The following is a 134,223-nucleotide window of genomic DNA, read 5'->3' on the forward strand; positions in this document are numbered from 1 at the left end:
ACCAAATACACTTCATCATATTCTTAAGAGAAGAAAAAATTATTTTAAACATCCTTATAATAAGAAATTTTATAAAACTTTATTACTCAATAAACTTTTTATATACATACTAATCCGTGCATCAAAATTTAACCTGCTTCATACGCAAAAAAATCCATTAAAATTCTCAATACTCAAAGGTTTAATATATCAGTTTTAAAATTCAAGCACCTGGTGCTGTTTATTTTATCAAATTAATTTTCAAAGGTTTATCATAAAAAAGCTTAACCCTTTAAAAGGCCACCTTTTCTAACCATGGTATATATTAAAATATTTTTAGACTTGAGACTGGCTTAAGAAAAGTGATTAGTATAGCTTTTCAGATAAATTTCATTTGATAATTAATTAATTTCGTTAATTAATGATTAAGAAACTAATCAAGACGCACCATTTCTTGTAAGATTGGGAACTGAAACATCAAAATTTCTGTCTTGTTGAAAACTTATACCAATCTACAAAAGTTCGTGCAAAGATTGACCAATTTGGTGGAAAGCATTACTTCCCATCGCAGTAAAAAGAGTTAAGTAAAATCAAGGATTAAATTTTAAATGTAAATCTATATTCCTCTTGTATTCTTTTGCAAATAATAAATTTTACTTTAAATCTTAAGTTACATTTTATCGCCTTGATATTTCTCAAAACCATTCTTAAGAGGCACCTCATTTTAAGCACATAAATAACCATAATTAGCTGCTAATCCAGATGAAAGCGTAAGTATCAGAACTTCTCGATATATATTCCCGATGTAGCACTCAAATCTCCCAATTCGATCTAATTATTGTTCCGCGTAGCTGCGATATCCAAAATTTAAATGAGTCAGAGAAATGATCAACGACTCTCATACCTAGATATATGAGAACAAGTATAAGAGAGAGGAAAATTGCGTTGAATCTTAAGATGCTTTCTTTGAAGAGAGGTGATTTTTCTGAAATTTCTTTTCATGTCAACCCATAACAATTCAATTTACGAGGTACGATGAAAGGGTAGAATGGTAACTCAATTTCAGCTCACCCTCTAATATGGCTTCCTCATTGCTATTTCCTTACCAAGGTTACCTCACCAAACCCTCAACATTGTTGCATTTCCAGTCTGTACCTGAGCCTCACTGAGAAAGGATAAGGGTTCTTAATGAATGGGAAATAGAATCATATCCTCTTCACTACCTCCTACTCACGTCACGAAGATTTTACGCAAATAGGTATAGACTTTGTTAGCAGATCAAATTACGTAGAGATTGCCCTTCCTTTGAGATTTTTAGATCGCAAGTACTTAACTTTTAATTAGCACTTAATGCCGTCAATAGAAAGAGGGGAAAAAAAGAAACAATTTATTCGCGTCTGGGAAACTAATTGGTTTGGAAGGCAATTTCGAAACAATTCGTAACTCTTTTGATTCGCGAAATCGAATTTCAGGGCCTGGCTTGTATTTATTTACCTCGCTTAGAAAACAAGAGAGTTGTTTTCTTTTAATTTTGTTTCCATCTAAAGCTGCAGTTCGCAGATTTTCCCGTTGATTTTTCTATTAAGTCTCGCCTTTCGGGAAAGATAACTTAATGCGATTTTTCAGAAAGAAAAGTGTTAAAAACTAATGGCATATGATACGCATAAAAGAAGTTTGGAAGGTAAAAATCACTTAATGAATTAACTATCTTCTTAATTAAAGCTGAACTATTTTTTCACCAAAAAAGTACGTACACGGAGAAGAATTCAAGCCATATTAAAATGCTTTTAAAGAATCATTAAGTAGTAATTAATATCACTTGAAAGATAATATTATTTGATAGTGTATTTCTGGACTTATAGAGAGATTTAAAATCAAAATTGATTTTAAACTATCAGTATAATTATTGAATCATAAAGATATCCTTAATATTATGTTTTGCATATTATTTTCTAGTATAGGAAAAGCATTATAATCGTCAAAAAATTCGAACTCATGATTTTAACGAATCTACACGTTTCATACCTCTCTGAGAACGAAAAATACATTTTCGGAATTATATCTGCTTCTGTGAACACGCTAATTCAAAATCTTTTTATGCTAGATATATAAAATTTGAGTTATGGTCTCTATTTGAAATTTATAGTTTTTTTAATAAAATTTTTATTGAAATTCATTCAAATTAAATCCGGTTATCCTGATATAAGCTAACATTATAATTACAAAAGGAAGTCAGCTAGATATATGAAATTTGGTGCACAAATTTAACATCTAAAATGTAGATATCTATCAAATTTGGAAACAAATTTGTCAAGCAGTTGACCATCCCTTGGTCCACAAGCACATAAACGCGATAACTTCAACACACAATGAATTAAACAATGAAATTTGGTACATGATTTTATAGCTACAATTGTAGTTATGTGTCAACGAGCGTTAATTGCCAAAGATCGCACTCTGATCGGATCTTTTTTATCGGATCTTTGTTAGCCAATGGCACACACAAATACATCTATTAAAAAGTACTCGAGAAAGTTTCGAGAAGACTCGCTGGTTATCGAAGTTAAATTCTGGCTTTTTAAGTGGATACATTTTGAATATAATTTTATTTGCCTCCGTTTGCAACAATTAGGTTACATATGAAACCCCCACTTCTGCCTGAACTTTTGTATATTTATTTAAAAAAATGATTACGTGATTTGAACAGAATTATTTCGCTTATCGTGGAGTATATCGCTTATTAGAATGCTACAGAGGCGGTGAAAAAGGGTGTGCATGTAACCCATGAGTTTCTTTATATTTATTTAAAAAATAAATTACAAGTCTGCTCCTTATGAAAAGATTACTTGCTTTGAACAGAAACATATAAAGCTTATCGTGGAGTATATCGCTTATTGGAATGCCTAAAAGGTGTGAAAAAAGACGTGCATGGAAAACATAAGAATTTTTATGAAGATTGTATGGCTTTGCAAAAAAAGAAAAGAAAAGAAACAGAAGGAATATATTAGTTCTATTATGCCCTGAGTTATGCTTTCTGAATAAAAGAAAGCTACAAAAATCGTGCATCCAAAAACTCAATTTACACACAACAAATATTCACCCTGCTGTATCGCATTTCTTGTCGAAAAATAGTTTTATATCCACCTGCATGTGCTGTTTTCTTTTTCATTAATGTAAAAATTAGTTTACATTAACTCTTTAAATAAGCGATCAAAATTGTAAATTTATTTTGATAATCGAATTATATGTTTCAGAATTCTTTTGCTTAACAATTCTATACTTTTATTCTTGTGAAATACAGTTAACTAAAATTTTGCTATACCGGATTGTTCAAATTAAGTGTCACCAAATCAGAAGGTTTTAGAAATCTTTCGATTAGTCCAAATAATATGAAATTTTTTTAAAAATATTTCAGTTAATGTACTAGAAGTATATTAACAAATTAATTTTCATTTGAAGTAAGTGCGTCTCACAAGTAAGGTATTCATTCGGACAATATGAGTATGAGTCAGATAGAGTCACACCTTTTTCTTGTGAAATCTTTTGCTCTTTTTTCTCTATAGCTCAGAAACAGTCCATACTGGTCATATAAATGCGTAATAACTGGTAAAGCGTAGCCTACTGAACAAAATCACCTGACTGGGCTTATGTTTATGATACGTTTTTCCCCATATTCTTTTTATTAATAGCTTACCGGTATCTGCTAAGCTATTTGGTGACGAATTGCAGAATTCGGTTCATATTCACTCATGTTACTCTGGAATTCATCACCCTCTTCATCGGATAGTGCATCATTCATTAAATTCTGGAAGCTTCTTTTCTTCTGGTAGCTACCCATATTTCTTCAATACATATATCATTATATGTTGAACTAAAATTAGTTGTATGAACAATTTCATACTATATTATCTTGTTCTTTATTATTCTAAAAAAATTAAACCGCAAATAAATTACAAGAACAGACGCGTTCATGCTTCGAATTACTTGCGTTTCACCCAGTCTACTCAATCGTTTAAATTTAGGAGGCAACGTGCGACATTCATTTCGCTTTAAAAAACGCTATTTTTGACAACTTTCTCAAAAGACGATTTTGACAATATTGTTATTACATTGCATGTATAATGAGTCAGTTGTTTTTGGTGAACCAAATATTCTCAAAAAAATTGTATTAAAGCTAGTAATGCATTAAAAAAACTTTAAAAAATCGATGAAAATACTAAAAAAATAAATGCAAAGAATTGAAAACCAGACGCACCGAGTTTTCACGATATACATGGTTTCCTAAAAGCTTCATAATCAGATGTCACATGGAATAAGATCAGGTTAAGTAAAAGGTCAAGTTATTGGGAAATAATGGCTGATTTCCGTTTGCATGTGAAATTTCAACAGTTCGAATTATGTATGGAAGTGTAGCATTTTGTATCACTTTTATTGAAGTCCTGGAATCACAAACTTTGCCAGCATTTCATAAAACTATTGTTCAGTAACAGACAGACATCAATACCTGTAAAAGTTACTAACTATTGTTCAGTAATAGACAGACATCAATACCTGTAAAAGTTACTTTTTGAAAAAAAATAACACTTTGTAGTTTTAACTTTTGAATGTCCCTGTTCTCCTTTATCTCTCGAGTTATTTCCGTTTTTGTGTATAAAATAGGTTAGGGGTGTATTTTTTTTTTTAATTTCTTCGGTTTTTAAATCACATTTTTATTTAATAACTAATAATGACACTGGCGAATGGATTATCTGAAATAGCCTTTATTCAAATTTCATGTCATTTGAACTAAAAGGCCTCCGATTTGGTGAAGTTTGATTCACCAAATCTGTGAATTAAACTTCACCACAATACTGTATACGACAATGATAAAAATTAACTTTTCAATTACAAAATTTTTTGATTTTTTTAATGATTAGAAGAAAGAATCATTCATCATTTGATATTAAATAAGAGTAATTACAAAATCAATTAAATGATACTATTGCTAAAATATAAAATTTAACATTCTTTTAAATCATTTCTTAAGTTTACTTTAATAAACCATCTAAATGGAACTTCAAAAGCATTATAGATTCCAATATTACAGATTCAGTATTAAAGAAATTCTGCATTCATGATGAAAGATCGTTCATAGCAAAAGAAGTTTGCATTGCTCTTTTTTCAAACATATTACATTCATACAAAAAATTTTATAAATTTTTTTATGCGGCCATACAGTAAAATACCAAACTCATTAATTCACATATATTTGATTTAATATATAGATACATCCCAAATAAGATAAATATATGAAAATAGAAATGGTTGTGCAAAGTCTTTGTTGTCTTTTTTTGTTTATTTGTCATATAATTTTTTTTTCAAAATTTCAACAACCAGATATTTTTTAACTTCTCTTAATTTTTCTTGAAGAAAAGTTTTATAAATGGCTACTGTTTTAATAATATTTCAGATCAATTAGTTCAAAGTCTGCTAACACCAGATTTGAGAGACGAAAATACAAGGAAAAATATCCCAAAACATGGTTGTTGTTCTTTCTTATGGCATTTGCCATGGAGAAGCCCGCTGTTCGAACACAGCCGATTTAAGCCTGAAGGGGGGCGCCTCTTGTTTCTATAGTAGCACCATCTAGGGCCAAGAGAACGACTTATATACACGCACGTCACAACCCTTTTTACGGGGCAGACTTCATTCACTCAACCACAGACCGTAATTTAGACCTGAATCAGAGAACGATCACCCCTGATCCAGTATCCCCATGGAGGACTTTGTAACCACGACAGATTTCACGCGCGTCAGCCGCTAAGCACGCCGGAACCTTCGGCCCGCAGGGTTCGAACTCGCAACCTAAGGAACGCGAATCCCGACCCTAACCAGGCTTTCTCGTTCCGCCCACAACATATTTAGCAATAAATTTACTGAAGCGTAAACCTCAAATCAGTTTCAAGGAAATTAATTTTTTTAAAAAGTTTTCGTAAAATATATATTCATATAATGAGGTATTTTCTAAATTTAGGGCCTAAACTTTTTAATTAAGAAAATTGAAATGTTCTTCTGAATATAAATTAAATAACTACTTGCTTTTAAAATAGTATGAGAAATTAAAAGATATTTTATAAAAATGCTTATTAAAGTTGTTTACAAATATTCGCTTCAAGTAACAAATTCAAAAATAGTTTGCTTCTTCTTACAAAGATCGGGCGTATAGTTTAATTATAGAATTCCAAGTAAGGAATTTCTTTATTAGTCCGAGAATACATCAATGCTAAAGTTGCTCTTTATAAAAAATGATTATTTTTCTAAATTTTTTTTCGCCTTCGTCTTGGTTAATTCAATTTAGTGAATAATATTTTCATTTTTTTCTTAACAGAAAAGAATCACAAGAATAGCATTATTCAATAATGCATTAGTGCTTGGATGTCTTTGTTGGACTTAACTTTTTTAATTAATTGCATATCTTATAATTTTAAACGAGCAATTCTTGTGTGTGCGTGTAATATATATAAATTTATTTCGTGTATCTCGGAAACGGCTCTAAGGGTTTAGGTCAAATTTTATATTTAGATAAGGTTTTGCTTTTTACGTTTATCTATATAGGTATCTTTCCTGAAAAAATCGCAATTTTATACACAAAAACAAATGTGACTAACTATAAGAATAAGTATATTCAATTTCTGCTTCGGAGTGTGGGCGGTTCAATATAGAGGTCAAAATAACATGAATGACGTGCGTGTTGCAAGTCCTCGGTTCGAGTGGCGCTTTTCGCTTTGTTTTTTTACCTATGTATTTATATTTAATATTTCTGCTTTTAAGTTCATTTATATTGGTGTCTTTCCTAAAAAAAAGCAAATTTACACACAAAAAAAAACATTTCTTTACACAAACTATTAAATCCTTTTTCTATCTGCTCTCATGATGTTGTAGAGACTGAACTGAGTGAGGATAGAACCTGGAACCTTGTGCTTCGCAGCCCAGTAACATGACCACAATACAAAAGCAATTGCTTGTGTACAGTAGCTGTTGACTGGCTTATAAGTTTTCATCAATATAACAATGTCATATAGCGCCATCTCGGACCCGATTTCATTATAGTAAAACTGAGTATAATTTCAAAAATATAAGTAAAGATAGATAAACTGTAAAATGAATATTGTAATATAGCAGACTGTTTCGAATAACACGTTAAATTAAGTGCATTCATGATTTTTTTTTTATTTAAATGACAAGTTCATAGTTAGGTGAGATTGAAAAATATTCATGTGTAATCAGTATGTGATTCGTGTCTCAATATTTTTTCCGAAAAAAAAAAAACACAATTTTACAAAAAAAAAAGAAAAAAAAAAACCTCTGTTTTTTAATTATTATTGGAAAAAATAAAAAACTTCCATTCAGTTTTCTAGCGTATTAATCGAATTCCCTGAAATTATAACCTTCTGTTGAGATTTTGAAGGTTATTCTCAAATTAGTGCAATTATTAGTGCTCTCTATTTAGAGCATTTGAAACAAATTAAAACAAGCAGGAAATTATGCAAACCGGCGAGGAGTAATTTTAGGAAATTTCAATAATTCTGTATTAAATCTTTAAAAATGAATTTAAATGTCTCTATTGGCTTTCAATATTGCCAGAGTGAGTGATCAAAGCGTATTATGAATGAAAATTGTGTAAACACATCTATGAGCTAATTAATTTCTAAAAATAGATAATTGTTGATTTTATCCGCGCGAATTAAGTTATGCTGCATTCAATTCTATTATCAAATATTACCTATTAGAATATTAACTCAGCTGCGTATTTGATTGTTGCAATAAATTGCGAACAAACATGTTTCAGTCTTTATGTTGTGTTAATTGAATATCTAAATAACTGAATTATGTAATTATACGCAGTGTGATCATTTGTACAGGGATTTGTGATTTACAAAATGTTTCCTTCTTTTTACTTTCTAGTATAGGAAGTAAATTGTATGTTGTAGTCGTCGAAAAATTCAAACTCGAGATTTTACGAATCTCCACGTTTTGAACCTCCCTGAATCCCAGAAACTCGTTTTTGGCGTTATATCTGTCTGTATGTCAGCGAACACAATGATTCTAAAACGATTTTAGCTAAACAGCTGAAATTTGTTGCATAGAATCAACCCAAATTAACCAAATTTCTAGATTTCTGTCAAATTTCAAACGAAATCTGTTCACATCTATTCTGTCTTTCTAAAACGAAAAGAGGTAGGTATATGAAATTTAGCACACGGATTTATCACCTAAAATATAGATACTTATCAAATTTTGAATCAAATCTGTCAAACAGTTGATCATCTATCGGTCTGTATTTTTTATGCATGAAAAAGCAATAACACATAAACATAATGACCTAAATCAATGAAATTCATTACGTTATCTTGTGACTACTACAATTGTAGTTTCGTGTCAAATTTTACTATCAATCGGTCGTCAAAAAGGCACCCAAAATATGTATTATCGTGATACATTCAGTAAAAATAATAGATTCACACCAAAGATCAGTATTTCGCAACTATGATTCACCAATACCATGCAAAACATTCGAGGCCGTGGTGGCTTGGTGGTAAGGTCTCGGCTTCGGAAACGGAGGGTTTCAGGTTCGAGACCCGTTTCCACCGATGAATCGTGTTGTAAGGGGGTCTGTTGCAAGTTAAATCCGTCAAGGCCAAACATCCGTTCGCTGGTGAGGTGTGTGTGAGAGGGGGGTGCCGTCGCAGGTGCCGTCCTCGTCATCTGACCACGGTTCAAAATTACGAGGTCTGTCCCAACATAGCCCTAGTGTTGCTTCAAACGGGACGTTAATTTAACTAAACTAAGCAAGACGTTCGAGGCCTTACGTAAGGTTCACAGTTTTACGCAGAGGAAGGAAGTCATATCACTTATTCTCCGACGGCAAACGGATAAATAATACTGAATAACCGGACCGCCGCAACAGCAACACTAGCGAGAACTGTGGATTAATTCCTAAGGGCTATCACCGGCCACAGTACAACACTTCCCGAAGGAAGTACGTACCGTCATCGATGGAAGAGCCAGATCCTCCACCTTTTAGTGTACCCTCCAGGGTGGTGAGATCCAACCACCATACCGGAACCATCTCATCCTCATTTGGAGGTGCCGCCCCGGGGGTTATGCAGAGGTAGGGAAATAAGACCTTTATTAGAGAGCATGCAGGAAAGTTCAGGGTGACCATTTTCGCTGGCTTAATATTATTGTAAAAACATATGATATAACATTATAGTTTAAAGCTGAAATAATTAATGATTTATAACGGAAGTGATAGTTGTGGATGCTAAAAATAAAAACATAATTATTTTTATTTCCTTAAAAATCTGATAGGCAGAACAGTATTTTAAGCATAAAAAACTCACACTTAAACTTATATCTCTAATTTATATTTGAAGTTCAATGAGCATTTCTTTATAGACTTAAATCTGTTGTAGAATGATATTTCACGAAAATATGAAATTAAATTGTCTCCTTCAAAGAAAACATCACAATAGTGACACACTGAAAAATAAGTTATTTTTCAAAGTTATAAAAAATTTTGAAAGGGACAGCAGTATTAATCTCTGTATCTTTAAAACTCTTAAAAGATCCGAAAAATTGATTAACATAAAAGTGATCTGATTAGTCAAGACAATCTTACATTTAAACTCTCTGATCCGACTCGAAGAAATGTGCTGAATTTATTCCTTTTATTTATTAAATATCCCAAATTATCTGAATTTTACAACCATATAATAACTTATATTAATAATTTTTAAAATATTATTTGATTTCTAATTTTGAAAATCGGAAAAACAGAATTATAGTCTTTACCTTTTTTTTTTTTATTGTGTTTAGAGTATTATCACTCTATATTAGTCAATAATAACACGATTAACTCTATTTCAGTCAATAATATTCTAGTCGGTCAATAATGCAACTGTTTTGAATGTTGTTAATTTGACTTATATGTACAATCATGCAATTTATATAGACATCCTGAAGAACGGAATGATTTTATTTCTGACTGGTCACTTTATTTATACCAAAGGGCTGGTCCCATGGGGGGATGGGCACATAGGAATTGAGGAGGAGAAGCTTCCGGCATGGTGGTTGGATCTCGCTACCCTTGTGGTTATACAAAAAGGTGGGGTTTGGCTACCTCCCATCGATGACGGAACGTACTTCCTTTAGAAAGGGTTGTACCGCGGCCGGTGATGGCCCTTAGGACTCAACCACAGTTCTCCCCAGTGTTGCTATTGCGGCGGTCCAGTCATTCAAGTGTTTCCGAGTGCCTTCGGGCGGGTCAGAGTAGTCAGTCTATGATACCAAAAGACAGAAATAAAAATTTTAAATATAGACTCGAAAGGTGGGAAATAAAGTCTATTTCAAAATGTCACTCTTTAATAAGTAAGAACTAGTCTTATGATACAATTTTTCAGGTGAGAATTTATTTAGATAAATATAATAAATTTTGCAGTTCTGGATGTTGAAAAAATTTATTAGAGGAGACAAAACAAGCAAACACTGTGAAGCACTATGGCGCATTATGAAGCTTTGTGAAGTATGGAGATGCGTGCACCATGATCTGACCTGATAAATGACCTTATGGTAAAAATTGTTTTTTAAAGGAAAATTTTGGAAAAACTAGAATATTTATTTATTCTGTTTTAAAATTGGAAATCGAATGGAAGCTGTGTAAACCTACTTCTACCAAGGGAAAATCCACTCGAAAAGACATAAAGCAAAATGTCAAAACAATTTTTTACCCTAAATAAGACCATAACCTTACTTGAAATACGGCCACTATCGCTAGATACACACCAGCATAAATCAGACGAAATATATAGTACATATTTATATTTTATTCATCGAAATTGCTATCAAACGAAGAAACTGTTGCTGGAAAAGTAATATATTCCAATAGTAAATTTTGGCCTGCCATATCATTTAAGATTGATAGAAATGCCGCTCGATGCGAACTTTAGAAGTTTTATATTTTAAAAAATATGGCATAAAGCAAGAAAAAATTAACTGAAAAGTTTAAATTGTCACCCATTTCATATAATATGGCCTCCTATAACAACCACTAGAATAATTAAATTTTTTAAAAATCCAATGCATGGTAAACGACATATCCAAACGTATATCAATAACCTTGAATTAGTTGGTGTAGATTCTAATAAATTCTCAGAACGGAGGGTGGCAGTCTCGAAAGAATCTCTTAGGAATCGGGTCAAAAGTCAGCCATCTCTCTCCGATTGTTTGGTGTAGAAGCTTACATAGATATGTGATGGCTCAGGCATCGATCTTGTCATCCATTTACCGTCCAAAATTGTGAAGTCCGTCCTCAAGCAGCCCTCATGTTGCTTCAAAATGAAATTCTAATTAACAAAACTAAATTACTCACAAAACGTGTTAGTAAAAGTAAACATATTTCCCTTTAATCGGAAATTTGTTTCATAAATATAGCATTAAGATTAATCACAAACAGCTATAAATAAATAAAAAGTCATGTAATGTTTATTATTCAGAATTGTACCTAATTCTTTATTATAATTTCCAAGGCGTAGATAATATTGAATGCTAATGATTTTGTATCCAACACATATAAATACTATATTTTTCTTTAACACGCAATATTTTCTTTAACTTACGTCTGAGAAAATGAAATAAATGCGTCTGAAACACTCATGGGAGAGACTTTATCTGTAAAAACAGTTTCACATTAGAATGTAAAATAAGAATTTTATCGAGTCCTGCAACGGATACACAAAAGATTTGTTCTCTAATTCTTTGATTATATTTAAGTTTGAAGATCATAAAGAAGGTATTAAATGATATAAATTTCAGGAAAAGAATTTGTTATACGACTTGTAGGATAAAATATAAAACAGAACTTTGTCAATAAATTTGAAACATATAGCATGAATGCATACATTAAAGGAAAATTTAGCTTGGCATATGAATAAATAATAACGTCTGTGCTGTATAGTTTCCGTCTGCTCTTAGAATAATAAATTTTATTATTCTGGGACTTTAGTAAGGTGTTTGTCTATTTTATGTTTTGATATTTTTAAAGTCTACACTACTTACGATATATCTCAAGTATTTACATCAATAAATACCAAAGTTTCCTTATCCAAACCATCGGAGAATAAATTTAGTCTTTGTAGTAGAAGAGCTCGAATTTCTATCTGATCAGATTAAAAACCGACAATCAAATCTCTGCTTCTGAGTGTTTCTACTTTAAGCTGGGTAAAGGAAATACAAAAATGAACGAAGTAATAAAAAATTTTGAACAATTTCATTTAAGCTGTGGGAAAAATTTTACGATTTGATAGCTTGTTCTAATTCTTATATCTTATATGTTTTTTTAACTCATAAGAATATACTTTCGAGAAGTTGTTGAAGAATTACTTTTTGTTTAATTCCTTTAGTTCGCAGGAAATCAGATATTTAAATCTATGGATATTATTTTATTTTAAGCAAAATTTACATTATTTAATTTTTCAATGAAAAAAATGCTTGTAAGAAAAGCACATGTTTTCATTGAAAAATTAAATTTGTACTTATCAAAGAAAACTAATGCATCCAATCATTAAAAAAAATCCTTTATAGGCTAAGAGGCCATGCTTTCGTAATTTTCTTTAAGAATAATAATTTCATTCAAAATAATGCAATTCCCAGTTTTATTTCATTTTCTCCATTTCTTAATTTCACTTAATTTTTTTAATTTCTCTTAATTTCACTTAATTTTTTTAATTTCTCTTAATTTTCTTAATTCTCTTAATTTTCTCTATAAAATATTCTTTAAAACATGTTTGGTAAATGTTAGTATTTGTTTCCAAGCAAATTGCGGCTTAAAAATCTATATTTTTCTCAAAATTTTTGTATCCCGAAATAATAAACAGTAGTGTCAGAATCGAAAGTCTTATTTTAATCTTAAGAATAAATACATTTTTGCATTAGGGAAAGTCAGAAAAATTTGTTGATTTACTTTTGGTGACGTTGCTAACCCTGTCCTTAATTAATGTAAGCCATCCAAATTTATTTACAATTTCAGAAGTTAGAATTACTGGAAAATGTGACCAGATTCTAACCTCTGCAGTGAAATTAACAGCTGTTCGAAGAGCTCGATGACCTCAACTCAATGATATGCTTGCAGTGCCATCTGTTGGTTCTTTTGTGAATTTGAAATTTGTGAGGCAAACTTAATTAGGTTGTAATAATGCGTAGATGATTGATCATATAAAAATGTCAGCCTTTTTATTTCATGATAAAAAAAAATCTTTACATATCGTATGTAGCATGAAGATCTAATAATAATATTCATCCAATAAAAGTATTTTCTGCATTTAAAATAATTCCCAAAAATAATAATTTTTTTTTTTTTAAATTTAAATAGTGCACATCTTGAATGGTTCGAGAATCATAATGATGATTAGCAAAAAAGACAAGAATTCTAAAAAAAAAATACGGTGTTTTTTATCTTTTGTTATGATAATCATAATTAAAATTTATATAGTTCCTCGCAGAAAAAAAAATTAATCTCTCTCAGTCAAAAACCTGTTTTTATTTGAAATAAAACTCGTAACTTTAAGTTTATTGGTTATTGTATTATTGGAATACTTCGTTTATATCGTTAGTTATTCTGGTAAATTCATCATACAATTCATCCAATTTATTTCTTTGCTAGCGAAAAATGATACTCTTACATAGAGTTCGCGACAATGATATTCCAATATACGCAGATATAACATACACTAGAAATAGAGTAGTAGAAGTAAATGAGACTCGGAGACTTTTTTTTTTTTTTCGCTCTTCTCTTTATGTTTACCAATGAAAATTGTCTCCATTGTGCCTTAAAAGATTTGTCCCCAAGGCATCAATATTCCTCTCTCCCTCCACTCGTCTATTCACAATCTAGAGACCCCTAATCATTATTTGCAATGTAAAATATGCAATTGCAATGTAAAAATGTAAAATATAATGAATGGCAAGAGTGTTCGACGACAAAAAAAAAAGTTTCATTAAAAATATGAGAATCGGTATCATTCTAATAATTATATGATAACGATCGTGCTGTGTTTTTTTCCGAGATAACAAGTGTTACTATTTAAAATATTGTGAGATAAATCTTTCATTCTAACACATTTGTAATATAAACATATATAAAATTATAATTTGAAAGAAATGTCACTTCGCATATATTTCACAATAATGACGTTTAAAAACTATATTAATTCTACATTATCTAATGGCTATACAAAAGAAAAATAAGGGGGGGGGGTATTAATATTGTAAAGAATTTTCAAATGAATTCCCCCCAGAAGAAGAATTGAAATTTTGAAAAGTATTTAATTTATATGACTTTTATGTGTCTCTATCTCAAAGAATTCAGATCTTTCTTTTGAGAATTATTTCAAAAATCATCGATCATTTTTTTTTCGTTATATACTCCTTTTCTCAAAAAAAAATTATGTATTCCTTTTTATTTACCTGTTTATAAATACTTTTTTGCATTTCTTAGATATTTATACTAATACCTACATTAAATGGTAAATACTTTATCATTTTTTTAAAACTGCAAAAAGCAAATAAAACTGAAATTTTTTTTTGATGTATTATCTATATTCATTTACTATATATTATAAAACTTACAAATTTTGCTTTCTTTAACCCATAATTATACCTGACCAATTTTTGATATATCTTTTCTATTAAAAATTCTGGCAGGTGCTTCCATTTATTTAATGCCGCTTCATGTTTTTAGTTCTGATTAATTATTTCGTAAATCCCCGGTTAATGAAAAAAATTAAATTTTTTTTTTATTTCAGACCATTTTTAACATACTTTTAAAAGAACTGCCGAAACACATATATTCCTCACCTGTTGTTTAATCAGCATTTTTTATATAATTTCGCTTAAAATTTATTTATGAAAAAAGAGAAAAAGTTGTGGTTGTATTAAAAAAATGAATTCATTATGAAAATACAGAAAAAAAGACTTATTTTTTTATTGTTACCTTTAAAATTCACAATTATCTTTGGGAATTTGTTTAGGTATAATCTGTATGTAGTGATGCTTTGAATAACAATGAAAATTTCTCATTCATTTGTAATATTTACCCATGCGGAACTGGAAACGGCAAAAGAATTTTAAAATTGCAAAGAATAAGCGTTTTCTGTCTTGTTAATTTCCTATATTTAAATTTTAGTTGTAAGCCTTTATAGTGATTATCTACAGGCTAATTTTAATTTATTAAATGTAGTATAACATAATCTCAAAAATTTGTATCTTAATATGATAAATTTTAACTTTTACAGATGATGCTTCTTCCTTAGAGATCATGTGACAAGTTCTAATTCTGACGAAGGTCAATAATTACATAGATATGACATATTAAAGCCGAATGGTTCTTTTTTTTTTCCTAAGAGACTGAATTATACAAATACTACTTTAACACAAAATTATATTCATTATAAACTGAAAACACTGGAATATATAGCAAATCACTGGCTTCTGTAATTAATTTTAGGTAAAACTATGCCCTTATGATAACATATCGTCATTTATATATAAAACTTCCACGACAAGTCCAAGAATCCATTTCTGTAAAACTCTCCTATCCATAAATCTAAAATGACGATCAATTCTATCAAAATATCCATATAAATCTACAAAAAGATATTGTTTTTAGGCACATCTGTAACCACACAAGATGCACAAGTGATTTCGACCTACTTTTAAAAACCGCTTTGCCCTTGGAGCGAACGGTATTATACCACTACAGACGTCAAATACGAAATGATTAATTTTTAAACTTAATCTTTTTCTTGCATCCTATGGGTGTGATAGGGAAAGAAGTTGGGACAAAGTTCTCGACGTCTCCTATGTCGTCTTAGCTTCCAAAATGGCTAAGGGAACGAAAAGATTAAGAAAAAAAAAGTTGAAAGAGAAGGAAATAAAAAATAGGGGTCTGAAATGAGTTATTTCCTAATAAATCGATAGGTTTATTTTTTCTTTAGTTGAGGCGTTTTATAAATAAGAGCTTGAGATTTTGGCAGTAATCGTTCCTCTTAGAAAAGAGTTGCTAGAATCGGCCCTTTAATAATCCCCATCGCCTATCATATGCCACACTATTCCAACTCAGTCTTTTCTCTCTCTCTCCCTCTCTCTCTCTCTCTTGCTTGCTCGCTCTCTCTTTTTCTTTGACCCAAGATCTTTTCATTTTCTAAAGGGCACAAACGTCAAATAAGGATAAATAATGACACTTTTTCTCCAGTGTATTGGCTAGACCAAACTCTCTCCAGCACATATGAAATTCAGACCAATGGGAGCTATTGAGGATCGGAACTTTCTGTCACTGCTGGTCCATTTACTATATCTATCACGGAGTCTTTACTCACATTCTACGAATTTACAGCAGAGGTTGACTTTATAGAACCATCAAGACACAAATTTTATTTCAAATTTATTTTAAACCTGTCCTCTTATATTATAAAAAGTGATTTGCTTCTTTTAATGGAATATGAATTTATGCAATCTTCTAATTTGTATTAGATGAATTCTAGTGCAAATTAGAATTTACTATATCTATCACGGAGTCTTTGTTCACTTTCTATGAATTTACAGCAGAGGCTGACTTTATGAAAACCATTAAGGCACAAATTTTATTTCAAATTTATTTTAAACCTGTCTTCTTATATTATAAAAAGCGATTTACCTCTTTTAATGGAATATGAACTTATGCAGTCTTCTAATTTGTATTAGATGAATTTTAGTGCAAATTAGAATTTGCTCTATCTATCACAGAGTCTTTACTCACTTTCTACGAGTTTACAGCAGAGGTTGACTTTATGAAAACCATCAAGGCACAAATTTTATTTCAAATTTATTTTTAACCTATTTTCCTATATTATAAAATGTAGCTAGCTTCTTTTAATGGAGTATGAATTTTTCCAATCTTCTAATTTGCACTAGATGAATTCTATTACGAAGGCTTTTCAATCGAATAATTTAATTTATTACTTCATTATTTGTAATACAATGAAGAGATAACAAATCAAAACAGATCGCCTTCATTTATCTTTCAATTGTTAAAACCTAATAAACCAGCAGAGGTTGACTTTATGAGAACCATCAAAGCACAAATTTCATTTCAAATTTATTTTAAGCCTGTCTTCTTATATTATAAAAAGGGGCTTGCTTCTTTGAATAGAATATGAATTTTAACTATCTTCTAATCGGCACTAGTTGAATTCTTGTATGAAGGCTTTTTAATCGAGTGAGTTAGTTTATACTTCATTATTTTGAACACTATTAAAGGATAACAAATCAAAACAGTTTGCCTTCATTTGTTTTCTTTTAATAGCCTAAACCTAATAAATCATATAGTTCAAAATATATTGTCTTCATTTATTATCCTTTAATAGTTAATCCTTGATTTGTTATTGTCAAATAATAAAAACAGTTGACTACCTTTAATGGACTATGAATTTTTGCAATCTTCTAATTTGCATTAGATGAATTCTTTAACGAAGGCTTTTTAATCGAATGAGTTAATTTATATTTCATTATTTTTAACACAATTAAGAGATAACAAATCAAAACAGATTGCCTTCGTTTGTTATCTTTTAATTGCCAAAACCTAATAAATTCTATAGATCAAAATATATTGTCTCCATTTATTGTCCTTTAATAGGTTGTCCTGATTTGTTACTGTCAATTGTGAAAGCAGTGTCGCAATTATTTAATGCGTTACTTACGTTCTTTCGAAATTACAGCTAATATTAATTTCACGAGAAACATCCAGATATGAATTTTATTCTAAATTTATTTTAATGCAGTCTTAATATATTATAGAAAGCATTTTGCTTCATTTATTAGAGTATAATTTTCCTAACTTCTAATTTGTCTACAAGAGGGGGGAGGGAGGAAAACTATTTAATTGAATGAGTTAGTTTATATTTCATTATATTTCACAATTAAAGGATGATAAATCAAAACAGTTGTCTTGAAACAATCTGGAAAATATTTCAGTTTCATTCTATATTTCATTTTTTACCATTTTGTGTTTAGTCTCCAAGTCTGCAAATAGACCAGATGTCTTGGCGATTAAACGAATAACTATATATTTACAAAGATAGAATCGCACAGAACAATTTATTTCATAACGTATTGTGCGAAAAAATTGAAATGCATTTGTATATCACTTAATGAAAGACATGTTAAGAAAGAAAAAGTTGTTAATCATACACCATATTTTATTTACATTTATTTTATACATTCAAATAAGTTCATTTAAAATTTACAAGTTACTGTGAACCTACGAAAGAAAAGAAGAAACTGTTCTTTGCGAATGAAAAGAACTTAAGACCATTAAAATTGCCTTTGAAAATCTTCAAATTTTAAAACTGTTTATTTCTAATAGCTAAAATTTCATTAATAAAGAATATTAAGGTTAAACTTATAAGTTAAACAGCGTATAACATAATAAAATTATATATATTATATATATAATTATCATATATTTCCACATACTTAAAACTTCCAAACTCTGTTATAGTGATACAGCTTTTGATAAGAAATTCATTCAAATAGTACATTCTCTTGTCTTGATTTACCATGTGTTGGATAATTTTTATCACATTTAAAGAAAAGAAGCTTTATAAAATATTCTTTGAAAATAACATACTTTAATCTATACTTTGAATTTTTGTCAAGATAAATTTGTCCATTCGTCTTTCATAATTTTTAAGAATTGAAAACTCAGAATGTCACATATATTGTATGAAGAAGAAAATATATAAAACTTGATAATATTGAAATATATTTTAGCACCGTCATGGTGACTTATAAAAACTTAGTCTAGACGGGATAAAATTATATTTGACTTAAAACTCAATCTAAGAAAAAGCTACTCGTTAGATATTCTAAAAATATTTGTACAGACTAACTCATATAGCTTACAATGCTGAAATTGAATTTGGAAAATCTTTTTCACGTAAGTATTTTGAATAAAAATATGCTCAATTATTCTAAAGATTTTCTAATCTCCAAAACAGAAAAAAAATATGTTTATAGGTAGAAGAAAATATGATTATTGTTATCTTATAAATGTTAGGAATTCTCAATTAAAAATATCAAAGAAGTAAGTGAAATATATTATTCTATGCTCATAACAGAAATTATAAAATAATTACTTAAAGTCTACATGATTTCTAAATAAAGACCAGAAATGTGTAAAATTTATTCCTCAATTTTCTATTTTGTAGATGAAAGGATCATATAAAATGACTTTTACAAAAGAAATTATGCATTCTAAGCCGAAATACTCTTATACAAGCATACGAATTTAATTTTTAAACTTAGCATTCCAAATACCTTTAAACGGTAAATTAAATTCTGTTGCCTATAATAATTAAAGCACTAAAGTCAGTAAAACAAGTTTAATTATATTAATGTCCAGTTTGAAAGCGGCATTTCGGCTAGTTTGGAATAGACTCATAAATCTGAGCCCTGGTTAAATGACGAAGACGACATCTGAACTTGCACTCCTTCTCCAAAATTCTGCACCACACTAGTCAATAAACAAATCAAACTGTTTTAATGGCTTTTTCCAGAGGCAATCAATAATTCTCTAGTTGAACTTCATTATCTATGTTGTGTTTGTGACTTTTAATTTAAATGTGTGAATTTTAAAATTCTTTTAGGTAATTTGAATATATTTATACAATTTTTATTTGTTTATTTTATTTTTTAACAAAGTTTATTTCTTAAAAATATTTTTCGATTAAAAATTGACTTAATTTCTCTATATCTATTCTAAGCTTCTCAATCAGAATAGTATTCAGTTAGAATAATATAGAATTCATTCTTATGTTTAGGCATTATATTTCATGTTTTCATAACATTCTGCTCTGTCGGAAACAAAGTATGCAACTCTGCATTTTCTACCTTATTATTTCTTCTATGCCTTGCCTTACTTATTCTTACTAAGATTTATCTGTAACTTTGTTTCGAAGGAGGATGAAAATATCAAATTGCATGAAAGCAAAAGTTTTTATTGTATGTTAAAGCTAATTTTCCTCCGAAAAAAAAATATTTTTTAACAATTGCTTTTAGTTTTTCGTGGATTCTACGAAACATACTTCACAAAATAAAACTGATATAAAGTAAGTTACATTGTTTTAACATTGTATATATTGTTTTCAGAAAGTTTTGAAACCATTGTTTGATGTTTTGCAATATAAAAAAAAAAGTCTCTTTATTTCCTCTAAAATCTGCACTCTTCAAAATTAAAAAATTAGGCAAAAAATGTAACTATTAGACTCATTTATGATTCTTATCCCTATTTTTTAACTTATTAAAACAGAAACTATTAGTAAAAGAAAAGAATATTTACATAAAACAACTGAAAATGTTTAATCTGCATGAAAATTTATAATTGGATTAGTTTTCTCTATAGAGAGAGTTAAATGCAATTAGAAGTTAAAAAGATTTTATTGTAGAATAGAATGTCCATCTATTTTGAATGTATGAAGGCAATATAATGTAAAAATAAATCGTAATAATTTTATTTCTTTTAAATTAATAATCAATCTTTAATTTATAATAAAAGCAAATATTGTTCAAATTTCCTTTTAAATTCAATAAATATTGTTGGCAAGAGGAGTTTGATATAGCTAGATAATTTGAAATTGGCATAAAATAATACTCAGGGGGGAAAAATCATCAGATATTTTTAGAGAAAAAAATTAGTTATAATCACTAGTTTTCGGTAAGAGAAATTAGTTCGTTTATAAACATTATTCTTAATTATTAAGAATAAAACCTTAATATGGTTTGATCTTATAAATGGTTTGAATAATAATTTTAAAAAATAAGTATGGATTGTTTTCTTAAGAATGAATCGAACTACTGCATTTGTATTACACAAATTTTGTACTTAAAATGCATGATTTGATGAAAAAAACCAAGAAACAAATTATGACTAGATGGGTTAAAATTATCAGAGTTCGTTTCATTTCTTTATTAAATTTTTAATTTCCTGAATTTATCACGGAATTCAGAAGTATTGTAGAAATCTAAGAAATTTAAAAGCCACATTTTCAGTGAACATTTTTCTGAAATGCTCAGAAATGTTTGCTTTCATATGCTTAGTCATAACATACTGAAGCCACATGGCCAATGTAAAGTCAATGAAATGAAAAACAATTTATATTAACAAATTTTCTAGATCATACCTAGGTAAAATATCCAAATAATTAAATTTTAAACAAATTTCTGAACTGCTAAATCAAATGAATTTTATAATTCTCTGTTGGAATTATATCCTCGAAATGGAATGCATTAAACAAGATCAGCATTGAGACAATTCGTTGGACTACAATTTTCAATCAACTCCGAATGTACCCATACAACTGAATTCCGTGGTGGGGAAATTGCGTTCGTTCTAGGCAGCATTTTATTGCCTTACCAACTCTTGGAAGCTGGAATCTCATTTGGGGGAAACGACCATTCCACTGAGCTATAGAGAGATCTCCATCCTAGACTTGAAGTCCTTGAAGAAGATAAGGACTTGTACGAGACACTATTTCGATAGCAATCCATCCATAAAAAGGATAGCTTAGGACAGTTAGATCCACGTACTCCTCAAAAGGGCCTACTTCAAATGGATCTCATTTCAGTCCCTAGGAGTTGTAGTAGTAATAAAGTGTATCATTAGAGGAAAATAAATAAACAAAGACATAAGCAGGTTAATTTGTTATACATAATCCATACAACTTACGGTATTCGACTTGGTTTGGAGACGAATTTTTAAAAAATGATTCATAAATATTTTTTATTGTGCCAAATAGCCAAAGCAGACTTGAAAGGTCAATATTAGAAGTCACTCACTCATTGCCTTTAGTTTTTGAAAAAACTGCTTATTTAATGAAAATTTAGCAAAATTATTAGTATTAGAAAAAATAGAATAAGTTAAAGAATAATGGAAATATTTAATTTCAATTTCACCTATATATAGCTCAAACTACATAAAATGTAACAGATTACAAGACGTAAATTATTTTAATAAATAAAAATTTTATATGCATTTGAAGTTTCCGTTAATGATTTTTTTTTTTTTGTCAAAATTTGTCTACGTTTTGAACTTAAAGCGTCTGTAAAACAAGCCTAAAATGAAGCTTAAAATCCGTGATCTATCACACCCTCAAAGGTATTGGACACATGCATACCAAATTTCATGAAATTTTATGGAATTGATTTTGAGATATCATGTTTTCCGTGAATCAATCACAGTGAAATATTCATTCTTGAGAAAAGATACTTTCTAGACATTCTTTATTCTTCAAAGATATTCTTTAGATACAGTATTTGTAAATTAGTTCATCGAAATGTGCTGGAAGCAAATGTAGTTTTCACTCTTTATTAACAGAAATGCCACAAATAAGCAAACTACGGCTGAGTAGATAGAGAGTTATTGTAAATATATCAAATATTATTTTGGAGAATTTCTCATTTACGGTAAAAAATGCTTCCTTCATTTTTATTTGTTGTGTATTATTGAAACTACTGTATCTACTGTTCTTTCTCACGTATATCAAAAACAAAGTCTGTTTTAGAATCTACAAAGTTTGGACTTTATTTTCAGATCATAAAAAATTTCAAAGTTTTCTAGAAAAAGCATCTTTAGAACCTAGTCGGATACCTTAAGAAGTATTTTTTGTAACAATGCGGTGAACACATATTGAAGGATATTTTTAAAATCTCATTTTGAGGACTAAAGGTAGCCTGAAAAAAATGAGGTAAACAGAAAAAATAAAAATACACATAAATAGAATAGATTGTTGTCCATAATCCGTTGTTTAACTACATCAGCTAAATATTAAAGAATATTCATACATTTAAAGTATCTCAATATTGTGACTGAAATTATCAATAATAATACTGAAAATAATTCATAGAATTCAAATGATTGGCATGTAATGACTTTTATTAAACCGTTAAACAAAATATTACTTTCGTTAGAAAAACAGACTTCTTCTCTACTAAAGAATTGAAAGTTCATTCACCAGAAGAAAATATTAAAAATATCAGAAAGGACTTTATTTATAAGGTTTAGTTTTGTTATTTAAATTAATCTCGTTTTGAAGCCATACGAAGGCTACTTTTTGGATAGATTTGGTAATTTCAAGACGTGTTTAAATGGCGAGGACGATGCCTGAGCCAGCTACATGGCATACTGGCGGGAGGACATACGTTTTCCTTTGCAGATTTGGTATGTACTAAGGTGTATTCGTCATTAACACGAACGTGTTCCAGGAGCTTTTCTGTAATCCCAGGCTGTCCTGTCTTGTCCTGAAGCTAAGACTCTACCATAAGGCCACCAAGCTCCGCTCCTTTCATTTATTTTCGTATTTGAATAATGTCATTCTTTATCTGAACTGAATAATGAATGTATATGAATCACGTATAGTAGTCACCACAGTAGTCAAAAAATACTAAGAAGCGAAGAATACTAAGAAACTAAGATACTAAGAATCGAAAGGAATATTTTTAAGATTAACAAAATATAAGAAGAAAGACAGTTGCAAGCAAGATATATTCCATTTCCATTAATGGTTTATAAAAACAAAAATACTATCAAAAATACGTTACTGTTTCTTCCGTGGAAAAAGTATCATAACTGTACTCAAAGTAAATGATCATTTGATGGAATCAGTTCAAAATGTGAATCTAAATTATGGAATTTAGGAATGTATGATATAATTCAAAACTTTATAGTGACCAAATAGCAACAAAACCATAATTTTAATTTGATTAATTTATTTTTGATTAATTTTAATTTGATTAATTAAAATTATGGAAAATTGATTAATTAAATTAATTTCCCAACTTTTAAAAACTGTAAGTAGTGTTTTAATACGATGGATACAGAAAATCATAAAAATTCTTACTTCTTTTTACGTCAATTGATTGCCCCAATAGAATATTTCTAAATATCTACGACATTTTTTCGATCGTTGAATAAAAGTAAATAAATTAGGTAATTTTCTTTTATCTTTTTTCAAATCTTTTTTATCTCAATGACAGTAAAAAATAACCCATTAAATCAAACAAGCAAAAGTAAAATATTTAAGGCCAAAGATACCATATTCTACAGTGAGATGTTGATTGAATTTTATTCATAATTTTTATACAGACTCGCTTTAAATTCAATTAATTATCTTTAAGTCAAATAGTTTTTCTTGCGAAGATTTTTTGTCGGGTATTTTTTGCTTGCTTTTGACAATAATAGAAGAATGAAAAGAAGAATTAAAATAAATCTTTTAAGTAGTGAATAACACTTTGCTGATTAAATGTTGCTGATAATAGAAATAAAATAATTAGATTGATAGATGATGTTATACATTAATCACTTCATTTCAACACAGTTTAATTAATCAGTCTATGACCGGTGACAAAATAGCTGATAAAGCGCTTTAAGCAATTAAGATGGGTATTCGCTCGAAACTACATCACTAAATTTGGACGGAAAATTTCATTGCACTTTTAACCTAATTATAACAATAAACCGAAAATACAGGAAGGAGAGATAGTTAACGATTACTTTAATGCAGGTTATAATTATTTAATTAATAAATCTCTTATGTGCAGAAAATGTTTCTTTAAATAAACAAATATGCGATTAATGTACATTTTAATACACTTTTTCAATTCCTACTATTAGTTCACACTCTCCCTATATATATTTATTTATCTTGTTCAAATTTTCAATCGTTAATAAAATACTTTTTATTCATCCACTGAAGTTCGAATACATTTTTTTAAAACTTGTAGTGGATGACACTTCCTGTTAATACAGTTTTTTCAATTATTAATTCATTAATTATTAAATTTAATTAATTTTTCAATTCCTACTATTAGTTCCCACTCTCCCTATATATATTTATATATCTTGTTCAAATTTTCAATCGTTAATAAAATACTTTTTATTCATCCACTGAAGTTCGAATACATTTTTTTAAAACTTGTAGTGGATGACACTTCCTGTTAATAGAGTTTTTTCAATTATTAATTCATTAATTATTAAATTTAATTAATTTTTCAATTCCTACTATTAGTTCCCACTCTCCCTATATATATTTATATATCTTGTTCAAATTTTCAATCGTTAATAAAATACTTTTTATTCATCCACTCAAGTTCAAATATATTTTTTAAGCTTGTAGTGGATGACACTTGATGTTAATACAGTTTTTTTTTAAATATTAATTCATTAATTATTAAATTTAATTAATTTTTAATACTTTAAATAGAGTTTTAGCAGTTTGTAATGAAAATTGAAATCAACAGGCAGTAGCTCAGTTGGTAAAATGCAAGTATTTCAGTATTTTTCACTTGTAGGTGAAGAATGAGAGTTCAATTCTTGCGAAAGTAGGAATTGACTTTAAAAAAAAATTATATTACTTTTTTTTTAATTCATCTAGCCAAAATTGTCAACCTTTAACAAACCTAACTAACGCTATTTTTTAAATTACATTTTTGTTACTTGATTATATATGTAAATATTACAGACGGGTTTGAAGAGAATATGTGTTGTAATAATTTGTGAGGAATTCATGTAATACATCCAAAATTGGAACACAAAGCTGGATACTTTCATTTGTAAATCCTGGAAGAGTACAAAATGTTGAATTCTTTCCTTTACATTTTTTTTTTTGAAATATTTGTTTCTCCTATACAATAAAAAATTCAAATGTGTACAGAATAAATTTCAAGTTATTTTCATTCTGCTTAAATATTCATAAAGTATTTTAGATTTCTGGGATGTATCTAGTTGCAAAGAAAATAGAGAATTACAAGATTTAACCCTCCGCTTTCGAAACTTAATGTTTCTTATCATTACTTTAATACTACCGTGAAATTTTCTACGGCAGAGTAAATTGCTCAAAGAAAATAAATATAAAAGCTACAAGAGAGACGAATTTACATCTCCAAAGTCATTTCACAGTTAATGCTGAGCTATTTTTGTTTATATACAATTTTTCAAGTCATTTCCTCTGAGGCTCTGAACTTCTGAATAATTCATTCCTTTCTTGATATTCAGGCGCGAATCGAATGCGAATTTCTCTTGAATTAAGCACACCTAAATTTCTTGATGATGATATCTAAGAAAAAAATGTGAGAAAATGGCTAAAGTTATTTTCTTTATCGTTTATTGTAAGGAATAGAATATGAATTGAAGATAATTTGATAAATTCAATAAGTAAGGAAAATTAGATTAAGCAGCAGAAATATAAAAATAACATTATAGACAAAGTTAACTAATGCATAGATTTAAAACTTAGATAACTAACTCAGAAATATATAACTATATCTCATCTTATATTTATAGTTTCTTCCAGATTTAATTATATAAACAATAGCTGCATGAAAACTAAACCCACACAGATTGTCTTTAACAAATCATACATTTAGATCTAAGATGTTCTATCTTTTATTTTATACTGGAAAATTTGTGGTTATAAAAAAGGTAACTTTTGTTAATTTTAAGTAAAACATTCCATGAAAAGAAAAGTTATCAAATATTATTCCCAGAAATTTCTTATTTTTATAATTTTGTAGTTGCGAGAAGCGAATTTTCCGTTATTTCCTCGGAATTCAAAATGGCGGCCCTATATAGCTACAATTTTCAGAGCTTAACCGCTAGCTTAACTACAGTTGAAATATGGAATAAATTCACCAGTACTGTAAAACATATAAATTTGCCTATCAAAACACAATAAGTAGAGACCAGGAGATTTTGAATGAATATATTTTGGTGAAGTTAAACTGAACTGTCTGTGATAATCAAAATGGAGATTGAGAAGTACACAAACCTCTTCAAGTCTGAAACAATAAAAACAATTAAGATGCTTATTTGGATTAAATTGTACTTTGCCTACATTTCCATTGCTTTAAAATGTCTCAATTAATTTATAAAGGAATTTTTAAAAATTGTGGAGACAAATATATTGATTTTATATGATATTTGTAAAATTTCGTTAAGCACAGTATTATGATCCCGAAAAAAAAAGATAATTATAAAGTACTTTAAATAAATACACCTTTAACGACAGCCAGTAGAGCTGAAATCAAAGCACAATACTTTATATTATTAATTATAGATATTTATATTGATCTTACTTTGTATTTGCGCATGGTGAAAATATTTTTTTTCTTTTCATTATCAACATATATAGTCTATAAATTACATTTTTTATATTATATTAAAAATTCATCTCCATAAAGATATTAGAAGTCATCGTTATAGATTAAATAGTCAATATGTATAACATATGACATATGAACCTTTATATTAAAAAGTCATTAAATACAGAGGTTCAAAGATATTTGCATGAAAATATTCCAGAATGGTGGTTGGTTCTCGCATGCTTCTCCTATTCCGATAACGAAGCGCTTCCCAAGCGTTAAAGTAGGACGGAGATAGCTTCGTATGGTTACTCTTTCTCTTAAAATGCTTTCAAAAACTTAAAAATGCAAGCGTTTAAGAAGTATTTAATAATTATTATGATATAAAATATTCTAAGAATTTAGAAAAAAAAGTTCATTTTATAAACTTGCATATTACAAAACAAGATTTCTCCTTTTCTTTTAGTCTTTAAAATGTATAAATATTATTCTTAAAAATTCAAATGCTTAAGAAGTATTTTATGATTATTATGACCTAAAATATTCCGAGAATTAAAAAAAGATCATTTTATAAGGACTTTGTATAATACAAAAAACTAATACTTTTACTAAATACTTTTCTTTTAACCTTTAAAATTTATAAATATTATCCTTAAGAATATTTCATACTTTTCCTTAATATTTATTCTGGATTAATAGCATATTTTTGATGATATTTTTGAAGCAGCATTCACACATTTCGTTTCAAAAATAGCAAGCATTCATTCTCCAACAGAAAGAAAAAAAACTATTCTGAAATTACTCGAAAAAACTTTTGGGGTGTTTCGCTTAAAACATAAAATCCTTCTGCCAAAATATATTTAAGAATTGCAAGCATTCATTTCTTTCCTATCCAATTGGATATTATTTATTAATCGAACTCTGATTGAAAACAGGAAACGAGTTTCTTTCAAAAGCATGTGCGAACGAAAGCAGGATCTAATAACTATGCATAGGAAAAAGTTTTCATAATTGAAAACGATTTCAAGAGGAATTTTTCTATCTTCAAAAAAAAAAAAAAGCGAGAAAAGATTTCAGAAACAGTAAATTTCAATTAGTGTGGGAGGAATAGGAAAATGATCTGGAGACAAAAATTATTTTAAAGCGCATAATTTTAAATAAATCTTTTTGGGGAAATACATTAAATATGAGAACCAAAGAACTGAAAAAAAGGGAAAAGTTGTTCAATTATCGGGTGCAAATCCTTTGAATTTTTAAATATACTTTATTTCCATTCACTTTATTTTTAAAATATATATGAATATAAAATAACCTGAAAGCTTTTATTTATTTTTTCCACTCTGTTTGAAAGTTAAGTTACCATCTGAAAGCGTACTTACTGCTTGTGAACCATGATCGAATGACAGTATACGAGATGTGGCTAAAAAATACCAGACTTATAGTACAAAATTATTAATTTTTATTTATTTTTTATGATTGCGGTACTATCAAAACTATAGAGAACCCTCCTCGGACTTTTATACAAATTCATACATTCCTCATTCCTCATTATTAGCCAAGAATCATACCATTTTTAGCCGAGAATCATACCAATTTTGGAATCCCTTTCATCTCTTCTACAATTCCTTTTACTGCATTTATAAATTTTAGCCATGGGGAATAAAAAGACGCTATACAAGTCGAAATCAGGTGGATAGAATAAGCTTTCGGCTATGAGAATCTGTAGCTTGCCAAACTTAATTGTGAGATACAACATTGCCCTGGTAAAGAGCAAGGCAGGAACTGAATATGCATAGTTATTAGAGCATATTCAGTTATCTTAACGTCCCATTTAAAATCAAAACAAGGGCTATCTGGAGGCGGCCCTCGTAATTTTAAACTGCAGTCAGATGACGAGGACGACACCTGAACTGGCGCCCTCTCACCTACCTTCCACACCACACCAGCGAAAGGCCGCTAGGCCCAGACGGATTTAGCATGCTCCAGCCCCGCTTACACAACGGTTCTTAGGTGGAAACAGATCTAGAACATGAAACTCTCTGGTTCTGAAATCGAGACCTTACCACTAGGTCATCGCGGCCCTTGTTAGGGTAAAGCAGCCATGATTGGATTTTTCAAAAATCAGGACATTTTCTCTACATCCATTTTTATACAGTATTTAATATGCTGGTGTAATATTGTTGGTTGATTGTTTAACTTTCAGGTACACAATCAATGCGTAATAATTGTTCTGGTACCGAAAAACTTCCGAAACTTGAATACTAAATTGTATCCCAGAAAAAAATTTCTTTTTGAAATCCAAAATTTAAATTCGTTAAAAAGTTGTCGCTCACATGTTTATCAAAAAAATATATTTTTTAGTCCAATTGAAAAATATTAGGTCTCTCGAATTGGAACTAAACTCTGAATGTTTTGGTCAATAATGTAGATTTTACATGGCACATATATATATTTTTATTATTAATCAACATCATAAACTTTATATTTTTATATTTGAAACAAAAATTCGTTTCCTGTTTATGCTTTTTTTTAAATTGAAAATCTGTACTTTTAACCAAAACATTCAAACTTTAGGCCTTTTTCGGGAGACCTAAAAATTTCCAGTTTAACTAAAAGTTTTTTGGTAAACATGTGATCATAGTGACAACTTTTTTTTATCAAATTCAAATTTTGAATTAAAAAAAATGTTTTTCCCAATATACCCTAGAGGACAGCCTTAACGTTCATCATCATCAATCTCTGCTCTGACTTTTCAACATCATTTAAACCAGTCAAAATTTTGTATGAGACAAATATTCATTTTCTATACTTGTCGTAGCAGCTTTTGAGTTTTTTTCTCAAATTTCCGAAGTTTAAAATCGAATTGCACATAACGAGCTGCTGCGTCCGAATAATTAGAATTTTTTCTGTACAATCACTTCTAAAGTTTTAACAGAAAAGAATGATATTCGTGATTGAAATATATGTTAATAGGAGAGAAAGAGATACATGGCAAGACATACACCGTTTGTTCTTGATTGCCATTCCACAGTAAAGTAAACAGTTCATTTGTTTTCTAGCATCACCACGTTCATGCTGTCATCCGAATCACCAGGCTCCTTTATTATGCCAATACAGGAACGTTTCAGCAGCACTAGATTTAACATGTGCACAGTGAATCTGTTATGAAACCGTGACAAATCTATCAACTTCTAATTATGAAACCACTTAATACAACACCAACGATTTTTCGTAGTCCATTTAAAGTAGAATGCTGTACTGTATACCAAATAACAAATGCTGTATAACAAAAAAAGGAAAAATTTCTTTTGTTTGGCACCATTTCTGACGTTAAAGAAAATTACAGAATTTTTGTATGAAATAAAAGTCATGAAATAATCAAAGCCCTCCAGCTACTTATAGCAGAATTTAATAATTTAAGTGGATTGTAAGATGGCGATTTTTTGCACCCCGCGATTTCTTAGGGCTCTTGAAAGCTAAGCTAAGATATAACCTAAATTTCTATTTTTCTCAAATCCTAATGAAATTGCTAAAATAGTAAAAATGAAAGGATTTCCTACTTCGAAATTAAGAATGCCAGAACGAGGATTTTAATATCCTTGCACATTTGTTACTTCCCATATATTCACAATGCTCTTTGCATGCATGTATCTAAATTTTAATCGAATCTTATTTTTCTAAGTAAGAAAGTATCTAACTTTTTTTTAATATTGAAGTCTTCAACAACTGAATTTTGTTATTTTGTCAAGACTGCAGTATCTCATTAAATTAGCTCTTCACTTCACCTAAAATAGAGACGTAGATAGATTCAGAAAGCAAAAACTTTTCTGCACTTTTTGCGAGTTAACTTTACATCGGGAGACCTAGTTTAAAAAATTCTGCACTGGTATCAATCAGACCAAAAAATAAAATATCTACAACATGGTGTTTTGAAGCTTGATTCTCGAATAAAAACTGTCATAGAATATTAAATAATTTTAATCCAAATTTTCTCTATTGCGAATATGTTAATTAATACATTCGCTGTCATGGTTAACGACTGTAAATAAGAACATCTAATAAATTAAATGACCCTTAATTTCCTTTCTAAACTGTTATAGAGAAGAGATCATCTAATTAGTCAAAAAGAGTGAACTAATCAGATAGAAGGTGTACATAGGACAATATACATATCATAGCAAATCATGCGGTAGCCAGCGTGTTAATCCAGTTGAAAATCATATAAAGAAATATTCATAAATCTTTAAAAATAAGCATTTATCTCATAATATTTTGGTTGACAAGCACTGTCAAATATACAAAAAGAATGCTTTGTAATCTCAAAAAATTCGAATTTTGGAATTTAACAAATTTCCACTTTTCATATCTCCGTGCTTTCTAAAAGCATGTTTTCAGAACTATATCTGTCAGTCCTATCATCTATCTACGAACACGATAACTTAAAAACACTTTGAGCTAGACAGATGAAAATTGGTATATAGACTTTACACCACATTTGCAGATTTCATTTAGATTTTTAACAGCATCCATTTAGAGAAAGTCTATATGTCTAGCTATCGGAGCTCAAGAGAGTATGATAACTATAAAAAGTGAAGAACTAGATAACTGAAATTTGGAACACAGGTTGAGCATCTAAAATGTAGAATCTTATAACATTTTAAACTAAATCTGTCAAGGGATTGACCGTCTGTATGTCGGTATTTCCATATATCTGTAAACGCAATAACTCAAAAACGCAGACTTAAATAAATGAAATTTAGACAGTAATCTTGTGTCTACAATTGTAGTCTTTTCTAAATTTTGATTCAATCGATCGAAAAAAATGCGTCTAAAATACAGTTTAATTTTCGTGTATTTATGTATTAACCGCATGACGGAGAATAATCACCAAAGATCGCACGATAAATTCAGTAAAAACTCTAGATTCACGCCGAAGATCAATATTTCATAACTATTGTCCACAAAGCAGGAGTGGCCTTTCCCAAGGTCCACAATTTTATGAGGGGGGATGGGGATGGCATCTTTATTACAGAATATATGGGAAAGTTTAAAGGGAACATTCCTGCTGGAATTTATTTATTTATGCAATTAATGTATTTAGAAGATTTTTATTAATGATTATCAAAGCTTCAAAGATTGTATAATCAAATCAACAATTCATATGAAAATATAATCTCGAAAGTAAAGTAAAGCTTGTAATAAAGGTTTGCAGAGAATATTTTGTGATTTCTCAAAATCTGAATATAAAAATACCACTGTTTTAAACATGAAAGTAAAAGGCTTTAGGAAAGAAAGGGGAAAAAAGGAAACAATAAGAGACACTTCGCAAACTTTTGATTTCATTTCCTTTGCTTCGTGCCTTTCTTCTTGGGCTCTAGTTCAGTGATAACTGTTAATTGCAAACTCTCTGACATTTGAAATAATCCGATTACAAAGTTAAACTTGAAAGCTGCCGTGTTTCAACTGCTAAGTGGAATTTGAAGACACTCCAAAGAGTGTGAAAAGTTATAAACAATCTGAAATGTTGTTTGTTCCTGATGTTAAATTTTAATTAATCCTCTCGAAAACGAGATGGGATGTGGTTTGTTTCAAAATACGGAATTTTTGATGCAAATGACTATTCGACGCTGTGGTTCAGTTTCGAAACAAATTTCCATACTTTCTAATTCCGTTGTCGCTCTTGTGAAAGCACCATTTTGGTGCCCTTTGATATTCAATGTGTATAGAACTCGTTAATTCTTATGATATCTGACGACTTAATGAAATTTTCATTTGAACGAGACAGTTGAAGTATACGTGTTAATTCAAGTGTGATTACGAATCAAGTGTATAATTCAAGGAATTAAATAGTTCACCAGGTTTTTAACGCCTAGCTTACTGTTGATGATATTTTGTCACGTATAATTCCCAACTCCATTGCAAGTGTAAGGAAAAGGATTAAAGATTCTGATTACTTGAGACGTTCCCTTTTAAATAATCATTAGGGTTTGTAATTCTTTTTATTAAGTGATTAAATGTGAAGCTTTCCAGTACTGAAAACTAGTTTCAGATTTTCTTTTGTGTCAAAGTATTGAAGATTTGTGAGAGAAGGTTTCAAAATATTTAACTATATATTCATTATCTAATTATTTAATACATCACAGAATTTAGAACTGAAATGCAAACTTATATTTTATTCTGCAAATGCCTCTGATGTTTGCAGCCTTTGATCATTTCAATTCTGGTGTACAAAAGCTTTCGTGTCCTTATATCATTTTAATTATGGAATTTGTTCGTATTGAAGATTTGATTAGATATAAAGGGAAAATTCTCATATTGAAAGTATTCCCTAACTATAATTAGAAAATAATTTATTTTCCTAACTATAATTAGAAAATAATTAATTATTAAATTATTTAAAAATAAGTGAAACAAGGCAAATATCATAGTCGTGCAGATATGACCGTCTGTGCAGTGTAGGGTAAAACTTAGTACACCTATCGCTCGAACTTATGCATGTATGCAAAAAATTTTACATTTATTCATATATACTCATGTTCATAAATTAAGGATAATTCAGAGTCAGGCGGAAATAAACTCTAAAATACATATACCACCCATAAAATGACTACTCACATCTTCAAAAATCATATGCAAATTGCAGGGAGCCCCCCAGATGACACCGATAGTATGTCACAATGACGAGATTGTAAGAGAATGATGTAAAAGGAATACAGGCAAAGAAGTAAAATAGTTCGCAAGCCCTTTATAAGCCTTTCAGTGCAATAACCGCATAGTTATGAGACAAAGGACACATTTAGACGATTTTTTACGTGGTAGAATTATCGGCCGTCTGGAATGCGGGTGTACTCAGCTGGAAGTATCCAAGGAACTTGGAATCGCCCAGAGTGTCATCTCCAGGCTTTGGCAACAATTCCAAGATGATCGTAATGTGAGTGGACGTTACAGCACAAATCGCCCCCGAGTTACAACGCCGAATGAGGATTAGTATTTGACAGTTACTGCCAAAAGAAACAGACAGAGCACAGCATCTACACTAGCACGGCAATTTCAAGGCAGACCGTGTACAGACGCTTAGGGCATATTGGTCTATATGCTCATAGGATTGTTAGATGTGTTCCACTTACTCAAACTCACTGTCGCCTGCGATCAGCCTGGAGTAGAGAGCATGCATTGTGGACACCGCAACAATGAGCTTGTGTGATGTTTTCCGACGAGTCCAAGTTTAGCTTGCAGTCTCATTCTCGCCGGACTTTCATATGGAGAGGGCCAGGTACCCTTTAGAACCAGGAGAACATCATTGAAAGACACCGTTATGGTGGTGCAGGATTGCTCGTTTGGGGAGGAATAATTCTGGGTTCCAGAACTGACCTGCATGTTCAAATTGAAACCATGACAGGTCAAATCTATCGGGACGTCATTCTGGAACAACATGTTCGTTTGTTTCGGGGCGCCATGGGCGCAGAATTCATGTTTGTGGATGACAACTCCCGTCCTCACCGTGCAAACATCTTAAACGAATGTCTTCGATAGGAGGATATCACCTGTATGGACTGGCCAGCATTCTCACCGGACTTGAATAAAGTAGAGCATATATGGGACATATTGGTCGACGAGGTGCAACCCGCCAACCACCTCCTACTTGTTTACCGGAACTTCGGAGAGCATTGCTGATAAATGGTGTATTATTCCCCAAGATCATATCGATAATTTCATACTCAGCATGCCTAGGTGTTGTGCGGATTGTATTGCATCATCTGGATAAGAGACTATGTATCAACCATCACACCAACCATGTAATAGTGGTTTTTGTAAATAGAGTTTTTTTTTAACTTGTTCCAGGGAGAAAAAATCGCAATTTTTATTAATGATATCAAACATATTGCATCTTTTTTGCTCTTTACCTTTTGTTTAATAAAAAATCTTTACAAATAAGTCATATTTGTTTTGCTTCCGACTCTTTCTTTTCCTGAACATGCATTATCTTTAATTTATAGACATGAGTATATATATATATATATATATATATATATATATATATATAATGGATACACTGATAATATAACTGCCCTATACTCTGCCTCAAAAAAATAATACCGATGACATCTGGGTATTTTTAAAAAGATGACAGCAAATGCAACAAAACCACATAGAGCTCAAAATAAATTAATTCCAGAATTTCTCTACAAAGTGGATAGTCGTTAGTGACTACTGACAGTTGTGACTAATGACTCATATTAAAAGTTCCGTCGGGAAATCGTTTCTATATATCTCCTCCTTCCCTTAGAAACGAATTCCTAAATACCAGACGATCCCTGAATCCCCTTACTGATAGAAATTCCATTCCATCAATTGCCAACAAGTTGTTGATCTACCGCTTCTCATTCGGCTCAAATATGCGTCAACCATCTAGGAAACAGGAACACAACCAACATTTTCATAGCTTGAGATAAAGTAGAGTATATATCCAATGATAACAATGAAAATGCTTAAAAATGCTTTTAATTGCCCTTTCTTTGACTTGATGATAATATTTTTTAAATAAATGAGACAGCTAACAAGATATCTTATTCGTGAATTTGACCATTTGTTTAGAAAGTCTGTTGTATTCCTATTAAATCAGATCTCTTCAACCATACAGTCCAATGAATTTTTTGCTAATTTGCTAGAATGTCATTATTTCCTTTTCAATTTTATACTATTAAAATATGAAACATCAATTTAAAAATCATGCAAATCATAGAAAATATTTATTTTTTACTGACTAGCAAAAGAATAATATTAAGGATGTGGAACTTGTAAGGAGCGCTGCCTCAGTCACTGATCCTAACTTAAATGGTTCCACTAATATTACAAATCAGGTATAAAAAAATGACTGTATAAATTGAAGCCTACCATTTCATTTTTTCCCTTCTTAAATATAATGAGATAGATTCAAATATTTTGAAATGTTTGGAATCTAGAGAGAGAAAACAATCTTCTCATTTTAATCCATGTAAAAACTCAATGTTTGCTTTTAATTAAAGAGATATTAATATGTATGATTGAGATAAATATTTTGTAAACAAATTTAACATTTCCATTGACACAAATCCTTTATTGCGTTATTAATAAAATGCATATATATCATTGCCGCCCAAATTGATTAGAAAAATAAGATACCACTTCATATCTTTTTAAGATAAATTAATTTGGTATTTTTTTATGTATACTAAACAATAATAAAAGGAAAACCTTATACGTCAGCCATGGTCAGCAATTTCAATATGAATTTTTCATTCAATTTCATAGCTAAATTAATCAGTATTTCAATAATTCCTTAAAATATTTTCATTTACTTTGGATACAACTTGATGTTATGCATCTAAAGAGCCTCTCATATACATCATAGGTATAAATCTTTGTTAATATGCAGAAATATGCATCAGAATATTACAACCATACAAAGTGTCTATAAAAAACAGTAAATTTGCCTGTATTGCGACTCTGCAAATTTAACTAAAATAATTCATGAACTCGGTAGGATCAAGAAAGAAACAACGCCAGCTTCTAGTTTCATCTCCCATTTGGGGGTTTCAAATTTTTTTGCAAATCCATTTCGATGGTATTATAAGAGCCGAATTTTCTTGGATTTTCTTAATGCATGGAACGGCAAACAAATAAAGATTTGAATTTCATTGCTCTCTTGGGAAATTCACAAAATTTCTCTTCCTATATTTATATATTAAGAAATGATTTCTAAAGGTTTTATCCCTGTAATATTACATTGATACCACAAAGCAGAATAATGAGAGAAAAATTCATCTTAATATAAGTTTGTTATTATATTTCTTTGCTAATGCTTTATAGCAATTTGCATAAGCCAAAATAGCATGATGCTTTTCTATTTTACTCTCTGTACTTAGTTCATGCCTATTACTGTTCTTGAAAAATTATTACCATATAAAAAGAACGGTTGAATTGCTAACAGTATTTTTTTATATATATTGGATAGAATTCTGGTTCTCGATTTGAAAAGGTGTCTCAAAGTTCTTTCTATGCTTGTCTGATATATCACTTATAATTAGAAACACTCTTCCTGTAAGAGTTAATTGGCGTAATTTAAATAACGGGGAAATATTTTATCTCAAACAATTACGTTTAATAATTGTGGTGAAGAATGCAACAAAATGCAACAAGAATTTATTAATACAGTCATATACAGGACGGAAATGAAATTATAAAATTCAGAAATAAAAAGTTACCTTGAAGAGATTCAAAGATATAAACATGATAAACATTGGAAACGAATATCAGTGAGCAAAAAGAAAGTAAATAAAAAAAATCTATACTACATTTTTAACAAAGAAATGTACTGAGTACAAAGTTACTTTATATTTTACGAATCTGGTTAAAATATCAAACCTGCCAAATTTGGAATAAAGAATAGCAATATAGACCAAAGAGTAGCAGATAGATTATGGATTGCGATCTGTAGCGGGATTGACGGCAACTTGAAATAAATCGAATCCTGAAGTTAATCATATGATCATTTGCCAACTGCGGAACAGTTATTAAAGTGTAAGAATAATGATATAAAGACTATTCCTGGTGCTTTTGGGGACCTTTACTATTCTACGAATAGTCTGGGATTCTCTAAAAATTCAAAAGTGATTTGGAATGCCTCAGTATACAATATCGTAAAGTTTCATAGCAACGTTGAATTATTACTGTTTGGAAAATATCCCTGATGATGATATGGCACACTTAGGTGCTTACTGTCAAGTCGTTTCCTCATCTATGCCTAGTTCAAAATGAACAGGGCCATCTCAAAATAGTTCTCGTGAATAATTTTCAATGCTAGTTTAATGAATATGAATCTTTATGATGGGATGTTAATCTACTAAACCATGTTAAACTCATAAAAGTCTTCAAATATCTTTAAGACTAGTCTAATTATCTCGCAATTCACCATCAATTTTTTTCTAGATTTCTAGTAATTCTTTTTTGCCTAAAAGATAACATATTGTAATGGTATGTTGAACCGAGGTAAGTGAAACAGTATTGCCATAAGGAAAATGTCTTTTACAGGTCCAGTTTAATTGTGTTTTCCAATTTCTAATCTTTCAAAAACATTCAGAATCACGATTTTTTGTTTATGTATTGACTGGAGCTATGGAAGAGTAGTGGACCGGGTTTCATACAAATCCATTCTTTTCTTCTAAAGGTCCGCCGGAAAGGGGAAATTCAACAACGCTCCCCTACATATAATGCCCTAGCTCATGCATGTTTATTTAATAAATACAAGTTGGATCTATTTACAGTCTTTTTACAGGTAAGAATGCTCAACTACTCTTAATTTAACTTTTAGGTTTTAAGGAAAAATATTCTGAAAAATTTCCCTGAGTGTGGACCCTCCATGAAAAAATTCAAAGATGCTTTCCCCCTTCTTTAGCAGTGTTTTTTGAAAGTGACACCTTCGATTTCGACCACCCGCAGCATTATTGTGTTATTTCTTCCTTCCGTAGTAATAAGTTGCTCTTTTGCAGTTTCAACCTTATCTGAATCCTAGAAGTAGCTTTGCATTATAGTTTTATTTCATTTTCCTCCCAGTAATTCACTAATTTTGAAGGAGACAGTATAAAATTATATATAGCAATAATAAATAAATTATACGAAAATTTCTGCTGTATATTTATTTGGCATATTAAACAAAACTTCGCCAATTTTATCATCTATATAGATAATACGAATAAAATACTGCACTAAAATTGTTTTGGAGTGTAAAAATTAATTGAAATTTAATAATTATCTAAAAAATTCATGAAACTATGAAATTAGTTCCTTTAAAATTAAATGAATTGAATCTTTGAATTTAGTTCTTTGAGCACTGGTTGTCAGATTTGCTATTTGACTAAATTATGGAAATTAGGTTCAAATATAGTAGTTTTTAATTTAAACGCATCGGCCTATTTTTCCGAAACTACTTACCGTTTTATTTTAATCTCAGAAATATAAGATTTCCTCATTAAAAAAGAAGTGAAATAAAATTATTTGTAAAACAAAGATTGTTCACCTAAGTCCTTGATAATTTGCTTAAAAATAATAGTTTTGGCATGTTTTTCCAATTTTAATAATAATAATAATAGTGTGTGTGTGTGTTGACACTCTATACGTCAGACCATTTGGCCTAGAGATTCCAAATTTCGCACACGTATACTCTGTAAGAATGGGAATGTGTACATTAGAGTGATATTCCTAATTTCTCATTAGAATTTTAATAATTAATTAAAAATTAAACTGAATTTTTGCATTTTTCCGCGATAACTTCCGAAAATATAATCTCACAAAAATAAATTTTATACCGTTTCAAATTTTAAAAATTTTCATTCGATGATACTAATTTAATAACCGTGCAAATTTTTCCTAATTTTGTCAGGGTTTTTTTAATTTTTTTTTTATTTATTTATTTTGCCTAATTTCAAACAGTAGATTACATTGTTTCCCTGAAGTTCAAACCGTTTTCTTGGTTTCAACTTTCTCAAAGCCTGATTTTCTCCCATTATCGATAACTGAAGAAGAAGGATATTATTTAACATCTCTGCAGTTTGCCAGACGGATAAAAAAATTGAAGGTACATACCGTGAAATTTAAAAGATATATGAACCGGACATTTACGTTTTCAATAACGGCAAGATGTTATGGGACAGATCTCCATTCGACACAATATTCGTAACAAAGCATATGTAAGAGACAATTTAAAAAAATCCGATTTTATTGTCTGATAATGGGCATGAAGTCTGGATGTTTAATTTAGTTACATTAACGTGCCGTTTTAAAGCAACACTAGGGCTATACTCGGACAGGACCTCGAGAATTTGAACCACGGTCAGATGATGAGGAGGACACCTGAGCTAGCAACACCCTCTCCAAGCTTCCACACCACACTAATGGGAGGACGTTTGGCTGAGACGAATTTAACGTGCGCCAGACCCACTTACACGACGGTTCTTCGGTGGAATCGGGTCTCAAACCTGAAACCCTCCGGTTCCGAAGCCAAGTCCTGGCCACCGCGGCCCTTTATGAAGTCTGGAGGAATTGTGGATATGAAGTCATATCTGCATGATTTAAAGAAAATTAAATATAACCGATATTCCCAGGGAACTAGCTGGATGCCAAAATCGAATGGTTTTAAATAAAAGAAAGGCCCACACTATTTCTTTAAATCTTAGTGAGTAATTAAGATTTGAATATTACTGTCTTATAAAAATGCGAGATTTTAGACCATTCCCTTGATCGCCTGCTCAGAGAAGATACACCAGCTCCCCAAGGTTGATTGGTCTAATATTATGAAAATGCTGATTGTCTTAAAACGATACGGTTCAAAACTTCATAATTCGGTCAAATTTGATTGCAGAGAGTAGAAAAAAAATTTTTTTATTTATTCAAAAGTTGGAGTGTCAAGAATATTTGGCTGAATATGATTCCTTAAGATCAAAAGACAGTATAAAATTTAAACCTCACAATTTTTGAAGTATATTTATTTATCGAAACAAATTAAAATATTATTATTTCTGTCATTTATACTCTTTTGAGTGCAAAATTGTAAACTGAATTTTGTGTGGAATGAAAGAAATTTTTATTGAATTATTATTTGAGATATTGCATTAATTATGAAAATTATTCTGTTGTGTCCATAAGATTTCAATGACGAACAGTTCTATTTTGTGCTCAGTTCTGTGCTCATATTAAAACACACACACACACACGTTTAGTTTCAGCAGAAACTGATTTTATATTAATTGAAGTTTAATCACTAGCACTTAAATTTAAAGCTCAAACTTTAAGGAAACCGATAGAAAATTAGAGAGCTACATAGTACAATTAGCATAACGGCTAAAGATTTTTATAGTAGAATCAGTTAGTACTATCAAATTTGAAATCAAACATTATCGGAAATTTCAATATTTCTTCATCGTATTGTATTATGACATGCTGCCATCTGTTGATTGCAAAAGTAAGATGAACTTTTAGAAAGAGCTTTTCGCTTTGATTTCGAAACATTCTTTCTTTTTCTTAAAAATTTAGGAATGTTAAGTTTTTTTTTTTGTTTTTTTTTTGTAATTATTTTATTAATGTTAATGTTTTATAATGGATTTGTTGTGTTAATCTCAAAACAGGGTGTGATTTTAATACAGCAAAAATATTTTAGTAGTTGAAGACGCTTTGCAGTGCGTTTAAAACAAATAAAAAGTCATACATGTCTCAAATTTTTCTGTTATTTAGCACAAAAATTAATAAACCCTATCAATATTTTCCTATCTAGACCAACTATCTAGAGATGCGCGTTACAAAGAGAACTGTTTTACCTTCAATTAATGTTTAAAATGTTTTAAAATAAATAATAAAAATTTAAAAAAATATTATTATTTAAAATAATAATAATGTCATAAAAAATTAAATTCAAAAAACAGTAAATGTTTTCGGAAAAATAAGTCTTGATTTCAAAGGCAATTACTTTTGTGCCTTAATTTTTCGATCGAAACATCCCGCATTTTTTAAAAAATTATATTCTGAACCAGAAATTGTAAAGAATTTTTTTTTAAAACTTTTCAGAATTAGATTTTGTAAACGCATGCTAGTTCATTTGGAATAAAGATCTTAAATAATACTCCGTCTCCATAATCTGATTGTTGCACATATAGTCTAAGAACTCCAAAAAATGAGACTCCGCTAATAATCAATAAGAAAATCCTGGGTTCTATATTCAAGGCAAATCACGATTAACTTCGACGTGAGATTTATTAAATGCAGTTCGCAGAATTCTTGAGAGATGCTAGGCAAATAATTAAAGCTTAAATTTTTTCAATACTTAAACAGGTATTGAATTAGATATTCAGCACTGAATAACATTATTCAGAACATTTTAAATTTCAGATTTTCAGCATTGAATAATATTATTCAGTACATTATGATATTGTTCAATATAATATAACAATGTATAATATTAAAAAATTTACTATAATTTTATATAATATTATACAGTATTACATAACATTGCTCAATAACATATAAAATTCTTACATTTTACATTTTTTTTAATGTTGTGGGAAATATACAATATGACTTTCCAAATTTTAAGATATTATACGATATCATGTTATACTTCGACTATATTTTTGTGCTAGAATTTTACCATATCAATGTTTCAAAAAAATTTCAGTGCTTTTCAATTGTAATTACAACTATATTGTTTATATGATATTCGTTTTTCCTCGATATACGGAATATTGCTATTTCCCAAATATTGCACACTGTGGTGGTACTGGGGTATAAAATACTACCTCATATATAAAAATAATCTTACTAAAAGGAAAGATTCACGACATACATTAGAAAATTTATCAGAAACAATGTACCTTATTTATACATCGTGATAACCACTTGACGGAATGCAGCCAAACCAGATAATTGATGTTTTCGAATTTTTTTTTAACATATACTACCATTTTGTCTGATACAATTTTTATTACGCCATTACCTTTCAAAGGATTTTCTCAGCAACATATATCAGTATATATGCTAAAAATTATTGATTTAAAGTAAGTTAATGAAGCATCTTCATTGAACTAACCATGCTTCCCAGCATGGTTAGTTCAATCACTGGTAAGGCCGTTTTATGATCAGATCTATTGGATGTTGATCGGATACCGAATCAGTAATCTCAAGGCTTAGCGACAAACTTGGAAACTTTAGTGACAAAATAGATAATATTGGAATCTTCCAGAATTTTGGCGATAGAGCCAATAGGAACCGAGATATGTCTAATTGTTCCTGAACTTTCTCTGCCCGGCTCAGGGAACTATAAATGGCCGGCAGTCTAAGCTGAAGACAGTCGTGGCGAGACGTTTAGAGTCGCATAGCGAGTCAACGGCGAATCAGTTGAAGCAGAAGTGTTGAATGGAGCTCAAGCGATTGCTGAATTAAGCTGTGTGCCGAATACTGGAATTTATTATAAAAGAAGCATCGAGTCGTGTGAGCAGTAGCTAGTCGTGTAGTAGAGAATCGACAGTAGGATACAGCTAAAGCGAGGAGACAGTGGAGAATTGCAAGCATTTGGAGAAACAGTAGAGAGTAGTTAAGTAGATTCCCTCCTCCTACTGAATTTTGTCTGCCCGCTTTGTGTGTTTTGGTTGTCATTACTACCGATTATTACTAATGTATTACTTTTTGTTGTAGTATGATGCTGTGTGTTACTTGTGTACGTCTCCACTGTGCACTTGTTGTCTGCGTATTCTTGTCTTCGTGTTAATAAAAGTCATCGTTTGTTAGTGAGGCCTGCTGGTTGTTTTCACACCATACACCTTCTACAAGCGAACCAATTGACTTTACAGAAGTGGAATTGAAGTTCCGTAACAATATTTTCTTTGGTTACATTTACTGTTATAGATTCAAAAATTTGCTAATTAGGCTTATAATATGCCAAAGCACTTTCTTAAACGATGTATTTATGCTTCAATATATAAGTAGATTAATAAATCCTAAATAAATCAGATATACAGTTGTTTTCAAATTAAATATAAATTTATAATAATATAAATTAATTGTATAGCATCTGATCCGTAATTGTTTATTTCTAATAAATGATATTATTTGGTAGAAAAACAATAAGATGTTCATAACTGCCGAAATAGTTTTAATTTAAATTATTTTAGCTATTTATTTGAGACGGAAAATTATTATTTGTGCATGGTTCAGATAGACAGATTATAAACAATGGCGTAGGAAGGTAGGTGCGATGGGTGTGATCCGCATAGAGCACAAACTCTAAAGCGGGCCGGCGTCCTGGCATAGGGGTAGCGCGTCTTCCCCTTGATCTGGGCGTCCCGGGTTCGAGTCCCGGTTTGGGCATGGTTGTTCTTCTGTTGTTCTATCTGTGAGATGTGTGAATGTGCCCTCCTCTAAAAGGGGGTTGTGCAAGCGAATGAGTGATGCGTGAGTGGTAAAGTCGTACTCTTGGCCCTAGTTGGTGCTGCTATAAAAAATAAGAGACGTTCCCCTCAGGCTTAAATCGCTGTCTTCGTAACACTGGGCTTGTCAGTGGCAAGTGCCATAAGAAACAAACAAACAAACTCTAAAGCGGTGACAAAAAAATTGCTGGTTTGTATTAATACTTCTTTTCATCTTCTCGTATAAAAATTCTCGTATACAGAAGGTAATGTAACCGCCAAAAAAATTCGAACACGAAATTCCGCTTAATCTCTACGTTTCAAGCCTCCCTGAGTTCCAGAAACACATTTTTGGCGTTATATCGGTCTGTCTACGAACAGGACCACTCAAAAATGCTTTACGTAGTAGACGTAGCAAAAAAGTATACGTAGAATTTCGATAAAATTTTTAGAGTTCAATCTAAGCTTAAATTAGATCCATGGAGAGGACGTTTGTCTGTCTTGCTGTTCGAATACAAGTGAACTCGCTATCTACAAATCATAAAGAGCTAGATAAATAAAATTGCATACAAACTAAAGCCATCCAAAAACTGAAAATACTGTACTCTCATCTGTACTTTTCGCATGCATATAAACGCAATAACTCATAAACGCGATGCCTTAAATAATAAAATTCGTTGTGTAATCTTGTGACTACAATTGTAGTTCCACGTCACATTTTGTTTTCAATATATGTATGTATTATGTATACTATGTATACTAAAAATTACGTATATGCACTATCTATTCAGTAACTGCTATATTTACGCCCAAAATCTATATTTCATAACCATTATTCGCCATTGCCACACAAGGCATCCGTGGCCTTACCTACAGCCCACCATTTTATATATTTAAATAATTAACATTAGGCCATTTTTCCAGAAAAAACAAAATAAAAAAATTGCTTCCTTAATAAATTTTATTTTATATTTTAGTAGACATGGAAGTATTTTACTAGACAATAGAAGTTAAACTCCGCACCAGACGCCAATAGACCTTCCTACGCCACTGATTATATAATCTCAAATAATGGATATACTCATTTTAATGTAAAGCAAAGAAACGTGTATTGCAAGAAATAATATAAATTGAGAATTCATAGTATGCAACATCGCTAATGTATTTTCAAACAATAACAAATATCAATCACAATGGCCATTTTATTTTCAAGAAATAACAAATAGCAATCGCACAAATGCTTAAAGTATATATTCAGTTCGGGCAAAATATAATGCTTCGATAAAGTGACATAAGTAACTCAGAATGTTGTGTAATATTTTAAAATTTTGGGAAACAATATTTATGAAATTTAGAGATTGCAATACCGGTATACCGGGATACCGAATATCGGTATTTTGAGCCATTTGTACAATTTTGTAATATCGTTATTCGCAAGTTTAAATGCCGATTATTCGGTATTTATTAGAAATTGTTTAAATTGTCTTGTAATTGTTTAAATTGTTCAGGGATCGCCAACATGGCAAAATAGTATACGTTTTTGTTTTTATGTCTCCCTAACGGACGAAATTAATTAGACTGTGAATAAAAAGTTGCATCGTACAATCAAAAGAAGTGATAAAATACTCTATGACAATGGATTGTAAAACCCTCCACCTTTTGCGCATGCGTTAGTATGGGTTTACTTTGACAAAATAGGAGTGAGAGGAAAGATGAAAGGAGATGTTTAGGAGGAGATTCTAAAACACGTTGGAACAGTTTACTCCTAATGATGGAACGTTTTTTCAAACTGAGAAATCCAATCCAAAAAGCAATAATCGACTTACACCGACAAATTAATTTTTCAGTTAATGAATTCGACTTAATATCCAGAACAGGTTGTTATAACTTAATATACAAACTGGCTGTTGAGGCATTATGTCGGAGAGATTCTAATTTATTAACAGCTAATGCAACAATAAATTTCATGTTGCAGTCACTGAAGAACAGCACACATCACTATCTCAAGAATTAAATATTACATTGAAAAATCGCACAGAAGAAAGGCATACCGAAATAGAAAATGTCTTACGGTATTTACATAATTATGATGACTTTTAAAATGAAAAAGAAAAGAGATTAAACTTGATCAAATTTGAATTGGTTATAGTAAATTTTAAAAATTTTTTTTTACCCACAAAGCAATCCACATTCAGAAGAATTCGGTACAGTTATCGGAGATTAAGATGGCACTAATGTGAAAGAAATTGTTTCTTGAACAAAAATTAAAATTAGCGATAAAAAAATTTCAACAAACCAAAATACAATACAGAAATTAGCTATATCCAAAACCATCCGACGAGAAATCGATTTATTTGAAGATGAGGTATTTAGAAGTAAATATTTGGAAAAAGTATATTGCAAATTGCTAACAGTATCACCAGCTATTTTACATGCCGAAAGAGTGTTTTCGACAGCTGATAATGTTTGCACAAAATTACATTCCAGGCTTAATGACAGTACAATTGATGCATTATGTTTTTAAGATCACATTTCAAAAATTTGAAATAGTACCACAGACTGAATAGTGATGTTAACACTTTTTTGTTTATCTAAACATTATTATTGCCAGGCTCTCCGCTGAACACTTTATACACTGTCAGTGAGTCCCCTCACATGTTGGTTTAAATGGTAATGAGATAGCGGATAATTTAGCTAAGACTGTTCTATGACTTATTCTGAAATCTCCTCTATCAAAAAAATGGAGTCGATTGCACTTTGGAGAGTCCCACCTGCTGACGCTACTTTGTTAAGAGTCCCGGTTGGTGTCACCGTCTGAATATCTCTAGAAAACAGCAAACGGCTCTCTCGTTTTTTAAGTGGACACACCAAATCCCTCACCTTCCAACACGGACGGAGGATCTTTGCCGAAGGTTTTTGGCTCAAGGCAGATCAAGCCTCCCCCACATATTCTTAAATGTTTAAATTTTACGATTTTTGAGATTTTAAGGAATCCGCTATTGTTTTTGGACTTTTTAGAGAGCTTTGATTTCATGGAGGTGATATAGCGCAGCTATACCACCTTGGATCAGAAACAACAACAACATTTTTTTGTGATTGAAATAAAGATGTTCCTTTAATTTTGTGATTCTTTATATTCTGTTATAATTAATAAGTTACAAATTATTTTTGTGATATCTACATTCTCTAATAAAACTGGTAAATAAAACAAAGAAACACCCGTGAAATAAAACAAAGAACACCCGTGAACCAAAGAAACACACGAATTTTTTAATAACAAATATTTTTACTATTGTTATTTTTAAATATTTATTCCAAATAAGTGCTTTTCAATCACACTTTTAATTAAATATTATTAGTTATTATTAATAATAAAATTTATTAATTGTAGTTAATACTTAATTAATTTATTTAATTGAAGTGTAATTGATTTAATTTATCTATTTAAGCCTGATTTTTAATTTTATTCGAAATAACTTATTTAATTAATTTATTTATTTAAGTATTTTCTAAAAAAATGTCTCTTCTCTAAATATTTCACTTTAGTTCTATATTCTGTCAAAAGATGGCGCTTATAAAGAACGCAAATGCCAGGTCATTTCACAGCCAATTAAAAATTATCCTTATGCCAAATCACTGAAAGTCAACTCACCAATACTATTAAGAACGACTTTACACTTACAAACACTTTCCTGTGAATAACCTCGATTTCAGTGATATGCGGTTTCGAATGTTTACAATGATACTGTAAATCGAAGAATAATCTGTCCGTTCACTTTTCAACTCACTCATAGATTTCTCCCTTTTCCTTTATGGTCTCAATTAAGGGGATGGGAGAATGCCATCCCTGAGGCTCAAAGTCTGTTTCTGACATTTCCTGTCCTCCTGCAGGTGCCACCCCTTCTTTCGCATGTGTCGGGCCAGACTTCTTAACTTTCGGTCACATGATGTCATTTGTCGGGGAATTGTTTTTTTGTGGTTTGGGGTTGATGGAAATCCAAGACTCATTTTATGTCTTTTCCACTTACAATATATCTGCCTATTGCAGACATTTTTTTACATCGTATTTAAATGGAATTCGATTGGTCCCCCGATGAATTGCTGTTACATTAATCTGAGAAATATCAATTTTATATTAATTTTCATCACATGAATGCAATGCATTTTTTTATCAATATACGAGGTAAAAAAAAATGGTGATGAAGCTTGAAATTTTTTTTTTTTTTTTTGAAATTTTAATCATTTCACTTGAATATATAGCTAGAGATTTTTATAATTTTACTTCACTTCCACAGTTTTTGATAACAAAGTATTATCTGGTGTTTATCATGAGAATCAATGCGATACTAATAATTTTTTATGCGTATTTTCTTTTCGATGTTATTTATTTTCCAACTAATGTATCACAAAATTTATATGCTCTTTTTTTATTCTTCATATATTGAAAATAAGTTAAAAAATGTTATCCTGTAAAAAATATTTCATACAAAATACATACTTTTATACATGGATCATCGTAAAAAAAAATCAATTCGTTTCTCATATTTCTTCTATACAACTAGAAAGAAGCTGTAGATGAATGGAATAAGATAAACATAACCGATTTTATACCCATTTAGTTCATCTTTCTGTTATCCATTTCGTAGGCTTCTTGTACTCTTAAAATTATATTTTGAAATATATAATTTTTATATTTATAATGTCTATTTTAATTTTAATTTTTAAAGATGGATGACGTAATATATTTACGCACTGCATTGAGAATTCACTACGATTCATTGGAATTTCTATTGGATTACTTGGTTAAAAGATAAAATACAAAAAGGTTGGAAGAGACTTTTACAAATTATAATCTTTAAAACCTTTCTTTCTTAAAACCTTTCTTAAAAATTTTTTTTAAATATAACATTTATTTTAACATTTAAAAATACTAATTTGAAAATACTTTTATTTTGCTAATAGATATTTTGTAATGAATGAAATTTTATGATTTTTTAATATACCCTATATGCGTTTCTCTTATTAAAACTTTCTCTGAAAAAATAAAATTGAGATTGAGTTGCAATAAAAATAATATGTAAACATTACACACTCGTATTTAAATGACTGTCAGACAAAATGTGAGTTACAACCCTTTTTTATCGATTCATCTTTCTCTATTTTCAGAAATTTCATTATCGATTTCAAGTATTATTGTCATTTTCTTGAAATAACTTTACAGCAAATTAAACAGTCATTAAATTTTTGAGTCTATAAAATCAATGATTTCATTTCTCTTTTATGTAGCTCTCAAACAGTTTTTAGCAGAAAAAGAAAAAAAGAAAGAAAGAAAGAAACCATAAGAAATTTATGTTAAAGTAGCAATCTATTTATTTGCAGGCCGATCTTGCCTGTCTAAATAAAAAAATTTTTTAATTGAACACAGGAAGTGATCTGCTGGAAGAATGTTTCTAAGAAAATCCAGAATTTGAATGTAGAAAAGGGAGGAACTTTTAGCCATTTTTTTAAGACCTCTACAGTACGAAAGTCATTGTAAAAGAGAAAATGAACAAAAATTTACGGAAAAAAAAACGCAATCCCAGTGGAATTATGGGATAACGAAAAAGTTTAAAGACACACAAGAGAAAAAAAAAAAAAGAAAGAAAAGAAAAAGGACAAAAAAAGGAAAGAGAGAGCCCAAGAACTAACCAAAAGCACCTGCATCCAATTGCATTGGGATAGCAGATGCTTTGCGAATTTTCTATAAAGCTTTTTTCTTTCTTGATGGAGAAAGATTTTCGCTTCCAAGATTACTCATTACGTTTAAGTTAGTATGTGACAACGATTCCACCAATTTTTCAAACATCCCTAGAATTGTGTTTATTTGCTCGTTCATTTTGATTTTAATTGTGTGGATAATTGAGTCAATCCTTTCATTCCTTTTATTGAGCATAGTTTCCATTTTTTCGCTTATTATTTCTGGAGATATTTTTATAGATGTATTTATTTTTACAGCTGCAGCGTAACTAGATTTTTTTGATTGATTAAAGATTCGTCTTGCCTCAGCTGTTGTAATATGATTTTTACATTTTAGCTTTAAAATATCCTTTCTTTAATAAACAAAAGACATGCTCTCGATGTGGCTGAATGTTCGTCCTTAGAGTTTAAGCATTTTTGTTGTGATTAACAGATGTCTGCGTGAATGTCGCCACACAGATGACAAATCTTTTGCTCTTCACATATCCTTGAAGGGTGCATGAAACTGCAGCAATTTGTACATTGTCGTGGATTATCAATGAAAAGTTGCACTCTTTGATTTCTAAACCAAATCTTAATATCCACTGTCAAGCGCGTTCCTAGTTTCGTGATAAGGACGGGTGATTTCTTCCGAGTATCGTTTTGTTTCAGGAATCGCCTCATTTCCACAATTTCTATTTCATTATTTTTTTGTTATTTCTTCGGCAGTTTCCATCAGCGAGATTTTTGTGGGGATATCTTAGAAGAGAAAACGAGTGGTTATATTTTCTCATATGATGTCCGTCGCAATTGGAATGTTTACTAATGTGTCTTGGCTAAGTAGCTGGGCTGCACAGACTGTGTTGTACCAACATTCAATAATACACAAACCGAAACTAATTTGAAATTACTAAAAAACGCTGGATCATCAGATTCTTTTGACACGTAAAATAAGATAAGATCTTTTATCACAAGTGAACACGTTTAAATTAAGGGTAAATAATATCATAATTATTTCAAAGATACTTTTACTCTTTCAAATGAAAAACTCACATTCTGTATAACGAACACTCTTTATTCACATTATTTACAAGAAGAAAGTAGAAGTTGTAGTTGTTCTTTTTGTACAAGAAATTCCGGGGTTGAGTTGTATACAATTTCGCTCGCGTACGCAACACTTCCACCTTTTGAGCTTAAAATTTTAAAACTCAAAACTAAATTAAGAGATCAAAGATCAAGTCTCTTGACAGTCTTAATCTCTCGTCCCAATCAGGTTTTCTGGTTCAGTAAGGTTGGTCATCGACAGGATCAGCAGTCTTATTTCTTGGATTTTTTTTCGTAAATTGAAAAAGTTTTCTTCTACTTTTTAACGCTCGATGTCGAAGAGGTTCCGAAGAAACTGAATTTATCTCAAGTGAATGCAGACATTGCACAGGACGTAACTTTTTCCCACAAGCTGTTTTCACTTTCACTAGACGTGTAACAACATCTTTACCAGGAAAAATCACAGTGATTTTTCATAAATGCCAGTAGAGTCTTTTTAGATTTTTATTTTCAATGAGAACTATTTCTCCCACCTTATTACCATCAGCCTTTCTAATTTTATTCGTATTCTGTCTCAAATGCCCTAGATACTCCAGTCTAAAACGTTTACGTAGGTCTTCACGAAGTTTCAACCGATACATGTGTATCTTTTGAAGACTGGTAGATTCCAAATTATCAAGATCAGGTACACCCCATTCCATTAAGTCTCTCATAAACATAGACGGTGTTAAGTGTTCAAGTTCATTGTCATCTGACACGTACGTGATAGGCCTAGAGTTAATAATGCTTTCACATTCACACAATAGGGGATTTAACTCTTCATACTTCAAGCTTGCTTTACCCAATACTCTTTTAAAAAGATCTTTAACAAGAGCGATAAGACGTTCCCACCATCCTCCCCACCAGGGTGAAGATGGAGGTATAAATTTCCAGATGATTCTACTCACAGCTCCATCAGTAACAACTTGATCCCAGTTAACCTTTTTAGAAGGTGTTCCGTTCCCAAGTTTTTACCGTTATCTGTATAAATGATAGCCGGTCACCCTCGACGAGCTATAAATCTTCTTAATGCAAATAAAAAATTATCAGTAGACATAGAAGAGACAAGTTCCAGATGCATAGCCCGGAATACTGAACAGGTAAATAAAACTATCCATGATTTGCTTCCATCTCTCAAGAAGACTGGTCCAGCCAGATCTATTCCAGTGACTTCAAAACAAGAAGCATCCTTGAATCGATCTTCAGGCAGAGGAGCAAACATTACTTCAATGTACTTAAGAAAATGCAAGTAGCATAGGCTTGTTGACTAGCGTCACAAAATACATGCAAACTATGTTTTGAGTTCTTATCCCCTCAATCCATCCTGGTATTTCTAGTTTATTTAACTGATGTAACTGTCTGTCCCATTTTTCAAATTTATGAGCAATTTCTTCTGGAAGAGTATCATCCCAATTAGCCTTAATTCTCCACGTTTCTTGGAGCAATATTTTTGGAATTAAAGTTATGTGGGCAGTAATTCCAATAGGGTCAAATCTTTTGTGACATTTTGAGAGAATATATCTCTTTGTTACTTCCACAGATTCACTCTGAGTGTCATTTCTGACATCAATTTTTAACGTGTCTCTTTCAATGTTCCAAAGAAGACCAAGAACTGGAAAGGTAGGAAAAGCATCTTGAGAGTCATTACAATTGTCTCTTAAGGACTCAAAAGAATTGTGTTGCCAGCCACGTAAATCAAATTTTCCGAGAGCCATGATTTCTGTGGATTAATTTATAAACTTTGTCAAGTCAGCTTCGCTTTTAACACTAGCCACACAATTGTCAACATACATAGATTTTTGTAGGTGTTGAGCTGCCATCTTGTAGCAATCAGGAGCTCCATCTAATAGGGGATTCAATGTCGCCCGCAAAAGAAATGGACCTGATTTGATCCAAAACACTACACGGCAATGTCTGTAGATTTTGACAATATTTGAATCTCCATCTTGCCACCAAAGAAATCGCACATAATCCTTGTCATCATACCTTCCAATACGAAACCTATTTATTAGGGATGGAATAAGTTCCGCAAGGTTTGGATCTGTTACTAGGCAGTCATTTAAGGATGGACTTCCTTTGGATTTTGCAGAACCATCGAAGACAGGTCTGATCCTTGTTGTTGAATAGTCTTTTATGACAGGTCGATGAGGAAGATAGTGACACTTAGAGTCCTTGAGATCTTCACTATTTAACTCTTCAACAATACCTTCTTTCTTCAAAAAAATCTTCGTAGTCCCGTAGAATACCAATATTTTTTATTCCATCAATTGTGTTTTTCAATCTTTTCTCAGCAAGACCTTTGTTCGCAGGTAGAACAGAGTGATCTTCTAACCATGGCAGTGAAACAACATAGGCTGGATGGCACTCACAATGACCTAATTACTAACGGAGCTTAGGTATTGATTTACACGCAAGATGCCTAGGTCATTTCTCATACATATACATCAAAATTTCCACGCGAACGAAGTCATGGGTAATAGCTGGTATTACTATAAGTACATGAAGCTACATTTAATGATTGCAAAAATCTGAGTTTCTATTGCATCATATATTTTTCTTAAACCTGTTCCACTTGAGCAAGTTATTATTTTTTTTTCAATCAATAAACGTATATGCATGCGAGAAGATATGATTATGTCTGTTCGGCCAAATCTTTCTTTAAATAACTATATCGAAGCATCATAATTCCCGGCATTTAAGGCAATTCCACGAAGATACATTTTTAGATAAGTAAATTTCTCAATTTTTGTTAATGAATCATTTTATGAATTGCAACTTCGAAAGAATTTCAAAAGTTTATTAATTGATTGCAATCGCTATGAAAGGTTTGTATATTTTATTTAGGTAAATTAACACTTTGATTTCTTAAGGGGATAACATTTCCCGCGTTATTTGTAATTGGACTGTTTGTCCTTCTTTGTGGAATATCACTTAAATTTTTATTTGTCTTTCTAGCTTAGATGTTAGATCGATTTTTTGTCTTTCTAGTCTTCGCATAACTCACTTCGGCCTATCATTTCATTTAGGTCTATATTTAATATTATAATGTCATCCACGCTAAATAAATCCTTTAATTTTTCCGTGAGTTGAGCTTTTAAACTCACAAGCTCATTAAGTTTGGTTTCTTTCGTGTATTCATTAGAAATTTCTTTACTTAAAGTATGCTTTATTTTAGTTAGATGTTTCGTGAAGATATTTCGTAATCCTTTCCTTTTCTTCTTTATGCTATTGATATCCATTTTTAAACCAAATCATTCAAAAAAAACTAGAACAAATAAAAAATGTGCCCATCTCTTGTTTCAACTCCTCACCGTTCTTCTTCCAAATTGTCGCGCATTCCTAAAAATTTCCAAATTTCAACAGATCACGTCCAGGGTACAATATACAATGAGTGTACGATAATTGCATCAATTGGGGTCAATTCATGTGACGTAAAAGTCGCATTGTCATGTACTTCTTGCGCATGGCATTTAAGTTTCATCCGAACCGCTTTCGTCGATCAGTCTGCCATTAACGTTCTCCGCGTAGTATGAAGCGGATTTTTTGTTTACATTTGAAGTTATAATTTTTTAGTCATTTTCTTTCCTCTTATTATGTGTTAACAGAGGAAATGCTGATGTGCTGATGGATGCATGCTTTAATGCGAAACACAAGAGGGACTGTCATGATAAAATGTTTTCTTATTTTCCTTTAAACAATCCTGACTTGGGTTGATAGCTTTGGTATAGATATTTACGCGCCTTCGAAGTCGGTGATATGCTCCGATCATTTTGAAGAATTCATTCAGTGTGTGTCCATTTATTAAATATATCTGTTCCAGTAATTTGCTAGAAAAACTCTTCGAAGAAAAAGAAATCGGTAAGCGATTTGCCGTCAAAAACAATCAAATAAAATCGTGAGTGCATTTCTAATTTATTTAATTCACATTTGATGAAATTTCTGATAATTTTGAATATGCTTAGAAGGTTTTAAAATGTTTACATGAATATTACATCGCATTTTTTTACAAAATCTTATCTAAATTTAATTAATGTAAGTAAACAAACTCCTGTTGCAAAAATAACAACTGCTATAATGCTAAACTTAGGTGGAAGTGAATATTACTAGCTTTCTAATTACATTTGCAGATTTGTGATGGATTCAAAGTGAATTTATATCAAACAACCTTTCTATTGTTAAAAATGAAATGTCAATAGTTTATTGTATTTAAACTGAATTTGACTGTTATCATAATATCCTGTTATAACACTGTGCACGTCAGTGATTTCTGTTTTAATAAAAAAGGTCTTTTCATTGAAAATCAATTTCCATATGAGCATTTATTATATAATTTTTATTCCCAACTTCATTGCTACATGCATGTTACACTTTTTTTTTCTATTTCTTTTACGTATCAATTTTGAATTATAAAATTCTGTGAAAGCATAAAAGTGTTTCTTTCAACTCCTCTTTATATCCTATTTAACTTCTCTCTGTGTGTGTGTGTGTGTATATATATATATATATATATCATGACCTTATTCTTGTTTATTAAATTTACTGTATTGTATGTTTTTGTTTTATTTTATGATATTCATTCAATGTAATTTTTATCAATGTAACTCTAGCAATTAAAAAAATTTCATAAATGTTCTGCTTTCAAAGTATATTGTTCAACATTATGTTTTTATTAATGATAAAAAAAACTGTTCTTTAGTATCTAGGATGTTTCTGTTGAATAAAATTGATTTCATCATTTACATTGACATTCTTGTCATACTGTGTTTATATTATTTCTAAGTGTCAAGAAAAATTAATGTTGATAAATAGTAAATATTTTTTTTTTAGTTTATTGTATTAGTGAGTGCATTGAAACAAACATTTGATCATATTTTTTCATTGAAAATACTAATTAAAATTTTAATATAAGAAATAAAATTATGTGACTACGAAAATTTGGAGAAAAAAATTCATAATAATATCTTTAAAAAAATGAGAAGTTTTTAATAATTGATCGGCTAGCGTAATATTTACTAAACAATGGTTTCGTCAACGTTATCGGCAGACATCACGACATGAGCAGAACGGTTGAAAATTGAACAGAAGCGGTTTGTTTGGTACCTGACACGTGACCATGAATTGACCCCAATGAAGAAACAGTTGATTTTTCTTACGTTTTATTTTAACATTTATAAAGACATGGGCATTTTCTAAATCTTCTACGCAAGCACAACAAACTGAGAGAAAACAAAAGTACATGCTGTCGCTTAAACGTTGTTTGGAAGACAAAATTTCCCTTTTCTTCACCGGGGGGGGGGGGGAATTGAAGCATTTTTGGCAAAATGAGAATAAATTATTTTACTATTCAAATGGTAAAAATGTACAGATGGATATTGTATACTTTGAAAAAAAAATGTGGTACTTTCTATGGTATTCATAAGAAATGTTTTTCTTGCAGAGAAAGGCAGAGTACACAGAACTTCACAACTTAAAATGTTTCATTAGATTTGAAAAGTCAGCTGATTACCAGATATTAGTTTTTAAACAAATATACATGCCACCTAAAAATCACGATATAAATTTACGTGTATACGCCGTTTCGACTCTATATTATAGCATGCTTTCATCCACTTGATTTTGCAGGAATCAAATTGATTTTAAAAACATTAATCCATTATTGTTTTTACAGAAAAAGAAATATAAATTTAGAAATAAATGTAGCCATAATTTAAAATCATGGTGAGATTGTTTTTTTGTTTTTTTTGAAATTTAAATTTTAACTCATTTGCATATATGCAGGAAAACCTGCAAATAAAACAAACATGCGTTTAATTTCTTCTTTTCCATAATTTTACTTCATTTGTACATTTTTATTTCTGTAAATACATTAATATGCACTGATTGACAAAACTAACGACCTACATGAGATCAATAATGTATTAAAATACACATGATCGAAACTTTACTTCGGGTTTTAAAAAATTCATATGGAAAATGAATAATTTAATAGACAAACATGCAAGATGACGACAAGATATCTTAAAATGCAGCATTAACATAAAAAGAATAGCAAACAAAAATAAATGTCAATAATCTGCAGGAACCATAAACAGGCAACATTTCACCATGTTTTTCAATAAGTATTTTTCCTACCCTGTGCACGGTTGAGAGCCTGGTAGCAATTTTTCAACTAAAGTATTCTGGGAACTTTTCCACGTGGGTTTAATCCATTCAATAAGATATCTTAAATGTCAACAAATTCTGAATTGCACAAAAGAGCATTACTTTAAACAAATAAGTTTGGCCCAGCTGCTTCTAAAAAAATTCACATATTAATACTATTAACATTTCCCACAAAAAAAAAAAAAATGTTCACATTGATGAATGGCCATTTATAACTTTTCGAGATTTTCAGTAAAGAAATTTCATTACATGTCACTGATCCTGAGTTTTTAGTTTCTCTTCAATCAAAAACTCACTTCATTAGATGCAACTTGAATTGCCTGCAAACAGATTACCAATCGAGTCATCATGACTCAAGTGTGGATGACAGAATCTCAAACAAGCTATATCACATTAAAATGGGACAAAAAGGCCATTCAAATATCTTATATGAGCCAATTTACCAAGCTTTCAATATACAATTTGAGATAATATATTTTGAACAGAAACTATACTGCAAGAAAATTGCAGAGATATTTAGTCTTTTCTAATTATGAAATCTAAAGATCAATCATGGCAACTGTATAAATTAAATAGCCATTAGATTCACAGGCAATCCAAATGAATACATTATCAATTTCAATTACAATTCTGACAAAAATTTTAAGTCTTTACATACTGGTTTTGTAACTACGTAGCTCACAAACTGCATACAGCAACAAAATTCTTGCATTTCATAAGGAAAATTCACAAATAAAAACTTCCATAATTCATTAATAGCAATACTCTATGAATTATATAAGCACATTTTATACTGCAATTTTATTCTTTCTGTACCTGCATCAAAGGGGGGGCATATATATACAATAGCATAATTTATTACTGAGAATTAAAGGTCTTTTCTGCAGCTCAGAACAAAGCGTGGACTAATTTTGCAAACCATGTACGTAAATTCTTAATCAAAATTGAATAAACATTAAAAATCAAATTTTAAGGAATAAGGTGCTTTATTATTATTATTATTCAATATATTTAATAATTAAGCTACTCTGGTTTCAGAATATAAAATGAGCAATGATGATAAAATGAAAATATAAAAGTTTAAGACTAAATAATAAAAAGACACAACTAAATTGAAAATAAAATTTTATGATTGATATCTTTAATGGATTATTAAATCTTTTATAACATTTTACAATGAATTGGGATAAAAAAAACCATATTTGTCCTTCAGGTATATAACATAGTATAGCAAAACAATGAACTGACACTAATACTCAGTTCCCATGTAAACAGCAGATACATCATGGTCAGAATTATTTCGAAGTTTAGCACGTTCGCACACTTCATTTGCTGCTGTCGTGACTGACATTGGGAGTTCACGGTCATTATCCAATGCAAGAGCCAAAGTTATATCTCTTTGTTGATGCTTAAGAGAAGTATTAGTTTTAAAGTTACGTGATATTATGGCTTTTCCTAGTTCTTTAAGAAGAGGTGAACATATTGGTCCAAGTTCCATAATTTCAAAGAAGTCGACCTGAGAAAGATTGCAACGCTCAACAAGTGCCATGGCTTCTGCAAAGGCAACAGATGATACTCCCACTAATGTACTAAGAATCAGATTCATCTTAGATCCGGAGCCAACATCAGAGCCAAGATAATAGGCATTTCTTGAAAGGGTAAAAAAGCAACTGTGACACGAGACAAAAACTTTCTTATCGCCTGCACACAAAATTAACAGACTTCCATCTTCTACGCTTTTTAATGATCCACTGAAGGGAGCTTCAAGATATCTTCCACCTTTACGTGTGATAGCTTCTGCAATGTTTATTGATGTAGTTGGATCTAATGCAGTCATTTCAACATAACTTTTTGACCCAGGTGGCGACTTTTCAAGACCTGACAGAACGCCATAGTTTCCAAAAACCAGGCTTTTTGAGGCCTCAGGACCAGAAACACAGCAAAAAATTATGTCAGAGTTCTCAACCACATCACTTGGAGTATGTGCAAGCTCAGCCCCAACTTTAGCAAAATCTGCACCTTTCTCAGGGGTTCGAATCCAAACTGTGACCTTGTGATTGGAAGTAAGCAGATTTTTAACAAGCCTTTGACCCAACATTCCGAGACCAAGAAATCCTATCTTCTTATGCGATGGCGTGACATTTTTTGCTTTTATGGCTTCATTGGGTTCATGTAAATCCAAAGTAGGAAACGACTGAAATTCACTGCTGGTAATTCCTGAAGAAGGATACTCATCTAATGGTCTGCTAACAGCTATACGCTTATAGTTTAAATTAGGAGGTGTATTTAATTCAGAGAAATCTTCAGTAGGCCTTTTAATTAACTTCTGAGGAGGAGATGTTCTTTCATATTCTGATTTATCCGTACAACATCGTTTAGGTAAAACTCTCTTCCGAACTTCCTGGTTTTCCTTCTTCACTTTCTTTCTTTGTACTTTAGAAATTTTCTTTTCAGTACCACTTGTCAATACTTCAGGCGACTTCTCAGGATATTCATTTTCTTTGACAAGTGATTTAGCTTGTTTGGGTGCTTCTTCAATGATTTGTTTTATTGCTATTTTTAAAAGGGCTGATTTTTTCTTACTGGAAGTAGACTGTAGCATTTCTTCAGAATGACGTACAATATTTTCATCTTGTATCCATGCATAATTTAGACTTCCAAAAAAGAATACATAATGACGTGCCTTTTTAGGAGTAGATTTTTTATCTGTAGGGGGTTCTACTATCTTGGCTGGCCAAAAAGGAAAACCCTTCATCTTTGCCCAAACGAAATCTCCAATACTAAAATCTTTATTGACTGCCATCTTCAGTTAGAAGCCTGCTGTCTTTAAATCTATGATTGAACGAACGAAACAAGAGAAGTCAGTAATTTTTTACATCATTAAGTGAATAAGTTTACGGCATACTTCCAGTAGCAGGAACTGACAAGTCGTTCTTCTTCTAAACATACTTTATAAACAGAACTTCTGCATGTTTAAATTTATTTATGTTAAAATTTAAATAGATAGCATTTGGAAAATAAGAGAATCTGGCATTCATGAGAGCAAATTCGAACAAGAAGCCGTGAATTTGAAATTAGCCATCCTATAAATTATACTTATTCCTTTTAGAATAAAATATAAACTTCAATTAAATAAAATCAAACAATGTACATAAAAAAATTGAGATGCATTCCACATCTACCTATTATAATTTTAACTGTATATGTAGATTATGCAGTTGCAAAATAACACCCTCCCCTCTTTTTTCACTAGGTATACAGTCTGAATTTTAAAAAAAACAATTGCTTCATATAAGTTTTAAATTACATGAAAACAAAAACTAGGCTCAGTCCTATTCACTGAAAGTATGCCAAATGAAAAATCAGTTTACCTTTTGTAAATATCAGTCTATATCTTCTATTTCTTAAGTTTCTTTTCAAGGCAATAGGCTTCCCTGGAAAGAGAAATTTGTTGAGTATATAGAAATTATCAATGTTTATGAAAAACTATTAACAAAGCAACTATTAAAAATGTTATACTTTTAAAAAGCTTATTGTTTTTAAGGATTTATTAGACACTATAAATTCAGTTATATTAAAATATTTACTAGGCATTTTAATTTTATAAAATGCCAGAATTTATACAAATTATGACATAATAAAAAATAGACGAATTGAGTTTGATATATTTGCAGTAACAGGAGGCAACACCACATAAAAACTGAAAACTGTTTAATTTAATAATTTAAACTTATAAAATTCAATTATAGCTTAATACGTAAGTAGATAAATAGTTAACATATGTATCAGTAAACTCTGAAATGCAAGAACTCTAAAACAACAGCAAAAGAAAAATTATGCAATTTTTAAAGCTTGCTTTCAATTGGCACTCTGAATACTTCAGCTACTTTCACTACTGTCATTTTCAAAGCAATGCAGATCCTTTAAAGCAAAAATTAGCTAGCCATTATTCTGACAAAAATTAAATATTTTTATATGAGAAGAAAGAAAGAAATGGTAAAAAGGCCGAATGAAGAATTTCTTAATCAAAGATATGATTCTGAAAAATTAAAATTCAGTTTATGACGTCATGAATCATTTAAATTCAGATGCAAAAGATTAATGAAAAATATTGCAGAAACTAAATTCAACAAGAAAAGTTTGATAATATTCTAAAGTAAAACTAAAACACGAAGAACAATCTCATAAACCTGATAATACATTTAAGCAATACAAACTACAAATATACAATATTAAAAATTGTAAGAAACATCCCTATTAATTTACTTAATAAGAATGGGGCATTTTTTTCATTTTTATTTTAAAAAATAACATAATGAAACTCTTATTTAGTTCCAAACCTTTTAGATTTTTCCATTATTGTATCACTAAAAGGTTTGGTAAAACATAAAGATAGCAAAGAAGGGAAAAAAATTCAAGCAAAACACTGTGATTGGACTAATATAAATATTACTGCATATAATATAAACAAATCAAGAATGAACAAAAAAAAGTTACTAGCAATTCATGTTTAAACATAGCTATTCATTTTACTTCAGTATTTATCAATTCAAAAGATGAACAAATGCTGTAAGTACAGAATTGGCCATGAAATAACTATAATTTTCAAATACTAAAACCAAGACAAAGAAAATAAAAAGATGTAATAACATTATATATTACTATTGTCACATTATATTTATGTAGTATAATACACATCCTCACATCATCAAGAAAGCAATTACTACAACAGCATTTCACAGATTCGCGAGTGATTAGCCATCATTTTCCAATTATATGGCTTCTTAGTTCGCTGGAATTCACTCCGTGCAACTTTTGGTTGTGAAGTTTCCTAAAAGACCATGATGGACCAAAACATGTTGGTCTGTGAAAGACCAGCATCTGTGCTAGGTCTGATGGACAATATTTGGCACTGTGTTCTTGAAATTCAAACAGACTTATTCCAGTCAGATATGACAAATATAGTTTTGTGATTAGAGCCCATTGTAGAACATGAAGAAAAACATCTTGAGTAGTTTTAATGCTACATTTTTTTTTGTGTTATTTAACATTTATAAAGCATATTAAATGTTTAAAAGTGTATTTACATTGCCATTTATTGGTGGAATTTCATGTAAAAATGTTTTGTTTAATAAATGTTAAGCACATCTTTAGAATAATCTGTAGCTCAAATTTCATTTCATTTGGACTAATGGCCTTCATTCTAAAGCCCTCTGAAGGGGGAAAATTATTTCATGCTCAGTATATAAGAGAATAAGTATTAAGAAAAGTCAGCAAATTACAATAAATATACGATTTAAGCAAATATTTCTACAATGTTAATGGGATTTTGTTGCTATTTCAGACACATTGTTAACAGGTCTTTCATTGGTATGACTATTGACATTTCATAGTCTGCTTTTGAATGTAGCTACAACAAACATCTTTATTTTGTCTACTGAGAGTCAGACAAGGAAGAAATCTGGGACCTGGGCACTCATTTTTTTCTATGAAATATTTACCTACCATTCAACAATTTTGCCAGATAAAGTGGGCAAAGATATGCAGCAAGGAAGAACTACTTTCTTTCCACAATGGAAAATTCCTACCATAAGATAAATTACAAAAAAATCTTATTTTTCAAACTAGTTATTTCCATACTTCATAAATTTTAAAATACAGCCATTATTTCATTTTTATCTTTTCCTCTGAAAATTAGCATCTAATTGAAAAAAGTTAACTTTTTATAATTTAAACATGCAGAATATATCAAATATTTTTTTGAGTATGCCAAGTTGCGATATGGCGCCAAAAAAGGTCAGATTTCCTCGAAGTCACGTGACTCATGTTGCATACACTTGTTTAGACAAGAAACAAGCGATTAGCTTCCTCAATTTATATATCAGTTCTATGGGAGAGAATGACAAGAGTGCACGTGTATGAAAAGAATATCAATATATCTATTAGATAATATAGCGATTCATTAAATTGGCGGAATATAATTATTTTTGCTATAAATCGGCTAAGATTGAAGTCTTTAAGCCTGAGGATTCCAATAAACCTTCACTATCAATCAAGATGTATAATTTTCAATGATTATTATTGATTGTAAATTTACCAGCAAAATATCTTGTATGTACCATAGTGTAAAAAATAAGCCGCTTATTCTAAGTAAATACGGAATATTAATCATATAAAAAACTGTAATTTTATTTTTAAGTTTATCAAATTTTACATGTTTTATTTTGTAGACATTTACATTTTCAAAATAAATTTGATTTGTTTTTCTAAAAAGTATTTAATTAAAAGAAAGGGAGGAGAGAAATATTCATGTTTATTTTATTTTTCAAATGTGTTTTTATTCTTGATTTGAGTAAAAGTAGTGGCAAATAAAAAAGAGTAATAAAGTGACAATTTTCCGTAAGAAATACCTTATACCCATTCCTAAACTTTCTATTCAAATTTACTTTTAAAAAAATTAGATGTAGAGATACTTCCCAAAAAAGATGATGTAATGATAAACATACTACGGAATGTTTCCTTATTCCATAAGAATTTGTTCTCCAATTTCCATATTTCCAATAAAAAGAAATTCTGCTTAAAATAGAAACTTTATTATTACACTTACACAATGATAAAAAATGATAGGGGTAGTAAGGGGAAAAAAATACTTAACCGAAAGTTTAAACAAAATATAAATTAGGGGGCAGTGAGAAAAAGAATTAAACACGCGAAAACCATTATCCAGTTTTAATGGACTCTGGAAGATATACACAATTGAGTTGTAAACGATTATGCTGTTCTTAACTATATGTAAAAACAACATTGAAATGAAAAGAATACTTCTTTGATGATTTTTCTAAGAAATGCCAATTCCCTTCATTCTAAATCTCTAATAAGTAATATTTGTATCTTTAGCAAAACCCTCATAAAATCAAGTGTTGACCTGTTTGGCACCTTGGATTATCAGATTGAAATCAGTACTGCCAGTTTGCTAAAATCATGACAGTTAAGAGGGACTAAAAATTTTTCTAAGTCCGAGTAGGGTCGAGATAGTAAATATCTAAAGCAGCGCTTTTCAACTTTTTAGCGTGAAGCAAGAATAAAAGCGATTGGATGAGAAGCATAACTTCAAATTCTTGGTATTTTCAAAATTCTAGAAAACATTGTCATCTATTTTAATACATTTTTAGATGAAGGAATTCAGTAAAATTCGAATAGAAAGATAATCAGTCAGCCGAGAAAAGCAATACTTTAGGAAAATTTCGCACTCCATTATCTCATTAAAAAGTTGCGAAATGAGCGGAGGGGACCATGTAAATTGAAAGGAAAGGGATTTAAAAAAAAAATCAAAATGAGAGCAATCGGTCATGAAACTCACATAGTACTTCATTTCTACTTTTATGATAAATAACAGCATATCCTTTTTTCTTAAAAGCGAACTTTTATAAGAATAAAAAAAAGTAGCTTTATGATGACAAGAAAAACTTCTATTTTTATAACTGCATAATTGCAGAAGTTATTTAGCTTTAATTTATTGGAAAAGAATCATGAAAATGATTATTAATATAATATCAAACAGCTGAGAAGGGAGAGGGTTTTGTGGGTAAATTTTCAGGAAGATAGTAAACGAAAAATATTGTTAGTCCAGTGAAGAATAAATTGAAAATCCAGAGAAGATCAAAAAGCTCATTTGAAACTTATTGCTATTTAATTTAAACTAGAAAACTCAGAGTTTCCTATAAAAACAACCTGTTTATCATTATTCAAGTATAAAAACAAAGCAGGCTTTAAATAACCATAGAAAATTTATAAGTCCAAGTACAGGTTTAAAAAATAATTCCTCCCAAAAATTAAGATTTGAAAGAATAACTCTAGTGATGGAGTTTATGATGGAGAAAAGTGTTTTCAAAATTGTGATTAAGCCATTTTAATCTCTTTTTAATTGGGGAGTCTCTTAAACTCTTTTAAAAAATTAAAATCCATGCCTATAAAAGATGTACACATGAAAAAACACTTAATAATAATAAATTGCTCTGAAGTTTTGTTATTGTCTTTACAATTTTTTTTCTTTCAAAATCATAAGTGATTTTTATTCGAAACTATTCTTTTAATATAAATATATATATATATATATGTAATGATATTTTAACTCAAATTTCAATTTGATTAATTTTCAAAATTTTATCTTAGTTTAGCCCATAGTAAGTGATTTTTATTCGAAACTATTCTTTTAATATATATATATATATATATGTGTGTGTGTGTGTAATGATATTTTAACTCAAATTTCAATTTAATTAATTTTCAAGATTTTATCTTAGTTTAGCCCATAGTAACTTCATTCTAAAATATTCCCTTATTTCGTGATCCAATTCCACTGTCTCTACTTAATTAATTCAAGAGAAGCTTTGTTAAATTGCTGAATCAGCTAAAATCTAACTTTCCCACACTGCGCGTGAAGAGGCAAAACACCGTTGATGAGGCAAATTCTTTTTTAAAATCTCCCTGTGTTTCCTCTGCCTTCTCCGCGCGTGTAACGAAAATCCCTATCGAAATCTCGTAATATATTAGCACTATGAAGAAATGTTTTCCCTATCAAAATCATAGGTTATATAAGACCAGGGATAAAATGTCCAAGAGCTTCTTTTTCTGTGTGCTCATCGCTTCTACATATGCCTGCTTCTTCAAAATGAAATAAAACGACGTCACGAAATTAAAAGTATCTTCACTGTCTTCAAACTGCATTCTGCTTCACATAAAATAATGTTACATATTAACTCTTTAACATCCAAGCACTTTTCAAGTGGCACTCCCTTTAACATCCAGACTTTCTCAGCGTGTCTCAGGAAGATATGGACTCTTCCTATCTGACGGGCAGTTACCCCCCGCTACTCTGAAGTAATAAAACTGTCTTCGCTCTACCTTCAATAATTGCCTTGCGGTTTTCGACAACGAGATTCATTTTCCATCAGCTTAAGAGTTTTACTCTAATGTATTTATATTTTTTAGTGTGAAGTGTTCCGCTCATCATCTTTGTGGGGTATTTTTTTTTTTTTTTTACAAAAAATTTGAAATTTATTTTATAATTTAGAAAATAGTTTTTTTTTTTTTTTTTTTTGTAAGTTTCATGTTAGGTTTCCAAACCATTTAAATAAAAACTGGCTTTACTAGCAATTTCAAAAAGATCTTTGTTTCATTTAATTCTCAATAGGCTTTTACATTTTTTGTTGCCAAAATTAAATAAAAAAATTTTACATAGTTTTAAATTAAAAAATTTTTACATAGTAATGTAAAGTATACATTATACATATATCAATGCAATTAGTACATTTTTTTTTACATAGTATAGATGTCAATGCTTTTCAGTAATAAACAAGATAATGTTTTAAATCTTCATTTAATATTAAATTTTTTTTTCTAACCAAGGGAATATATTACATCAAACGTTATATATCTCATCTATCGAATTGTTTCGATAGATGAGATAACATATTTTTAAAACTTCATTTAATACTGTAATACAAAAATTTATGAAATAAAATTCGGGGGAAAAATTACTCAGCGAAATATATTTTGAAAATACATTCCTTCAGTTTTCAGCCTGAACATTTTACTAAAACATTACATTCTTCATAAACTAAATATGAAGATTTAACACATTTAAAATTACAATAATCATAAATATTACTTTTTTAGTATGAACTGTCATGTTGAATTTTTCAAGCTGAATTTCTGATTTTAAAATGTTATGTGAAGTTTTCTATAGTATTGTTAAGACAAGATAAATTTTTGAACGAAAGCTTCATATTAAATATTCACAAATTTACACACGAGGGAATCATTTGCAAATTTTTGATAATAAGTACATTATATAACCTTTTTTGACTCCTCATCTCTATCTCTCTCGTTCATCTGACCCTCGTTAGTTTCATCTGCTTCTTTGCTTAGAATAAACGAGAGATCACCTAAAGTATCATTTTTTGGCCAACCATCATCTTCGCTGATAGATCACTGTCACTTTCATCAGAATCAAGTAAAATTGCTTTAATTTCTTCTTCAGTGTGTTCACGATTTCTTTTACTCATAATGAAGAAATAATAAGCGTTTCAATAGAAACATTACACTGATAATCCAAACACCCGATTCACAGTACATAAAATAAAGAGTAGAAATTCACAACTGAAGAGAAATTTTCAGAATGGCATTCTAAAAAGGAACTTAGTACTTATAAAACATCTCACTCTTTGAAGAGGGCGATAAAGAATACTCCCAATCTTCTTCTTTTTTTTAACTCTATTTTAAAAGTGGTAGTTTGTACACGGCCTCAGAATTTCCGACGGTCCTTTGATGAAAGAATAAGATGCTTGGAGTGTAAAACGACTTCCTTCCATAGTAACAAGTGTCGTTACCCATTTTGTGAGAAAACTGAGATGTGAATAGGCCGCATTGACAATGCAATGGTTTGTCTTTATATCATTACAATAGTCTTACTACTGAAAAGGGCTTCTGATGCTTGTCCGAAAAATAAACAACGTGTCGGTATCCTTATATATCATTCATCCTTACCAGAGAACTTCAGTGGAAAATTTCTTTTATAAATGGCCATAAATTCTTTCCAACTTTGAGCTAACAACACGTGAAAATAGAAACTAAAACCCTTTCAAAATACAAAATATACGCCAAGAACCTATTTAGTGAATTTCTCCTCAACTCCTACCGCCCTAAGGCACAGGGGAAACTACTGTGAAAAAGCCGCGATTGTCGAAGATAACGAGGACCTCCTGGAGTGGTCAGTAGAGTAGCCGCTTTTAATACCCATCTCCCCTAAAACGGCTAGCAGCCGCCCCAAACTGACCCACGTGGATGTTATAGGGTAAATTCTCAAACCGCCCCACTGGAATCGAGAGGGTTAAAAAGTCGGCAGGATAGTTTCCCGTGAAAAATGATAAAATGAACTAAAAGAATTAAAATTAAACCCGCTGGCCAGGCCATCGCCACGCTCCAAAGATGACTGCTTCGGTCCAGGTTCGCCAGCTGCGATGTTTCCGTGGTGAAGCTCTTTCATCGCCGTCTCCTCCGGCCACATCGTTTCATGCAAACCGTAGTCCAGGGTCCGGCCCAGTTCCCGTTGAATCCCCTGCATTCCGTCATGTTACCGCATCGTCGATGGTACAGTGCCTAACCTGTGACTTCATCCGACACTGCTGCTTAATACCCTTGTGCTTGTGCTCCATATCGTCATGTGTGTGCACCTTATATCATCAAGGAATTGGGGCTCCTTGTCATCATAAAAATTTCTGGCTCCTTACCTGTGCTGAATAATCCCGAACTCGACGTCATTTTTTTGTTAAATCATCACCACAATATAAAACACGCCAGTGGTCTCCAGTACCAAATTGAATCAACCAAATTTCGAAAATATCATTTGTGTCTTATATTATAAACTCAATATAAAAATAGCTTTCCGTCACCTGCCGTAGTCTCCATTTCCCGTGCTCAAAATTGCATTTTTTGATTAATTAAAAAAGTGATAATTCATCAAGAAAGTGTTTAGTGTTTCCCGACTTTACGTATATTGTGTGTTTTTCTTTTATTTTGATTTTCATTTTTGAATTTTAGAATTATTGCAAGTTATACTTTTATAGTATTATTTAAAATATTGAATTTTTAGTCTTTTATCAAGTCTATTTTTTAAAATTTTATGCATAAATTTATAATGTTTTTTATTTGAAATATACTTTAATGTTGTTAAGATCTGGAAAAATGACTGACCAAGATAAAACAAATGTGTCTAATTCTCAAGGTTCAGAAGCTAAAATTGATAAAAAAAGAAATTGAACAAATAGCCCAAGAACCCTCCATAATCCCTTTTGATCCCGAAAATGGGATGAAGATGGATTTATGGATGGGATATTTTAACAAAATTTGTCAAGAGAATAACAAAAATGATTTGTGGAAACTTAAAAATATTGTTAAATTTCTAAAAGGGTCAGCTTTAACACATTATATAAATAGTTGTTTAAATATTGATAATTTTGATGATTTATGTTGTATATTAACTGAACAGTTTATTCAACCGAATATTGTTAATTTTTCTGACTTTTCACAATTGAAATTTGATTCAAAAAATTCTAAATTAGTTGATTATTTTCATCAAAAATTAAATTATGGCAGACAGTTAGGCCTTAATCCACAACTGATTTTAGAAGGTCTTACTGATGGACTGCCAACTCAACTAAAACAATTAGATAGCATAAAAGTTTCTAATACCCCTACAGAATGGCTTACAATAACAACTAAACTATTAAAAATGGAAGAATCTTCAGAACTAAACCCAGGCAGGTGTAATGAAACTAGAATCAGAATAAGGCAACCATCACCTTTTACACCTAGGCATAATTTTAATTATAAATTTCAAAATTTTTTTACTCATCGAGCTCCCAATAATTTTAGACAAAATTATCATAATTCAATAAGGCCCCGTCCCAATAATTTCGATAATTAAGGTCATAGTTTACATTACCAACAAAAATTACCATCTTCTCCATGTAGAATTTGCACTGAAATAGGTATTCCAAATGTTTATCATTGGACACAAGCATGTCCCTTTTATCAACTTCACTTTATGACCAATACTCCAATAACAGCCAATGTGAATTCCCCGTGCACAGAAGTCCCTTTTGGTTGTTTTCAAAATTCTAAGTTTAGACCTAATTCTTCTAATGTGGCCCCTTACCCAGCACAGTGACAATTATTTGTGTCCGGATACTTCTCAACTTTACCAAGTCTAGCTTACTTAGACAATGTTTATAACCCTCAGACCAATGTAATTATTGTTATTGACACAGGATCCATTCTTTCAATTATATCTGCAAATATTGTGCAAAAACTTAACTTGTCAAGAAAAAATATAAACCCTATTAGAGTCAAACAAGCTCATGGAACGTTCCAATTAACCCAAATCTGTGACATATATTTAAAAATTGGCCAAATAAATAGGAAAATCAAATTATATATTATGGACAATCCTTTACCATATATATCATTTTAGGACTGCCAGATTGTAGTTTATATAAGTTACTTATAGATTGTGACAAAAATAAAATATTTCAAAATGGACAAATTATTACCAATTTGCATATCAATAATAATTATATGTTTTTACATATTGTTGAAAATAATAACACTAGTGATAATAAGGTCAAGGTAGTGAATACCTCAGAGGAAATTTTGACACCTCTGACTGTAAATAAACTATCTGAACCTGTGTTATCTCTGGTGTCAGAATATTCTCATGAGTTTGCAAAAAATAAATATGATGTTGGTAAAATAAGAATGGAACCCCCTAGAATAAATTTAACATATGATTTACCAGTTTCACAAAGGGCTTATAGAACCTCTGCTACTGATGAAATTGAAATAAATAAGCAAATTAAAAATTTGTTAGATGCAGGTTTAATAAAAGAAACTACTAGTAATTATTCCTCCCCTGTGACATTAGCATATAAAAGAGATGAAAATAGAAAAAGCCGTCTTTGTATTGATTATCGTAAAATTAATTCTCTTTGCAAATCTGAGGCAGAAACTCTCCCTAGAATAGATACCTTATTAGATAAATTAAGTACTGCTAAAGTTTTTTCAACTTTGGATCTTGCATCTGGATATTGGCACATACCCTTGCATGCTCAAGATAAACATAAATTGGCATTTGTAACTACTGAAGGTTTATATGAATTTAAAGTTCTACCTTTTGGCTTTAAAAATGCACCTGCAATATTCAATAGAACTATTCGTAGAATTTTAAATAAACATACATTTTCAAATTTTGCATGTCACTATTTTGATGACATAGTAGTTTTCTCTAACTCATTAGAGGAACACTATGATCATTTAAAACAGATTTTTCAAATGTGTGAAAAAGAAAACATTAAATTAAAATTTTCTAAATGTGTGTTTGATGAAGATAAAATTAATTTCTTGGGGTATGAAGTCAAAGAAGGATGCATTTCTTCTGATAATCATAATATTGAAAGTATTAAAAACTTACAACCTCCAAAAAATGTTAAGCAACTTCAAGGTTTTCTTGGCTATGTAAATGTTTATAATAAGTTTATTGATTCTTATGCTAAAATAAGAGAACCCTTAAATAATCTTCTTAAAAAAGATACACCATGGCAATGAACAGAAGACTGTCAAAAAGCTTTTGAAATTTTAAAAAATAAATTGATAACTAAACCAGTGTTACAACTATATAACCCTAATTTACCTCTTCATGTTTTTTGTGATGCATCTCAGGTAGCCATTGGAGCTGTTCTAAAACAACCTGACTGTTCTGGTATATTACATCCTGTATCTTATCATTCAAGAACTTTACGATCTTATGAAAAAAATTATTGTATAACTGAGTTAGCAATAGTAGATGCCCTTGATAAATTTTTTATTATTTACATGGGAAAAAATTCATAATTCAAACTGATCATGCTGCTCTTGTTCGGCTCAAAAATGTAAAAAATTTAAGGGGAAGATAATTTCGTTGGTCTTTAAAACTAAGCATGTTTGATTATGAAGTTAAATATTTAAAGGGAACAGCTAATGTTAAAGCTGATATGTTATCAAGGCATCCTACTGCTCAATATCTCCAACATTCTGTGCATTTATTGGAATTAGATGAGATAAAACACTATCAAAATCTAGACAATTTAGATGATACTAAATATAAAAATATTAATGATGTACTTGTAGTTAAAAAGAAAAAATTATTTAAAATAGTTGTACCTTTTTCTCTTAGGAGAAAAGTTTTGCAAACAGCTCATGAACAATTTGGGCATCCAGGCACTCAAAAAATGATAAATTTAATTACTCCTCAGTATTATTGGCCCCATATTACTAAAGATATTGCACTTTTTGTTAAACATTGTGATATTTGTCAATTACATAAAAAGTAAAAAGAAAAAAAGATTTGGCCTTTTACAGGCTGTACCCCCCACAGATCGTCCTTTTGAATGTCTTTCTGTCGATACTATTGGTGGATTTAACTATTACAATTCAACAAAAAAATTTCTTCATATAGTAATTGATCATGCGACTAGATATGTTTGGGCCTTTCCTTCCAAAAATGAAAATTATAAAACTTATATTAATATATTAAAGCAAGTTTTCCAAATTCAGGTTCCTTCCAAATTATTAACTGATAGAAATGGTGCTTTTACCTCATCTAAATTCAAACATTTCCTCAGAAATTACAGTGTCAAGCATCTGTTAGCATCTTCACATCATCCACAAACTAATGGGAAATGTGAAAGAGCTAACCAGTCAATAGTAACTAAATTAAAGTGCAAAGTCAATTCTTCTCCTACTAAAATTCCTTGGACTAAACTTTTAGAACAAGTAATTAATGAATATAATTTAACACCCCATTCAGTTACAAAATTTCCTCCTGCATATTTGTTATTTGGCACTTTACCTTATCCTCCTCCCTTATCTCAAAATAAATTCTATCCTCCAGTAGAAGAAGCCAGAAAATTAGCTAAAGATAATACAATAAAATATCATGATAAAAATAAAATAAGATATGATGCTAGATTTATAGATTCTCCATTCAAAGCTGGTGACATTGTAATGTATGAGGAATTTAATTACCCAAATCGTAGAAAATTATCTCCAGTATTTTGAGGTCCATATGAAATAGTAACTAAAATTTCAGATGTAAATTATGAAATAACTAAACCAAATGCATTAACAAACAAAGCTACTGATATTGTCCATGTATCAAAATTAAGAACATATTATCCACCAGAAAAATTAAAATTAAGTCATGAATAATAATTTAAATTTTTTTAAAAAAAATACCCCTTTTATTTCCCATGTTTCTTCCATATAAAACCCCCACTTTGGTTGACTCGTTGTCTCCACTCGTAAGAGTTAGTTTTTCTTTTCTTCATGATGATGATGTGATAGGAACCATCATAACATACATTCAAATACGTAAGTCTTATTGACAAGTGATTATAGGGTAAACCTCACAATTAATTTCTATCTCTTTCTATTTTTATCCTTGATATGTTGTTCTCCATTTTGAAATAAATATTCCTGGATGAGAGTAGTGAGAGAATAAGAATTATGTCCCCCTTCTTGATGCCCTAATTTTGCGTCATTAAGTTTCACCCACTACTAGAAATTGGTTTACAAGGTTTTACTATTCACCACGAATTGGCTAACTAGTGGGTTAAAGTTTTTCTTTTACAATTATACATTTTATGTCATTTTTTTTTTTTTTTTGAATATTTATATTATAAGAGTATTTTGAATCTCATATTATTATTTTCAGATTCAAGTATTATATACAAAAATTAGAACTGTGTTGATATATTACTATTATATAAATTCAATTAGTTATTCCAATATTTTACATTCAATTTGATCATTTTGGTGAGCTATCTACTATTTAAAGGACACTTATGCAAACATTCTTTAGAAACATTCCTCATCAAATAGAGACAATCTTACAGATTGGGAGACAATAGAATGAGTTTCAGCAGAAAATCATTTGTATATTGCATATTTTAATATTATTATTTTTGGTGTTGTTGAATATTTATCTAATATTTTCACAGATATCACATTATCTATTTTGTGCTTTACATAATCTTGTTCAAAATGATTTTTATATTATTTTAAAGGTAAGGGAAACTCGGGTATCACTTTTAATATGCTTTTAAATTTTAGTTTCTTATTTGACCACCACTGTAAGGTAAGGCTGTATGTCGAGGGCCCCGAAATACTTCCGCGTCTTGCAGTGGGGGGGGGAGGAATTGTAATGATATTTTAACTCTAATTTCAATTTAATTAATTTTCAAGATTTTTTCTTAATTTAGCCCATAGTAAATTCATTCTAAAATATTCTCTTATTTCGTGATCCAATTCCACTGTCTCTACTTAATTAATTCAAGAGAAGCTTTGTTAAATTGCTGAATCAGCTAAAATCTAACTTTCCCACACTGCGCGTGAAGAGGCAAAATACCGCTGATGAGGCAAATTCTTTTTTGAAATCTCCCCGTGTTTCCCCTGCCTTCTCCGCGCGTGTAACGAAAATCCCTATCGAAATCTCGTAATATATTAGGATTATGAAGAAATGTTTTCCCTATCAAAATCATAGGTAATATAAGACCAGGGATAAAATGTCCAAGAGCTTTTTCCTCATTCTTATTCTGTGTCGTTCTGTGTGCTCATCGCTTGTACATATGCCTGCTTCTTCAAAATGAAATAAAACGACCTCACGAAATTAAAAGTATCTTCACTGTCTTCAAACTGCATTCTGCTTCACAAAAAATAATGTTACATATATATATATATATATATATATATATAACTGTAGTGAATGCAGAGATGCCTTTGCGACTGAATATTTCCAAACTCCCGTCAATCAATCAATATCAAAAGCAAGAACTCTTCTCCTCCAAACGCTTTTTTTAGCTATCACTTACAGATCCGAGGAATGAACGGAACACATTCAATTATTAGATCCGACTGCTTGAACCCAGATCTTCGAACTTATTTCTGTCTGAACGACACATCTCCAGATACGGATACCCGTACATAAAAATAAAATATATATAACCCCTTAAAAGCATAGTAAACGTTCAAATTCCACGATATATCACTGATATATTACCCCTAAATGATAATCAATTAAAAATAGTTTTAAATTATCGAAATTTGGAGAAATATAACTTTTTAATTTTCTGATAGCTTTCTCATAGCTATCAGAAAACTAAAAATGTTTTAAAACTACAAAATAAATGTATATACATGAAATAAAATTCTCACATTAAGAAAAATATTTATACAAACATTAAATAATTTTAAAATGATTTTATCATACTTTTGCAATACAATTCACTAGGACGCCCGCCTAACGCTATTTCACGATTCATTTTTCTTCAGTTAACACACCTCCACTTCACTGCGGGATCAGAATACCAACCCAAAATTTGAAAGCATGTTTTCGATTAATTCTTGTTTTGTAAGAGCCTGGTTTAGATTATTTTATTAAATATAAATTCTGTATACTTCAAGTGGACTTAAGTGTGATGAATACAAGTAGTCAAGGTAACGTCCACTATTTCATTCTAGAAAATTACGACCTGCTTTATTACTATGAAACAGCTTCAACCTCTCAATATTATGGTTATACCCCTTTCATCGAAATTGAAAGTTTCATGACTGGATTTATTAACGATTTATCGTTAGCAAGATGTTATCCTTTAAAAATGCACGTTACGGGTACGATAATACGATTCGAAAATTTTATTAAATGCCTTTTTTTTTCGTATTTATTTTAATAAAATCAAAGAAGCAAATGAAGAGGTTAAACCTCTCTCCTCTATTGAAATAGTAATATTATATAATATATAAAGAATAATGCATTCATTCACAAATGCAAGCTTTATTATAATATTTTTTTTAATTATCCTATTAAACTGCCATAGCATTTAAAAATTGTTTTGCAATGCTCAAATATATATATATGATGTTTTCCAACACTGAGTAAAGTACATTTTTCCTTTATTAAAGACCTGCATGAAAAACATTCAAATCTATTTCAAGCTTAATAAAGGTATATTATTATACTTAACAAATAAAATAATGTAATAATTTTAGTTGTAGGTTTTAGATCTTTATCTTTCTGAAATAAGAAATTTGAGCCTAAGCCTAAATGTTTTGTTCATTGCTTCAAGTTCTTTTAAACAATCTTATCTGTGATTTCATCTATGAAAATTATATTTTGATACATACAATGCAGCCATAGTTCAATTTTGCTATGAGATTTTTAACTCCATGATTGATAGCAGGGATGGATTGATCAGGCAGCAGCTCAGACTGAATGTGTCAAATGTAATGCTACATACAGGTAGTAGAAACTTTAATTTCCTTTTATTGTTCTATATTACTGGATACAAGAAATCTTGAGCCAGTATATTTTTTTAACAATTGCAACCTTTTTCTCTTCATTTACTATTTTAATGAATCCTTGTCAAATGACCATTACATTTGACAAGAATTCCTAGGCAATACACTTTATAAAAGTACATTTTTAATTTTTATTATAGAAGCATATTTTCCTTCTACTGTAGGTATAGTAATTATTTTAATACATGTCTAAAAAAAATTGTGCTATGCTTCCATTCATTTTTTTTCTCTTTATATTTTAAAAATAAATCATCTCTCATGTCCAGGTTTATTTGAAATTTGACCAGAGATTTGATATTTCTGGTTTTTCATTGCAATTTCATGCCATTATTTACTTTCTCCAGATATATAAATTATAAATTCCAGAATATCTGTATCTATTATAATCCTTGACTCCCATTTACTTGACTCAATTTTTTTTTTTTTTTTTTTTTTTTTTTTTTTTTTGCTAATAAATCAAAAACCAACATCCAGACTGAACAAAGCTATTATTCAACATAATAAAACAAAGATGCTTAAACTATTATCTTTTAAAAAGTGCTTCTTCTTATTTTATGATATAGGCATTTGTTTTGATGCCTAAGACATTTTTTTTTTTAAATATGTGTTCTACATTTCTGTAAATATTAAGTTATTAGATTTTGTAAATCTTTTAGACTTAAAAAAAGAGTAAATATTACATTCTAAATTTTAATAAATAATAATTTAATAATTTTCTATAAATATGTTTTCAGTTAACATTTTTCTTTGGCACAAATTTTAATTTACCATAGTTTCATTTAAATATCCTGCTAAATTAAGTGTTGCATATTAATCTAATTTTTATTGGGAGGCAGCATTGTTAAAATATAGAATAAAAGGATAAAATTTAAATTAAAATATAAAAATAATTAAACATGCTTTTATAGTAATATAAAGTAGGAAATAAAAATTATTACAAATCTAATAAGACTATGGAGAAATTAAGACACAATAAAAACTAAAAGAAATTCCAAAAATCTATTAATTAAAATCCCAATTTGCATAGAGTGCCATGTTCTTGACGAAGTAATTAAAGTAAAATTCTAAAAATGTTTTAGAGAGATGAAATTTTAAAAAAATCAAGTAGGAATACATGAACTACAATATTTAAGATAATTTTAAAATTCAAATATTTATTCTTAGAAATTTAGAATATTTAAGTTTATCACATTGAAATTTTATGTGATTGTTTATAATATTGATGTAAAGTTAAAGAAGGCTAGATATTTTGGCATAGTTCTTTGCATGCAGTGCAATCGCATTTGATTTTTGAATAAAGCTTAGGTTTTTTTTACGCCTCTATGAAGACCATAAGAGATAAAGACTTAAAAGTGGAAAATAATAAATATAAAAGCTTTTTAAAATTACAAAAAAAAATTTTTTTTAATCTTAATCAATTATCTAAAGAAAATTTTTATCACAAAAAAATTGAAGGTCAGAGTATAAATCAATGCCTTTTGAGGTGTAAAAACAGCAGGAGAAAGTTATAAAGCCACTATGAATATCCTTATAAGTATCAGAACGTTTTTCGTCATTTCAATTTAAAGTTTTATTCTTTAAACCTCGTGCTTTCCAAAGATTAGTTTTGACCTTTAAATTTTTAATACATTATTTTTCCTTGTTAGTGCAGAATTTTTTATTAATGTTATGATTCTTTTAAATGGAATATTTTGTCTTAAAATAACAGCAAATGATATAAAATAAAATTCTGCTTATTAATCAAATCATTTTTGTAATTTAAAATTACAATTAAAAATTCGTAACTGAACTTTTAAGCAAAATACAATAACAATTTTATTAGATTTTTTTTATTTCTAATTAAAGCAAAGAAATTGGCATAAATCTTACTATCATAATTTCAGAAAATAAAATTGTATAAGCATATTACAAATCCTGCTAATTTCTTATTCAATTCCAATTTTCATATAAAAGTATCAGAATTTTTATTGAAAAAGGTTTATTCATAGTTTTAAGCAAATTGATTGTCTTTAGGATCTGATATAGGTTAACTGAATAACAAAACAGTTGTTTATTTCCTCAGCTCTTTAGGATTCAAAATTTATTAAGTCATAGTGTCGGTTTAAACTAAAACTACTTTGATCAGCCACAACTCATGAAATACAATATACTGCTGTGATGTATATTTACACTGCTTACTATTTCTGATTTTTTTTGAAAAAGTTAATAGGTTAATTTACTTACTTATGTATTTTCAAATAAAAATATATTTTGAAGTTCATTTTTCATTTCTTTTCCCTGTATTATTTAATATACTTAAAAAGATTCTCACAAAGTTGGTTAAACAATAAAATAATTGCAAGGTGTAAGTTTAAAAGAAATATACTTGTGGGGAATTAATTTCTTATTGAATTATGTGAAAAATCTGAGAGATAATCAGGATGGCCAGCTGATCGGGAATTCTGAAAAATCAGGCAAAGTCAGGGTAATTTATTCTCAAACTTGTAATTTTTTTTATATCAGTAATTCTCTTCAAACTTGTCAATTTGCTGGTATTTTTCATTAGTAGAATGAAACATTGTGAAACCATTGAAAATCATTTACTGATAGTCAAAAACAATAGACATCCTTGTTTTTTTTACTGCTCTAGATAGCAGAACATTTGCATTTAAAATTCCAAGAAACCTAAATTTCATCAATGTGACATTGTTGGTGCTGTATTTAAGAAGTTCCTTCATTTCTGGAGAACAAATTTTGTACATCTAGTTTATAATGGATTCTCACTTAAATTGTATCGGCTGTTTTATGTCAATTAACTTTGCCTTTACTTTTATATTCTGTATGCTTATCTAAAAAATTTTACTTACCTTAATTTATTCACCCTAAAAAATTATCTTATTCTCATGCATTATTTATGGTATTGCAATGATAATCTGATAGTTTCATAATTCATTATTCTTAGATCGAGTCAGTTGCAGGGAAATGAGGCTATGTTTAGTTGGAATTTTAAAAAAAAAGATTAACCATCATATCAAATTTATTGCATATATATAAATCTATAATATTCCACCTCCATTCCACTTTTGAAAGTTTTTGGTGCTTTTGAGGTCATCAAGTTATTGACATAATTAGCAAAAATGGTATCGTTTTTGCTTTCTATAGGAAAAGGCAGCCTAACTAAAGCCCATCTTCTGTTAGTGTTACGAATGTAAGCTTTAATGGCTCGCTTTTATTTAAATATATAATATGCTCTACCCCCCCCTCCCAATTTTCTTCCTTTAGACATTGCATTAGTCATTCCACGTGTAACGGTAGCAAAGGTATGAATTTTGAGTTTTAAGTTATTTTAAACAGAATATAAAATGTTGACCCATTATTATAATTCCCTAAACAATTAACTGTAACTAAATAAATGTTATACTAAAATACATTTTTTCCCACTTTGTATTTTTTTTAAATGCTCTAGAAATTAAAAATAATATTAAACACAAAAAGTTAATTTGTTTGATACATTATAGGTACACATTTTTCCTGTTTTTTTCTCAAAAAAATTTTTAAAGGAAAAGAAAACGTTTTTCATGTTTTGATCTATATGAATACATTGTCACAAAAACTTATAAAATTCATTCGTGTTATATATCTTTTTTTAATTTACAGCTCTAAAACATTTTTCTTTTCAAGCAATAAAGAAAAAAATTGATTAGGATCAATTTTCCACTTTTTTTAAGTGTTACTAAATATTCTATTCATTAATTGTGCAAGGGACTTTTATTACAGTTGGTGGACTAAAAGTTAATGGAACTTTGCTATCATTGAATAATTTTTTTTTCATTTTGATACAATATTTTCATTTTGTTTTTAAATTATTTTTTAATTAATAGAATTATTGTTCAGTTCTGATTTGCATATTTATAAACAATATGGATAGGGGAGACCCCCCCCCCACCACTAGAGCTAAACAATTCATTTCATTTTTAAAAACTTTGTCAATGTACATGTGTTTTTGTACTGCATCATCTGTGAATAAATCTGACAAATAGTTCTGAGATATGACTGGTTGGCTATAAGTCTGCTTATTAGGGCTTGCATCTAGTATTTTGTTAATATATTTGAACTGAAATAATTAATTAATGTTACAGACAATGAATTCCTTTTTCTTTTCATTAAAAACAAAGAAGAAAGATAAAAACTTTATAGATAGATAGTAGATGACCACATTTGTTCAGAAACATTCATAGAGGATGATATGTATGAAAATATTACAGACCAGTACCAGACTTGAGTATTGGTTGTGGTAAAATCTTATCATCATAGTCAAAGATACGTACATTTTTGAAGCATTTGAAAAAAAAAAAAAAATCAGTTAAGTAATCAATTCTCTGCTTCTGATGGCACCAACTGCGTAAAGATTTCCCTTAACTGGTAATAAGACATACTATACTCCACTTCCTTTACAGAAAATTAGGCAGAAAAAATTCTATATAAGTAAAATATTTTAGCGTCCAGCGATAGAATTTCAACGTTGCAGTTTTTTAAAAATTAAAAAAAAAAAACTAATATATTGTCCTTTAGAGGACTGAAAGGGAATTACATTAGATTGTTGAAGTATTTAAATACTGTGTACAAAATTTAATTTATATATTGAAAATAACCCTAACTTTTACCGATAAAATATGTTCATTCAAAATTTATCTTCGCATTGAAAAGAACTTCTGCTTTCCTAAGTTATAAAGCCTTCAGAAATAATAAAAGTTTGTACACAAATTTCTAGTTCGTAAAATAAATTTGATATATGTTTATTTTATATTTTTCTACATCAGTGCACTCTGGTTTTCAAAAATATAGATATATAATTTTGCCGTTTTATACTATAAGTATTAATTTCAGAAACATTTAATTTGATTTTTCTAGCCATTTCATTATATTTGTATATCAATATCATATTATTGAGAGAAACTGTAAGATAGAAAGAAACTGCACAAATATGAATCAGTATTAGTAAGAATCCTATAGATTCAATCTGTACTGATAAATCCTATAGATAGAAAAATTATATGTCCTTGAATTATTGTGTGACATAAATTTCCATCATTTATTTGACAAAACAAAATGAATCATCCGTACTAAAGAATTATCATGATAGCAATAGCGGTTTTAGGAGAAAAAATCAATTTCATGCAAACAGAATTCATACTTATGAATACTATTAAAAATTATTTGATTTTTTTTATTATATTATTAAAATTAAATATCTAGTTATTTATAACCTTTGCATACTCATCTTTATAGACACCATATATGTTGAAATAACTGAAATTTATTCACTTAATTTTTGACATTTTGGAATGCTTCCACCAGAACTAAATGAAAAAATATTTGGAGTTTAAGAAATTTTGAAATAAAAGGCTATTCAACTAGCAGAAAAATTCTTAAAATGAAACTATCATTAATCAATAAAAATGCATTCCAGGAACTTACTTTTTTGTGATGCTTTAAGGAAAGATCTTATAATATATTAATGCTTATTATAGAATAATCAAAATTATATATGTATTACTACACAATCATTAAAATTTACAGTAAGAGAAATCTAAAGTAATTAAATTTAAAAAGCACAAAGCTTTTTCTGAGCATCATATTGTTTTGTTTCAGAAGAGGAATTTAATTTATAAAACAAGGATTTCGTTAACCGATTAGAAAATTTAAAAAGAAGAAAAAAAATGTTCATACCTTATTGTTTTGAATCAAACTTGAAATATAATGAAAATAACCATAAGTTTATCCTTTTTAAAGACTTAGTATTAAAAAAATTTCCAATTTGTCCTTTTATTCAAAGAGCACATAACATGAATTTTTAAAATGGTTTACATAGTTTACTTGATCTTAGTTTTCTAATTTTATAAATCAATAAATAAATTTTTTACTGAGAAAATTTATTATTTTAACTGAATTTCTAATCCTATTTAACTATGTTGCTGGGCTTGGCTTCTGAATTAGAGTACACCTTCTGCCTTGAAGCAACAATAATAATAGATCAGAATATAACATTAAGAAACGTTTTATTCACCAAGCAGTTCAAAAAGGCAGTTCTCTTCCCATCCCACATATATATTAAATGATTCAACCATACACATTGCTAAATAATCAAAACTTTTATCTGGGTATGACCTTAACATTTAATAGCGTCTATTACAAACCCTCATATTAATCATCTTTTTTGTATTTTTGACCATATAATCTTTCATAACTTTGAAAAGAAAAAGTAAAATAAATATTTTAAAAGATTGACGCTTTGGCAATTTATGCAAGTTTAATATTAGGATTTAAGTTATTTGCACTGACTAATTCAAAAAGGATTTTTTTTTTTTTTTAATTTTTTAAGTCCTATTTTTTAATGATGAAAATTCATTCTACTAAAATACTGAAAATATACTACTAAAATACTGAAATAATATTGGGGAAGATATGAAACTGTTATTCTTACCTTTAGTACTGTACTGTAGAAGTCCGGTAGATTTCCGGTAAAAAGAATGAGCTGTAATTAGAGAAATAAATAAAAAGTTTTGACTTATTTTTTCGAGAAATCATATATATAATTAAGAGGTATTAATAAATAGTTTAATCAATTGTGAATTACTAGTGTATTATAGAAGAAACTAGTCTATTAATGTTTTCATAGAGCTGAAAAAGCAATATGAAAGTTTGCAATATATATTACGAATTTCGAAGCGCTTCAATCTGTAAACACTTATAATACGTCTAAACTTTGTATTAATTCACTAATTATTGTGACTAATATATTATATACTTACATTTCAGTTGAAATATCAGATGGACTTGAAGGTTAGTCCTTCATAAAAGTATGCCAGTGCTGAAATGAAGTGAAGCAAACGAATGAAATAATTGTATGGCGGGAAAAGCTCATAAAAATGTTATTAAATTATAAGAGTAGGTTTGAGGAAAAATTGTGAAAGAAAAAATTAAAAATCTTTAAAGAAAATTTTATTGTGAGAAAAGGAGTAAAATATGTCAATCAGAATTTCCGTGGGCAATTTTTTTATATATTTCATCAAGATCGGCCTTTGTTAGATATCATGGCGCCATCTTTTGATGAAATCTGAAGTACGATTAGTGTTGTACCAATGGGCGAAAAGATAAGAGGGCAGCACGAAACTAAAGTAACCATTTCTAGAGAAATTTTACTAGAGCAGGGTGTTCCAAAGCCCTAATTATGAAAAGCGGAGCAGATTTCATATGCAATAAATAATGGGATTCGCAGCATTTTTAAAATTTAAAGGTGAGGAGATACTATTTTATCTTGCATGTATCTGCAATGACTCTTCTACATTTTTGAAACCGTTCTATATATATCTGCTAAAATTTTATCACTTCCGTTTTATTTTTCTCGACAGAAAAAAAGGGAGTTTAAAATCTGACACTTTCTTTCATAATTTGTATTTATGCCAATTTTAAGTCGAGAAAGCTACATGATCTTTAGGATTGACTACAAATATTTACACCCTAATGGTGACCCCATGAAAAATTGTAAATCGGTAGAGATGGATATACGCTTTTTACCCAAAATACGCTTTACCCAAAAATTGATCTAAGCTGTGCATAATTATTATTCTGCATTTTATATTATTGCATCATTAGCTGTGCATTTTTATACAGTCTCCTGGTCATATTTAGTAAAATATTCTTGATGCACATTTTAACAAAAAGTTATTTGGTGAAACGAAGCAGATTTTAAAAATAGTTCTGAGAAATGCTCTTTTTATCTTAAAAAATGATAATAGTTTTATGTGATGCAGAGTCAGTTAAAAATTCCACACTGTTTTCTTATGTATTAAAAAAGTATTTGAACTTATACCTTCGTCACTTTACTTATTTTTTAAAGTTTTTTAGATTTTCATCTAATTGGTGTTCTGGATATCATTGAAAAATAAAGTTGCTCTTTGTAGAAGAAAACATCGATAGCAATTAATCATTGATATCCGAAAGAAAAAAAGAAATGGCATATTTTAGCAAAGTTGACTCTTGCGCCATTAAAACTCGCATACCATTAACCGAAAAAGAAAATTAGATCCGAATAGTTAGGACTTTTGATTCTGAGAAATGAATGCAAGAAACAAGGACGGCAGGTTTGACTTGTCGAAGCTGTGCTCATTGGAAATAATAAGTCTGTTATTTGTGCGAGAATTATTAACTGTAACCGAAATTAAAATGTTTTATTTTGATCTTTTCTTTTTACAGAATTTTAATTTTTTTTCTAAACAGTTTTTCTGGTCCTTTTATATGTTCCTGTTTGCAATTAATAATTTGCCGATTTCATAATAAATTATTCTAAACTACAATAACGGAACATTATCATCGTGCTTTTCTATTGTTTAAGCACTACAGTAATCACTGTAGTGATTATATAAACCATAAAATATTAATACACATAACTAAAATTTTAAAGTAATAAATAGAAAATGCAAGTAATAAAAAAAGAGGTAGGAAGTGGCAAAATATGAAAAACCGAATTAAAAATATGTTGTGAATTTTTATTACTGTAATATGTGACAAGACCCAAAGATTTGCTTTATTATAATTGTACTCATTTTTTAAAAGGTTATTATTAATTTCCTTGTTGCAGAAATATCTTTTAATTGATTTCAATTTTTACACAAATAATGCTTCAATTTTATTAAAATATTTATAATGATCAGTTAAAAATTAAATAAATTATTTAATTAAAATATTTGTAAATCAATTAAAAAATCTATTTCTTTCTTTTTTTATTTTTATTGACACTGATTATTTAGATAATTTTTTAAAAAATCTTTTTGTTCATTTTTTTTTTTGATGCCTTATTTAATTATAAATGAAATTTTCTAAATTTATTGCTTTACCAACATCGCCACTTAGATATTAAATAAAAAAATTTTGACAATTACTGTTCTTTTCACATTTAGTGCATTTTTTTAAAAAAATGTGGTGACTGTTAATAAAAATCAATTATTGTCTAAAATTTAAAAACAAAGTAAAATTTGATGCATTTAGCTTAAATTTACATGAAACTTCTTTGAAAATAATTGAAAAATTATGAACACTGATTGAGAAGTGTCTATATGTGCACGAAAAGTACAGATAATCTTATTTTTTTATTAAAAACTTCCTAATTTTATAGAAACGCAAAAATCTTGCTGTTTGGGATAAAATTTATTATGTCTTAATTATGAAATCGAAAATATTAATTTTGATTCAGAAACTAATTTGAATTGCTGTAAGAATACTATATGATTATGAAATAGAATTATTTTATGAGAAGGAATAAAATGATTATTTGGGCAATCATAATGGTAACATTTGAGTAATCAAATGAGCATTTGGGTAGCAATAATTTTTTCATCATAAAATATCACCAGAGCAGTTTTTTTTCTCCATAATTATGCACTTTTAACTGATAATATTAAGATTATATGTGTTGAAGATGCAAAAGAATTGTTTTAAGATACTCTTCGCGGCCATCTTCACAGAATTAGTTTTTTTTGTATTATTGGAGGAATTGTATTATTAAAGGAATTTTGTATTATTAAAGGAATTTGTATTATTGGAAATTAGAGATATGTTTTAAATTTAATGTTGAGAAAATAATTTTATTATTTTAGCAAAATAACAGATTTTAATGGTGCATCTTTTCAACCATTTCATTGCATTCCTTTCAGTTTTTCGAGCTATAAACACCTTACTTAATGTTGCACTATATCTACAAAGTTTGTAAAAATATTATTGATTAGTTTCAAAAAGCAAATAAAAGCAAGCTTAATTTTACTTTAATAATTAAAAACAAGTTTGCATTTTCAAGATTTTTGGTACTAAAATAGTTTCCTATTCATTGAAGTTTTCATAATTTTTATATCCTTTATATAAAGGTTTAAAAAATAAAAAATAAAACACTAATTCTAAAAAACAAACTGAAAATACCAATTTTAATTTTATCAAATGTTTTCATCCTTGATAAGTAAGCAAATAAACTTTTGGAAAAAAAAATATCCAAAGAAGATTCGATGGTAGTAATGTTTGATGTTAATATAGTTTACTCTTGTTTTATTTTTTTGAATTTAGTCTAATTCTGAAGTAATTATAAAATACAAAAAAAAAAAAAAAAAAAAAAGGCATCTAAAATCTTTGAAACACACATGAGTATAAATTCAGCAACAAAATAAGCAAACCCTTCCTTCAAACTGCAACTATAGGAGGCAAAAAACAGACCACACATTTGAATTATAGCTTAATTGGTGTCCCCCTCCTGTAATTTATCTGAAGAAAGAGAAGGACTTTTAGGCACTGGAATTCTTGCACTCACTGAGCTCAGAGTTAATCATATTTAAGTTGAATGATGAAAAATAATACATTTGTCTTTCTATCTATCTATATATATATATATAATATTAGTTTGGATTTAAATAGTTATAATAAATTTAAAATATTTTTATCAGTGAAGTGGATTTTAGGACACTAACATCAAATTAAATAAGAAGTAAATAATATTTGCATTGATTTTAATTGCTCAAATATGGTAAAAAATATAGCTTTTAACACACTCATTTACTAGCAGTAATTTTATAATAAGATTTCATGTATTTTGGCATTTAAAGAAGATATTTATTATATTTTTACAACATGATTCTAGACCATAATGGTAGTTATTACAGTTTTAAGTAATTTCTAAGAAGGTAATATTTATTGAAATCATAAATAAACTACTTTTAAATTATAAAAAGGTCTTTTCTAATAAGTGTATAATATAAAATCTATTGGTACAGTATATAGTACGAGAAATAAAAATGCTATTCATACCATAGTAAATTTCGAAAATATTTCGAGTGACTTGGACTTTAACTCAATACAAATTTTTTTTCATTGTGTATCTAATAACAAACTTTTTTTTCCTTAAAAAATTTTATATTCCAAGTAGAAGAAATGTATAAATATTATTATTAATTTAAATTCGTTAAAATTGTACAATACACAAATAAAAACTTCCATAATTCATTAATAGCAATAGTCTATGAATTATATTAGTACATTTTATACTGCAATTTTATTCTTTCTGTACCTGCATCAGGGGGGAGGGGATATATATACAATAGGATAATTTATTACTGAGAATTAAATGTCTTTTCTTCAGCTGAGAACAATGCATGGACTAATTTTGCACACCATGTACGTATATTCTTAATCAAAATTGAATAAATATTAAAAATCAAATTTTAAGGAATAAGGCGCTTTATTATCATTATTCAATATATTTAATAATTAAGCTGCTCTGGTTTCAGAATATAAAATGACCAATGATGATAAAATGAAAATATAAAAGTTTAAGACTAAATAATAAAAAGACACAACTAAATTGAAAATAAAACTGTATGAATGATATCTTTAATGGATTATGAAATCTTTTATAACATTTTACAATGAATTGGGATAAAAAAAACATATATGTCCCTCAGGCATACAACATAATATAGCAAAACAATGAACTGACACTAATACTCAGTTCCCATGTAAACAGCAGATACATCACGGTCAGAATAATTTCGAAGTTTAGCACGTTCGAACACTTCATTTGCTGCTGTCGTGACTGACATTGGGTGTCCACGGTCTATATAAAATGTAAGAGCCGAAATTATATCTCTTTGTTGGTACTTAAGAGCAGTATTAGTTTTAAAGATACGTGATAATATGGCTTCTCCTTTTTCTATAAGAAGAGGTGAACATATTGGTTCCATAATTTCAAAGAAACTGGCCTCAGAAAGATTGCAACGCTCAACAAGGTCCAAGGCTTCTAACAAGGCAGCAGGTGATTCTACCACTCTTGTACTAAGAATCAGATTCATCTGAGAAGCAAAGCAAACATAGGCTCCAAGATAATATACATTTTTTGACAAGGTAAAAAAGCAACTGTCACAAGAGACAAAAACATTCTTATCGCCTGCACACAAAATTAACAAAATTCCATCTTCTACGGGTTTTCTAGATCCACAGATTGCAGCTTCAAGATAATTCCCACCTTTACTTGTGATAGCTTCGTGAATGTTTATTGATGTAGTTGGATCCAATGTAGTCATTTCAACATAACTTTTTGATCCAGGTGGCGACTTTTCAAGACCTGAAAGAATGCCACAGTTTCCAAAAACCAGGCTTTTTGAGGCCTCAGGACCAGAAACACAGCAAAAAATTATGTCAGAGTTCTCAACCACGTCACTTGGAGTATGTGCAAGCTCAGCCCCAACTTTAGCAAACTCTTCACATTTCTCAGGGGTTCGATTCCAAACTGTGACTTTGTGATTGGAAGTAAGCAGATTTTTAAGAAGCCTTTGACCCATCATTCCGAGACCAATAAATCCAATCTTCTTATGCGATGGTGTGACATTTTCTACTTTTATGGCTTCATTGGATTCATGTAAATCAAAAGTAGGAAATGGCTGAAATTCACTGCTGGTAATTCCTGAAGAAGGATATTCATCTAATGGTCTGCTAACAGCTATACACTTATAGTTTAAATTAGGAGGTGTATTTAATTCAGAGAAATCTTCAGTAGGCCTTTTAGTTAACTTTAGAGGAGGAGATGTTCTTTCATATTCTGATTTATCCGTACAACGTTGTTTAGGTAAAACCCTCTTTCGAACTTCCTGGCTTTCAGTTTTCACTTTAGCAATTTTCTCTTCAGTACTACTCGTCAATACTTCAGGAGATTCATTTTCTTTGACTAGTGATTTAGCTTGTTTGGGTGCTTCTTCAATTTCTTTTTGGCTTTCAGTTTCAAAAGTAGGAAATGGCTGAAATTCACTGCTGGTAATTCCTGAAGAAGGATTCTCATCTAATGGTCTGCTAACAGCTATACACTTATAGTTTAAATTAGGAGGTGTATTTAATTCAGAGAAATCTTCAGTAGGCCTTTTAGTTAACTTTAGAGGAGGAGATGTTCTTTCATATTCTGATTTATCCATACAACGTCGTTTAGGTAAAATTCTCTTTCGAACTTCCTGGATTTCCTTCTTCACTTTCTTTCTTTGTACTTTAGCAATCTTCTTTTCAGTACCACTTGTTAATACTTTAGGAGACTTCTTAGGATATTCATTTTCTTTGACTAGTGATTTAGCTTCTTTGGGTGCTTCTTCAATGATTTGTTTTATTGCTAATTTTAAAAGGGTTGATTTTTTCTTACTGGAAGTAGACTGTAGCATTTCTTCAGAATGACGTACAATATTTTCATCTTTTATCCATGCATAATTTAGACTTCCAAAAAAGAATACATAATGACGTGCCTTTTTAGGAGTAGATTTTTTATCTGTAGGGGGTTCTACTATCTTGGCTGGCCAAAAAGGAAAACCCTTCATCTTTGCCCAAACTAAATCTGAAATACTAAAATCTTTTTTGACTGCCATCTTCAGTTAGAAGCCTGCTGTCTTTAAATCTATGATTGAACAAATGAAACAAGAGAAGTCAGTAATTTTTTACATCAATTATTGAATAAGTTTAAGGCATACTTCCAGTTGAAGGAACTGACAAGTCGTTGATCTTCTAAATATACTTTGTAAACAGAACTTCTGCATGTGTAAATTTATTTATGTTAAAATTTAAATAGATAGCATTTGGAAAATAAGAGAATCTGGCATTCATTTGAGCAAATTCGAACAAGAAGCCATGAATTTGAAATTAGCCATCCTATAAATTATACTTATTCCTTATAGAATAAAATAAAAACTTCAATTAAATAAAATCAAAAATTGTACATAAAAAAAATTGAGATGCATTCCACCTCTACCTATTATAATTTTAACTGTATATGTTGATTATGCAGTTGAAAAATAACATCCTCCCCTCTTTTTTCACTAGGCAGACAGTCTAAATTAAAAAAAAAAAAAAAAAAATTGCTTCATTTAAGTTTTAAATTATATGAAAACAAAAACTAGGCTCAGTCCTATTCACTGAAAGTATTCCAAATGAAAAATCAATTTACCTTTTGTAAATATCAGTCTATATCTTCTATTTCTTAAGTTTCTTTTCAAGGCAATAGGCTTCCCTGGAAAGAGAAATTTGTTGAGTATATAGAAATTTTCAATGTTTATGAAAAACTATTAACAAAGCAACTATTAAAAATGATACTTTTAAAAAGCTTATTGTTTTTAAGGATTTATTGGACACAATAAATTCTGTAAAATTAAAATATTTACTAGGCATTTTAATTTTATAAAATGCCAGAATTTATACAAATTATGACATAATAAAAAATAGATGAATTGAGTTTGATATATTTGCAGTAACAGGAGGCAGCACCACATAAATACTGAAAACTTTTTAATTTAATAATTTAAACTTATAAAATTCAATTATAGCTTAATACGTACATAGATAAATAGTTAACATATGTATCAGTAAACTCTGAAATGCAAGAACTCTAAAACAACAGCAAAAGAAAAATTATGCAATTTTTAAAGCTTGCTTTCAATTGGCACTCTGAATACTTCAGCTACTCTCACTACTGTCATTATCAAAGCAATACAGATCCTTTAAAGCAAAAATTAGCAAGCCATTACTCGGACAGAAATTAAATATTTTCAAAAGAGAAAAAAGAAAGAAATGGAAGAATGTCTGAATGAAGAATTTCTTAATCAAAGATATGATTCTAAAAAATTAAAATTCAGTTTATGACATCATGAATCATATAAATTGAGATGCAAAAGATTAATGAAAAATATTACAGAAACTAAATTCAACAAGAAAAGTTTGAAAATATTCTAAACTAAAAATAAACCACGAAGAACAATCTCATAAACCCGATAATACATTTAAGCAATACAAACTACAAAGATACAATATTAAAAATTGTAAGAAATATCCCTATTAATTTACTTAATAAGAATGGGGCATTTTTTTTATTTTTATAAATAACATAATGAAACTCTTATTTAGTTCCAAACCTTTTAGATTTTTCCATTATTGTATCACTAAAAGGTTTGGTAAAACATAAAGATAGCAAAGAGGGGAAAAAAATTCAAGCAAAACACTGTGATTGGACTAATATAAATATTACTGCATATAATATAAACAAATCAAAAATGAACAAAAAAAAAAGTTACTAGCAATTCATGTTTAAACATAGCTATTCATTTTACTTCAGTATTTATCAATTCAAAAGATGAACAAATGCTGTAAGTACAGAAATGGCCATGAAATAACTATAATTTTCAAATACTAAAACCAAGACAAAGAAAATAAAAAGATGTAATAACATTATTTATTATTATTGTCACATTATATTTATGTAGTATAATACACATCCTCACATCATCAGGAAAGCAATTACTACAACACCATTTCACAGATTCGCGAGTGATTAGCCATCATTTTCCAATTATATGGCTTCTTAGTTCGCTGGAATTCATTCCGTGCAACTTTTGGTTGTGAAGTTTCCTAAAAGACCATGATGGACCAAAACATGTTGGTCTGTGAAAGACCAGCATCTGTGTTAGATCTGATGGACAGTATTTGGCACTGTGTTCTTGAAATTCTAACAGACTTATTCCAGTCAGATATGGCAAATATAGTTCTGTGACTAGAGCACATTGTTGAACATGAAGAAAAACATCTTGAGTAGTTTTAATGCTACATTTTTGATGTGTGTTATTTAACATTTATAAAGCATATTAAATGTTTGAAAGTGTATTTACATTGCCATTTATTGGTGGATTTTCATGTAAAAATTTTTTGTTTAAGAAATGTTAAGCACATCATTTGAATAAACTGTAGCTCAAATTTCATCTCATTTGGACGAATGGCCATTCTAAAGCCCTCCAAAGTGGGAAAATTATTTCATGCTCAGTATATAATAGAATCAGTACTAGGAAAAGTCAGTAAATTACAATAAATATACAATTTAAGCAAATATTTCTACAATGTTAATGAAGAAATTCAGTGAAAAAGCTTAAAATAAAAATAAAATTATCTTGTTTGATATTTCTTAAAAGCAAGAGAAATCTAAAATAATTACATCCACCAGTGGAATGTTAAATTAATCCTATAATTTGTAACAGTGCACCTACTGAGAAATTACTGCAAAAATTAAGTATATTTGTATATGCAATAAATACGATTCAGCATAGCTGGGATGGAAAGTGTAAATTTCCTCATGCAATAACTCACTATATTTAGTAATTTTATTTGCAGTCTTAAATGGGTTGCATAGACTAATAATAATAGATTTTATTAAATGACTTTCACCACGTCTTAAATTATACAATTAACAATTGTATAATTCCATAAGGGAAAAAAAAAAGTTATATTCCTACCTCATTAATATTCCAATTCCTCGAAAAAAGGTTAAGAACATAAGTAAACAAAACTAGAATATAAAATTCAAGCACATTTTATTAAAGTCAGTTTCCCCAAAAAACTTTTCCAACTCATTAGAATTTATTAGTAGTAAAAATTTTCTAGCTTGCCAAACAAGTGAAATAGTTTTGTGTTCAATTTCAACATTTCCCTTTTATAAGAGAAATTTCTTTCATCATAAAGAGATCAAGAAATCAGATTCTTACTTTATGCTACTGACTATTTCCTTTACCATCCACAAAAATAGGCAATATTTTAAATGGACTGAATTTCTAAAATTCTTAACTTTTTTATTAATGACTACTGAGTGGATTCTGCCAGACTGTTTTATGTAGTCATAAGAATAATTGTTGTGAAATATTTTTCATTCAAATTTTCCAAATCAATATTTTTATTAATGCTGAATTCAACAGATGATTTTTCATGAGAAAGAATGAAATTAATTTTTAAAACTCTATAGTTTTTCTTATTATTATTTATAATCATTCAATTAAAGGATAAAAATAGCTAGTTCATTCTCATTTTCCAGACATTAAAATCAAAACTGTGTAAAGAAAACTTGACCAAGAAATCAATATGAAGTCTGGATTTTTCTAAATACCTTTTTGATAAAAATGCAATACAGAAACGTTTTTTTTTTTTTTTTTTTTTTCACCCTTACTTGTTCTCTGTAGAACATAATTTCTTAGCAATGCAAAATTTACTGGAGATGAATTCATTTTGTATTCCAAGGCATTTTTAAATAAGCTAATGACAATCACGCTAGAAAAGGATATAACAATTGGATGTTTCTTTTGTGAAATGTAAGATTTACAATAATTTGTTCCCTCTTATTCCTGTATTATCTTCTCTATTCTGCAGTAATTGAAAAATTACACTGACATTAGCAATGTACAGAAAAAAATTTTTAACACATAAAACTTTCTTTTAAAGAATACAAAAATTTATAAATATAAGGACCTTCTGCTATTTAGGCCAGATAAAGCCAGGATCATTCTAGGATTGTAATCACTCAGACACATTTGAAAAATAGATTTAATATGCTCTGCAACACATGTAAACCAGCTGAAAACGTCGAATTCTTCATTGCATACTCTCTAAGAAAGATATTATCACCTCTACTTCCAGCATAAAAAGTACAAACCTTCGGCAAGGCTATGAAAGTCGAGAGTACAAACATATTTTATTTTCAGAAGTCTAGTATAGTATTAAAAAAAAGGGGAGGTGCAACAAATATGCTCCATAATATTTGGGTCGGACAAAAATAAATGTTCTTCTTAAACTTTCTTTTAAAGTATACAATAATAGTTCTATTAATTTATAAATATCACATGCATAAAAAGCCAATTTCATTCTGGGTGGGTAATCACTCAGACACATTTAAAAAAAATGGTTTAATATGCTCTGCAGCACATATAAACCAGCTGAAAATGTCCAATACTTCATAGCATACTTTCTAAGAAAGATATCATTACCTCTCCTTCCAGCATAAAAAGTAGGAACCTTGGGCAAAACTATGAAAGTCAAGAGTACAAACATATTTTATTTTCAGAGGTCTAGTATAGTATTTAAAAAAAAACAAAAAAAGGGGGGGGAGCAACAAATATGCTTCATAACATTTTCGTCAGTCAATTGAACTCAAAATTTACGATGGCGCTACAATTTTTAAAAACAAGATTACTTATCAAATTTCATTTATCTAAATTATTGTGTTTCTCTGTTATGATATTTATATGCAAGCGAGCAGAAAGACTGATAAATGTTCAACTAGATGCTAAAATTGTGCGCTAAATATTACCAGTTTTGTTAAAGCTTTAAAGTTCTATTCACCTGTACTTGGATAAACAGATATAAATAAATAAACAATGGAAATAGATTTCTTTCAAAATTTCAGTGAAATCTGCAAATTTGGTGTTCAGAAATTTCAACTCGAATTTTGTTTTGTGTTTTAGCGTTTACAGACATTTCCAAAAATGTTTTATTCAGAGATTTGAATCAGGAAGATTGGGTGAAAAAGAAAGTTTAAATTTTCTGGCGATTACATTTCTTTTTCTCTTATACTTACATACTAGTAACAAATGTTCTACAAAGAAGTAATCATGTGAAGAGAAATACTGACTCACTGTTAAAAATCAAAACTAGGGCTTTTAAGTGAATACATAAAATCATCTCTCGGAGGAAAGGAGTTTTCTCCCTGTCTAAACAAGCAAATGGTGGGGAGCCTAATGAATGAAAGGGATATATGTTCCTTATTCAATCAGTATTTCTCTAACTTGAGATAAAACCTTTCCCACTAATGTCCGGATTCACGGAAAGATCTGTCATAGCAAAGAAAAACAGTCGGTAATCAGGTAAATCTAGCATAAGGGATTCCCCCACTCCAACAGAAGAAAAATATAAGTACTTGAATAAAAAATAAGAACTTTTAATAATGATATGCATCCTCTTATAAACAGGGTTGCCATTCAAATCTGGAAAAAAATTTCCCTGTATGTATATTTAACTTACGAGGATACTCGTACTAGTTAAAATGCAACATGATTTTAAAGAGTGTAAAGAGCAAAGAAAAGAAGTAACAATTTAACATTATTTGAAATAATAGCATTTTTAAAAAAGGGTTTATAGTTACATAGAAAAAAATTTCTCTTTATTTATGATCTAGAATTTAGCAGAACAAAATTTATATATTAAGGGAAAGGAGATTTATTACCTTTCATGCTCTTTAACTGTAAGACACACAAAATTAAGAATTCAGGTGAAATAAAATACACAACTTTTTTGTTGTGATACAAATCGTTTGATGATTAAACTTAACAGAAAAATGTTACAAAGGAAGATTAATTTTTTTATTTATACATTTTTGAAATTTCATATGTTTGGGCATCAATTTGAAGAGGTTTCAGCCACCACAGAATGCCCAGTTTTTTTAAACAGATGTATGACTTATTTTCCAGTCTTTTAAAAATAAAATTGATATAAGTTTTTATTATAGTATTAATTTTATTTTCAGTGCAATGTTGGATTTTCCTTAGTGGGAAAAATTATATGGCTTGCATTAAAATTATTTATTTTCACTAATTCTTAACAATTATGTAGAAAGGTACTCCGGAAAAGTTAAAGGAAATTATAATTTCAAAACAGCTAAAAAATATGTAATTAGCAGGTATCGTATAACCCGGATGTTATAATAAATTGCATTTATTATATATATTCTTTATGAGAAAATTTTCTGTAGTTTTTAGACCGAAGTTTGACAAAAAAAAGTCACTCAGATCTGCAAAGATTATCAACACCAATGTAAGAGCTATGACAAAGAACCAATATATCTTTAAACAAGAGTAAGCCCCAAATATAATCTTTCTTATAATACATCAATAACAATAATTTATAACTTTGTTTTATTATAACTATCAAAGTAAGGTGCCCTAAAATCAAATGATTAAAAAGGTTAACAAGTTTTCTGACCAGTATTATAAAAAGAAGGCAAGCATTGTTGCATGCCTAAACATTTAAAAATGGGAATGTGAAGTAAATAACATACAAAGGAAATTCTGGTTTGTACCATGGCCATCCTTGAGATGGTCAAAATACAATGGCTACCATGTTTCCCCCTTATTATGATTATATGCTCTCCACATCTATATGGTGAAATAGCTATAAAACGAAAAAAAGTGGGATCTCTTAAGTGTATTTTCTGAAAAAAAATGGAAAAAACAACAAAAAGCATATATTCTAGAAATTATTATAATTAATTATATTAGAATAATAAGCATCCAAGAATATAAATAAATTCAACTGTAGTACATATCTCTTCACTGGATATTAATAGAAATTCATGACCTAAGTTTCTGAAGTAAGTAAAATATGATGAAATTGCTACTTTTTAAATCTCTGCTCGTAAATAAAAAAAAATTAACCATATATGTTTAAAAGATCTAATTTCATCAAGAATTAAGAAACCAAATTGAACTAACTGAACATGACTACAAATAAATAATTTAAATACAGAATTTTAGTTCCTACAGAATGGAAAATAATGTGCACATACTTATTCATGCCTGTCAAGAAAATTTAAGCCCACCTAAATTAATTTACCAATTCCTTCCAATTTAAAAGAAGGAATGAGAACATTTTCTTTTCAAAATTCTAAAAGACAAATATAGAACAGATACATTTTAGCAAGCATTTACTTCATGAAGTGGATAAAATTATGAGTAAATTTCTCTACAATCCAATGAAAATAAATAAAGCATGAATACTTTTCTTTACACTGAAAAACATAGCTAACACTGATAAAGTAGAAATAAACTCTTTATTCATAAAACATTAGATGAAAATCATATATATGCGATTCCTTGAAGAAAAAAAATTTATCCCATGCAGTAGGCAGCCATCATAATTACTATAAAATTAATTAATGTGTGTCTAAATAAGAGATGAAAAAAATTAAAATAAGCAACTACTTCTACGAAATTGATGATAAATTAATTCTTGAAATGAGGAAATAACACTTTAAATAAAAATAGTGCATGCTTTCAAACAAAAAAGTTTCGACACAAAAAATTCAAGTCATTCTAATGGAACAATTCTTTAGTTAATAAAAAAAAAGCTCATACCGATTAAATTGATATGTAAGCTAGCTTATTTCTGAAAAAGTGTTTAATATTTAAGTTAAGTATTTAATATAACATGTTTAACAAACAAAAAAATTTGCTGAACATTAATTTGAAAAAAGCAATCAGCTGATGAAGAGACGCTCCCGCCGATTTAATACCGGATGGTTACGGTTACAGTTAATGTATCAAACGTCATATGTTTAATTTATGTGTGGCAAATTTTAAAGTAAAAAAATAATCTAAGCGTTTTACTTGAAATGTAAAAGAAAAGAATGCCTGATGACTTAATGTATTATGAGGCAAATGATCAAAAATTCAATTCTCATTGAATAAACCAATCTTCGGAAATTATTTCAATACATATATGAGTAATGTCATCGTACTTGTGATTGGTTGATTTGCAAACTTGACCTGCTGTTAGGTAGGGATGACGAATATTTTAAGAGCGGTAATTACGTAACCAATATCAAAAAGTCACAAATACCAGTGATCAATACTTTTCAAAGAGGGGTGTGATTCAAATCCTTGATACGATTGTGGTGATGTTCATGTAGAGTGTTCTATAAAGCATTTTATCTCTATTAGGAAATTAACTCTTTATTTCGCTAACAACCATAGGGATGACGAATATTTTCAGAGCGGTTATTACGTAACCAATATCAAAAAGTCACAAATACAAGTGATCAATACTTTTCAAAGAGGGGTGTGATTCAAATCCTTCTTACGATCTTACTGATGATATTTCGATTACAGGTTTTGGATCCCGATAGAAACTAACAATCGATACAATATCACTGAAATTTGCCGGAGCGGTGACGATACGATCTGTCCAATGGAAGCTATCGAAAGAAATCTGTGATTGGATTGAAAAGTGAACGGACCGGTTATTGGAATTATCGTATCGTATCATTGAATTGCATATCACTGAAGTTTATCGGAGTGGTGATTTCACCGGAAAGTGCGAAGTCACCGCTCCACTTTACGGGAGGGACCGATATTCGTATTTGATGATGCACTATTCCATACAGATCATTTTTAATTGCTCGTGACATGATTGACTTTGATTACATGTACTCTGTTTACTGATGGCGCCATCTATTGGTAGAATATAGGACTAAAGTAAACATTTTAAAGAAATGACATATATTTTTAACTCATCTTTTCCAGAAAATGGTTCACTCTAATAAATAAATTAAATAAATAGTTTTGAGAAAAAAAAATTTAAGAAGTAAGCTGAAACAGATAAATTAATTCAATCACACGTTAATTAAATTAGTAAATTAAGTATTAATTACATGTAATAAATTTTATATTTAATATTCAGTAATAATTTTTAATTAATAATATGATTGAAATAACAGATATTTGGAACGGATATTTAAAAATAACAATAGCAATATTATTTGTTATTCAAAAAATCGTGGATTATGCATCTCTAAACAACCATGGAACATCACTGCTTAGCGCACGTATACATAGAACGGGGATTTTCCTGGGTGAAGTATTAACATAAATTGTATTAGGAAAAGAAGATATGTAGCGCTTTAGAATGACATGACTGAAAATTGGCGCTAAGATCACTACACGATCTTACTGGTGATATTTCGATTACACTTTTGAATCACGATAGAAAGTAACAATCGATACGATATCACTGAAATTAACCGGAGCGGTGAATCACAGGAAAGTAACAATCGATAGAGATGCATAATCCACGATTTTTTGAATATCAAATAATTTTGCTATTGTTATTTTTAAATATTTGTTCCAAATATCTGTTATTTCAATCATATTATTAATTTAAAATTATTATTTAATATTAAATATAAAATTTATTAATTGTAATTAATACTTAATTTACTGATTTAAGTAACGTGTGATTGAATTAATTTATCTATTTCAGCATACTTCTTAAATTTGATTTTTTTCAAAACTATTTATTTAATTTCTGTATTGGAGTAAATCATTTTCTGAAAAATTTGAATTAAATATAAATGTCATTTCTTTAAACTGTTTACTTTAGTTCTATATTCTACGAATAAATGACGCCAGCAGTAAATGGAATATATGCAAAGTTAAATAACAAGAAATTAAGAACGATTTGTATGGAACAGTGCATCAACACATACGAATACCAGTAAGACCGGTTACTCTCATGAAGTGGAGCGGCGACTTCACACTTTCCAGTGAAGTCACCGCTCCGATAAATTTCAGTGATACGATGATTCCAATAACCGGTCAGTTCACTTTTCAATCCGTTCACAGATTTCTCCTTTTCTGTTATATTCGAGAGCTTACATTGGACAGATCGTATCGATTGTTACTTTCCAGTGAAGTCACCGCTCCGGTAAATTTCAGTGATATCGTATCGATTGTTAATTTCTATCGTGATCCAAAACCTGTAATAGAAATATCACCAGTAAGATCGTATCAAGGATTTGAATCACACCCCTCTTTGAAAAGTATTGATCACTTGTATTTGTACTTTTTGATATTGGTTACGTAATAACCGCTCGTAAAATATTCGTCATCCCTAAAGATAGGATCTTTTATCACAAGTGAACACGTTTAAATTAAGGGTAAATAATATCTTAATTACTTCAAAGATACTTTTACTCTTTCAAATGAAAAACTCACATTTTGTATAACGAACATTCTTTATTCACATTATTTACAAGAGGAAAGTAGAAGTTGTAGTTGTTCTTTTTTTGACAAGAAACTCCGGGGTTGAGTTGTATACAATTTCGCTCGCGTACGCAACAGACAGGATCCTGTGTTGTAAGCATGATTTTCCCCTTGAGTGTAAATTTCATGTTTAATATATTTCCAAGGCGATTTTTTTTTTCTTTTATGAAGGTTTGTAGCGTAAACGGGTTCATTTGGGGAGTTCTTGATTTAGGATCTGCGTTTGTCGTTATAATATTTCTCTCTTCATATTCATTCTTTCCGAGATGTAATACCAGTTCGTTTGTGGATATTCCACACTTGAAGAATTTTTCCGTCATTGAGGATTGCATAATGTTTACAGAATAAAAACAATCATATTTTTCCACTACAATAATTTATCTACAATAATCAATACAATATCAAAACAGTGAATATAATTTTGCTCCTTTCTCTTACTTTTATATGAAAAAATCGGTAGATAGTATTTCTTTTTGCTCAGTAAAATTGAAAATCGTTCTTCCGAAATATTTTATCACATTTTCAGTAAATTTTTTTCGACAACAATTTTTCTCAATAAATGTACACAGTGCAAAATATGTATCAGATTATATGAAGAGAAACTCTAGATTTCGAGAGGGAATTAGAATATTGATTGTTGGGATTAGTATATTAGCATGTTGATGGTTAAATTTCAAAATTGGAATAGCGTAGAGTCATAGGGTTTTTATATTTCAAAAAAATTGAAAATGGCATCCAAATCTTTTGAAACGTAGAAACTCGTTAAAAATTTAAATGACCTTGACCTATTTTTAAAGTAAGAAACGATACGTTTAAATTCAATAGGAAAATATTTTGTTGAAAAAAATTTCAGAAAAGAGAAAAGATATTTTTGACGGTTGATATCTCCGATGACGAATGCGACGATTAGCCTCTTGTTGTGCTGGAACCATTATCTGATGCTGCCGTGCTAAAACTATCGCCCGCATCTGTCGTGTCGGAACTGTGGTGAATAGCATATAAGCCAGTAACAGCGCTTCTACCCGAACAGCTCATATGGTAAAATCGGATCGTTACTGGACTGCTAACCAAAAGGTCCCAGTTTCTATCCTCACGCGTCTCTCACCTATTCAGAACCATCATCTGCTGCTGCCGCTCTGGAACCATCGCCTGTCGCTGGGCGAAGTGTGTCAGCCTTCAAGTGCTGACGTCGAGAGAATGGCCGTATTGTGTTTTCGAAACGATGGATATTGGTTGACCAATGTTACAACGTCGTACGTGACGGAAAACGATCCAGACCATGAGAGGAAATTAATGCAACACGTGGCAAATGTGAAAAATACGATCTTATACGTGACCCATTGGCCAGCCATGTTCGTTGGAGTCTTTTGGCCAAGAGAAAACGATGAAATGTCGGTCATTGTTTTAAAAAACAATGCTGGGGATTGCTCAACGTGTAGCAAGAATTGCGTGCGATGGGTGGCCATTTGTGGTTTTAATACTATCAAGAAAGTGAACATGGATCTACAGATGTATAATCCACGATTTTTTGAATAACAAATAATTTTGCTGATTTTTAAATATTTGTTCCAAATATCTGTTATTTCAATCATATTATTAATTAAAAATTATTAATTAGTATTAAATATAAAATTTATTAATTGTAATTAATACTTAATTTACTAATTTTAGTAACGTGTGATTGAATTAATTTATCTATTTCAGCATACTTTTTAAATTTGATTGTTTTCAAAACTCTTTATTTAATTTATTTATTGAGGTAAAGCATTTTCTGAAAAAGTTGAATTAAAAATAAATGTAATTTCTTTAAAATGTTTGCTTTAGCTCTTTATTCTACTAATAGATGGTTCCAGCAGAGTGCACAGAACGAATGACATCAGAAAGTCATGTCACAGGCAATTAAAAATGATCTTTATGGGACAGTGCATTATCAAATGCGAATATCGGAAAGTCAAGGTAGATACCATTAAACGGAGCGGTGACTTCTTAAGTCACGGCTCTGATAAATTTCAATGATATGATAGTTCCAATAATAACCAGTCCGTTCACTTTTCAACCCATTCACAGATTTCTCCCTTTCCCTTTTTCCTGTTAAGGGAATGGGACCCTGAGGACGCAAGAGAAGAATGTTTTGTGTTTCTGGGATTTCCTTTCCTCCCGCTGGAGGGTCAGGGATCAGCCGATACGCCTTCTCTTTCAGAGATGTCGGCTCATGCCGCTTAAGTTTTGATAGCATAATGTCAATACGGGGAGTTGTTCTTTTGCCATTTTAGGTTGAAGGAAATCCAAAACTCTTTTTATTCCTTTTCTACTTACAACATATTCTCCTATTGCCGACTTTAAGAGTTTACATTAATATCGTGCATAAAATTGAAATCGACTGACTCCTTCGATGTATTTTTGGTACATTCAACTAAGAATGATCGATCGTGTATTAATTTTTAAGCATTATAAATAAAATTTTTTTTTTTATTTTTAAATATATTTTTCAATATTTCAAGGTAAAAAAATCAACACAGAGGAAACTTGAGATTCATTTTACTTGAATTTGTTATTGTAGTTATTGATAATTCGATCTCATTTCTGCTGTTTTTGATAACGAAACATTGTCTACCGTTTATTATAAGGTTTCATGGTGCATTATACTGAGAATGATTAATTTTATTTTAATAAAGTGAAAAAAAATATTTTTTTAAGTTAATTAGTTTCTACATATTATACAACGAAGAGGTCTCATATTCTTTTTTGTTAAATATATTTTGAAAAAAAAAATGTTATCGTGTAAATATTTCTCATACAAAATACATACTTTTATGGATGTGATTTCATAGATCGTTGTAAAGGAAACCATTCATTTCTTCTATACAATTAGAAAGAATCATTAGATGGATGTATTATTAGAAGCATAACTAATTTTATATTCCTTTTATAGGCTTTTTGTATTCTTAAAAAAGTATTTTGAAAAAATATAAACCTTTTTTTTCTCAAATGTCGGTTTTAAATCTAATTTTTAAGGGTGGATGACGTAATATATTTATGCATTGCTCTGAAATGCGATTTTTTAAAAATTGAATTTCTTCATCTACTACATTGTTTAATATTTACTACATTGTTTACTATTTTGAAGTGTCACAAATAGGGCAAAAATATTGTTTTCGTCTTCTGCAGATTTTCCGCCCAGTGGGAATGCCAATTAATTCTCAACCACTCAAAACCAGTGTCAGGACATTAGTTGCTTATCGCGTCAAATTTCCGTTTTGTTTTTTCGATTTCTTAGAAAAATTAAAATTGCCTTGTAGTTTCAAAACCCATCAAATCTGCGTGGGATTTGGTAATTGATTTTCAATTGTTTCATATAACACTGCATAAAATTTCATTAAAAAAATATTTATAATTTTTGCTTTGATAAGGTTCTAGTTGTTATAAATTAAATGTGACTGATCTGTTTAATTTTTAAAAAAATGTTTAAACTTATTAAAACATTTTTATTACATTGAATTGTAAAATTATTTCTCGAAATTAGGGAGAAAAGTTTAATTCTTGAAACAAAAAAAAAAAAAAATGTATATATTTGTATAAATTTTTATATGGGGTGAATTTATTTCTTGTTCTGCTATTAAAACATTTGTATCTGTTTGTTTTTTTGTGTGTGTGCGTTCACATTTTTAGGTAGAACTGATTTGATTTCATAGCATCGAAAAAATAGTATTGTTAGAATATTTTATAACTATTAATGAATTAAAATCTTAATTATTCACTCTGCCCTTTATAAATTTTTATTATATCACATTTCTTCGTAGTTTTCACTAAAATGTTGCGAATGCTATGTTTGTTTCTCGTAACCTCACGGAAAAATAAAATTTTTACTGTATTTAAATTTTTCAATTTTTTTATTAATTGTCTCATTCTACTACACTATTCTGCAAGTTTACCGAAGAAGGACTTTGGATTTGAACTATTTTCTCCATTTTTCTATAGGTTAAATTTCCTGCAGCATCGTCATTAAACGAATGTATATATTCTTTTGTGGTCATAAAAATAAAGAAAAGACTAATTTGATTTTACAATGAAATAATAACTAAGTAAGAATCTTATACGATGTACAACTGGATTAAAATTCAAATCATAACAAATGGTATTATACAATAAGCGACAAATTTAATAATTAATATTACTACTTGGAATGAAGTTTTCAGGAAAATAAAAAAATCCCTAGTATCCGTCCAAATGTCATTTAAACACATTTTTTCAGAATGCTTTATTAACTTTTTTTTTCAATTCCTACTATTAGCTCATACTCTTCCTATATATATTTATATATCTTGTTCAATTTTTCAATTGTTAATAAAATACTTTTTATTCATCCACTCGAATCCAAATACATTGTTTTAAACTTGTATTGGATGACACTTGATGTCAATACAGTTTTTTCAAATATTAATTCATTAATTAAATTAATTTTTAATACTTTAAAAAGAGTTTTAGCAATTTGTAATGAAATCTGAAATCAACAGGCTCAATCGGTAAAATGCAAGGATTTCAGTATTTTTCTCGTGAAGGTGAAGAATGCGAGTTCAATTCTTGCGAAAATCAATAAGTTTTTGATACAAAATAATTTTTTTGATAATTATTTAATAAAAAGTAACTAAAATAAAATCTTTCTTTGTTAACCTCAGTAGGAATTGAATTAAAAAAAAATTTTACATTACTTGTTTACAGAAAATCGTATAGACTCCAGCGGTCTTGCATTTTAGCTTTATTTATTTATTTATATTTTTTTTACATTGATTCAGCTAAAATATATTCGAGAACATTTTGAATTGAAATCTACAATAATCACAATCTAGATTAGTGAATAAAATATATTAACAAGTGGTTTTTCAAAAAAGTTTCTTAAAAAATTTAAAATTTAAAATTTGGTGAACAATAAAATAAAATTATTGTGATGACAATTTTTTTTTTTTTTTAACTAAAGCTTTTAAAGATGCAAGAAGCTGAAAACAAAATAAAAAAACAAATATCAGAACTTTGGTGTAGAAAAAAGTATTCAAGTCTCCACATGTATTTAGTAATTGCCTATTTAAATGAAAGATATTGATCCTCCTTTTCAGGTAGAGTTTTTTTCCCAGAAGTCGAGTCATCAAAGCTGGTAAAGGGCCGAGTAAACTCAGGAAGAGGGTGAATAAAGGACGGACCTCCCAAGCACAAAACATCTGCTAATTTTCCGTAAACCTTTTACCCACAGGCCGATTTTAATTAGGAATTTTGAACGTTACATTATTTCATATTTAACACACTTCGAAAAACAGAGGGAAAAGTACCTGGATGAAATTTCATTTTAAATAATAGTTTTCTTATGCTTTCACATTTTAAATTTTAATTCTTTACTTAATTCTTTTCTTAAATCTTACATGTCAATAAAAATTTGCATGTTTTGAAGAAAATAGATTTAAAAAAAAATTTTTTTTTTCTATGTCAATTAAGAAGGCATCAATTCTCCAAAAATGAAATTCATTTAATTTAAAAATTAATTTCAGTTTTTCTCCAAAACAATCTCATGTGCAAACAATAATTTAGTGCGTAAATATTTGTACTCATAAGAAAGCTGAGAATTAAACACACTTACATGCGTGCCCGAACAAAAGGGTCGTAATATTTAAATTAGTATTTAGTAAAAAGTGTATATATATATATATACATATGTATAATTGATATATATATATATATATATATATATATATATATATATATATATATATATATATATATATATATATATATATATATATATATATATATATATATATATATATATATGTATATGTATATGTATAATTGTTTAATATTTGAGAAAACTTTCAAATTTTTGCATTAAATCTCTGAACTTTTTCCAAATGCTCTCAATCAATAACAAATTCTCAGAATGAAATAGTCTTATCTATAATAGTTAAAGAATTGACTTGGGACCAAACAAAATCGATTACCTTTACTTTTTCTAGAGTAGCAAAGTCCATTATTATTAATTCGGGTTGAGAAGATATTAGTCTATTTTCAAGAGAATCCCCCCCCCTTTTTTTTCTCTCTTTTTTTTTAGAAGCGCGGTTCCCAATAAAAAATTTCAGAAAATTTGATATTTAGCTCAGTAATTGTGTTTCAGGTATACAGTTTTTTAAATCGGTAGAAGTTGTCTCATTTTAAATAATTACATTATAAATTTAATTTTCGTTATGAAATATTTTTAAAACATTTTTATTGGCTCTAAGTTTAGAATATAACATTTCAAAGTATTCCATTTGCACAAAATATTTTTTTAATTCCTAAAATTATATAGTTTTGCGAGACACAAACAAGCATTTATCTATATCCTACGCGATATCGATTTTTAAACGTTTTCCATGAAACATGGCTAAAAATTTTACAATAGACATTTTTAAAAAATGCAGAATTTTTTTTAATATATAAGAATATTAATTTGAAGGTATTTTAGTTTTGATAATAAATATTTTGTAGTTAATGGAATTTATGATTTTTTAATATAGTTTATGTGCATTTCTTTTATTAAAACTTTTACTGAAAATATAAAATACAAAATAATGTGTAGACAATACAATCTAGAGTATACATGACTGACAATCGAAAGGCTGGTTGAAATTCTTTTTCAGCAATTTATCTCCCTTTACTTCCAGAATTTTTTTAATCTTTAGTTTAGATTGATTGAGACTCAGTAAACATTACTGGTATTTTCTTGAAATTATTATTATTATTTTTGCAAATTTATGAAATTATATTTTCGAATCAAATTATTTCAGTTCTCTTTTATATACCTTTAGAACACTTGGAGAAAGGGGGGGGGGGAGCAAAGATATTTTATTTTAATTGCTAATTTATTTAATTTCATTTCAATTGAAAGAGTTAAATATTTTAAAGAAAATCAGTTTATAGCAAAAAGAATAAATGAATATTTTAAATGCGAGCGTTATAATTTATTTCCCATTAAATTCTGAAATCCTCGAAATTTTAACAAACGAAGCATTTTTTTCTTTACCACATTTTCAACCATAATATTGATGATATGTAAACAAAGTAGTGATGTATATGTGATGCCACCATTTAGATTTTTCTGTTATATATTTAAAAAATATATTTACATTTTGATGAATTTCTGTGCATCTTTCCCAAGATGTTTTTAAAAGTCCATGAAGAGAATTTTATCATTGGCAATTTATTTAAAATATTCCTTTTATTTTTAAAAGAGCTTGAAAATAAGCTATAAATCTGCATTTAAAAAAACCGGGCGATCATTCAGAGCAGCGGAATTCTCATGCTAACCAGGCACAGAAAATTTAACTATGCGAATATAAAATCGTTTCAATCGTGTAAATTTAGTAGTTATGGTGATTATATCCTGTTAAGGATATCACATACGATATTTGTTTGGAGCACTGAATATCTGCAGAAATTTGTTTAAAAACACAAATAAATATTTTTCTGGGGAGACTTGAGTGCGAAAGAAATCATGTTTTCGTACAATGAGACAAGCCGAGTATAGCTTCTAGAGATGGTCCTTATCATGCGATGGGATAGAGAGAGCTTGGACCTGATTCTTGTGAAATAGGAAGCTCTCTGCATGTGATCAATAGGTCCCACCGCCCACCACAACTATTTGTGTGAAGTCTGTTCCTGGAAAGTGCATCAGTGGATAAGGGACTTTCCCTATGTCTGATTGAACTCTTATTCCAGAGCTTCATTGGAAAGATCGTATCGATTGTTACTATCTATCGTAAACCAAGACCTGTAATTGAAATATCACCAGTAAGATCGTATCAAGGATTTGAATCACACCCCTCTTTGAAAAGTATTGATCACTGGTATTTGTGACTTTTTGATATTGGTTACGCAATAACCGCTCTTAAAATATTCGTCATCTCTACGTGGATCCCATTCCACATGGATAAGGAAAAAAAATGGTTGTTGATAAAAAAAATATTTTGAGAAAAAAAAAAAAAAGAAAGAGAGGAAAGGGAAATTTTTTTTTCAAATACATTAAATAATTTGGAAAGATTTCAACTCACCATATTGCTGAATACTGACTGTTCCACCTGCCTCAAGTGTTTAATATGCAGCCTACCATGTTGCAGGATTTGTCAGTGCTGACTGTTGCACTTCCTCTATCTCCTATTCCGGACCTGCCCGAAGTGTTTACGCATCAGCCAGCCATGATGGTTCTTTGCATAGATGAGAAAGGATTTACTCTCACGAATGGACGAATTTGTTCAAAATTATTGAGAAAAACCTTGGGTCACAGTAAATGTCAACAAAGTAAATGTCTTTAGATTCCAAAAAAAAAAAAAATTCATGGGAAAAAAAATCCATGAAAATTTTTCTATTGGGCTGTTAAAAAGTCGAGTCAGCAAAGCATTTAAGCAATTATGTGGTTTCAACTCGCTCTCACTCCCTATCTCTCTCTAGTGGCCGTACTCATCAGCGAGACTGGGCAGTTGCTGTTTCGACTTTTAGATATTGGAATGCTGCTAAAGAAAAAGAAACCGTACAGTTACAAAAATCACTTTAAATTCTTGGCTGTTCAAGGACATGAAGTGCTGCCTTTGAAAGGGTTCGCTATTTCTCGTCAGACCCTCTCCACCCACGTAGTCAACTTTAAAGTGGCTCACGACTGGATGGCTGCAGAAAACCCGGCACTGGCTCAATTTTTTGAAAAGTTTCTTTTTACAGGCCTGCTTACAAACATGGCATAAGGAAATTTGTGTCGACTGTCCGCAAATCTCCTCTGCTCATGTGTGTGGAAGAACAAGATGACAATTCCATCATTGTCAAAGACTGGATAGAACATCTTGTCATAGATTTGCAATTGTACTGATTAGAGGTACAAAAGTGTCTCGTGCCAGAACAAGAGAGTACGAGGAAAAAAAAAAAAAGACTTCAAACAGAAACTCGACAAGACTCTAAGATGATGCAGTCTGTTCCGAGTCTGACCGAGTCTCTTGAAGAACTTATTATAAAATCTACCACCGAGACTATTTCTGTATCCTCTACTACAGAACCTACTCCCGAGCCACCTATCCCTGAGTCTGTTGCTGGACCTCCTACTATAGAACCTACCGTTGAATCTGTCCATGGACCCTCTACTGCGGAGCCACCTAGTACCGAGTTTGTTGCTGTACCCTCCACAGCTGAGCATTCTCCTCTTCAAATGCACATTTTACCAGTGACTTTTCCTTCAGAAGTTCCCAAATCTGGACTATTTCCCGAGCCTGGAGATTTGATTGTGACATTTCAAAATCCTCCAAAACGCGTTTAGTTTGTGCATTGAGAATGCGACCAGATGTATTGGGTCATAAATGAATGATTATAATTTAAAAACTGGTTAAAACTAGTTTCTTTTTAGAAATACAAAAAAAAACATATTGAGGGCATAAATAGGAGATCATTTCAGACAAGTCTTTATATGCTGCAAAGTAGAGTGCAAGCCTTCATTTCTTATATGGAAGTCGCGATTCTTAGTGTTTTCCATCATCGTGTACAAGACTGGACAGGGAACGGACTCGACGCCGACAATTTTAAGAGGGCCATTTTGGAGTCGAAAAAAATGCAGTTTTTCGAGCCCAATAAATTCATTTGGAAAAAGCCGTCCATGAAACTGAAACGTATTCCCTCCAACAGTAAAATACGTCGGATGATGCCTGCATTTCATTATGGACAACATGTTCCTGGTCAAACAACATTTTTCTTTTGGGTTGTGGAATGTCTCTCAGAAAGAAGAGCACGTCTACCAAACGTCGGAGGCACCGATGCTGATCTATCATTTGCCCACCAAGAGCCTAGAGTGAAAGGCGAAACCCTGCCCGATGCGGCGAAGTCTGTGCTAGTACGATCAGTATCTTTAGGACAAGTACGTACTGCGACCAAACACCACCTACGTCGTGCCTCCTGAAACGTTCTATCTCATTTTGACGGTGCAGAAAACGTTATTTGCCATAGACATTTTGCCTTGGGAAAAGGTGAAACATCACCTGGATTTTACGGTGCTCAAACATTTCCCTCTGCAGGTGCACAACTTGCCACATCTGACTCCTGCTCACGAGTTTGAAGTGCCGGCGAGACCAGCAAACAAACTGAAAAGAACACGATATTTGACTCCCATTCGTGTGGAGCCTGTACAAGAGACGTCAGTGGAGCCTGCATCCGAGACCTCAGTGGACGACTCGAATCGACAATATTTTCGAAAAGACATTTCGGCAGAAGCAATAGATGATTTTTTAGAAGAATTTGGAAGAGATTTGTATTATTGTCCTCCACCCGCTCATGACATTCGATTGGAGACTAATCCTCCACAAGACAATTATTGGAGGTTACCAGTGACTAATCCTCCAGCAGAGACGTCACCTTCACACGTTTCATTAACTGATTGTCAACCATTAGATTTGGCAATGGAAAATGCCAATTCTTGTGTTCCCAGAAAAACATATATATTTTATAATAAATATACATTAAATTTAAAAATTGTAAAATAATTCTAAATAAAATGTATTTTTATATTTATTTAAATGGCATTGTTTTACTTCAACCCCCGCCCCCCCCCCCCCAAAATAACACTAGGAACTCTTCTTCCGAAGAAGAGTTCCCAGGGTTATTTATTATTATTATTATTTGGATTCTCTGTATGACCAATCTTGGAAAAATACAATTTACAGCATGGTGTATAAAATATTTCTTTTTACACATTCCTGTAAAATATTTAACTCAAACTCGTTCATGTTTCTCTTTAAAATTTAACATTTCTCATGAAATTTTCATATTTAATTCAAACTTGTTCCTTGAAATTTTCACATTTTGATTTAACACATTTCACATTTAATTCAAGATTTATTTTTTAATTTTCCCATTATTTCAAATTTGTAAATATTTTATGGTTTAATTCATATTTGTAAATATTTTATATTCACATCGTTAAAAGTCATTTTCCATTTTTGAAAAACTTTTCATACGGTTACGGTGCTCATTATATTTTTTCGAGCGACTGTATTATGTAAGCAATATTAAAAAGTCATAAATAACAGTGATCAATACTTTTGAAAGAGAGGTGTGATTCAAATTCTTGATATGATTTTACTGGGGATATTTGGATTAAAAGTCCTGGATCGCGATAGGAAGTAATTCTGCACTGGTATAAATTAGGCCGAAAAATAAAATATTCTACAACATGATGTTTTGAACCTTGATTCTCGAATAAAAATTGTCATAAAATATTAAATAATTTTAATCCAAATTTTCTATATTGCGAATATGTTAATTAATTCATTCGCTGCCATGGTAAACGACTGTAAATCAATCGTCTATTTAATTAAATTACCCTTTCTTTCCATGTCTAAACTGTTATAGAGAAAAGATCATCTAATTAGTCAAAAAGAGTGAACTAATCAGATAGAAGATGTACATAGGACAATATACATATCAAATCATGCGGTAGCCAGTGTGTTAATGCAATTGAAAATCATAAAAAGAAATATTCATAAATCTTTAAAAATAAGCATTTATCTCATATTATTTTGGTTAACAAGCACTGTCAAATATACAAAGAGAATGCTTTGTAATCTCCAAAAATCGAATTTTGGAATTTGACAAATTTCCACTTTTCATACCTCCGTGATTTCTAAAAGCATGTTTTCAGAACTATATCTGTCACTCCTATCATCTATCTGCGAACACGATAACTCAAAAACACTTTGAGCTAGACAGATGAAAATTGGTATATAGACTTTACACCACATTTGCAGATTTCATTTAGATTTTGAACATCATCCGTTCAGAGGAAGTCTATATGTCTAGCTATCAGAGCTCAAGAGAGCATGATAACTATAAAACGTGAAGAACTCGATAACTGAAATTTGGAACACAGGTTGAGCATCTAAAATGTAGAACCTTATCAAATTTTAAACTAAATCTGTCAAGGGATTGGCCGTCTGTAGATCGGAATTTCCATATATCTGTAAACGCAATAACTCAAAAACGCAGACTTAAATAAATGAAATTTAGACAGTGGTTTTGTGTCCACAATTGTAGTCTTTGCCAAATTTTGATTCAATCGATCGAAAAAAAATGCGTCTAAAATACATTTTGATTTTCGTGTATTTGTGTATTAACCGCATGCTGGGGAATAATCACCAAAGATCGCACGATAAATTCAGTAAAAACTCTAGATTCACGCCGAAGATCAATATTTCATAACTATTGTCCACAAATCAGGAGTGGCCTTTCCCAAGGTCCACAATTTTATGAGGGGGGATGGGGATGGCATCTTTATTACAGAATATATAGGAAAGTTAGAACAGACAGAACAGAAAGTTACAGAATATATAGGAACCATTCCTGCTGGAATTTATTTATTTATGCAATTAATGTATTAAAAAGATTTTTTATTACTGATTATCAAAGCTTCAAAGATTGTGTAATCAAATTAACAATTCATATGAAAATATTATCTCGAAAATTGTAGTAAAGCTTTGCAGAGCGCATTTTGTGATTTCTCAAAATTCGAATATAAAAATCCCACTGTTTTAAACATGAAAGTAAAACGCTTTAGGAAAGAAAGGGGGAAAAAAGGAAACATTAAGAGACACTTCGTAAACTCTTGATTTCATTACCTTTGCTTCGTGCTTTTCTTCTTGGGCTCTAGTTCAGTGATAACTGTTAATTGCAAGATCTCTGACATTTGAAATAATCCGATTACAAAATTAAACTTGAAAGCTGCCGTGTTTCGACTGCTAAGTGGAATTTGAAGACACTCCAAAGAGTGTGAAAAGTTATAAACAATCTGAAATGTTGTTTGTTTCTGATGTTAAATTTTAATTAATCCTCTCGAAAACGAGATAGGATGTGGTTTGTTTCAAAATACGGAATTTTTTATGCAAATGACTATTCGACGCTGTGGTTCAGTTTCGAAACAAATTTACATACTTTCTAATTCCATTGTCGCTCCTGTGAAAGCACCATTTTAGTGCCCTTTGATATTCAATGTGTGTAGAACTCGTTAATTCTTATGATATCTGACGACTTAATGAAATTTTCATTTGAACGAGACAGTTGAAGTATACGAGTTAATTCAAGTGTGATTATGAATCAAGTGTATAATTCAAGGAATTAAATAGTTCACCAGGTTTTTAACGCCTAGCTTACTGTTGATGATATTTTGTCACGTATAATTCCCAACTCCATTGCAAGTGTAAGGAAAAGGATTAAAAATTCTGATTACTTGAGACATTATCTGTTAAATAATCATTAGGGCTTGTAATTCTTTTTATTAAGGGATTACATGTGAAGCTTTCCAGTTCTGAAAACTAGTTTCAGATCTTCTTTTGTGTCAAAGTATTGAAGATTTGTGAGAGAATGTTTCAAAATATTTAACTATATATTCATTATCTAATTATTTAACATATCACAGAATTTAGAACCGAAATGCAAACTTATATTTTATTCTGCAAATGCCACTGATGTTTGCAGCCTTTGATCAGTTCATTTCTGGTGTACAAAAACTTTCGTGTCTTTATATCATTTTAATTATGGAATTTGTTCGTATTGAGGAATTGATAAGATATAAAGGGAAAATTCTCATATTGAAAGTTTTTCCTAACTATAATTAGAAAATAATTTATTTTCCTTATTATAGTTAGAAAATAATCAATTATTAAATTATTTTAAAATGATTGAAACAAGGCAAATATCATAGTCATGCAGATATGACCGTCTATGTAGTGTATGGTTAAACTTAGTACACCTATCGTTCGAACTTATGCATGTATGCAAAAAATTTTAAATTCATTCTATTCTGTTATATATATAATGGATATATATATAACGCTGATAATGCAACTGCCTATACCCTATACTCTGCCTCAAAGAAATAATATCGATGACATCTGGGTATTTTCAAAAATATGACAGCAAATACAGCAAAACAACATAGAGCTCAAAATAAATTAATTCCAGAATTTCTCTACGAAGTGGATAGTCGTTAGTGACTACTGACAGTTGTGACTAATGACTCAAATTAAAAGTTCCGTCGGGAAATCATTTCTATATCTCTCCTCACTCCCTTAGAAACGAATTCCTAAATACCAGACGATCCCTGAATCCCCTTACTGATAGAAATTCCATTCCATCAATTACCAACAAGTTGTTGATCTACCGCTTCTCATTCGGTGCAAATATGTGTTAATCAGCTAGGAAACAGGAACAAAACCAACATTTTCATAGCTTGAGATACAAGTGTAGTATATATCCGATGAAAACAACGAAAATGCTTAAAAATGCTTTTAATTGCCCTTTCTTTGACTTGATGATAATATTTTTTAAATAAATGAGACAGCTAACAAGATATCTTATTCGTGAATTTGACCATTTGCTTAGAAAGTCTGTTGTATTCCTATTAAATCAGATCTCTTCAACCATACAGTCCAATGAATTTTTTGTTAATTTGCTAGAATGTCATTATTTCCTTTTCAATTTTATACTATTAAAATATGAAACATCAATTTAAAAATCATGCAAATCATAGAAAATAATTATTTTTTACTGACTAGCAAAAGAATAATATTAATTATGTGGAACTTGTAAGGAGCGCTGCCTCAGTCACTGATCCTAACTTAAATGGTTCCACTAATATTACAAATCAGGTATAAAAAAATGACTGTATAAATTGAAGTCTACCATTTCATTTTTTCCCTTCTTAAATATAATGAGATAGATTCAAATATTTTGAAATGTTTGGAATCTAGAGAGAGAAAACAATCTTCTCATTTTAATCCATGTAAAAACTCAATGTTTGCTTTTAATTAAAGAGATATTAATATGTATGCTTGAGATAAATATTTTGTAAACAAATTTAACATTTCCATTAACACAAATCCTTTATTGCGTTATTAATAAAATGCATATATATCATTGCCGCCCAAAGTGATTATAAAAATAAGATACCACTTCATATTTTTTTAAGATAAATTAATTTGGTATTTTTTTATGTATACTAAACAATAATAAAAGGAAAACCTTATACATCAGCCATGGTCAGCAATTTCAATATGAATTTTTCATTCAATTTCATAGCTAAATTAATCAGTATTTCAATAATTCCTTAAAATATTTTCATTTACTTTGGATGCAACTTGATGTTATGCATCTAAAGAGCCTCTCATATACATCATAGGCATAAATCTTTGTTAATATGCAGAAATATGCATCAGAATATTACAACCATACAAAGTGTCTATAAAAAGCAGTAAATTTGCCTGTATTGCGACTCTGCAAATTTAACTAAAATAATTCATGAACTCGGTAGGATCAAGAAAGAAACAACGCCAGCTTCTAGTTTCATCTCCCATTTGGGGGTTTCAAATTTTTTTGCAAATCCATTTCGATGGTATTATAAGAGCCGAATTTTCTTGGATTTTCTTAATGCATGGAACGGCAAACAAATAAAGATTTGAATTTCATTGCTCTCTTGGGAAATTCACTAAAATTTCTCTTCCTATATTTATATATTAAGAAATGATTTCTAAAGGTTTTATCCCTGTAATATTACATTGATACCACAAAGCAGAATAATGAGAGAAAAATTCATCTTAATATAAGTTTGTTATTATATTTCTTTGCTAATGCTTTATAGCAATTTGCATAAGCCAAAATAGCATGATGCTTTTCTATTTTACTCTCTGTACTTAGTTCATGCCTATTACTGTTCTTGAAAAATTATTACCATATAAAAAGAACGGTTGAATTGCTAACAGTATTTTTTTATATATATTGGATAGAATTCTGGTTCTCGATTTGAAAAGGTGTCTCAAAGTTCTTTCTATGCTTGTCTGATATATCACTTATAATTAGAAACACTCTTCCTGTAAGAGTTAATTGGCGTAATTTAAATAACGGGGAAATATTTTATCTCAAACAATTACGTTTAATAATTGTGGTGAAGAATGCAACAAAATGCAACAAGAATTTATTAATACAGTCATATACAGGACGGAAATGAAATTATAAAATTCAGAAATAAAAAGTTACCTTGAAGAGATTCAAAGATATAAACATGATAAACATTGGAAACGAATATCAGTGAGCAAAAAGAAAGTAAATAAAAAAAAATCTATACTACATTTTTAACAAAGAAATGTACTGAGTACAAAGTTACTTTATATTTTACGAATCTGGTTAAAATATCAAACCTGCCAAATTTGGAATAAAGAATAGCAATATAGACCAAAGAGTAGCAGATAGATTATGGATTGCGATCTGTAGCGGGATTGACGGCAACTTGAAATAAATCGAATCCTGAAGTTAATCATATGATCATTTGCCAACTGCGGAACAGTTATTAAAGTGTAAGAATAATGATATAAAGACTATTCCTGGTGCTTTTGGGGACCTTTACTATTCTACGAATAGTCTGGGATTCTCTAAAAATTCAAAAGTGATTTGGAATGCCTCAGTATACAATATCGTAAAGTTTCATAGCAACGTTGAATTATTACTGTTTGGAAAATATCCCTGATGATGATATGGCACACTTAGGTGCTTACTGTCAAGTCGTTTCCTCATCTATGCCTAGTTCAAAATGAACAGGGCCATCTCAAAATAGTTCTCGTGAATAATTTTCAATGCTAGTTTAATGAATATGAATCTTTATGATGGGATGTTAATCTACTAAACCATGTTAAACTCATAAAAGTCTTCAAATATCTTTAAGACAAGTCTAATTATCTCGCAATTCACCATCAATTTTTTTCTAGATTTCTAGTAATTCTTTTTTGCCTAAAAGATAACATATTGTAATGGTATGTTGAACCGAGGTAAGTGAAACAGTATTGTCATAAGGAAAATGTCTTTTACAGGTCCAGTTTAATTGTGTTTTCCAATTTCTAATCTTTCAAAAACATTCAGAATCACGATTTTTTGTTTATGTATTGACTGGAGCTATGGAAGAGTAGTGGACCGGGTTTCATACAAATCCATTCTTTTCTTCTAAAGGTCCGCCGGAAAGGGGAAATTCAACAACGCTCCCCTACATATAATGCCCTAGCTCATGCATGTTTATTTAATAAATACAAGTTGGATCTATTTACAGTCTTTTTACAGGTAAGAATGCTCAACTACTCTTAATTTAACTTTTAGGTTTTAAGGAAAAATATTCTGAAAAATTTCCCTGAGTGTGGACCCTCCATGAAAAAATTCAAAGATGCTTTCCCCCTTCTTTAGCAGTGTTTTTTGAAAGTGACACCTTCGATTTCGACCACCCGCAGCATTATTGTGTTATTTCTTCCTTTCGTAGTAATAAGTTGCTCTTTTGCAGTTTCAACCTTATCTGAATCCTAGAAGTAACTTTGCATTATAGTTTTATTTCATTTTCCTCCCAGTAATTCACTAATTTTGAAGGAGACAGTATAAAATTATGTATAGCAATAATAAATAAATTATACGAAAATTTCTGCTGTATATTTATTTGGCATATTAAACAAAACTTCGCCAATTTTATCATCTATATAGATAATACGAATAAAATACTGCACTAAAATTGTTTTGGAGTGTAAAAATTAATTGAAATTTAATAATTATCTAAAAAATTCATGAAACTATGAAATTAGTTCCTTTAAAATTAAATGAATTGAATCTTTGAATTTAGTTCTTTGAGCACTGGTTGTCAGATTTGCTATTTGACTAAATTATGGAAATTAGGTTCAAATATAGTAGTTTTTAATTTAAACGCATCGGCCTATTTTTCTGAAACTACTTACCGTTTTATTTTAATCTCAGAAATATATGATTTCCTCATTAAAAAAGAAGTGAAATAAAATTATTTGTAAAACAAAGATTGTTCACCTAAGTCCTTGATAATTTGCTTAAAAATAATAGTTTTGGCATGTTTTTCCAATTTTAATAATAATAATAATAGTGTGTGTGTGTGTGTTGACACTCTATACGTCAGACCATTTGGCCTAGAGATTCCAAATTTCGCACACGTATACTCTGTAAGAATGGGAATGTGTACATTAGAGTGATATTTCTAATTTCTCATTAGAATTTTAATAATTAATTAAAAATTGAAACTGAATTTTTGCATTTTTCCGCGATAACTTCCGAAAATATAATCTCACAAAAATAAATTTTATACCGTTTCAAATTTTAAAAATTTTCATTCGATGATACTAATTTAATAACCGTGCAAATTTTTCCTAATTTTGTCAGGGTTTCTTAATTTTTTTTTTTTTTATTTTGCCTAATTTCAAACAGTAGATTACATTGTTTCCCTGAAGTTCAAACCGTTTTCTTGGTTTCAACTTTCTCAAAGCCTGATTTTCTCCCATTATCGATAACTGAAGAAGAAGGATATTATTTAACATCTCTGCAGTTTGTCAGACGGATAAAAAAATTGAAGGTACATACCGTGAAATTTAAAAGATATATGAACCGGACATTTACGTTTTCAATAACGGCAAGATGTTATGGGACAGATCTCCATTCGACACAATATTCGTAACAAAGCATATGTACGAGACAATTTAAAAAAATCCGATTTTATTGTCTGATAATGGGCATGAAGTCTGGATGTTTAAGCAACACTAGGGCTATACTGGGACAGGACCTCGAGAATTTGAACAACGGTCAGATGATGAGGAGGACACCTGAGCTAGCAACACCCTCTCCAAGCTTCCACACCACACTAATGGGAGGACGTTTGGCTGAGACGAATTTAACGTGCACCAGACCCACTTACACGACGGTTCTTCGGTGGAATCGGGTCTCAAACCTGAAACCCTCCGGTTCCGAAACCAAGACCTGGCCACCGCGGCCCTTTATGAAGTCTGGAGGAATTGTGGATATGAAGTCATATCTGCATGATTTAAAGAAAATTAAATATAACCGATATTCCCTGGGAACTAGCTGGATGCCAACATCGAATGGTTTTAAATAAAAGAAAGGCCCACACTATTTCTTTAAATCTTAGTGAGTAATTAAAATTTGAATATTACTGTCTTATAAAAATGCGAGATTTTAGACCATTCAATTGATCGCCTGCTCAGAGAAGATACACCAGCTCCCCAAGGTTGATTGGTCTAATATTATGAAAATGCTGATTGTCTTAAAACGATACGGTTCGAAACTTCATAATTCGGTCAAATTTGATTGCAGAGCGTAGAATTTTTTTTTTTTTTTTTTTTTTTTTATTCAAAAGTTGGAGTGTCAAGAATATTTGGCTGAATATGATTCCTTAAGATCAAAAGACAGTATAAAATTTAAACCTCACAATTTTTGAAGTATATTTATTTATCGAAACAAAATAAAATATTATTATTTCTGTCATTTATACTCTTTTGAGTGCAAAATTGTAAACTGAATTTTGTGTGGAATGAAAGAAATTTTTATTGAATTATTATTTGAGATATTGCATTAATTATGAAAATTATTCTGTTGTGTCCATAAGATTTCAATGACGAACAGTTCTATTTTGTGCTCAGTTCTGTGCTCATATTAAAACACACACACACACACGTTTAGTTTCAGCAGAAACTGTTTTTATATTAATTGAAGTTTAATCACTAGCACTTAAATTTAAAGCTCAAACTTTAAGGAAACCGATAGAAAATTAGAGAGCTACATAGTACAATTAGCATAACGGCTAAAGATAATACAGCAAAAATATTTTAGTAGTTGAAGACGCTTTGCAGTGCGTTTAAAACAAATAAAAAGTCATACATGTCTCAAATTTTTCTGTTATTTAGCACAAAAATTAATAAACCCTATCAAGATTTTCCTATCTAGACCAACTATCTAGAGATGCGCGTTACAAAGAGAACTGTTTTACCTTCAATTAATGTTTAAAATGTTTTAAAATAAATAATAAAAATTTAAAAAAAATATTATTATTTAAAATAATAATAATGTCATAAAAAATCAAATTCAAAAAACAGTAAATGTTTTCGGAAAAATAAGTCTTGATTTCAAAGGCAATTACTTTTGTGCCTTAATTTTTCGATCGAAACATCCCGCATTTTTTAAAAAATTATATTCTGAACCAGAAATTGTAAAGAATTTTTTAAAAAAAACTTTTCAGAATTAGATTTTGTAAACGCATGCTAGTTCATTTGGAATAAAGATCTTAAATAATATTCCGTCTCCATAATCTGATTGTTACACATATAGTCTAAGAACTCCAAAAAATGAGACTCCGCTAATAATCAATAAGAAAATCCTGGGTTCGATATTCAAGGCAAATCACGATTAACTTTGACGTGAGATTTATTAAATGCAGTTCGCAGAATTCTTGAGAGATGCTAGGCAAATAATTAAAGCTTAAATTTTTTCAATACTTAAACAGGTATTGAATTAGATATTCAGCACTGAATAACATTATTCAGAACATTTTAAATTTCAGATTTTCAGCATTGAATAATATTATTCAGTACATTATGATATTGTTCAATATTATATAACAATGTATAATATTAAAAAATTTACTATAATTTTATATAATATTATACAGTATTACATAACATTGCTCAATAACATATAAAATTCTTACATTTTACATTGTTTTAATGTTGGGGGAAATATACAATATGACTTTCCAAATTTTAAGATATTATACGATATCATGTTATACTTCGACTATATTTTTGTGCTAGAATTTTACCATATCAATGTTTCAAAAAAATTTCAGTGCTTTTCAATTGTAATTACATCCATATTGTTTATATGATATTCGTTTTTCCTCGATATACGTAATATTGCTATTTCCCAAATATTGCACACTGTGGTGGTACTGGGGTATAAAATACTACCTCATATATAAAAATAATCTTACTAAAAGGAAAGATTCACGACATACATTAGAAAATTTATCAGAAACAATGTAACTTATTTATACATCGTGATAACCACTTGACGGAATGCAGCCAAACCCGATAATTGATGTTTTCGAATTTTTTTTAACATATACTACCATTTTGTCTGATACAATTTTTATTACGCCATTACCTTTCAAAGGATTTTCTCAGCAACATATATCTGTATATATGCTAAAAATTATTGATTTAAAGTAAGTTAATGAAGCATCTTCATTGAACTAACCATGCTTCCCAGCATGGTTAGTTCAATCACTGGTAAGGCCGTTTTATGATCAGATCTATTGGATGTTGATCGGATACCGAATCAATAATCTCAAGGCTTAGCGACAAACTTGGAAACTTTAGCGACAAAATAGATAATATTGGAATCTTCCAGAATTTTGGCGATAGAGCCAATAGGAACCGAGATATGTCTAATTGTTCCTGAACTTTCTCTGCCCGGCTCAGGGAACTATAAATGGCGGGCAGTCTAAGCTGAAGACAGTCGTGGCGAGACGTTTAGAGTCGCATAGCGAGTCAACGGCGAATCAGTTGAAGCAGAGGTGTTGAATGGAGCTCAAGCGATTGCTGAATTAAGCTGTGTGCCGAATAATGGAATTTATTATAAAAGAAGCATCGAGTCGTGTGAGCAGTAGCTAGTCGTGTAGTAGAGAATCGACAGTAGGATACAGCTAAAGCGAGGAGACAGTGGAGAATTGCAAGCGTTTGGAGAAACCGTAGAGAGTAGTTAAGTAGATTACCTCCTCCTACTGAATTTTGTCTGACCGCTTTGTGTGTTTTGGTTGTCATTACTACCGATTATTACTAATGTATTACTTTTTGTTGTAGTATGATGCTGTGTGTTACTTGTGTACGTCTCCACTGTGCACTTGTTGTCTGCGTATTCTTGTCTTCGTGTTAATAAAAGTCATCGTTTGTTAGTGAGGCCTGCTGGTTGTTTTCACACCATACACCTTCTACAAGCGAACCAATTGACTTTACAGAAGTGGAATTGAAGTTCCGTAACAATATTTTCTTTGGTTACATTTACTGTTATAGATTCAAAAATTTGCTAATTAGGCTTATAATATGCCAAAGCACTTTCTTAAACGATGTATTTATGCTTCAATATATAAGTAGATTAATAAATCCTAAATAAATCAGATATACAGTTGTTTTCAAATTAAATATAAATTTATAATAATATAAATTAATTGTATAGCATCTGATCCGTAATTGTTTATTTCTAATAAATGATATTATTTGGTAGAAAAACAATAAGATGTTCATAACTGCCGAAATAGTTTTAATTTAAATCATTTTAGCTATTTATTTGAGACGGAAAATTATTATTTGTGCAGGGTTCAGATAGACAGATTATAAACAATGGCGTAGGAAGGTAGGTGCAATGGGTGCGATCCGCATAGAGCACAAACTCTAAAGCGGTGACAAAAAAATTGCTGGTTTGTATAAATACTTCTTTTCATCTTCTCGTATAAAAAGTATACAGAAGGTAATGTAACCGCCAAAAAAATTCGAACACGAAATTCCGCTTAATCTCTACGTTTCAAGCCTCCCTGAGTTCCAGAAACACATTTTTGGCGTTATATCGGTCTGTCTACGAACAGGACCACTCAAAAATGCTTTACGTAGTAGACGTAGCAAAAAAGTATACGTAGAATTTCGATAAAATTTTTAGAGTTCAATCTAAGCTTAAATTAGATCCATGGAGAGGACGTTTGTCTGTCTTGCTGTTCGAATACAAGTGAACTCGCTATCTACAAATCATAAAGAGCTAGATAAATAAAATTGCATACAAACTAAAGCCATCCAAAAACTGAAAATACTGTACTCTCATCTGTACTTTTCGCATGCATATAAACGCAATAACTCATAAACGCGATGCCTTAAATAATAAAATTCGTTGTGTAATCTTGTGACTACAATTGTAGTTCCACGTCACATTTTGTTTTCAATATATGTATGTATTATGTATACTATGTATACTAAAAATTACGTATATGCACTATCTATTCAGTAACTGCTATATTTACGCCCAAAATCTATATTTCATAACCATTATTCGCCATTGCCACACAAGGCATCCGTGGCCTTACCTACAGCCCACCATTTTATATATTTAAATAATTAACATTAGGCCATTTTTCCAGAAAAAACAAAATAAAAAAATTGCTTCCTTAATAAATTTTATTTTATATTTTAGTAGACATGGAAGTATTTTACTAGACAATAGAAGTTAAACTCCGCACCAGACGCCAATAGACCTTCCTACGCCACTGATTATATAATCTCAAATAATGGATATACTCATTTTAATGTAAAGCAAAGAAACGTGTATTGCAAGAAATAATATAAATTGAGAATTCATAGTATGCAACATCGCTAATGTATTTTCAAACAATAACAAATATCAATCACAATGGCCATTTTATTTTCAAGAAATAACAAATAGCAATCGCACAAATGCTTAAAGTATATATTCAGTTCGGGCAAAATATAATGCTTCGATAAAGTGACATAAGTAACTCAGAATGTTGTGTAATATTTTAAAATTTTGGGAAACAATATTTATGAAATTTAGAGATTGCAATACCGGTATACCGGGATACCGAATATCGGTATTTTGAGCCATTTGTACAATTTTGTAATATCGTTATTCGCAAGTTTAAATGCCGATTATTCGGTATTTATTAGAAATTGTTTAAATTGTCTTGTAATTGTTTAAATTGTTCAGGGATCGCCAACATGGCAAAATAGTATACGTTTTTGTTTTTATGTCTCCCTAACGGACGAAATTAATTAGACTGTGAATAAAAAGTTGCATCGTACAATCAAAAGAAGTGATAAAATACTCTATGACAATGGATTGTAAAACCCTCCACCTTTTGCGCATGCGTTAGTATGGGTTTACTTTGACAAAATAGGAGTGAGAGGAAAGATGAAAGGAGATGTTTAGGAGGAGATTCTAAAACACGTTGGAACAGTTTACTCCTAATGATGGAACGTTTTTTCAAACTGAGAAATCCAATCCAAAAAGCAATAATCGAATTACACCGACAAATTAATTTTTCAGATAGTGAATTCGACTTAATATCCAGAACAGGTTGTTATAACTTAATATACAAACTGGCTGTTGAGGCATTATGTCGGAGAGATTCTAATTTATTAACAGCTAATGCAACAATAAATTTCATGTTGCAGTCACTGAAAAGCAGCACACATCACTATCTCAAGAATTATATATTACATTGAAAAATCGCACAGAAGAAAGGCATACCGAAATAGAAAATGTCTTACGGTATTTACATAATTATAATGATTTTTAAAATGAAAAAGAAAAGAGATTAAACTTGATCAGATTTGAATTGGTTATAGTAAATTTTTAAAAAATTTTTTTACCCACAAAGCAATCCACATTCAGAAGAATTCGGTACAGTTATCGGAGATTAAGATGGCACTAATGTGAAAGAAATTGTTTCTTGAACAAAAATTAAAATTAGCGATACAAAAAATTCTAGAAACCAAAATACAATACAGAAATTAGCTATATCCAAAACCATCCGACGAGAAATCGATTTATTTGAAGATGAGGTATTTAGAAGTAAATATTTGGAAAAAGTATATTGCAAATTGCTAACAGTATCACCAGCTATCTTACATGCCGAAAGAGTGTTTTCGACAGCTGATAATGTTTGCACAAAATTACATTCCAGGCTTAATGACAGTACAATTGATGCATTATGTTTTTAAGATCACATTTCAAAAATTTGTAATAGTACCACAGACTGAATAGTGATGTTAACACTTTTTTGTTTATCTAAACATTATTATTGCCAGGCTCTCCGCTGAACACTTTATACACTGTCGGTGAGTCCCCTCACATGTTGGTTTAAATGGTAATGAGATAGCGGATGATTTAGCTAAGACTGTTCTAAGACTTATTCTGAAATCTCCTCTATCAAAAAAATGGAGTCGAGTGCACTTTGGAGAGTCCCACCTGCTGACGCTACTTTGTTAAGAGTCCCGGTTGGTGTCACCGTCTGAATATCTCTAGAAAACAGCAAACGGCTCTCTCGTTTTTTAAGTGGACACACCAAATCCCTCACCTTCCAACACGGACGGAGGATCTTTGCCGAATGTTTTTGGCTCAAGGCAGATCAAGCCTCCCCCACATATTCTTAAATGTTTAAATTTTACGATTTTTGAGATTTTAAGGGATCCGCTATTGTTTTTGGACTTTTTAGAGAGCTTTGATTTCATGGAGGTGATATAGCGCAGCTATACCACCTTGGATCAGAAACAACAACAACATTTTTTTGTGATTGAAATAAAGATGTTCCTTTAATTTTGTGATTCTTTATATTCTGTTATAATTTATAAGTTACAAATTATTTTTGTGATATCTACATTCTCTAATAAAACTGGTAAGTAAAACAAAGAAACATCCGTGAAATAAAACAAAGAACACCCGTGAACCAAAGAAACACACGAATTTTTTAATCACAAATATTTTTACTATTGTTATTTTTAAATATTTATTCCAAATAAGTGCTTATCAATCACACTTTTAATTAAATATTATTAGTTATTATTAATAATAAAATTTATTAATTGTAATTAATACTTAATTAATTTATTTAAGTGAAGTGTGATTGATTTAATTTATCTATTTAAGCCTGATTTTTAATTTTATTCGAAATAACTTATTTAATTAATTTATTTATTTAAGTATTTTCTAAAAAAATGTCTCTTCTCTAAATATTTCACTTTAGTTCTATATTCTGTCAAAAGATGGCGCTTATAAAGAACGCAAATGCCAGGTCATTTCACAGCCAATTAAAAATTATCCTTATGCCAAATCACTGAAAGTCAACTCACCAATACTATGAAGAACGACTTTACACTTACAAACACTTTCCTGTTAATAACCTCGATTTCAGTGATATGCGGTTTCGAATGTTTACAATGATACTGTAAATCGAAGAATAATCTGTCCGTTCACTTTTCAACTCACTCATAGATTTCTCCCTTTTCCTTTATGGTCTCAATTAAGGGGGTGGGGGAATGCTATCCCTGAGGCTGAAAGTCTGTTTCTGATGCTTCCTGTCCTCCTGCAGGTGTCACCCCTTCTTTCGCATGTGTCGGGCCAGACTTCTTAACTTTCGGTCACATGATGTCATTTGTCGGGGAATTGTTTTTTTGTGGTTTGGGGTTGATGGAAATCCAAGACTCATTTTATGTCTTTTCCATTTACAATATATCTGCCTATTGCAGACATTTTTTTACATCGTATTTAAATGGAATTCGATTGGTCCCCCGATGAATTGCTGTTACATTAATCTGAGAAATATCAATTTTATATTAATTTTCATCACATGAATGCAATGCATTTTTTTTATCAATATACGAGGTAAAAAAAAATGGTAATGAAGCTTGAAATTTATTTTTTTTTTGAAATTTTAATTATTTCACTTGAATATATAGCTAGAGATTTTTATAATTCTACTTCACTTCCACAGTTTTTGATAACAAAGTATTATCTGGTGTTTATCATGAGAATCAATGCGATACTAATAATTTTTTTATGCGTATTTTCTTTTCGATGTTATTTATTTTCCAACTAATGTATCACAAAATTTATATGCTCTTTTTTTATTCTTCATATTTTGAAAATAAGTTAAAAAATGTTATCCTGTAAAAAATATTTCATACAAAATACATACTTTTATACATGGATCATCGTAAAAAAAAATCAATTCGTTTCTCATATTTCTTCTATACAACTAGAAAGAAGCTGTAGATGAATGGAATAAGATAAACATAACCGATTTTATACCCATTTAGTTCATCTTTCTGTTATCCATTTCGTAGGCTTCTTGTACTCTTAAAATTATATTTTGAAATATATAATTTTTATATTTATAATGTCTATTTTAATTTTAATTTTTAAAGATGGATGACGTAATATATTTACGCACTGCATTGAGAATTCACTACGATTCATTGGAATTTCTATTGGATTACTTGGTTAAAAGATAAAATACAAAAAGGTTGGAAGAGACTTTTACAAATTATAATCTTTAAAACCTTTCATGTTTTTGTTGAACGGTACTTTGAAATTATACATTTATTTCTAAATAGGAAATTATTGATGCTATTATATATAATTATTATTTATATTCGCGAAATAAAAAAAAACCAAACACTAAAAATATAATAACGTTTAAAAACTATTTTTAAGTTTTTAGAGTCGCATTCAGTTGTGCCCTACATATACATGATACCAATTTAATAAAAATTTTATATTCAACATGCCTCAGAAATTTTTTTTAAATATAACATTTATTTTAACATTAAAAAATACTAATTTTATGATTTTTTAATATACCCTATATGCGTTTCTCTTATTAAAACTTTCTCTGAAAAAATAAAATTGAGATTGAGTTGCAATAAAAATAATATGTAAACATTACACACTCGTATTTAAATGACTGTCAGACAAAATGTGAGTTACAACCCTTTTTCATCGATTCATCTTTCTTTATTTTCAGAAATTTCATTATCGATTTCAAGTATTATTGTCATTTTCTTGAAATAACTTTACAGCAAATTGAACAGTCATTAAATTTTTGAGTCTATAAAATCAATGATTTCATTTCTCTTTTATGTAGCTCTCAAACAGTTTTTAGCAGAAAAAGAAAAAAAGAAAGAAAGAAAAAAAACCATAAGAAATTTATGTTAAAGTAGCAATCCATTTATTTGCAGGCCGATCTTGCCTGTCTAAAGAAAAAATTTTTTTAATTGAACACAGGAAGTGATCTGCTGGAAGAATGTTTCTAAGAAAATCCAGAATTTGAATGTAGAAAAGGGAGGAAATTTTAGCCATTTTTTTAAGACCTCTACAGTACGAAAGTCATTGTAAAAGAGAAAATGAACAAAAATTTACGAAAAAAAAAACGCAATCCCAGTGGAATTATGGGATAACGAAAAAGTTTAAAGACACACAAGAGAAAAAAAAAGAAAGAAAAGAAAAAGGACAAAAAAAGGAAAGAGAGAGCCCAAGAACTAACCAAAAGCACCTGCATCCAATTGCATTGGGATAGCAGATGCTTTGCGAATTTTCTCTAAAGCTTTTTTCTTTCTTGATGGAGAAAGATTTTCGCTTCCAAGATTACTCATTACGTTTAAGTTAGTATGTGACAACGATTCCACCAATTTTTCAAACATCCCTAGAATTGTGTTTATTTGCTCGTTCATTTTGATTTTAATTGTGTGGATAATTGAGTCAATCCTTTCATTCCTTTTATTGAGCATAGTTTCCATTTTTTCGCTTATTATTTCTGGAGATATTTTTATAGGTGTATTTATTTTTACAGCTGCAGCGTAACTAGATTTTTTTGATTGACTAAAGATTCGTCTTGCCTCAGCTGTTGTAATATGATTTTTACATTTTAGCTTTAAAATATCCTTTCTTTAATAAACAAAGGACATGCTCTCGATGTGGCTGAATGTTCGTCCTTACAGTTTAAGCATTTTTGTTGTGATTGACAGATGCCTGCGTGAATGTCGCCACACAGATGACAAATCTTTTGCTCTTCACATATCCTTGAAGGGTGCATGAAACTGCAGCAATTTGTACATTGTCGTGGATTATCAATGAAAAGTTGCACTCTTTGATTTCTAAACCAAATCTTAATATCCACTGTCAAGCGCGTTCCTAGTTTCGTGATAAGGACGGGTGATTTCTTCCGAGTATCGTTTTGTTTCAGGAATCGCCTCATTTCCACAATTTCTATTTCATTATTTTTTTGTTATTTCTTCGGCAGTTTCCATCAGCGAGATTTTTGTGGGGATATCTTAGAAGAGAAAACGAGTGGTTATATTTTCTCATATGATGTCCGTCGCAATTGGAATGTTTACTAATGTGTCTTGGCTAAGTAGCTGGGCTGCACAGACTGTGTTGTACCAACATTCAATAATACACAAACCGAAACTAATTTGAAATTACTAAAAAACGCTGGATCATCAGATTCTTTTGACACGTAAAATAAGATAAGATCTTTTATCACAAGTGAACACGTTTAAATTAAGGGTAAATAATATCATAATTATTTCAAAGATACTTTTACTCTTTCAAATGAAAAACTCACATTCTGTATAACGAACACTCTTTATTCACATTATTTACAAGAAGAAAGTAGAAGTTGTAGTTGTTCTTTTTGTACAAGAAATTCCGGGGTTGAGTTGTATACAATTTCGCTCGCGTACGCAACACTTCCACCTTTTGAGCTTAAAATTTTAAAACTCAAAACTAAATTAAGAGATCAAAGATCAAGTCTCTTGACAGTCTTAATCTCTCGTCCCAATCAGGTTTTCTGGTTCAGTAAGGTTGGTCATCGACAGGATCAGCAGTCTTATTTCTTGGATTTTTTTTCGTAAATTGAAAAAGTTTTCTTCTACTTTTTAACGCTCGATGTCCAAGAGGTTCCGAAGAAACTGAATTTATCTCAAGTGAATACAGACATTGCACAGGACGTAACTTTTTCCCACAAGCTGTTTTCACTTTCACTAGACGTGTAACAACATCTTTACCAGGAAAAATCACAGTGATTTTTCATAAATGCCAGTAGAGTCTTTTTAGATTTTTATTTTCAATGAGAACTATTTCTCCCACCTTAATACCATCAGCCTTTCTAATTTTATTCGTATTCTGTCTCAAATGCCCTAGATACTCCAGTCTAAAACGTTTACGTAGGTCTTCACGAAGTTTCAACCGATATATGTGTATCTTTTGAAGACTGGTAGATTCCAAATTATCAAGATCAGGTACACCACATTCCATTAAGTCTCTCATAAACATAGACGGTGTTAAGTGTTCAAGTTCATTGTCATCTGACACGTACGTGATAGGCCTAGAGTTAATAATGCTTTCACATTCACACAATAGGGGATTTAACTCTTCATACTTCAAGCTTGCTTTACCCAATACTCTTTTAAAAAGATCTTTAACAAGAGCGATAAGACGTTCCCACCATCCTCCCCACCAGGGTGAAGATGGAGGTATAAATTTCCAGATGATTCTACTCACAGCTCCATCAGTAACAACTTGATCCCAGTTAACCTTTTTAGAAGGTGTTCCGTTCCCAAGTTTTTACCGTTATCTGTATAAATGATAGCCGGTCACCCTCGACGAGCTATAAATCTTCTTAATGCAAATAAAAAATTATCAGTAGACATAGAAGAGACAAGTTCCAGATGCATAGCCCGGAATACTGAACAGGTAAATAAAACTATCCATGATTTGCTTCCATCTCTCAAGAAGACTGGTCCAGCCAGATCTATTCCAGTGACTTCAAAACAAGAAGCATCCTTGAATCGATCTTCAGGCAGAGGAGCAAACATTACTTCAATGTACTTAAGAAAATGCAAGTAGCATAGGCTTGTTGACTAGCGTCACAAAATACATGCAAACTATGTTTTGAGTTCTTATCCCCTCAATCCATCCTGGTATTTCTAGTTTATTTAACTGATGTAACTGTCTGTCCCATTTTTCAAATTTATGAGCAATTTCTTCTGGAAGAGTATCATCCCAATTAGCCTTAATTCTCCACGTTTCTTGGAGCAATATTTTTGGAATTAAAGTTATGAGGGCAGTAATTCCAATAGGGTCAAATCTTTTGTGACATTTTGAGAGAATATATCTCTTTGTTACTTTCACAGATTCACTCTGAGTGTCATTTCTGACATCAATTTTTAACGTGTCTCTTTCAATGTTCCAAAGAAGACCAAGAACTGGAAAGATAGGAAAAGCATCTTGAGAGTCATTACAATTGTCTCTTAAGGACTCAAAAGAATTATGTTGCCAGCCACGTAAATCAAATTTTCCGAGAGCCATGATTTCTGTGGATTAATTTATAAACTTTGTCAAGTCAGCTTCGCTTTTAACACTAGCCACACAATTGTCAACATACATAGATTTTTGTAGGTGTTGAGCTGCCATCTTGTAGCAATCAGGAGCTCCATCTAATAGGGGATTCAATGTCGCCCGCAAAAGAAATGGACCTGATTTGATCCCAAACACTACACGGCAATGTCTGTAGATTTTGACAATATTTGAATCTCCATCTTGCCACCAAAGAAATCGCACATAATCCTTGTCATCATACCTTCCAATACGAAACCTATTTATTAGGGATGGAATAAGTTCCGCAAGGTTTGGATCTGTTACTAGGCAGTCATTTAAGGATGGACTTCCTTTGGATTTTGCAGAACCATCGAAGACAGGTCTGATCCTTGTTGTTGAATAGTCTTTTATGACAGGTCGATGAGGAAGATAGTGACACTTAGAGTCCTTGAGATCTTCACTATTTAACTCTTCAACAATACCTTCTTTCTTCAAAAAAATTTTCGTAGAATACCAATATTTTTTATTCCATCAACTGTGTTTTTCAATCTTTTCTCAGCAAGACCTTTGTTCGCAGGTAGAACAGAGTGATCTTCTAACCATGGCAGTGAAACAACATAGGCTGGATGGCACTCACAATGACCTAATTACTAACGGAGCTTAGGTATTGATTTACACGCAAGATGCCTAGGTCATTTCTCATACATATACATCAAAATTTCCACGCGAACGAAGTCATGGGTAATAGCTGGTATTACTATAAGTACATGAAGCTACATTTAATGATTGCAAAAATCTGAGTTTCTATTGCATCATATATTTTTCTTAAACCTGTTCCATTTGAGCAAGTTATTATTTTTTTTCAATCAATAAACGTATATGCATGCGAGAAGATATGATTATGTTTGTTCGGCCAAATCTTTCTTTAAATAACTATATCGAAGCATCATAATTCCCGGCATTTAAGGCAATTCCACGAAGATACATTTTTAGATAAGTAAATTTCTCAATTTTTGTTAATGAATCATTTTATGAATTGCAACTTCGAAAGAATTTCAAAAGTTTATTAATTGATTGCAATCGCTATGAAAGGTTTGTATATTTTATTTAGGTAAATTAACACTTTGATTTCTTAAGGGGATAACATTTCCCGCGTTATTTGTAATTGGACTGTTTGTCCTTCTTTGTGGAATATCACTTAAATTTTTATTTGTCTTTCTAGCTTAGATGTTAGATCGATATTTTGTCTTTCTAGTCTTCGCATAACTCACTTCGGCCTATCATTTCATTTAGGTCTATATTTAATATTATAATGTCATCCACGCTAAATAAATCCTTTAATTTTTCCGTGAGTTGAGCTTTTAAACTCACAAGCTCATTAAGTTTGGTTTCTTTCGTGTATTCATTAGAAATTTCTTTCTTTCTTCTTTCTTTCTTTTATGTTTCTGTTGAATAAAATTGATTTCATCATTTACATTGACATTCTTGTCATACTGTGTTTATATTATTTCTAAGTGTCAAGAAAAATAAATGTTGATAAATAGTAAATATTTTTTTTTAGTTTATTGAATTAGTGAGTGCATTGAAACAAACATTTGATCATATTTTTTCATTGAAAATACAAATTAAAATTTTAATATAAGAAATAAAATTATATGACTACGAAAATTTGGAGAAAAAAATTCATAATAATATCTTTAAAAAAATGAGAAGTTTTTAATAATTGATCGGCTAGCGTAATATTTACTAAACAATGGTTTCGTCAACGTTATCGGCAGACATCACGACATGAGCAGAACGGTTGAAAATTGAACAGAAGCGGTTTGTTTGGTACCTGACACGTGACCATGAATTGACCCCAATGAAGAAACAGTTGATTTTTCTTACGTTTTATTTTAACATTTATAAAGACATGGGCATTTTCTAAATCTTCTACGCAAGCACAACAAACTGAGAGAAAACAAAAGTACATGCTGTCGCTTAAACGTTGTTTGGAAGACAAAATTTCCCTTTTCTTCACCGGGGGGGGGGGGAATTGAAGCATTTTTGGCAAAATGAGAATAAATTATTTTACTATTCAAATGGTAAAAATGTACAGATGGATATTGTATACTTTGAAAAAAAAAATGTGGTACTTTCTATGGTATTCATAAGAAATGTTTTTCTTGCAGAGAAAAGCAGAGTACACAGAACTTCACAACTTAAAATGTTTCATTAGATTTGAAAAGTCAGCTGATTACCAGATATTAGTTTTTAAACAAATATACATGCCACCTAAAAATCACGATATAAATTTACGTGTATACGCCGTTTCGACTCTATATTATAGCATGCTTTCATCCACTTGATTTTGCAGGAATCAAATTGATTTTAAAAACATTAATCCATTATTGTTTTTACAGAAAAAGAAATATAAATTTAGAAATAAATGTAGCCATAATTTAAAATCATGGTGAGATTGTTTTTTTGTTTTTTTTTGAAATTTAAATTTTAACTCATTTGCATATATGCAGGAAAACCTGCAAATAAAACAAACATGCGTTTAATTTCTTCTTTTCCATAATTTTACTTCATTTGTACATTTTTATTTCTGTAAATACATTAATATGCACTGATTGACAAAACTAACGACCTACATGAGATCAATAATGTATTAAAATACACATGATCGAAACTTTACTTCGGGTTTTAAAAAATTCATATGGAAAATGAATAATTTAATAGACAAACATGCAAGATGACGACAAGATATCTTAAAATGCAGCATTAACATAAAAAGAATAGCAAACAAAAATAAATGTCAATAATCTGCAGGAACCATAAACAGGCAACATTTCACCATGTTTTTCAATAAGTATTTTTCCTACCCTGTGCACGGTTGAGAGCCTGGTAGCAATTTTTCAACTAAAGTATTCTGGGAACTTTTCCACGTGGGTTTAATCCATTCAATAAGATATCTTAAATGTCAACAAATTCTGAATTGCACAAAAGAGCATTACTTTAAACAAATAAGTTTGGCCCAGCTGCTTCTAAAAAAATTCACATATTAATACTATTAACATTTCCCACAAAAAAAAAAAATGTTCACATTGATGAATGGCCATTTATAACTTTTCGAGATTTTCAGTAAAGAAATTTCATTACATGTCACTGATCCTGAGTTTTTAGTTTCTCTTCAATCAAAAACTCACTTCATTAGATGCAACTTGAATTGCCTGCAAACAGATTACCAATCGAGTCATCATGACTCAAGTGTGGATGACAGAATCTCAAACAAGCTATATCACATTAAAATGGGACAAAAAGGCCATTCAAATATCTTATATGAGCCAATTTACCAAGCTTTCAATATACAATTTGAGATAATATATTTTGAACAGAAACTATACTGCAAGAAAATTGCAGAGATATTTAGTCTTTTCTAATTATGAAATCTAAAGATCAATCATGGCAACTGTATAAATTAAATAGCCATTAGATTCACAGGCAATCCAAATGAATACATTATCAATTTCAATTACAATTCTGACAAAAATTTTAAGTCTTTACATACTGGTTTTGTAACTACGTAGCTCACAAACTGCATACAGCAACAAAATTCTTGCATTTCATAAGGAAAATTCACAAATAAAAACTTCCATAATTCATTAATAGCAATAGTCTATGAATTATATAAGCACATTTTATACTGCAATTTTATTCTTTCTGTACCTGCATCA

The 134,223-nt window shown here is 29.9% G+C and overlaps 4 protein-coding genes and 1 long non-coding RNA gene across 7 annotated transcripts; 1 reads left to right on the forward strand and 4 right to left on the reverse strand.

The window, feature by feature from the left end:
• Positions 1 to 51,343: 51,343 nt before the first annotated feature.
• Positions 51,344 to 52,131, reverse strand: LOC129959741 (uncharacterized). Its single transcript, XM_056072633.1, has 2 exons — positions 52,003 to 52,131; positions 51,344 to 51,850 (listed from the first exon to the last, which is right to left on the reverse strand). The coding sequence occupies exons 1-2, from the start codon at positions 52,129 to 52,131 to the stop codon at positions 51,344 to 51,346; spliced, it is 636 nt and encodes a 211-aa protein (XP_055928608.1).
• Positions 52,132 to 52,636: 505 nt separating this feature from the next.
• Positions 52,637 to 57,418, reverse strand: LOC129959742 (uncharacterized). Its single transcript, XM_056072634.1, has 2 exons — positions 57,368 to 57,418; positions 52,637 to 53,122 (listed from the first exon to the last, which is right to left on the reverse strand). The coding sequence occupies exons 1-2, from the start codon at positions 57,416 to 57,418 to the stop codon at positions 52,637 to 52,639; spliced, it is 537 nt and encodes a 178-aa protein (XP_055928609.1).
• An 817-nt stretch (positions 57,419 to 58,235) lies between these two features.
• Positions 58,236 to 97,153, reverse strand: LOC129960319 (cytokine-like nuclear factor N-PAC). 3 transcript variants are annotated; one of them, XM_056073686.1, is made up of 6 exons: positions 97,004 to 97,153; positions 90,016 to 90,078; positions 82,814 to 82,872; positions 82,486 to 82,536; positions 60,443 to 60,505; positions 58,236 to 59,903 (listed from the first exon to the last, which is right to left on the reverse strand). In XM_056073686.1, the coding sequence occupies exon 6, from the start codon at positions 59,872 to 59,874 to the stop codon at positions 58,321 to 58,323; it is 1,554 nt and encodes a 517-aa protein (XP_055929661.1). In that variant the 5' UTR covers positions 59,875 to 59,903; positions 60,443 to 60,505; positions 82,486 to 82,536; positions 82,814 to 82,872; positions 90,016 to 90,078; positions 97,004 to 97,153; the 3' UTR covers positions 58,236 to 58,320. The 3 variants fall into 3 exon arrangements, with proteins under 3 accessions (XP_055929661.1, XP_055929660.1, XP_055929659.1); XM_056073685.1 differs by lacking the exons at positions 58,236 to 59,903; positions 60,443 to 60,505; positions 82,486 to 82,536; positions 82,814 to 82,872 and adding exons at positions 87,481 to 89,469; positions 95,929 to 96,041; XM_056073684.1 differs by lacking the exons at positions 58,236 to 59,903; positions 60,443 to 60,505; positions 82,486 to 82,536; positions 82,814 to 82,872 and adding an exon at positions 87,481 to 89,469.
• LOC129960320 (uncharacterized) lies at positions 75,017 to 84,651 on the forward strand. Its single transcript, XR_008783574.1, has 3 exons — positions 75,017 to 75,161; positions 75,905 to 75,963; positions 82,821 to 84,651. It is a non-coding gene; the product is annotated as an uncharacterized LOC129960320 (long non-coding RNA).
• Positions 97,154 to 129,214: 32,061 nt separating the features above from the next.
• On the reverse strand, positions 129,215 to 130,002 carry LOC129959743 (uncharacterized). The gene is made up of 2 exons (XM_056072635.1): positions 129,874 to 130,002; positions 129,215 to 129,721 (listed from the first exon to the last, which is right to left on the reverse strand). The coding sequence occupies exons 1-2, from the start codon at positions 130,000 to 130,002 to the stop codon at positions 129,215 to 129,217; spliced, it is 636 nt and encodes a 211-aa protein (XP_055928610.1).
• Between the last annotated feature and the right edge of the window lie 4,221 nt (positions 130,003 to 134,223).

Source organism: Argiope bruennichi, chromosome X2 (genome assembly GCF_947563725.1).
Source record: "Argiope bruennichi chromosome X2, qqArgBrue1.1, whole genome shotgun sequence".
In the NCBI taxonomy this organism is placed as follows: Eukaryota; Metazoa; Arthropoda; class Arachnida; order Araneae; family Araneidae; genus Argiope; species Argiope bruennichi.

Excerpts from the sequence above, each read along its gene's own strand:
- LOC129959743 (XM_056072635.1), bottom strand. The coding sequence starts at position 130,002 with ATGTTTGCTCCTCTGCCTGAAGATCGATTCAAGGATGCTTCTTGTTTT. Across the intron at positions 129,722-129,873 it reads TAGTTTTATTTACCTGTTCA|GTTAACTGGGATCAAGTTGT; the intron begins GTATTCCGGGCT and ends CCTTCTAAAAAG.
- LOC129959741 (XM_056072633.1), bottom strand. The coding sequence starts at position 52,131 with ATGTTTGCTCCTCTGCCTGAAGATCGATTCAAGGATGCTTCTTGTTTT. Across the intron at positions 51,851-52,002 it reads TAGTTTTATTTACCTGTTCA|GTTAACTGGGATCAAGTTGT; the intron begins GTATTCCGGGCT and ends CCTTCTAAAAAG.
- LOC129959742 (XM_056072634.1), bottom strand. The coding sequence starts at position 57,418 with ATGACTCGATTGGTAATCTGTTTGCAGGCAATTCAAGTTGCATCTAAT. Across the intron at positions 53,123-57,367 it reads TTCAAGTTGCATCTAATGAA|AAAGAAGGTATTGTTGAAGA; the intron begins GTGAGTTTTTGA and ends ATTTTTTTGAAG.
- LOC129960319 (XM_056073684.1), bottom strand. The coding sequence starts at position 89,440 with ATGGCAGTCAAAAAAGATTTTAGTATTTCAGATTTAGTTTGGGCAAAG.